This window comes from Somniosus microcephalus, chromosome 22 (assembly GCF_052327205.1).
Source record: "Somniosus microcephalus isolate GS21.2 chromosome 22, FLI_Smic_1.0, whole genome shotgun sequence".
NCBI classification, from domain to species: Eukaryota; Metazoa; Chordata; class Chondrichthyes; order Squaliformes; family Somniosidae; genus Somniosus; species Somniosus microcephalus.
Window position 1 is genome coordinate 74186376 of NC_141008.1, and position 144179 is coordinate 74330554.

The 144179-nt window shown below is 45.7% G+C and overlaps 1 protein-coding gene and 2 long non-coding RNA genes across 3 annotated transcripts; 1 reads left to right on the plus strand and 2 right to left on the minus strand.

The window, feature by feature from the left end:
* Positions 1-24659: 24659 nt before the first annotated feature.
* Positions 24660-74663, minus strand: LOC147102535 (uncharacterized). Its single transcript, XR_015073286.1, has 3 exons — positions 74525-74663; positions 66168-66263; positions 24660-28768 (listed from the first exon to the last, which is right to left on the minus strand). It is a non-coding gene; the product is annotated as an uncharacterized LOC147102535 (long non-coding RNA).
* An 89-nt stretch (positions 74664-74752) lies between these two features.
* On the plus strand, positions 74753-109824 carry LOC147102536 (uncharacterized). The gene is made up of 3 exons (XR_015073285.1): positions 74753-74998; positions 107241-107302; positions 109641-109824. It is a non-coding gene; the product is annotated as an uncharacterized LOC147102536 (long non-coding RNA).
* A 16474-nt stretch (positions 109825-126298) lies between these two features.
* LOC147102537 (uncharacterized) lies at positions 126299-133360 on the minus strand. Its single transcript, XM_085965058.1, has 2 exons — positions 132791-133360; positions 126299-132483 (listed from the first exon to the last, which is right to left on the minus strand). The coding sequence occupies exon 2, from the start codon at positions 131420-131422 to the stop codon at positions 130205-130207; it is 1218 nt and encodes a 405-aa protein (XP_085821184.1). The 5' UTR covers positions 131423-132483; positions 132791-133360; the 3' UTR covers positions 126299-130204.
* Positions 133361-144179: the final 10819 nt, after the last annotated feature.

A 144179-nucleotide genomic window follows, 5' to 3' on the forward strand; every position in this document is an offset into this window, starting at 1 on the left:
GGAGCTTTACTCAACTTACTCCTGGGATGGGGAGCAACTTTGTAGTATTTTTTCCTCGAGATTAAATAGGCTGAGTGGAGTCCATCATATAGCAAAATTGTGCTTGGTCTATGAAAGAATGGCCTTTTCTTATTCGATGAATTATTCTTTATTTTATTTAGCTAAACTTTCATTTGGTAAACACAGAACTTCATGTGTGTCCCCACTCAGATCTGATTTTCCTTTTGCCTAGGGGACTATGTAAGGGTTTCGCAAAATTCCCCTGAAAACAAGAGAAACATTGGTCCACATCGTGGATGAAGATTTATATGTTTTTGAATTGCCTCTGGGTCAGATCAATGTTTTGAAGCATGTTCAGAGCCACGAAAGACTGCTGGACTAGACTACAACAGAGTCAAGGAAATTTGGGGAAGTATTCACACACATTGAGAAGGAACATCTTTTAAGGCTTGTGCTTTGGAGCCCGGTCAAACACAGGTTTACAGCTTGTAATGTGTTTGTGTGAAAGACCTGTCAATCAAACCAGGGAGGTCAGGAGTTGCCTACCTGACCCGAGGTCGATTATGGCTGGCTATGATTCAACAGCCAATCACAGTCCTTTTTTTGTGTACTGGAACTTTAGGCGGGAATTTTTCCAGACAGAGCGGCAGCAGCAACAAGTATAAAAGATAGCTACTGAGAAGCTATCAGGTCTCTTCTCTTTTTACTTCGCTGGATCAGGTGAGCAGAGTGTTTTGACTCCTAAACAAGACAACCTAGCAAGGACTTTGGGGTGGTGATTTAAGGGAATTGCTAAGATTGTTTAAATAACATTGTAGCCATTGTATCCCTCGCTTTTGCCGTGTGTACCCCCTTGATATATACTTTTGTTGCATTTACTATGTTCGTGTGGTATAGTTTATATTTGATTATATGGTTCTTTAGTTTAATAAATTTTGACTTTGTTCATATCCAAACAAATTGTCCACTTTGACATCATTAATTGCAAGTCCTCCAGTCAGAACTGAAAGGTGGGGTAGCGATTCGGAACCGCTGTTAAATTGGTTTACAGTGCACCAGGTAAAAGGGCTGCTGGTCAGGTATGTTACCATAAACCAGGTAATAGATGCCCCCCCTACAACGATGGTGACATGACCCTGCCTTTTCTCCAAGTTATGTTCCTCTTTGCTGAAATCCCTGTACAACGGTGGCATAGTGGTTAGCACTGTTGCCTCACAGCGCCAGGGACCCGGGTTCAAATCCAGTCTCTGGTGACTGTGCAAACTCCACACACATTCTCCCCGTGTTTGCGTGGGTTTCCTCCGGGTGCTCCGGTTTCCTCCCACAGTCCAAAGATGTGCAGGTTAGGTTGATTGGCCAGGATAAAAAATTGACCCTTAGTGTTAGGGGGGATTAAATACGTGGGGTTACGGGGATAGGGCTTGGGTGGGATGGCTGTCGGTGTAGGGACCGGGTGCTAGGGTTTGGATGATCAGCCATGATCTCGTTGAATGGCGGAGCAGGCTCGAGGGGCCGAATTGCCTACTCCTGCTCCTATCTTCTATGTTTCTATGTAACATCGTATCTTCTTTACCTAGTCATATACTAATTCACTCAATTTCATAATTCAGTGAGGCAACATTTCATGCAAAAGCTCACCACAAGAGGGTTCTTATCAAATACTAAAAATGCTAATAAAGAAATTCCCAGAGATAAGAACATAAGTAGTAGGAGCAGGAGTAGGCCATACGGCCCCTCAGGCCTGCTCCGCCATTCAATAGGATCATGGCTGATCCGAACCTAGACTCACGTCCACTTCCCTGCCCGCTCCCCGTAACCCCTTATTCCCTTATCAGCTAGGAATCAGTCTATCTCCGTTTTAAATTTATTTAATGTCGCAGCTTCCACAGCTCTGAGGTAGCAAATTCTATAGATTTACTACCCTCTGAGTGAAGAAGTTTCTCCTCATCTCAGTTTTGAAAGGGCAGTCCCTTATTCTAAGATTATGCCCCCTAGTTCTAGTCTCACCCATCAGCGGAAACATCCTCCCCGCATCCACCCGATCAAGCCCCCTCACAATCTTATATGTTTCAATAAGATCGCCTCTCATTCTTCTGAATTCCAATGAGTAGAGGCCCAACCTACTCAACCTTTCCTCATAAGTCAACCCCCTCATCTCCGGAATCAACCGAGTGAACCTTCTCTGAACTGCCTCGAGAGCAAGTATATCTTTTCTTAAATATGGAAACCAAAACTGTACGCAGTATTCCAGGCGTGACCTCACCAGTACCGTGTATAACTGAAGCAAGACTTCCCTGCTTTTATACTCCATCCCCCTTGCAATAAAAGCCAAGATTCCATTGGCCTTCCTGATCACCTGCATACTAACCTTGTGTTTCATGCACCAGGACCCCCAGATCCCTTTGTACTGTAGCACTTTGCAGTTTCTCTCCATTTAGATAATAACTTGCTCTTTGATTTTTTTTGCCAAAGTGCATAACCTCACACTTTCCAACATTATATTCCATCTGCCAAATTTCTGCCCACTCACTTAGCCTGTCTATGTCCTTTTGCAGGTTTTTTATGTCCTCCTCACTCACTGCTTTCCCTCCCATCTTTGCATCGTCAGCAAACTTGTATATGTTGCACTCGGTCCCCGCCTCCAAATCGTTAATATAGATTGTAAAGAGATGGGATCCCAGCACTGACCCCTGCAGAACACCACTAGTTACTGATTGCCAACCCGAGAATGAACCATTTATCCCAACTCTGTTTTCTGTTACATAGCCAATCTTCCACCTATGCCAGTATATTACCCCCAATCCCGTGATTTTTTATCTTGTGCAGTAATCTTTTGTGTGGCACCTTGTCAAATGCCTTTTGGAAGTCCAAATACACCACATCCACTGGCTCCCCTTTATCCACCCTGTTTGTTACGTCCTCAAAGAATTTGAGCAAATTTGTCAAACATGACTTCCCCTTCATAAAACCATGCTGACTCTGTCCGATTAAATTATACTTATCCAAATGTCCTGTTACCGCTTCCTTAATAATGGACTCCAACATTTTACCAACCACAGATGTTAGGCTAACTGGTCTATAGTTTCCAGCCTTTTGTCTACCTCCCTTCTTAAATAAGGGCGTTACATTAGCAGTTTTCCAATCTGCTGGGACCTTTCCTGAATCCAGGGAGTTTTTGAAAATTACCAATGCATCCGCAATCCCTACTGCTACTTCTCTCAAGACCCTAGGATGGAAGCCATCAGGTCCAGGGGATTTATCCACCTTAAGTCCCATTATCTTAGAGTACCATCTCCTTAGTGATTTTAATCGTGTTTAGTTCCTCCCCCCCCCCATAGCCCCCTGTTTGTCCAGTGTTGGGATATTTTTAGTGTCCTCTACTGTAAAGACTGATACAAAATATTTGTTCAGCATTTTTGCCATCTCCATGTTCCCCACTACTAAATTCCCAGTCTCGTCCTCTAAGGGACCAACATTCACTTTAGCCACCCTTTCCTTTTTATATAACTGTAGAAACTCTTGCCATCTGTTTTTATATTTTTTGCTAGTTTACTTTCATAATCTATCTTCCCTTTCTTAATTAATCTTTTAGTTATTCTTTGCTGGCTTTTAAATGCTTCCCAATCTTCTATCCTCCCACTAGATTTGGCTAAATTAGATGCCCTTGATTTCAGTCGGATACTATCCTTTATTACTTTACTTAGCCACAGATGGCTGTCTTTTCTTTTATGCCCCTTTTTCCTCAGTGGAATATATTTTTCTTAAGTTGTGAAATATCTCCTTGAATGTACACCACTGCTCATGTACTGTCTTACACCTTAAATCTATTTTCCCAGTCCACTTTAGCCAACTCTGCTCTCATACCTTCATAGTCTCCTTTATTTAAGCTTAGTCCGCTGGTTTGGGATCCAACTCGCTCACCCTCCAACTGAATTTGGAATTCAACCATGTTATGGCCACTCATTCCAAGGGGATCCTTTACTAGGACATTTTTTATTAATCCTGTCTCATTACACAGGACCAGATGTCTGCCCCCTGGTTGGTTCAGTAACATACTGCTCAAGGAACCCATCCCTAATACAGTCAATGAACTCTTCCTCAATGCTGCCCTGCCCAATTTGATTTGTCCAGTCAATATGAAAGTTAAAATCCCCCATGATTATAGCTGTTCCCTTATTACAAGCCCCAACTATTTCCTGATTTATACTCCGACCAATAGAGTTGCAACTGTTAGGAGGCCTATAGACTATGCCCACTAGTGACTTTTTCCCCTTATTATTCCTTATCTCCACCCAAACTGTTTCACTATCCTGATCCTTTGACCCAATATCATTTCTCACTATTGCAGTGATTCCATCCTTTATTAACATAGCCACCCCACCTCCCTTTCCTTCCTTTTTATATCCAAGCCACTGTTGGTACCAGGGTGGTCTGCCTTAGGGCATGGATTTCAACAATTCTAACCTTTCATGTTGATGTAGAATTCCATGTAAAATGTAGCAATGTTGTCAGAGTCTAAATATGCTAGTTTGAGCAATTTATTCTGATAAAATACAGCAGTGCACTCAAACACGTCAACATCTTAAAAAATTACCAACCACACAAGGTGTTGTTACACACCTCCAATTTTAATACTACTGTATTTGAATCCTTACAGTAAATGTTCATTTTACTTCCCATAAACCTTTACTTAAAAGTCAGAGGGCAAAATATTTGGTAGATGTTCACAATTTACCATCCAAATCTTATTCAGATGTGTGTTTTATTTAAATCATAGAATGATGCAGGACAGAAGGCGGCCATTCGGCCCAACGTGCCGGTGTCAGCTCTTTGAAAGAGCGATCCAATTAGTCCCATTCCCCTGCCCTTTCCCTGTAGCTCTGCAAAATTTCCCTCTTCAAGTGTTGATCCAATTCCCCTTTAAAAGTTATTATTGAATCTGCTTCCACCACCCTTTCAGGCAGTGCATTCCAGATCACAACAACTCACTGCATAAAAAGATTTCTCCTCATCGCACTTCTGGTTCTTTTGCCAATCACTTTAAATCTGTGTCCTCTGGTTACCAACCCCTCTGCCACTGGAAACAGTTTCTCCTTATTTACTTTATCAAAACATTTCATGATTTTGAACACCTATTAAATCTCCCCTTAACCTTCTCTGCTCGAAGGAGAGCAGCCCCAGCTTCTCTAGTCTCTCCACATAACTGAAGTCCTGCATCCTTGGTACCATTCTAAATTGGAGACTTTCCTCCAGAATATTATGTTCAATAACATAGCATTCAAACAGAAGATTTGTAATATTATGTTGCATACTTCTAGATCAATTGTGAGTAACAAAGTGCACATTTTTTGTAAGCCCTAGTTCTCATCCCAAATCATGATGGAGGAAACATTTCTGCATTTCCAAATACCAGGAAGAAAAAAAAATGGAAGTAGAAAGGAAGGTAAAATCAGTCTATAAATTCCCAAACTTTGCAGTAGTTCTTTAACCTCTTATAGGGATCAAAGAAAATCTTCAAGTTGGTATTTTATCAATTCATCATATTTTAAATTCTCAGAATTTTATCAAATAAATCAGTCAAGGCAATATTCAATTTTGCTTCAAACACTTGGGGTAAAGTGAGGCTACACAACAACACAACACATAATATTGCAAAAATTTAAATATGATGAGAATCACAAGTAGAAATAATGCCTGTTCAATTTCCCCAAGTGGAACAGAGTTTGCTTTTCATCAGAGTTGAGCGCTTCCCTTAATCATGCCAGACAAATGAAACCCTTGTTCTCTAATCTTCCTATCTTGCAAACTGCACATCTTAATGTACGGGGACAGCATATGCAAGTTCCAATCATTGCCGGTATCGCCTCCCTTGCTTTTAAGTTTCTTCACGTTCCTTTTCCAATAACATCTAGACACAGAGTGCCGATCACCCTAAAACAACTAGTTACCAATGTAGCAACCATTTTCTTTGTGGTCCTGACCGGCCCAAAAAATTCTAAATACAAATGAACAAAGTCCAAAAAATTACAAGTAAGGTGAATTCTAATGAATTTATCATCAACTCCTGACCATATCAATTTGAATTCTGAGAGATATTGGTAAACTGGGTCAATTAACAAAATCATTTTGCTCACATACAATTTTTTTTATATAAAAATCTAGATTGTAAAATTTCATCTAACCAGAACTTTGAACATTCATTATTCTGAGTTAAGTTCTAATCATCCTTCTTGACAGCTAATCCTCAAATCTGTTGACCAATTTGGAAAAAAAGGTAAGTTAAGGCATCCCAAGTCAATGTTATCTCTGCTCATTAGTTGTGGAAATCCATCATTTGAGCTGGTAAATACATATTTACTAGAAAAAAATATTAACTGTTTCCTGCACTCCACCACCCACTCCTTTTGCTCGATTGCAAAGACTGTCCTTTACAACATCTGCAAATCCTTCTTTGCACTTCTTTCATCATCAGTCTAGTAATTCTCAAAAGAAAAACTAACTTTATTTTCCTTTAATCTCAATGATCTTAGTAAAAAAAAAAACTACCCTCCAATGTTCCATTTAATTCTAACTTTGTGATAGACATCAAGTTTTACCCTTACCAGGTCTGTTTGACTCACCATTCTATAGACCCCAACAACATCTCTAGTCTTGATAGTACCCCACATATTGTCCACCAGATATGTGCCTCCCATCTCTCACTCTGTCATCTTTCCTTCTCTTCAGATCTGACCTTTACTTATATGATTGTATCCACTCTTTTGCTTATGACTGTACTCTATGCTCATCAGCATCCTTCAAATTGCATGCCATCAGTGCTTACTATATCCAAGTCACGTGCATTTGTAATGGTTGAAATATTGTACCTTGATCCCCTTCATGGCCTTCAATGGGGCTAAATAAATCTTGGGCCAGTAATTCCAGTCCCAACGCGTGAGTATGGACGTGTACTCACGCGTGGGCCCGTTGGAAGTGCCGGATTTCAGCATGCACAGTGCATGCGCGGGAAACCAGCATTTCCTCCAAGGGGTTCAGAGGTCCAACGCGCGCGCGCAGGACTCTGCGCGCACGCGTTGAACTTCCTTCTTTTTGACAGGGCCTGAACTTTTTAGACATATAAAAAGGAGGCGTAAGGACTTGATTCTTGAAGGTAAGTGGTCTATTATTTAAAATTATAACATTTTTTCCACAGCTTTATTGTTTTTAAGGACTTTACAGTAAGGTAAGTTTATCTTTAGACCCGATTTCTTAAAAAATAATTTTTTTCAAAAATTTGATTAATTGTTTAAAATAGTTTTTAAGTTATTTATAGTTTATTTAATTATTGGGATGTTTTTTAAAATTTTATTTAAAGTTAAACTAGTCTTTTAGGCGCCCGTACTTTGAGTTTGACAGTTCTTACTATCAAACTCATGAATGAAGTTTCCCCTCCCCTGATTGGCTGCACAGTGCTCACCTGATCCCAGCCGGCACATCGCACTAACTACGCCGCTGGATCAGGTAAGCACATCGCACCGACATCTGAACCGGGCCAGTGACAGGAATTCCAAGCAGGCCCAGGCTTCAGATGTCGGTGCGCCGGGTGAGTGCACATCGGGGGCTTGCACGCACGGCAAGCCCCCGATCCTAATTGCTGGTGTTTTTCCAAAGACAGTTTCTTATCACAAGTTTAACCAGAAATACCATCGCTTACATTTGATGACTCCACTGGTGGTCCTTCAACTAGCAATATTTTTAGCCTCATTCTCTTCTGGCTTCAAGTGAAACTCCCACATTTCCATTGACATGTTCTTAAATATGCATTCAAAACACTCACTTTCCTCTTTTCCCAAACACTTTTCCCCTCAACAGTTTCACTCTCCAAACCTCAATATTGCTCCCATATCTGGGGAAGGCACCACCACCTCTCCGTTCTCGATAGGATAAATAAAATGCATTTCTGACAGGCAATTCCTTGCTCATCTTACACTTCTGCCTTTTTATTCTGTCCCCATAACACACATTGATTGCTATGATCACAGTTCTCTAGAAATTCACTCATTCCTTCCTACACGCACCTGCTAGTACCTGTATTAAGTCTCTTAATTGTATCTCATCCTGTTCCACTCCATTGGGGTCATAGATATAAACAGTGGTCAAAGTCATCATGAACAAAATAGGATTATTGCAGTCATGTTGTCATAGGACAAAAGGGAATTCTATATAAAATCTTTGCTTCCAGCCACTCAACATATCTAGCAGTCTAACACAACAAGGGGTGACAAAGACAAATGTAGGCATATAACCATAAGAGGAATATAATACAATGTAGTATCACATACTTTTAATTATGAAACATGGACAATAAAGATATGGGTCAAGAAACAAAACCATTCTCCCTCTCCAGGTACTGCATGAGGCAAATGCTGAATCAATTTTACTTTTATGCAGAAACCACTGCCACATGAATCATCTTCATGTTACGGTCTTCTCTCTCTCTCTCCCCATAACTGAAGCTGTATTTTTTCTATACTCGGATTACTCATTGTCCTACTTGCAGTAATGTTCTGACTGGATTTTACGTATTCTCACACTACACAACCAAATTATCTTCAAAAATCGTTAGTGCCCTCAAGAAGTTGTTTCTAGATTAAATCAATATCTATCCGAACAATTAAACAGTAATATAAAGCAAAGCAGTTAACAAATAGGAAAAATATAATCTATGTAAATATGCAATTTAACAATTCATGTTACTCAAAAGTTGCAGATTAAGTATGAGTCTTTAATAAATGTCAAAGTTCTGTTTCTGAACTGCAAATTCAACCTGTTCCATCATGTTACAAATCATGCTTTTAGTTCCTTAGGACAAGGTGTCAAAGCCAACATTTCTGTTACCTCCTACAATGGAAATTCTCAGAGTGCCCTAACACACAATCAAAATATTTTAAAAACAGAAAGATGTCACAAGTACTATATTAGAGATAGAGGGGAAAAAACACGAGAAAATATCCAAAGTCTATACAATGAAACAAACAAGGTCTCTCAAAATACAGCTGCTCAATTGAGCATTGGATCTTTTAAATAAATGAAACCAGCACTTTGCTACAATTGCCAGCCCTAACTGGTTTTCAACATTTCTTTAAAAAGTTGGATCAGTCTCCCACTGAAGTATTCATATAAATGAACCTGAAAACAGCTATTTAAGAGCATAATTCCAGCTAAATGTCTTAAACACTTGCTAATAAAATAATCTGAAATCAAGTCAGGCAGAATGCATAGGTTGAATTTGCATCAAAAAAAGCAGGTTATCACTACTAAACTTGACTATATATATTTCAGTTGAATCCTGCCTTTAATAGCGAGAAGGAGGGATGCGATTAAAGAGATATGTAAACTGATTTAAAAAAAAGGAATAAAAGGAAATTTTGAGGCAGCCAATTTGGCCAGCAGATCACAGCTTAAATGATTCCCAACTATAAACTGAAGAAAAAAACCCCACAAAGCGATGAAGCAGCTAACAAAATTAAATTTGTATTGAGAATAGATTTTTTGAACAAATCAAAAAAGGCATCATCCGCACAAGCCACTTAATTCGTATCCAAAAGATTACACAAGACATTGAAAAGAGCACAATAAGGATTTACTACCAAAAGGGTTTCATTTTAAAGCAATATTTTTTGGTGGGGGGAGAAAAGGAGGGAAAGAGGGAAAAAAACACAAAAGCAGTTACAGGGGTACATCAAGGTGCTCTCCAGGTGCATTTATACTGCAACTTGAAACTCTGCAAAGTGGTTTGAGTCAGGACCCAACTCAATTCTGGACAGAAATGGTGACAAGTCTCCCTGGAGGGAGGCATCTCGTACTGCTTGGGCTCAACACCACATGGAATACAACTCCAGTGCTATATTAAACTACATCTAAAAAAAGTGCCCAGAGGGCCCCAGACTTCTAAGTTTACCTGCAGTTAATTCCAGTGTCCTGTGTTACTTGAGTTTGGGCAGTCTCGATTAATTCCTAGTTGACATACAGCACTAAACTGTTCCTAAATCGGCCATCTCACTTACAGGCCACAGGATGTCTGGTGTGGGAAATGAAAAGTGTTACTCTGGTGCAGTAGGAAGTCCTCTTCCGAGCTTTATGCCGAGACATACTGTTGATGCAGAGTAGAGGAAGCTGGCCTGGAGGTGATTATTGCTGAAACTGGAGGTCTAAAATGGGAATAGTTTCACTCCCCAGCACTAATATCTCCCACCTTGAGCACAAAAATAAAAAGTTGAGTGCATGGATACACCCACTGTTACTCTTTAGACATTTAAACATTTGTTGGGAGAGGAGATCTAAACACATGTAACCACACACATGCAGAGCTGTCTCCTGGGTAGGAGAATTGCAGTTCCAGCCAATGTAACAGGGTAATGCCCAGCTCAAACCCAAACTTCTCCAAGACCATGAGCAGAAATATAAATACAGCAGAGTATATGCAAACAGAATCACTGAAATGTATTCATCTGGTCATTTTATGCTTTTAATTTGAATCCAATCCATAGAGTACCTAAAGTTTAAACAAAAGTCAATAAGATTTAGTTTCTTTTAAATAAAATATCTCATGTTAATATATAACCTGAGAATTCTGCAAGCCTGAACAAAACCATTCATGGTCAGCTTGGAAGTCATTTAGAATATAAAAAGGGAACAAATTAATTCACAAACCCTACTTGTTGACTTTGAACTCCTGTTTCATCACAACCATTTATAACTACTTATTCTGTAGTTCTAGGCAAAGCCAGAGTCAAATAAGCTCTCGCCTGAACAGCTAGTATGAAACATAAAACCGGGATCGTTCGAAGTACCCCTCTTTTGCAAAGTAAGATTGTAAAATGCTAAATACTAACTATAGTGGCTTTTGGTATATAAATGCACGTTTTTTCTTCTTTAGTGCTTTAGAATCAGCACTTCACGGTTATTTAATTGCTATATCCAGCAGGTCGCTAATCAAGTTTCAATAACTGATTGATAGTGACTGTCACGGTTCAGAATTCTTTGACCATTTTCCCCACGTGTTGGACAGGAGTGGTTTTTAATATGCGTTTTGAGCAGAAGTTTGTCTAAAAGGTTAGTTTCTCTCGACAACCTCATGCTGAATTATAGCTGTAGAGAAGCAGATGAGAGGTATTTAAAATGTGGGCTGGGCGGTTGTTTTGCAAGGATCTCAAATAACAACCAATTAGTTAGCAATATCCGGTCATTCGGGAAGCCATTTAGCCCCTTAGTATGGACAAACTCTCTTCATCAGAGTTACCATGAAACGTTGACACACAAAAATTGGTCGAATACCAACAAGCTGTAAAGAGGCAGAACATCTGTCCAGGTCAGCACATTTGTGATTTTATGTTATGTAAAGGACCCAATAAAGTGAGCCTGCATACATAGCTTTTTTTTATTTTTGTAATAGGATGTGAACAGACACTCGATAGTATTCGGTTTTGCCTATTATGGAATAAAGCATCTTATGAATCAAAATTGAATGTCACCTCGCCCACTGTTAACTCAGTTGGCCTTCATATATTTAAAAACACATTATTTAGAATAAAACGCAGTGGAGTGTGAATTCAGTAGTGAAAGTGCTATTTTTTCTAACTTGGACATCAACTGGGTAATGTGGTCTCACATCTACATTGTCCCCAGATCAGACTTTTACTGTTGTTTAGGAAGGTCAAGAGTTGTGCAATTTGATTACAACACAAAACCAAACAAAAAACAAAATCTAGTTTGTGATCAGGTTTCTAGAAGACATTGTTTAATTTGTAAAATTGAACCCAAAACCATCAGCTTGTGTACCTGCATGATAAATGTTCATTACACCAACAATTAAACAATTCTAGTTAAAAAAAGTTAAGATGCTGGGGGAGAAATTGGGTGAGTAGCGCCACCTGTTAGCGCCTAAAGAGGCAGTCAGTGGCTGTAGCGCCACTGGCCGCGTCTCCCGCGATATTCAGTAGGGGTGCTAATGGTGGCGTTAGGCATTTGCGCTGCGCCGCCACCGATGGCGTCATCGGTGTGCGCAGCGCCCCATTCGCGATATTTGGTAGCGAATGCCGCAGTTGCGCCGCTCGCTACCCGCGCCCGGTTCACGGGGCCTTACTGTGCCGGCAGCGGTGCAAGTTAAAGTGAGGTGCGGGGCGGCCGCTTTTTCGGCGGCCGCCTGCCAGCACCTCCTCCTCCCCCCAACCCGCGGCATTGCCGGCTGTTTCCCGAGAGCCCGGCACTTCTCCTTAGTGCCGGGCTCATTTGCCAGCACTCGCGAGCGGGGATCACGCTGTTGCAGGCAGCTCCCCCTTAACAGTGGGAGGAAGGCCTGCAGTACCGCAGCGTGCCGTGCCGCAGCGTGTGGCGCTGCGGCACGTTGTGCTGCGATAATCAGTTTCAGCGCCCTAAGAGGGACGCGGAGCGCCTCGCCCAGTGTCCCTCGAGCGGCACTGAAACTGAATTTCTGGCGATCGGTATCACGCCGATCGCTGCGCTAAATCCTGCGCTCAGGCGACTTTGGCGCCCCAACCCAATTTCTAGGCCAGGCTGTATTTAACCAGCAACCTAACTCCAATAAAAAGGGCATCTTTGAAAGGATGATCAGATACAATCTATGTTTTCTTTACATAAGGAAAGCAAATGTCTAAAAGGGTACGGTCCATTTTGGGGTTATACTGTCTGCTTTACAAAAAGATCTTTAGCTGGTTGACAAAACTGGGTTGCATACTTTACTTATAAAGCAAGTAAATGCAAACTGAAATTCCTCAAGTGAACCTTTGCTTAAACTAAAATAAATTCAGTCTTCATAGTGATCACATTAAATCTTTTTATTTACTTGTGTAGATTAACATTGTTAAACATACAATTATCAGAATTGGCAAAGAGTGAGGAAATGAACAGAACATGGGATAACACCAAATATCTAAACATGTTAAAGTTCCCCCATTGACCCGAGTACTGGGACAATGAAAAAGAGCTGAATTAACTTGCACAAAAGGGGAGGCTTAGGGCTCGGATTTCCAAGCGCCGTGGAGGCAGGTTTGGAGGCGAGAAAATTGCAGAATCGGGGGCAGGAACCCATCCTGCCCCCAACCCGCCTCTGTGCCAATGTCCCAGGAGGCGGGTACCCGACCTGTGCTGGGAGCTCCTCCCCGAGGCGGGAAGAGGATTAGTACCAATTAACTGCCTGTTAACAGGTAGTTAACAGGCAGTTTTTTTGCCTAATCCCTATTTTTAGCGCTGAAGTGTGGGCTTCCCGATGGCTCCGAACCACGCCAAGTTAGCGAGGCAGACCGTTGGTCTGAAGGGGTCGAGATGGCCGTTGTGCAGGTGAGTAATGGATGCATGTGTAAGTGTGTGAGGTAAGTGTAAAGCGTTTTAAATAAGTTTTACTTACCTTTACTTTCTCCTGCAGGCTTCCTTCTTTCAGTTCTCGGGAGTCCCTCAGCTCACCGGCACAGAAAGCAGAATGGCTGCTGAACTGTCAAAAGCTGCAGCCTCTGCTTTCTGGTCTGGAGAGCTCTCTAACTGAGTCTGAGTAGAGGGACTCAAGTTAGAAGACAGATTGTCAGTGACAGCTTCACAGAGCTGTCAAACGCTGATTTTTCATCTGTCACACGCTCTTGACAGATGAAATGTCAATCGCTGATGTCACCAGTAACCAGGTGTCCCTTAATTGGCCTGCTGAGCCCGCTGGGCAGGCTTAACAAGGTCAATCAAGGGAAAATAGTGGGGGTTGGCCACAAGTCAATGGAGGCGGGACTACAACCCAAAAAGTGGGCTCCCGCCTCCCTCACGTCCCCATTGATAAATTCGAGCCCTTAAACTCCAGTGTTAGAGAATCTTCAATAGCAATTCTGCTTCTTCAATCTTAAAGCTTAGCAAAAATGAGGGCTGTTCCTCTGTGACCAATGTATAACTTTCATCCTGCATCAAATTGAGATATTCTGTATTTGTTTTACATTACTAGACAGTAAATGTAATTTGAAAATTGGCTTCAGATATCTGTGGTTCAGAAGGCGGTAGCCAATACAGAACTGTATTGATTCATACAGTTTATATGGGAGTCACTGGCTTCATTTATTGGCAACGCTATTTTTATTCTGAAACAATTAGTTTCCAAGTCTGGACCTTTATTTATTTGAGATGTTAATGTATGCAAGTTTGCAGATGGGAAGAAGACGATGACATTATCAGCAATGGCCAACATCAAGGGCTATCTAGAGAGGGAAGATAGTTAATGTCTTAAAGATTAACACTTCACACATAAAGGCTTCTTTTGGTATTTAGGTAGTACCATAGCAATTTATTTTGCATTCATTGTTCAATATATTGAGTTAAGCTTCCAAATCAGTTTCTGAAATTGATGGGTTCAGTAGTGGGTAAATATCAACTCATCCATATCCAATCACATCAGGAAGTCTACTGAAGAGTTTCCATCAAAAGTCTTGCAGATCGTCAGACTGAAATACTTGAATCAGTCAACAGGAGTTCAAAATGTATTTGTACCATCAGTATTGTGCCATGTTTTGAGCTTGTGATATTATTTACTTGTTAAAATAAATCAGATTTAGCCTGAGCGTGATATTTAACACCTCGGAGTAGATAGAAGAGCAGTGAACATCCCATTGGTCTCCAGTGCATTATACTGCAATTAAAGGACAACTGTTAATCCTGCAGTATGCTATTCCATTTATGGCACACAGACACAGGTTCCAGTTCATCGGAAACTGTGCGATTATGAAAATAACTTTCTTGTTGCTATAAACCAGTTCATGGCCCAGAAATTTGACCACGCAGCGCCAGTCTACGGTGTTAAACTGCCTCACCAATATGGTGGGTAGGAAGCATGCATGATCGAGCCGGAAGTGCAGCACCAGCCATACTGTTATAGGATTTTTTTAAATTTTTTTTTTTTTTTTTTTAAATTTAATTTTTTTTTTTTTAATTTAAATTTTTTTTTTTTTTTTTTAAATCAGCATCCAGGGCCCACACCTAAAACAGGTGTGATACCCTTTGCATAAGCCTCCTCGGCAATATTGGTTTGGCGAGGCAGCCGGTAACAGCTGCATCCATAAAAAACACAGGTTTACAGCAGCCTAACAGGCAGTCCTTCAAAAGAACCGCTGCAGGCTGCAACCAATGGAAGGTGCTTAAAATACTGACTTGAATGTGAAGCAGAGGAACAGAATAGCTCCTCCCAATACCACATTCAAAGCACATGCCCTATTTATTGGGCAATCTGTTTTGCACTCCACTTGATTTCAATAGAAGAAAAATCAGAGTGCAAAAAACAGGCTGCCGATTTGCCATTGCCCATTCGCACTACCACCCAAGGTGAATTTATACCCTGATATTTCTACTGAAAAAGCAAGGAGTTAAAACAGCTTTTCTTGTACTAAACTCATGTTAATTAGCTTGTTGATATTTTGCGGCTAGACATATCCCAAGATAGTTAGTTATTGTTTCACATATTGGTTACCCCTTATATTCAATTATAGGTGCATTTTTAAACAAGAGCATGTCAACAGTCCTGTCCAGCATGGTGCATATTTGTACCAGATGGTTAATCTTAACCAGAAAACCATGCTTCAGTTATCAATACAGTGGAGAGATCCCAAGGGTAATTAATTAGACAACTTTAGTGTGGGCATGCAAAATGGTCTTGTATTAAACTGGTTCCAGATTTAATACTGATTCTTTGGAGGAAGTACTATTATGGTAATAAATACAAGTTGCAATTCAAAAATTCAGAACTGTATTTCAGACAGTTAATTCAGCTTTTCCAAACTCCACCTTATGTTCTCCAGAGCACAATTTTTTTTTCTAAATCCATCAACCACAAGCAATTAAGGCATTTGCTGCAGAAGAAAATTCCCCGAGTGCAAGTTGAGAACAGTGCCGTGGTTAGATTTAACTGTTGGCATAAATTCAGATTTAGATCCTGAGCTATTGGGGTATGAATCAAGCGAGTTACCCATATATTACTAGGAAACCAAAGATCAAGCTTGTTTCTATAGAATCCTTTTAAAAAAAAAAATCCAATACAGATTATATGATTAGTATCAAATGGACTATATTGGAATAGAAGTCTTTTACATCTGTTCAGCAAAAATACTTTGAGTCTAACTTTGAAGATGGTGTCAAAATTTCAATTCACTAAAGGTGCCATATAAAGAATCTCAAAGCATGGCCAAATTTTTATGCCACTATGAAGAATGGTGACATTTTATGGCATCAATGGCCATGTTGGTTATAACTTTGGATTAAGGGCTTCATTTGTGTTTCCATGGACAAGTTTTTGCTAGATGGTTTTCAATTTCAATAGCAAGTATTCTATTTGGGGGAAAAAAAGTCTAAGAGAAATACCAGGACATCAAGTTGGGAGCATGCTCAAAATAGTGTTGGTAGCTATTTCAGCCACTATTAGTTTATTATAATAAATCCACTAATATTTTGTTGCTTAGCTACAGAATGTTGTGTTAAATGGATGGTGGGAGATGCTTGATTAAGTACAGTACTGCCAGTTGAGGGTAATGCAATGCAATGACTACCAGCAGCGTGGGAGACACAGTACCCCTGTAAAATGGCGGATCAGAAGAGACTACCAGCAGCGCGGGAGTCAGACTCCTGTTATTGAGGTGTTCCAACTTCCGACAGTGCCAAGAAGCCGAGTAGTGGCAGTTTGGAGAACTACCCCCACTGACTAACTCAGCCACTGCGGGAGACTCGGACTTGGCAACATTACTGGTTATTGGAGGTGTTGTTTTCGGAGTGAGAATTTTACCGGTTAAGAGAATTCCGGATATTTAAGTGCCGTTTAAAACGAGAGTTTCCTGTACTATTAAGTCAGAATTCTGCCAATAGCACCCTTTCCACATGCTTAAATCCCTTTACTACAATTTTGTTTAAATTTTAAGTTATTTTAAATACTTTTAAACCTATTCACACACCGTTCTGTACAGTCACCACACCAGCTTCCTGTTCCGTTCTGTCTGCAGACAACTAGAAAGGTTTGTTTCCTGCAAGAGGCTTTGTAAAAACTGTCACCCAACATACTTACATACAGAAAGCAATTATTAGAAACCTGCCCCATAGTGCATGCACTAAACTGATTTATTTAAAAACTTTAAACAGTACATGTTGTAAATGAGGCATGTATTCTTAGTACATTAGTTGTCCATCTGACAGAGTTAATTTATCTTCGAATGTCAGTCTTCAAGTAAGTTGATCCTTTGATGAATTTGAACTGTATAAATTGTATATTAGCCATACATCTAAAATGCATTTAATATAAAGCAAGTGTTTCCACCAAGCTTTGAGTCATTTCTCCTAATACCTCCTCCTTTGACCTGGCATCAATTTGTGTCTGATTACACTTCTGGGACATCTTCCTATGTTAAAGGTGCTATATAAATGAAAGTTGTTGTTAATTCCCAAGGGAAAGAGACAGTTGCAAGAAAAAGAAGTGGGATACAAGGATGCTCATTGTCTTCTTTCCAAGAAGGCCGAGATTATATTTTTTCCTTTTATTTTAAAACGTACTACCAATGGTTTCATTTTAATGACGTTTATGTGGTCTGCAGAAAAGGAGATATTGTCCCTGCTCAAAAACCACAGGCCCAGTAAAGAGAAAACAGAATCAGAAGGTAACCTAAACAGCTGACTGCTGGTCTGCAAATATGAATAACTGCACTGTTTAACCAATGATTATAAAAATACCAGTCAGTGACAAAATAAGTCATTTGGAACATTAATCTACAAATACAAGCTCAAGCATACATGTAGAACCAAGAAGTGTCACTTAAGCATTTTTAATTGTAGTTTCTACCATTCAACACAGCTCAAGTTTTAACATGATCAGCAGCTGTGAAGTACAACATGTCAGTACAAAGGACTTTGACTAATGAAAGAATTATGTTCAAAACTAAGTCTTCAGAAAGCCCCACAAAATTCAGATGGTAATGTTTGATGTAGTAAATTAAAAGTAGGCGATCATTTTGAAAACAACTTTCTAACAAAGCAGCAACAAAAAAATACCCGGTCCACTGGAAGTTTAAAAAAATGTAGGTATAAAACAAAGTCCATAACTAAACTTAGTTCCATGATAAGCACTGCAGTGAAAGAGCCCCACCCAACATACAATGGAGTAACAAATGCTAAAATACATTTAATATAAAAGCAAATGTTTCCACCAAGCATGTAGTCATCTCTCCGAATACCTCCTTTGACCTGGAGGTCAATTTTTGTCTGATTATGTGTTTGAGAAACACCTTGGGACATCTTCCTATGTTAAAAGGAGCTATATAAATGAAAGTTGTTGTTATTTCCCCAAGGGAAAGACAGTTGCAAGAAAAAGTAGTGGGACACAAGGTTATGTGTTGCCTTCTTTCCAAGATGGCCGAGATTATTATTTCTTTTAAAAATAAAGAGAACTACAATGGTTTCATTTTAATGACGTTTATGTGGTCTGCAAAAGGAGTTATTCTCCCTGCTCAAAAAACAAATGTGCATTTTACAATACAATTAAAAATCATGCAACTCCCTGAGCAAGAAGCCAACTGGACTGCAGTGCTACAAGTCTAGTTTCTTCCAGACCAAGAAATCAATGTTTACTCACACAAGACCAGAACAGTTAAGTCCCATCTGGCCCACAAAGCAGTGCATTCACATCCTCTTCAGTGTCCTGTTGTAAATAGCCAACCTCAACAGTTCTTCAACTGGCAGCTTTAGCTGCTTGACAGTGACATAAAACTAGCCAGTGAAGAACGGCTGTAGGATAGCCAGAGCAATTCATGGAATTCAACCCTCCTACAAAAAAAAACAAACCCGTTGTTTATCTCCTCGGATAAATTACATTGTAATTGAAATGTTACGAAGCCACTGTAGAACTAGTGTCATTTAAAATCAAAAGTTAGCATTATTGGCTTTACAATCCAATTAAGGTATGGTTCTACAGCTCCAATTACAGTATTATAGAAAACTTAAAATGTAAAAAAAAGTTTACTGGAAATGAACATTTGATACAAGACACTATCTGCTACTGAATATCATTTCTTTAAAAAAAATCCCTTTAATATGGAACTAAACTTGTTATTTTTTTAAAAACTGGCCACACCCTCCTGAGATAGACTTACCAGAAGAGAACCCAGAAGGTACTGTAGCTATGGAAACTGGACGGCCTGTATTCCAGGACTGTGGGTTACTCAGTCAACTCATGATGCCGTGAATTCCTGGGATGCCTCTTACATATGGTATAAATTCCAGTCTGCCGGCCCCTATTTGTCTGAACTGCGTTCCAAATTTCAGTACCGCCCTCCACCTTAGCTTTAATGCATGATTCAGCAATCGGCCAAAGCTTTCATCCACTGATTTAACAGGAAACTAATTCTGGGGTGGGGTGGGGTGAGGGAGAAAAAGAGACAAATCCGCTGTCCTTGCAAAAATATTTGAAAACCCGTCTTACAAACCCCATTTAGTAAAGCTATACAACAGCCTTATTCATTGATTTTAAAAATGTATCTCAACAGATCCAATATTTTATTACAGACTGGATATTATAGAATGGGTACTGGGGTTATAGTTGAGGAGTACCTGAAGCCCAAGATTAGGTTAGTCTGGTAAACCCCAATTTATTCCCAGTATCTTGCTCACAAACAGTTCCATTTCACATTTTAGCCATTGAGAGAACCCCAGAATCTACCAAAATTTAATTCCCTCCTAGTACAGCGTTCCTTTCTGAGACACAAGGTTTGCAGTAAACGGCACACACCCCAGGTCTCGGGAGGAAAACATATCCACACAAAACACATCAATAGTTACTCGTAGTATTAAGAGCACCCCATACTTTTACAACCCCGGTGAGAAATAGGAACCCAACTAGTTCCAGATAAATGTTCAAAGATTTACAGTAAACCGCATCACTCATCTCACTTTTTTTCCGCCTGAGATTTTGTTCACCAGCTTGCTTTCAGCTCCAGGGGGAAATACAGGGGTCCCGCAGGAACAGAAAATTATTCGGACACTTTGGGAGTGTTTTCATGACATACCGGCTCAGTTGTTGGCATTTTATAGATTAAAAAAAGAACCCGGAAAAAGGGCCATTTTTACAAACACAAGACCAATGACATTGGAGCTAGGCTGCTCCCTGCAGTTACAAACTCAGGGCAGGAACTCAACTGCAGGGTTGCGTAAGCACGGAGAGAAATGCAAACAGAAAACTCGCAAAAAATATATTTCTTTTTGGAAAAAAAACTAAATCAATCAATCAATCATTCTTAACGTGCTACACGAATATTAACACAATAAAGCTCCAGGAAACATTCTCTTAATTTGTTTAAATATGTTTTGCTCATTTAATTATGCACCATATGGAAACGTAAAGATTTATCCAGTAACTTCTCTAGGTCAGGTCAGGTGGAGACTTAATGTTTACTTTCCTAAAAGCTTTTGAATTAATTTTTTTTTTTAAATCACTCGCCTCCCAAGACAATATTCCCTCGCACTTCTAGAACTTTCCTGACCTCCACATATTTTAACATATTGAAAGATCTTTTTTTTAAACCAGGCCGTTCCCTTTCCTGACGCAGAATAAGCTTAATTACCTAAAAAAAGAGAGATTACAGACACAGACTTCAAACCAAAATCTCACTAACAAACGTAATAGTTGGTCTCTTCCACCCTCGGAAAAGTTAAGACTTTAAAAATATTTATATATTTTGAGTTAAATATAGAGAATTCTCTCGCTCTCTCTGGTCATTGCCTTTTTTGCACTTGTAGGGAGTTGTCTAGAATCTCAATAATGTTTCACTTCAGGAACTTGCGCAGATTCGCATCATCACCCTCCAGGCTGCAGAACTGTGAACAAACTCGCCGTTAAAGTGCCTGTGCTGTCCGGGGCGGGCGAGTGGCCTCATTCCTCGCCGATGGTCGGTCAGTCAGTGAGGAGTCGGCGCCCATCAGCCATCTCAGCGGAGCTTTCCTTCTCCCGCACAAGTTAGTCAGCAAGCGATGCCTCTGGACTCTCCTCCCCACCCAGGTGTAGCCAGAGCCTCACTGCGCCAGTGAACCACCCCAACTCACTCAGTGACCGGCCGGCCGGCTCCCCGGCCCCTCTCAGTGACCAGCCGGCTCCCCGAGTCCAGCTCACTCACTCAGTGACCGGCCGGCTCCCCGGGTCCCTCTCAGTGACCGGCCGGCTCCCCGGGTCCCTCTCAGTGACCGGCCGGCTCCCTGAGTCCAGCTCACTCACTCAGTCAGTCAGTGACCGGTCGGCTCCCCGGGTCCCTCTCAGTGACCGGCCGGCTCCCCGGGTCCCTCTCAGTGACCGGCCGGCTCCCCGGGTCCCTCTCAGTGACCGGCCGGCTCCCCGGGTCCCTCTCAGTGACCGGCCGGCTCCCCGGGTCCCTCTCAGTGACCGGCCGGCTCCCCGGGTCCCTCTCAGTGACCGGCCGGCTCCCCCGGCCCCTCTCAGTGACCGGCCGGCTCCCTGAGTCCAGCTCACTCACTCAGTCAGTCAGTGACCGGCCGGCTCCCCGGGTCCCTCTCAGTGACCGGCCGGCTCCCCCAGCCCCTCTCAGTGACCGGCCGGCTCCCCCAGCCCCTCTCAGTGACCGGCCGGCTCCCTGAGTCCAGCTCACTCACTCAGTCAGTCAGTCAGTCAGTGACCGGTCGGCTCCCCGGGTCCCTCTCAGTGACCGGTCGGCTCCCCGGGTCCCTCTCAGTGACCGGCCGGCTCCCTGAGTCCAGCTCACTCACTCAGTCAGTGACCGGTCGGCTCCCCGGGTCCCTCTCAGTGACCGGTCGGCTCCCCGGGTCCCTCTCAGTGACCGACCGGCCGGCTCCCTAAGTCCAGCTCAGTCAGTCAGTGACCGGCCGGCTCCCTGAGTCAACTTCACTTGACACTTACCGTCGTCACGCGGCTTTCTCCTGATTGACAGCGGCGGCGACCACTCGGTGTGTGCGGCAAGGGCAGCAGGGCGGGGCCAGGGCCACCGGTTAACTCAATCAGAAGCAGCCGATAGGCGCCGGCCATTAAAATGCTGAGGGGGTGGTACCGAGCCTTGTGACGTAATACGATTGACTGCAGCAAGAACCAATGGGAAGGCCAATGTTCCGCCGGCGCCGTTCCAAACCTGACGTCAGCCCAATGGGGACGCACAGCGGCGCTCGCCTCTCTGTGACGCGCGCTGCTTTATGGGATTTGTCGTTTCCAGGTCGACAGTTTGTCGGTTCCGACAGGCACCGCGCGTGGCCAAACTACAACTCCCAGAATGCACTGCGTCTACATGACTTAGCATTTTATGAATGGCGATTTAGTAGCTTTGTCGGCTAATTCGTTGGAACTTGATAGACTGAGAGAGTGTACAGGAATGTTCAGGATCGTTTTACCATGAAAGGTTTGGTTATTTCTACTTCTTGAGCAACATATTGGCATTCATCCGATACCAGTCCCTCTTTTGACTCCACTAAACAGAAATCAAATTTCAAATACAATAATTAGAAAGTCTACTTTAACTTAATATATCCTTAATTTATTTAAAAAAAAAACCGAGAACGATAGACCTTGAAAGGAAAAGAAAATGCGAAGACTGGCAGCATCCAGTAGCCAATCAGAATCGCAGGTCGGGATTTGAAAGGCCTATCAACGGGCGGCGGCGGCGGAGCCAGGCGGATTCAATGACTCATCAGAAAGCCTGCGTCACGGGGGCCCCGCCCCCTCCAGCTGAGCGTCACGGGGCCCCGCCCCCTCCAGCTGAGCGCCGTGAACCCGGTGACCTAGGGGGCTGCGATCAGCTGTTTACAGAGCTGGCCCTCGTGACCAGGCGGCTGGACACTGATGTGATGTCATCGCAGCTGAGCAGCAAAAATGTAGCTTTTTAAAAAAAAATTGTAAACGCTAATCTTCCTGCATTTATTTTAATAAGTAAAGGCGACTTGTATCTCGTTTATCGATTTTCCTTAATACGCTAACGTTAACTTTTAACAGGTAGATTACTTTGTCCTCTTTTCTCCCCGGCGATCATGTGATGGTATTTTGTGCCCCATCGTAAGGACTGGATGCAAAAAAGTGTATTTCTGGGTCTTCGGAGCAGCAGTGTTTCCTAATATGCGTCTGCTCAGTGCATATTGGGAAATCTACATTTCTCAACGGTTGCCTAACAGCAACACCAATGCAAGTGACGTCGCTTATAAGTCAAAAACCTTAGTGAAATGTACTCGTCGTTTGTGGTTGTGAAAGGTGTATATTAAAAGAAAAAGATTGCGAAAGGTGTATATTAGTTAACAAAGCTGGAATTTGAGAAGTACAAAGCTGCACGACTAGAGAGCTGTTTAAATAAAGAATCATTTGCAATATTAAAAACCTAATGATTACAAGCATCTCAAAAAATGTATTAACTTGGCCCAATGATAACACTTGCATTTTCTGAGTCCGATGGTTGTGGCTTCAAGCCCCACTTCAGAATCTTATTATCTAGATTAAATGTTAAACCATCTGTATGCTCAGTATGTTAAACATCCCATGGCAGTATTCAAAGAAGAGTAACCACCATCAACTAACGTTATTAAAACAGATTATTGTTTATCTTGTATAAAAGCAAAATACTGCAGATGCTGAAAATCTGAAATAAAAACAGAAAATGCTGGAAATACTCAGCAGGTCAGGCAGCATCTGTGGAGAGAGAAACCGAGTTAACGTTTCAGGTCGATGACCCTTCATTGTTTCTCTTATTTGTGGGACCTTGCTGTGTGCAAATTGGCTGTTATGTTTCACTATATAACCACAGTAACTACACTAAATGCACCAGTACTGTAATTCATTGGCTGCAAAGCACTTCAGGATGTCCTGAGAATGTGAAAGGTACTAAATAAATAACGGACAATAAACTGCTTTGCTTGTGACTGGATAGTCTTTTCCTACAATGGCATAAATTACCAATAATATCGGACTAAGTCTAGCTGACGTGTTCCAAACACAAGGATGTGATATATAATATTTTTTACTGAAATAGGTGAGCAATATACACACCACTGCAACATAGTTTGGATTTTTTAGCAGTATTAAGCAGTATTATGTTAGTGTCAGTCGTGGCTCAGTTGGCAGCAGCCCTGCCTCTGAGTCAGAAGATTGTGGGTTCAAGTCCCACTCCAGAGACTTGAGCACAAAAATCTAGGCTGACCCTCCAGTGCAGTACTGAGGGAGTGCTGCACTGTAAGAGGTGCCATCTTTTGGATGAGATGTTAAACCAAGGCCCTGTCTGCCCCCTCAGGTGGACGGAAGAGATCCCATGGCACTATTTCGAGGAAGAGTAAGTGAGTTATCCCCGGTCAATATTTATCCCTCAATCATCATCACTAAAAAAAAGAGATATTACCTGGTTACTCCGGGTGCTCCGGTTTCCTCCCACAGTCCAAAGATGTGCGGGTTAGGTTGATTGGCTATGATAAATTGACCCTTAGTGTTGGGGGGATTAAATACGTGGGGTTACGGGGATAGGGTGGGATATGTGTTGGTGTAGGGGTTACGGGGATCAGGTGGGATATGTGTCGGTGCAGGCTCGATGGGCCGAAATGGCCTCTATCTGCACTGTGTGGTTTCTGTGATTTCTGTGATTATCACACTGCTGTTTGTGGGAGCTTGCTGTGCACAAATTAGCTGCCGTGTTTTCAACATTACAACAGTGACTATATTTCAGAAAGTACTTCATTGGCTGTAAAGCGCTTTGGGACGTCTGGTGGCCATGAAATGCAATTAATTCTTTCCTTCCTTCTTCCCTTTCTGCCTCTTCCTTCCCTCCCTCTATTTAATGTACAAGTACTTCCACATATAATGTCAGTGAACCATTTGCAATAGAAGAAAATGCTGAAAATACACAACAGGTCAGTCAACACCTGTAAAGAGAAAAGACTTTAATAAGCTGTCTTTGCTCATTTGTAGATGCTAAAGGACTTGCTGTGCATTCGAACATTTTCTTGGTTATATTTGATTTTCAGCAATTGCATTTTTGCCTATTTATATTTATATAGAGTGCTCTGGCTTTAGTAACTATATTTTTCGATGGTGATAATGAAAATCCCTGCTGTGATTCACGATTGTCGTGGAAGTCAAGCAATTGTAAGGCTCACAATAACTGATGTAGTTTAACAATTTAATCTGCAAAGTTGACAAACTGTATTGAAGATTTTAGGTTTGAATCACTGATGTGATCATCCTTTAAATTAATAATAGACCTGAAAAATACGAATTAAAATCCATTCACTGCATGCCAGTTTTCAATTGTGTGTACGAGTATTGTTTCTCCAATTGAATATTTTTGACCTCTGTGCACCATTATAAAATAGAAATGATTGCCACTATAGGAAATTGTAATTTTCTTGCCATTGTAATTTTTAAAATTTTTACTGAACAGGCAAAGTTGCTACTTTTTGCTTCTTCGTATTATCAAAAGTAGCAGGTATGTCCCAAAAGCTACCAGCAGTACACGATTGGCCATGCATGTTGAAACACCTCTTGCATGTTTCTAAGCAGATAATATACAGCCAGGGATCAAAATAATCATTGAAGAATGTTATTACCCAAGAACTGGGAAGCAGGCCCGATGGGCTTGATGACATTGAGAACTGATTTGACATTTTACGCTGAAAGCATTTTCCCACTGAGAGGAAGGGAGAATCGACAGACAAGTAACTATTTCCCTTGTGGCAGGCTCACTATTGACAAAGGCCTGGGAGCTGATCCTCTAGCAATCCTTTCTACTGGGGAAGAGGTGAATGGTGTCAGGAATTAACAAAGTCTAGGTATTTTTTTAAGTCTTAATTTTGCCCTCTTCATTCGATTACAATAAGTATATACTAATCTGGGTCATTTCTGTTCAGTATGTAGTTTTATCGTGCGCACTACCATTCTCCTCATTGTGAACGCTAATCTTATAATTCATCCATCTACTGAAGTTTAACTCTTAAGCCATTATTACTCTAAGTACGAAACAGGATTTCTGAAAAATAACAGTTTTTTGTATGGCAAGTTTAGTTGTACCATGATCTTCTCATTCACAGTTATAGGATAACGCCTGTGATATAACATCTCAATTAGTACTATTTCTGAACAGTCTCAAACTGAGTCACCCACTGATGCATGTGATGGATTTAGTCACAACACACAGCTGGTGCTTCACCAACTACTGTTCTTCTCAGACATTTCCCTCGCACATACTCATTCACTTATCAATTACACCATGCAAAAATTGAAAATGCTTACCTATTGTATGTGTTGGGAGGGGCAGGCAATTTAACATTGCCCAGGTCTCTCTGTGTGTGATCTTTCCCCACCCTATCCCTTCCCAGTGAAGAACTCCCTTCAGTAACTGAATCCATTGTCCCAAACCAGCCCAAATGAGTCACATTGAATGGTGCCACACAGGCTAGACAGTATACTTCCTGAGTCACTGCCTTGGGATCACATCAAATTACTCTCTATTACATTCCATGAACCTGAAAACAAAGTACATCGTTCTGTCTTATATGTATGTTTAAATAAAATAAAGTAAGACACTGGATGAAACTCAGGACAATGAACATTGGAACAAGATTTAATACTATTTGCAATAAGAAGCTTGGAGATCACATCACCAACTTGAAGAGACTGGGACCCCTGCCTCATAGGGAATGATGGCTCGTGACTTTGTACAAAGAGCCGAGACCTGAGCGCTCTAATGTCATTAACTGTAAATAAAATGTTCAAATTTTAAAATAAAAAAAAAAATACTATTTGCAATTGAAACTAGCATAACTAACAGGCTGATTGGGGTCCCAGAGCATAAAAATGTAGTATGGCTGTTGCCCAGTCTACTACACCCGCTGTATATTTTACATGACAGCCACACTCTGTATACTGTAATTTAATGTGTTACTACATTAGCAGCTGGGATCTGTGATTGCTCTTGTTTGTTTTAAGACATCTTTTAGAACAAGATTGTAGTCTTGCACTATTAAACATATGGTATTTGCTTTAAATAGATAAGTCTGTCAGACGCTAATCAGTTATGACAGCACTCTAGATGACATAGGCAAACAATTTGCTGCCTGAACAAAAGCATTTTGGATGACGTCTTTTCAGAATAATGGTGGAAGGTGTAGTTAGGAATGCAACAATGAACACATTTCCAGGACAGTGCCAGAATTGTTGCATGACCTTTAAGGGGGTAGCTGAGCAAATATTCACTTTATCCAACTCTAAACTGTGATTGGTTTGTTCGGCACAAATTGACCTAATTTTACATAGTTTAATTAGGCTTGTGGGTATGACTCATCAGGACTATATATTGTGCAGGTGTTAGGCTGTAACTATATTTAGACTGCTGACTGTCACTAAGAGGCATATCTGTTTCTGAGCATGATCTCTCTCTCTTAAAGCTAGTGCAGTGCGCCCCCCCTTATTAAGTTGTAAGTGTCAGGAGCTGTGATTATTCTACAGCTTAGGTTTAGTGACCCTCCCGAATAACATGTTACTAATTAATACCAGCACACTTACTATGAGTAAAGTTACCAGAAGCCTTCAACATTCTCAGTATTTTCAGGCCTCTGAGTTAAAGCTTCCTGGATTGGCATGTTGCTGGGGAATTTACTGTTGGCAGTTTCTGAGGGCAGGAGCAACATCATTTGACGAAACAATAATTATTTTGAACTGATTTGGCGGGTCTCTTAAAGGGAAAGGCTGGCACACCTACCCACCCTCGTGGCTGCAATATATCAGGTTGTGGTTTGGTGGTGACAGTGCGTCATTAAATTGAACTTTGGAAAGGAATTGCTTGTGCAGTAATTTAAGTATAGCATTCATCATTTGCCAATGTTTGATTTTTAAGTTAATTTGACTTTTATGTTGAACTGAAAATCAAAATTAATTTTATAGATGAAAACACACTAGATGTTCTGTAGGTTTAAATGAGTTGTATTTAAATATTCTCAAGGCCAAGCATACTTGACACCCTTGTAACCTTTCAACCTTGCCTCAAGCTTGGGAATACTTTCAACATGTTTTCCCACTCCAATCATCTAAGCGAAAACCATTATCTGTTGCCCCAAAGATAGGGTGTCTGTGATTCAGCTTGTTACAGCGGCCATCCTCCATTTTGACCGTAGCAATTTTTTTTTAAGGACAGAGATTCCCCTATGTATCACATCTATATTTTAATTTGTTCCCACATTTGAATGTGTTCACTTGTTCCCTGGCTCTGCATAATTTGTTGGATCCGAGAATATGGCTAGAAAGAGAGGAACAAAACCCCTCCGTGACGGCGGCAGATGCTTCTCCAGCAGGAGTCAGTTGGCTGAGATGAGGCCACCTATCCCATTTGATTCTGTGCTATGAGTATCGCTAATGGATTCCAGTATCACATGCCACTGGCACTTGAATCCATCTGCTCATGGGCCTGGCGAAATTTGCTGTGCACAAGTCCACGATGCATAATATCACTGAGGATGGTCTCTCTAACTGCTTGCCTAAGTTCCAATCTTTATTGTGCACATGGGTCACCATGGAGTATGACACAGTGTCCACCAGTTCACTTAAAGCTTTTCATGATTGTTGGACACACCAGGACATGAATGCTTCATTGACACAACCTGACTAATCATCATTTAAACTTACCCATTTTTAATTTGAATAGGCTGATTCTATTGATGGTGTTCTCTTTCTCAGGGAGGGAGGGGTGACACTTGTAGTTGTCCTGGTAGCATTCGGTTCAGTGCCATTTCCATCAGCCTGAATAAAACAGAACAAATCCATAACATAAGGCTTGTGAAAGATCTGCATTTACTGCTGCTGAGCGCTTGAAGTTGCGCTATGTTACTTCAGAAGTCCACACGATGGTAGATATAGCAGTTGATGAAGCATAAGCTTTCACCAGATGGCAAAAGATGGAGCTGTTACAGAGAATGTTTGGAGCAAATTAGTCCTGACTTCTCAAGAACTGAGTCTAGCTGAAGCAGCAACCTGAAATGTTATGTTATGCACTTAGGCTGAAAAAAAGCCATCAGACCCAAGTACCACTCACAGCACACATTTTACAAATGCTGGAGGGCCTGCCTCTTTGAAAACCGGACTTAATCATGACAAATGAAAGATTTTGAGGCTTTATAACTGAAGAAGCTGATTAGAGTCATAGAGTCATAGAGTTTTACAGCACAGAAAGAGGCCCTTCGGCCCATCGTGTCTGCGCCGCCCATCCATCCCTGTTCAGTCTAATCCCATTTTCCAGCATTTGGTCCATAGCCTTGTATGCAATGGCATTTCAAGTGCTCATCCAAATGCTTCTTGAATGTTGTGAGGGTTCCTGCCTCTACCACCCTTTCAGGCATTGAGTTCCACATTCCAACCACCCTCTGGGTGAAGAAGTTCCTCCTCAAATCCCCTCTAAATCTCCTGCCCCTTACCCTGAATCTATGCCCCCTTGTTATTGACCCCCCTACTAAGGGGAAAAGTTCCTCTTTATCTACCCTATCTATGCCCCTCATCATTTTGTACACCTCAATCAGGTCCCCCCTCAGCCTTCTTTGCTCCAAGGAAAACAACCCCAGCCTGTCCAGCCTCTCTTCATAGCTGAGGCGCTCCATCCCAGGTAACATCCTGGTGAATCTTCTCTGCACCCTCTCCAAAGCAATCACATCCTTCCTATAGTGAGGCGACCAGAACTGCACACAGTACTCCAGCTGTGGCCTCACCAGCGTTTTGTACAGCTCCATCATAACCTCCCTGCTCTTATATTCTATGCCTCGGCTAATGAAGGCAAGTATCCCATATGCCTTTTTAACCACCTTATCTACCTGTTCCGCTGCCTTCAAGGATCTATGTACATGTACACCAAGGTCCCTCTGACCCTCTGTACTTCCTAGGGTCCTACCACTCATTGTGTATTCCCTTGCCTTATTTGTCCATCCAAAATGCATTACCTCGCACGTTTCAGGGTTAAATTCCATTTGCCACTTTTCCGCCCATCTGACCAACCCGTTTATATCGTCCTGTAGCCTGAGGCTTTCCTCCTCGCAATTTACCACCCCACCAATTTTCGTGTCATCTGCGAACTTACTGATCATACCTTTTACATTCTCATCCAAATCATTTATGTAGATCACAAACAACAAGGGACCCAGCACCGATCCCTGAGGTACCCCACTGGACACAGGCTTCCAGTCACAAAAGCAACCTTCGACCATCACCCTCTGCCTCCTGCCACTCAGCCAGTTTAGGATCCAACATGCCAAGGCACCCTGGATCCCATGGGCTCTTACCTTCTTGACCAGTCTCCTATGCGGGACTTTGTCAAAAGCTTTACTGAAGTCCATGTAAACCACATCCACAGCATTTCCCTCATCCACCCCCCTAGTCACCCCCTCGAAAAATTCAATCAGATTTGTCAGACATGATTTACCCTTGACAAAGCCATGCTGACTATTCCCGATTAATCCTTGCCTCTCCAAGTGGAGACTAATTTTGTCCCTCAGAATTTTTTCCAATAATTTCCCTACCACAGATGTTAGGCTCACTGGCCTGTAATTCCCTGGTTTATCCCTGCTACCCTTCTTGAATAATGGTACTACGTTAGCTGTTCTCCAGTCCTCTGGTACATCCCCTGTGGCCAGAGAGGTTCAGAAAATTTGTATCAGAGCCCCTGCAATCTCCTCCTTTGCCTCCCACAGCAGCCTGGGATACATCTCGTCCGGGCCTGGGGATTTATCCACTTTTTGGCCTGCTAAAACCGCTAGCACCTCCTCCCTCTCGATGCTAATATGTTCAAGTATGTCACAGTCCCCTTGCCCGATTTCTATGTCTGCATCGTCTTTCTCCATAGTGAACACAGATGCAAAAAATTCATTTAAAACCCCGCCTACCTCATCTGGCTCTACACACAGATTGCCACTTTGGTCCCTAATGGGCCCTACCCTTTCCCTGGTTATCCTCTTGCCCTTAATATACTTATAAAACATCTTAGGATTTTCCTTTATTTTGCTCGCCAGTGTTATTTCATGGCCCCTCCTCGCCCTCCTAATTTCTTTTTTAAGTACGCCCCTGCACTTTTTATACTCCTCTAGGGCTTCTTCCGTCTTTAGTCTTTTGTAACTGCCAAAAGCCCCCCTTTTATTCCTAATGCATTTTTGTATATCCCTTGTCATCCAAGGTTCCCTTTGCTTGTTGGTCCCACCCTTGACCTTTACAGGAACATGTTGGCGTTGTACTCTCTCTATTTCCCTTCTGAAAGTCTCCCACTGTTTTGATGTGGATTTTCCTATAAGTAGCTGCTCCCAGTCCACTTTGGCCAGATCCTGCCTTATCATATTAAAATCGGCCTTCCCCCAATTTAGAACCCTTATTTCCGGGCCGTCTTTGTCCTTTTCCATGACCACCTTAAATCTCACCGAATTATGGTCACTGTCGCCAAAATGCTCTCCTACTGACACTTCCACCACTTGCCCGGCTACATTCCCTAGAATTAGGTCCAGTACCGCCCCCTCTCTTGTAGGACTTTCTACATGTTGGCTCAAAAAGCTCTCCTGGATGCACTTTAAGAATTCTGCACCCTCTAAGCCTTTCACACTCTGACTATCCCAATTTATATTGGGGAAGTTGAAATCCCCCACTATTATTACCCTATTATTTTTGCACTTTTCTGAGATTTGCCTACATATCTGTTCCTCTATCTCCCCCCTGACTGTTTGGGGGCCTATAGTACACTCCCAGCAAAGTGCTTGCCCCCTTTTTGTTTTTAAGTTCTACCCATATGGCCTCATTAGAGGAACCCGCTAATATATCATCCCTCCTTACAGCAGTAATTGACTCCTTAATTAATATTGCAACACCCCCTCCCCTTTTACACCCCCCTCTGTCTCGCCTGAAGATTCCATACCCCGGAAGTTTTTGACACTTCTTAGAAAATTCTTAAAAGAGAAGTTGTGTTGGTTTCTATTTCTAATCTACATTTCAGTACTTTCATCCCTACTTGCTTTCCTGTAAAGCAATATCACTTCTTTAAAATGCACAATAGTGTGGCGGAGCCACTAAGGGACTCAGACCAACTGTATATAATTCCCTTTAACAATATGTTAGCTACAGCCTGAGTCTGTATCTTTGTTTTTACTGTTTGCATGTACAGAGCGTGGTCCCTTTAAGAGCGCGGGCAAACGTGATGACGTCACGTCGTTCATCATGTGATCCCCCACTGGCGGGAAAAACATGATGACGTCATGACGCCAACCACGGGACCGCCCTAGCAGTCCTCGTGGAGCCTCCGAACTGACTAGACCTGTATACGTAGTTCTCTTGCATTTTGTTGTTAAACTCTGTTAGTTTTTCATTAAATATCATTTGTTTGATCGCCTGAGTCGACCTCAGTCTCTTGATAGGAACTAGACATTCCTACATTGGTGATCCTGACTTTTGCAAACGTTTTTCGCAGAAGGAGCGAAGCATGGAAACAAACGCCATTGCATTGAAGCTACCGCAATTCTGGGAGCGACAAGCGACCTCGTGGTTCATCCAGGTCGAAGCCCCGTTCGCACTACGAAACATCATTGCGGATCAGACCCGTTACTTTTACGTGGTCTCCGCGCTTGACAGCTCCACCGCCTCGCGGATCATCGGCCTGCTCGAAAACCCCCCGGACGACGGCAAGTATGAAACGATCAAGGTGCGGTTGCTGCAGGTCTTTGGGCTCATGAAGTCGGAGCGTGCCCGCCGACTGCTCGCTATGCCTGGCCTCGGGGACTCCAAGCCGTCGGAACTCATGAGCCAAATGCTCATGCTCCTTGGCTCCGAACCGCAATGCTTCCTCTTCAGGGAGCTATTCCTCAGTCAGCTACCGGAGCAGGTACAGGCTGCCCTGGCCCGGTCCGAAGTCACAGACTGCGCTGAGCTTGCAGCTGAAGCAGATAAAATTTTCGCGGTGACACAGCAGTACTGCGCTGCCACGAGGCGACCATCCCCCACGGACGCCGCCCCAGCCCCTGAACCTGCGGGGCTGTGCTTCTACCACGCGCGGTTTGGCGCGAAAGCCCGATGTTGCCGCCCTCCCTGCAACTTCGCGCCCCCCAAAAAATCTCCAACTGCAACCCTGGCGACAGAAGAGCGGGTCTGACGGGTGCCCCGCGGCCGCGATGGCAATCGGAAATTCTGGCAAGCTGTTGTTCATCACCGATTCCATCCCTGGTCGACGATTCCTATGCGACACCGGCGCACAGTGCAGCATTATTCCCGCGTTAACTATGGATGTTCAATCTGGGAGGCACGGTATCTCACTTGAAGCGGCTAATGGCGGTGCTATCCAAACCTTCGGCAAACGGTGGGTCCAGGTGTGTTTCGGCGGCCAGCGATTTGTTTGGGAATTTGTTACGGCCAGGGTTTCACAAGCCATCATCGGCGCGGATTTCCTGTGCGCCAACGGCCTCCTGGTCGATGTGCGGAACCGGCGGCTGGTCAACGCGGCCACGTTTCACTCCATTCCCTGTCACCGGGGCAACACCATGTCGCGCACTGTCTCCTGCGCTTCCCCAACTCCAGACGAGTTCACTCGCCTGCTTGGAGAATTTCCGGACCCGACCAGGTCTACGCTCTCCTCTACGGCCATGAAGCATGGTGTGGAACACCACATCACTACCACCACCCCCCCGGTCCACGCGCGGACCCGGCGCCTCGAACCCGGCAAACTGGCGGTCGCGAAGGCGGAGTTCGCTATGATGGAACGCCTGGGAATAATTCACTGGTCCAATAGTCCCTGGTCTTCGCCTCTCCACATTGTACCGAAACCTGGCGGCGGATGGCGGCCAGGCGACGACTTTCGACGACTTAACGACGCTACCACTCCTGATCGATACCCGATCCCCCACATTCAGGATTTCTCTGCCCATTTGGCTGGGAACACCGTGTTTTCAAAGGTGGATCTGGTCCGAGGATACCACCAGGTCCCGGTACACCCGCAGGACGTGCAGAAGAATGCAGTCATCACCCCATTCGGCCTGTTTGAATTCCTGCGGATGCCCTTTGGTTTGAAGAACGCTGCCCAGGCCTTCCAGCGTCTCATGGACTCTGTGCTGCGGGACCTCAAATTCATTTTAATCTATTTAGACGACATCCTCGTGGCCAGTCGGAACAAGGAGGAACACATTGCGCACCTGCGCACTCTCTTTCGTCGCCTCAGCCAACACGGCCTGATTCTCAACCCGGCCAAGTGTCAATTTGGTCTACCGCACATCGATTTCCTAGGGCATCGCATTACACCGGAGGGAGCAGTGCCTTTACAAGCAAAGGTAGCGGCGGTGACATCCTTTCCGCGCCCACAGACCATCAAAGCCCTGCAGGAGTTCCTCGGGATGGTAAATTTTTATCACTGTTTCGTGCCCAAGGTAGCTCTGCTCATGCAGCCCCTGTACAAAGCCCTCAAGGGCAAGCCTGGCAAGGATCCGGTTTGCTGGACGGTCGACATGGACCTGGCGTTCGTGGACACGAAAGGCGCCCTCGCCAACGCGACCATGCTGGCGCACCCGCTGCCAGGTGCCACCATTGCCCTCACCACTGACGCGTCAGACTACGCCATCGGCGCAGTGCAAGAACAGTGGGTAAATGGTACGTAGCAACTGCTGGCGTTCTTCAGCCATCAACTACGGCACAACGAGTGAAAATACAGTACTTTTGACCGGGAGTTGCTAGCTCTTTTCCTGGCCATCCGCCATTTCCGGTTCTTGCTAGAAGGGCGTCTCTTCACTGCTTTCGTTGACCATAAGCCCCTGACGTTCACCATGGCCAAGACCGCCGAACCGTGGTCAGCCAGACAACAACGTCACCTTACGTTTATTTCGGAGTTCACCACTGACATTTAGCACGTGGCCAGTAAGGACAACCTGGTGGCAGATTGCCTCTCCCGCGCGACCGTTCATGCAGTCCAGCTCGGCATCGACTTTGCCCTCATGGCTGCAGATCAAGCCTCGGATCCAGAGGTGCAAGCTTACCGGACCAGCCCCTCCAGCCTCCAAGCGGCTGACGTCCAATTCCATGCCGCGGGCACCACACTACTTTGCGACGTCTCCGTAGGAGATCCTCGCCCTATCGTGCCGGTCGCCTGGCGCCGAAAAGTCTTTGACGCCATATACGGGTTGTCACACCCGGGCATGAAGGCATCACAACGGCTGATGTCATCCAAATTCATGTGGCGGGGCATGCACATGGATGTCCTCGACTGGGCCAACACCTGCGTGGTCTGCCAAAAGGCCAAGGTGCAGCGTCACGTCACGGCTCCATTGGCCTCCTTCGCTGTTCCGGAACGTAGTTTCGATCACGTGCATGTGGACCTGGTTGGGCCACTTCCACCTTCGCACGGGTTTACTCATCTTCTCACGGTGGTGGACCGCACCACTAGATGGCCAGAGGCAGTTCCTTTGTCATCCACCACTTCCGCGGACGTAGCCAGGGCATTCATCTCCTCTTGGGTCGCCCGTTTCGGGGTACCGGCGGACATCTCGTCCGATCATGGGCTGCAGTTTTCCTCTGAGCTCTGGAACGCAGTGGCTCAAGGGCTCGGCATCAAGCTACATCGCACCACAGCCTACCACCCACAGGCGAACGGCCTGTGCGAGCGATTTCACAGGTCGCTCAAAGCCGCACTGAGGGCCAGCCTCCAAGGTGCTGGTTGGGTGGACAGGTTACCATGGGTCATGTTGGGTCTTCGCACGGCACCCAAGGAAGATCTTCGCTTGTCCTCGGCAGAGCTCGTCTATGGCCAGCCGCTCTGCATGCCAGGAGATTTCCTTCCGACTCCAACAGAGTCATGGTCCACATCCAAGCAACTCATCAGCCACCAGGAGGCTGCCAGGTGTTTTGCACCAGTACCGACGTCACATCACGGCTTTCAAAGCTCCCACGTCCCAGCAGAGCTGAAGAACTCCGAATTTGTGTTCATCCGCCACGACGCTCATCGGGATCCGCTCAAGGCCCCTTACACTGGTCCTTTCCGCATGGTGGAGCCGGGAGACAAAACTTTCTCATTGGACATCGGGGGTAAACCGGACCACATTTCGGTTGACCGGTTGAAGCCGGCTCACTTGGACCTTGACCGCCCGGTTGAGACCGCTCAGCCACCAAAACGTGGCCGGCCGACCGCCCACAGTCACCGTGCCAGATCAAGTGCGACCACCCGCCAACCCGCCCGCCGTCCAACAGCTTCCACTTCAAACGTACAGAAGTCGTTCTGACAGGCTTGTCAGGCCTCCTCGCCGTTTCACTTTTTCTGTTAAAGACAATTCTGGGGGGCGCATGTGGCAGAGCCACTAAGGGACTCAGACCAACTGTATATAATTCCCTTTAACAATATGTTAGCTGCAGCCTGAGTCTGTATCTTTGTTTTTACTGTTTGCATGTACAGAGCGCGGTCCCTTTAAGAGCGTGGGCAAACGTGATGACGTCACGTCGTTCATCATGTGATCCCCCACTGGTGGGAAAAACGTGATGACGTCATGACGCCAACCACGGGACCGCCCTAGCAGTCTTCGTGGAGCCTCCGAACTGACTAGACCTGTATACGTAGTTCTCTTGCATTTTGTTGTTAAACTCTGTTAGTTTTTCATTAAATATCGTTTGTTTGATCGCCTGAGTCGACCTCAGTCTCTTGATAGGAACTAGACATTCCTACAATAGTATACCTTTGGTACTGGTATTAGAATTAAACATGCCTGCTCCTTGAACTTATTTAATAGTATTTAAAGAGATAAAGTACCAATGCCATTTTAGGCTATACTGATTCATGGGATTATGCATAATAGATTTAATAAATCCACATAATGGCACAAGCATTAATGGCTGGTACCTCCTGAGATGTCTTGAACTTAAGTAAGTCATCTGGGAAGGTACGAAGTAAAGGGAGGGGTCACAGAGTGAAAAGTAGATGCTTCCTGAAAACAAGCTGGCGGAAAATATAAAAACTAACTCCAAATAGTAAAATAGAGGTTAGGGAGGGCATCACGAGGGAAATTAGAGAAGCGTGCAATAAGAGCACAGCTGTCATCATAGGTGACTTTAACTTACATATAGATTGGACTAGCCTAATCAGTAAAAATAATGAGGAGGAGGAATTCCTTGAGTGTTTGAGGGATGGTTATCTGGATCAATATGTCGAGGAACCAACTCGGGAACAGGCTATATTGGACTGGGTACTGTGCAATGAGAAGGGACTAATCAGTAATCTTGTTGTACGGGGACCCTTGGGTCAGAGCGATCATAACATGATCGATTTCTCACTCGAAATGGAGAGCGAAGAAATTGACTCAGAGACTAAGGTCCTGAATTTAAACAAGGGGAATTATGATGCCATGAGACGGGAACTGAGTAGGTCTGATTGGACAACGTTCCTGGGAGGACTGGAGGTAGATAAACAATGGCAAACATTTAAAGATAGAATGACAAAATTGCAAAAATTGTTTATACCAATCTGGCATAAAAGGAAATCTAAAAAGGTGACTCAACCGTGGATAACAGGGGAAATTAGAGACAGCATAAAATCCAAAGATAGGGCGTATAAAATAGCCAAAAAAAGCGCCAGAGCGGAAGATTGGGAACAGTTTAAGATAGAGCAAAGGAGGGCAAAGGGCATAATCAAGAGGGGCAAAATAGCTTACGAAAACAAGCTGGCGGAAAATATAAAAACTAACTCCAAAAGCTTTTATAAGTATATCAAAAGGAAAAGACTGGTGAAAACCAAAGTTGGTCCATTGCAGTCAGATACGGGGGAATATATAATGGGAAATAAGGAAATGGCAGATCAACTAAATGCATACTTTGGGTCAGTCTTTACGAAGGAAGACACAAAAAACCTCCCTGGGATATCGGGAAAAATAGGGACATTGGCAAAGGAGGAACTGACGCAAATCAATATCTCTAAGGATATGGTGTTAAGGAAGCTAAAGGGATTGAAGGTGGACAAATCCCCAGGGCCTGATAACATGCATCCTAGGGTACTGAAGGAGGTGGCCCTAGAGATAGCGGATGCACTAAGGATGATTTTTCAGAATTCATTAGACTCGGGAACAGTGCCGATGGATTGGAGGGTAGCTAACGTTACCCCACTATTCAAAAAGGGGGGTAGGGAAAAAGCAGGTAATTACAGACCTGTAAGCCTTACATCAGTTGTGGGCAAAATGCTGGAGTCCATCATTAAGGATGAAATAGCGGAGCACTTAGCAAATGGGGACAGGATAGGACAGAGTCAACATGGATTTACAAAGGGTAAATCGTGCTTGACTAATCTATTGGAATTTTTTGAGGGAGTAACTGGTAGAATAGATGGGGGAGAGCCAGTAGATGTGGTGTACCTGGACTTCCAAAAGGCCTTCGATAAGGTCCCACATAAAAGATTAGCATGGAAAATTGAGGCTCATGGGATAAAGGGGAAAGTTTTGGCGTGGATAGGGAACTGGCTGTCAGATAGAAAACAGAGAGTTGGAATAAACGGCTCATTTTCTGAATGGCAGGCAGTAACAAGTGGGGTACCACAGGGATCTGTCCTGGGCCCCCAGCTGTTCACAATTTACATTAATGACCTGGATCAGGGAGTCGGATGCAGCATTTCCAAATTTGCAGACGACACTAAACTAGGAGGGGGGGTGGGCTCAGAGGAAGAGACCAGGAAGCTCCAGAGCGATTTGGACAGACTGGGCGATTGGGCGGATAAATGGCAGATGCACTATAATGTGGACAAGTGCGAAGTTATCCACCTTGGGTGCAGGAACGGGAGGGCAAATTATTATTTAAATGGCAATAGATTGGGAGAGGGGGAAGTACAGAGAGACCTGGGTGTTCTTGTACACCAGTCACTGAAGGCGAGCATGCAGGTGCAACAGGCGGTCAAGAAGGCAAACGGTATGCTGGCCTTCATAGCAAAAGGGTTAGAATACAGGAACAGGGATACCTTGCTGCAGCTGTACAGGGCACTGGTGAGACCACACCTCGAGTACTGTGTACAGTTTTGGTCGCCTCATCTGAGGAAGGATGTTCTTGCCATGGAGGGGGTGCAGCGGCGATTCACCAGGCTGATACCAGGAATGGCGGGAATGACCTATGAGGAGAGACTATGTAGTTTAGGGATGTACACACTGGAGTTTAGAAGATTGAGAGGGGACCTCATAGAAGTGTATAAAATTCTGACAGGTCTAGACAGACTGGATGCAGAAGGAATGTTTCCCTTGGCGGGTGAGAACAGAACTAGAGGACATAATTTAAGGATAAGGGCTAAACCATTTAGGACAGAGATGAGGGGGAATTTCTTCACTCAGAGAGTGGTGAACCTGTGGAACTCATTGCCACAGAGGGCAGTGTACGCCAGCTCATTAAATATATTTAAGAGGGAATTAGATATATTTCTACGGGCAAAAGGGGTTAAGGGTTACGGAGAGAAGGCGGGGACGGGATACTGAATTAAAGGATCAGCCATGATCTCATCGAATGGCGGAGCAGGCACGAAGGGCCGAATGGCCTACTCCTGCTCCTATCTTCTATGTATCTATGTAAAAGCAAAGTCCATCCTGCCTGACTTGTGCAGCTGATACAAAACAGCACTGAGAGAAGCCTGTGAGCAGGGTACCCAACCGTGATCTTGGCCACAAGGGGACTTAAAAAGGAGGGATTAAAAAAATAGTTGTCAAACAATGCAGAAGCTCAGTTTGCATTGTGATATTAAAAAAATTGTTATGCAGTCAAATCAGCATTAAAGCACTGATGTAGATGCCCTTTTCCTAAGAAATCCTGCTGTAGAAATTGGTATGGGTTGTGCCTGTCTTTCAGGGATAAAACAGGCACAAAGCATACCAACTTAGCAGTGGGACAACCTGCACCCAATCTGCATGGGCGTTGGGCCCACTGCTAAATTCGTGGGGCCAGTTTTTTTTAAAAACGGCGCAAGCGTCTCAAATATGTAAATTAGGGGCCTAATGCCTATTGAAGTATCCCATTACTGTAATAATTAGTTGGCGATGAGCTGACTTCAGGATTCTTCAGCAGCCCGCCGTGGCTGCCAACTCCAAATGAGTTATGTAGTGTATGTACCTTTTAAGGGGAGAACTACTTTTTTACAGCTCCTGTAGACTGTACTACCGGCAGTGACCACACCTGTATATAAACCCTGAGTAGGGATCTGTACTGTTAGTTTTAGAGTAACCCTCATCCAGTAAACACCTGTTGATTGTTCCTCTGCAGTCTCTGTCTATTTATTGAAGGACACCATACATCAAGATTCACGGATTTAACATTGGCGACGAGTCGATTCGAACCTACCTGCAACTCTGCAGAAGAAGGCCGATTCCACCAGCACGGGCGTCGACCATCCAGCGGAGACTCCAGCGAGACGGGCTGGCAACAGGTACGGCGCAGACCCTTCCCGCACAGCGGTGGCTAGAGCCGACCGACAGCACAGGAAAAGGCCGAGCAGCGTCGGCGGGAGCAGAGAGAGGGTAGAACGCACAGGGCGCAGCCGGTGTTCAGGACCGAGCGGCGTCGACGCGAGAAGAGAGAGGGTGGAGCACACGGCGCAGCCGCTGTTCAGGACCGAGCGGTGTCAATGAGAGAGGCGCGCAGGAAAATGCACAGAGCGCAGCCGGTGTTCAAGGGCTGAGCAGCGTCCGTGGGGAAGAAAGGAAGCGCGGGAGACTCCATCTGAGCCGCAGCGGAGAAGAAGGGAGAGCGCGGGAGATGCCTTTTTTTTTTTGGAGCCGCAGCGGAGAAGAAGGGAAAGCGCGGGAGACGCCATTTTGAGCCGCAGCGGAGAAGAAGGGAGAGCGCGGGAGACGCCATTTTGAGCCACAGCGGAGAAGAAGGGAGAGTGCGGGAGATGCCATTTTTAGCCAGTCTAACCACACCCAGGGATGCCGAAGAGTGGCAGTGTCACAGCGTTCGACAATGAAGTCGAAGATTGGGTGACATATGTCGAACGCATAGAAGTGTACTGCAAGGCGAATGAAGTGCCAGATGACAGGAAAGCACTGGTATTGTTGAATTCCATGGGTGCAAAAACATATGGCTTACTGCGAAACCTAGTAACCCCAGAGAAGCCAGTGGAAAAGGAGTTTGAAAACATAGTGTCAATCCTACAGGACCACTTAGACCCCACACCGCTGCTGATAGCGGAAAGATTTAAGTTTCACAAAAGGAACCAGCATAAAGATGAAAGTAATGCTGAGTTTTTAACGGAACTGCGCAAGCTATCGAAACACTGCCAGTTTGGAACAGGACTAGCAGATACTTTAAGGGACAAGTTGTGTATGGGCTTCAAAGTGAAGGAACCCAGAAACGGCTTCTATCAGAAAAGGATCTTGCACTGGACAAGGCTTTCAGCATTGCAGTATCACACGAAGCAGCAGCACGGGGCGCGGCAGAGATACAACGGAGACCGCAAGAATATGGCACAAATGAAATGTCATACAGAACAGTGAAGTGCTATCGCTGCGGCAGAAAAACACACGACCATAAGGATTGCTGGTTCAAGGACCAAGCGTGCAGACAGTGTGGAAAAGTAGGACACATAGCAAGAGTCTGCAGGTTGGAAAAGAAAACCAGCAGCAAGAAATCCCCACAGGAGAAGTACAAGAAGGTACATAAGGTGACGGAGAGTAGTGCAGACGAACAGAAAAGTGATACAGACTCTGGAAGCAAGGAGCTGGGTTGTCTGAAACTACATAATGTGATCAAAATGGAGGATCACCAAACTATCTGGGTCACGCTCAAGGTAGACGGAGTCCAAGTGAAAATGGAATTGGACACAGGATCAGCCCTAACGGTCATAAACCGAAGGGACTGCAAGCGGCTATTCTCACATATACCCTTGAGAGATACAGAGATTGTCTTCAAGACGTACACGGGGCAAAAAGTCTACCCCAAAGGAAAAATAAGGGTGAACGTTATATATAACGGCAAGGAAACACCAAAAATGGACCTATATGTATTGCCAGATGGAGGACCACCACTACTAGGACGTGAATGGATCCGGAAGATACAGCTAGATTGGCATTCCATACAAGCACTGACTGTAGATGCCAAAAAGGATGACGACGTCACACCTGGACGACTGTCAAAAATGCTAACTGATGCACAAAAAGTGTTCCAGGAGGGACTCGGAACACTAAAAGGCATAACGGCGACGATCAAAATAGAGGAAAATGCAAGCCCAAAGTTTTTTAAGGCCAGACCGGTGCCTTATGCGATCCGCCCAGCCGTCGAAGCAGAGCTGGAAGGTTTGAAACGTTCTGGAGTACTGTCCAAAGTGGACTGGAGTGAGTGGACTACACCCATCGTTCCTGTAATGAAGAGGTCATTGAGTAATACGCCTGGGGAACCAATGAAGGTTCGCATCTGTGGGGACTTTAAGGTGACAGTGAACCCAGTCCTTCACACGGTACAATATCCGCTTCCGCGGATTGAAGATATTTTCGCCTTGCTATCTGGAGGAAAACGCTTCACTAAGATTGATCTGGCCCAGGCGTACCTGCAAATGGAGGTAGAAGAAGCCTCGAAACAGTACCTCACGATCAACACTCATAAAGGTCTCTACCAATACAACCAGCTGGTGTTCGGGGTAGCATCAGCTCCAGCTATTTGGCAAAGGGGAATGGATGAAGTCCTGCAAGGGTTCCAGGGACCAGTGTTATTTGGACGACATCCTGGTCACGGGCGAAAATGACAGTGATCACCTCGCCAACCTGGAGCAGGTGCTCACTAGATTGAAGAAATATGGGCTCCGAGCTAATCGCCACAAATGCGAGTTTTTCCAGAAGCAGATCTCGTATTGTGGCCACGTTATTGATGAAGAGGGGTTACATAAGTTCCCCTGAAAAGATTGAGGCAGTAGTCAAGGCTCCAGTACCGGAAAATGTGTCACAACTGAGGTCGTTCCTCGGGCTGGTGAACTACTACCATAAGTTCTTGCCGAATTTGTCTACAGTACTACACCCACTGAACACCCTACTGCAAACGGGGGTACCATGGAAGTGGAATGACGAATGTAAACGAGCTTTCCAGAAGTGCAAAGAATTGATCACATCAAAAGAGGTGTTGGCTCATTTCAACCCAGCACTACCAATTCGGTTGGCGTGTGATGCATCACCCTATGGTACCCTATGGTATTGGAGCGGTGCTGTCGCACAAATTCCTGGATGGCTCGGAGAGGCCAGTAGCCTTTGCGTCTCGGTCATTAACCTCAGCCGAGCGTAACTACGCCCAGATTGACAGGGAGGCCCTCAGCCTAGTGTGGGGAGTGAAAAAGTTCAACCACTATCTGCACGGGCGGAAGTTCACCTTGCTGACTGACCACCAACCATGTGCCTCCATCTTTAATCCAAAGAAGGGCGTTCCGGTGATGACTGCGCAACGGCTACAAAGATGGTCCCTTTTTCTAGGGGCGAACCAATATGAAATAGAGTATAAGGGCACGAAACAACATGGAAACACTGATGGGCTATCACGCCTGCCACTGCCTACTGCGGAGGAAGCACCAGCAGTGGACCCTGTCGAAATATTTTATTCGACTATAATTGAACGCTTGCCAGACTAACGCGGATATAGAGAAGGAGACCCGAAATGACCCGACACTGTCTCGGGTATATGATTTGACGGTGAAGGGATGGCCAACACATGGCGACTCACTGTTGCCAGCATTCTCATCCAGAAGAGAACAGCTGTCAGTATGCCAGGGGACCTTGATGTGTGGATCCTGAGTGGTAATTCCACCCAAGTTAAGGGAGAGCGTGCTCAATGAGCTTCATGAAGGCCATCTGGGAGGGGTGAAAATGAAAAGCCTTGCTAGGGCTTATGTGTGGTGGCCGGGGATCGATCAGCAAATCGAGGACCTGACAAAGAGCTGCTCAGGATGCCAGAAGGTCCAAAATGCACCACCACATGCCCCATTACACCCATGGGAGTGGCCCTCCTCTCCATGGCAACGGGTGCATATTGATTTTGCTGGTCCATTCATGGACTCAATGTTTTTAATAGCCGTGGATGCGCACTCGAAATGGCCTGAGGTGATCAAAATGTCCTCCACCACCACGGAGAAAACGATTGCAGTCCTACGGACCATATTTGCCAGGAACGGCTTGCCAGAGCAGATTTGCTCTGATAACGGACCACAGTTTGTGTCCGAAGAGTTTCGGAAATTTATGAAAAGGAATGGGGTAAGGCATTACACATCCGCCCCGTATCATCCAGCCACAAATGGATTGGCTGAGAGGTTCGTACAATCCTTTAAAAAGGCAGTAAGGGCCATGTGCGATGACGACATTCCACTGCAGCATAAGGTGGACAATTTCCTGTTAGCCTACAGAAATGCGACACATGCAGTCACCAACCAGGCCCCGCCATGATGTTCTTTAACCGAAGGTTGAGATCTCGTCTGGATTTGCTCAGACCAAATGTACGAAGAGATGTTGAAAATAAGCAATTCCAGCACATCAATGAGAAGCCGACAAGGAGCTTCAATGTAGGGCAACCAGTCTTGGCCCGCGACTACCGAACAGAGAAATGGCAACCAGGAACGATATGCACACGGCAGGGGCCACTAATGTACACAGTGGATGTTGGGGAGAAGATTGTGAGACGCCATGTCAACCAGATCCTAGAGTCACAGGAACGAGTCAACCCCATGTCTCGCGTACCTGGTGATGAACCCGACATACAGGTAGCATCTACCCCAGAAACAGTAGCATCGGAAGCTGATGCACCAACCGACGACAGGGGGCCAGAATCGCCTCCACACCAAGAGCAAGACACTCAGGAAAGGCGCTATCCAGAAAGGACCAGGAAGCCGCCCCAAAGACTGAATTTATAAATGGACTATTTTCAGTTAATGTTGCATGTTAAAAGTGTTAATTGTTAAATGAATGTTATGGTACTGTTAATCTAAAAGGGGAGGAATTGTAGTGTATGTACCTTTTAAGGGGAGAACTACTTTTTACAGCTCCTGTATACTGTAGTACCGGCAGTGACCACACCTGTATATAAACCCTGAGTAGGAATCTGTACTGTTAGTTTTAGAGTAACTCTCATCCAGTAAGCACCTGTTGATTGTTCCTCTGCAGTCTCTGTCTATTTATTGAAGGACACCATACATCAAGATTCACGGATTTAACAAGTTACACATTTTTTTTGTGTTTAAAAAAAACCGCTTCTGTCACAATTGTTGCCGCGCCTCCCCAGCCCCATTCCAATCCCCCCCTTCCCAGAACTTATCTGATACCTTTGCTCGGGCGAGCTGGCTGCAGAGTCGCAACCAGCACTGGCAGCTCGTGCCAAGTATGTTGATGAGGCCCGAGGAAGGGGACCAATTTCCATCAATCTTCTGGCCTCTCGGCTCAAGCGCATGTTGGTCCAGAAAACGGACCCAGCCTAAATTCTCGGCCTTTTTGTCCACCTGAAACTGGAGCGAACATCAGAATAAATCCATGCTCTTTCTATTTACAGTAAATGATGTCAGGCTCAATATGGTATTATCAATGAATTTCTTTTTCTAGAATTTTTAATTTTCCGTTTGTTTTAAAGGGCTGTTGCTGCTTCGTTGGCGAGTTTTCAGCAAAGCTTAGTTCTTAAGGCAGGACTAGTTGGTTCCAAACGCTCCCTGGACAGCGCCATCGTTTTGCAATTAGGTTTAAAAAAAAGTCTGTGCTACATCGAATGTTAATATCTACCGTAGCGTGGACTTTTAAAATGCATTTTTAAATTAAAACTGATTCATTTGTAGTGTTGCATGTCACCAGCTGCACTAGAGCAATGGCAACACAACACAACCTCTCTGCACACAAGCATGCTAACAGTGCCCCATTAACCTCATCAAATCCATTACCTAACCATTACCCCCTTTTAGAACTTTCTTTTGCTGACTTCAAAATACTGCTCTTGTAACAGCAGGCAAAGATCATTTCCTTGGTTGCAGATGCTAAATGTTATAAAGCAGAGATCAAGAAAGGCTTGTCTTCTTCAAGATTTCCTCCGAGGCCATTTGGCACATCAATGATGCACCAGGAATTCAGATGAATTGCAGGTGGGTCACCCTGGCCAGGGCATTTGGTACTTCTTACATTCTGCCCATCTTTTTCACTAGCTGTTGAGTAAGCGGCTGAGGGATGCCAGTTTTTGGACACTCGTAATTCTCTTTGAAAGATCCTAAAACTGCAACCTTGTTATAAAATGTTGAAGTAGTATTTAAAAAATATCTCTGGTGGATTAGAATGTCATATTGTTCTGTATCTGAGATTGTTTACAAGAATGTGGGGAATTTCTGCTAATAGGTTTCCTGGTAGTGGCTCTAGAATGTTTAATCGTCACCATGGGGAATACCGTAATTGGGAGGTCTGGATACTTAGTCATTTCAATTTCATCTTTAAATATGAGTATGACATCTATACATAACTGTAATTGCTGAATCATGTTGTACGCTCTGTGTACTTAGGTTTCCAGATACAAAATGTCAAATACTTTGTAATATTATTAACCTCCTGAGCACCTGATCTCCTTTGCAGTGCATAAATACATATTTTGAATCTACATACTGCACTATCCTTTCTCCCTCCTCCATTTTTCTCCCCATCTCTCTTGAAGGCAGTGACTACTGCTGGGATGTGGAATTCTCTCTCAAACTTCTCGTTCTGGTTCTTATAAATACAGTACAAGCAATGAATTGTCAGTCATGGAGTAAATCTACTTGTTGAACACAAATACAGCTCTGAAAATTTCACCGTTTTCGTTTCTGGATCATGGATAAATAAAACAACAACAACAACTTGTATTTATACAGCGCCTCTAATGTAGTAAAACGTCCCAAGGCGATTCACAGGAGCGTTATAAAACAACATTTGCCACCGAGCCACTCTAAAATGCACTCTAAAAACCGTGCTCTAAAATGGAGGGAATATGTAGCATTTTTTTCTGGTATTGTTTAAAGGGTGTAAAAGAGTAAAATTGTAGGTGATCTATAACAACAACTTGTATTTATATAGTGCCTTTAATGTAGTAAAACATCCCAAGGCGCTGCACAGGTGTATTTTAAGACAAAAAATTTGACACCGATCCACATAAGGATAAATTAGGGCAGGTGACCAAAAGCTTGGTCAAAGAGGTAGGTTTTAAGGAGCGTCTTAAAGGAGGAAAGAGAGGTAGCGAGACGGAGAGGTTTAGGCAGGGAATTCCAGAGCTTAGGGCCTAGGCAACAAGGCACGGCCACCAAAGGTTGAGCGATTTATAATCAGGGATCCTCAAGAGGGCAGAATTAGAGGAGCGCAGATATCTCGGAGGGGGTGGTTGTGGGGCTGAAGGAGATTACGGAGATAGGAAGGGGCGAGGCCATGGAGGGATTTGAAAACAAGGGTGAGAATTTTGAAGTCGAGGCGCTGCTTAACCGGGAGCCAATGTAGGTCAGCGAGCACAGGGGTGATGGGTGAACGGGACTTGGTGCGAGTTAGGACACGGGCAGCCGAGTTTTGGATGACCTCAAGTTTATGTAGGGTGGAATGTGGGAGGCCAGCCAGGAGTGCGTTGGAATAGTCCAGTCTAGAGGTAACAAAGGCATGGAGGAGGGTTTCAGCAGTGGATGAGCTGAGGCAAGGGTGGAGATGGGCGATGTTATGGAGGTGGTAGTGGGCGATCTTTGTTATGCTGCGGATATGTGGTCGGAAGCTCATTTCAGGGTTAAATATGACACCAAGGTTGCAAACAGTATGATTCAACCTCAGACAGATGTTAGGGAGAGGGATGGAGTCAGGCAGGAAACGGAGTTTGTGGTGGGTTCGGTTTTCCCAATATTTAATTGGAGAAAATTTTTGCTCATCCAGATCTGTATGTCGGACAAGCAGTCTGACAATTTAGACACCGTGGAGGGGTCGAGAGAAGAAGTACTGAGGTAGAGCTGGGTGTCAGTGTACATGTGGAAACTGACGCTGTGTTTTCAGATGATGTCGTCAAAGGGGCAACATGTAGATGAGAAATAGGAGGGGGCCAAGAATGGATCCTTGAGGGACACCAGAGGTAACAATGCGAGAATGGGAAGAGAAGCCGTTGCAGGTAATTCTCTGGTTATGATTAGATAAAGAATGGAACCAGGCGAGTGCAGTCCCACCCAGCTGGATGACAGTGGAGAAGGATGGAGTGGTCAACCGTGTCAAAGGCTGCAGACAAGTCAAGAAGGATGAGGAGGGATAGTTTACCTTTGTTACAGTCACAAAGGATGTCATTTGTGACTTTGATGAGAGCCGTTTCGGTACTGTGGCAAGGGCGGAAACCCAATTGGAGGGATTCAAACATGGAATTGTGGGAAAGATGGGCACGGATTTGGGAGACAACAACACGTTCAAAGACTGGCGAGGAAAGGGAGGTTGGAGATGGGGCGGTAGCTTGCAAGGATGGAGGGATCAAGGTTTGGTTTTTTGAGGAGAGGGGTGTTGATGGCAGATTTGAGGGAGAGGCAGACGGTACTTGAGGAGAGAGAACCATTAACAATATCAGCTAACATGGGAGCCAGAAAAGAAAGTTGGATGGTCAGCAGTTTGGTGGGAATAGAGTCGAGGGAGCAGGAGGTGGGTCTCACAGACAAGATTAGCGCAGAGAGGTCATGAGGGGAGATTGGAGAGAAACTGGAGAAAGATGTGAGTTCAGGGCTAGGGCAGGGAGGAACCTTAGAGGAAGTTTGGCCCAGTGGGCTGGGGCAGGAAGGGAAGTGGCAGAGGCAGCTGAATGGATGGTCTCAATCTTAGAGACAAAGAAGTCCATGAGCTCTTCACATTTGTTATCAGAGGTGAGGGTGGAGGAGACAGGGGAGAGGGGTTTAAGAAGACGGTTGGCAGTAGAGAATAGGAGCCGGGGTTTATCTTTGCATTGCAGAATGATTCTGGAACAGTGAGCAATTTTGGCAGACAAGAGCAGGGCCCGAAGTGCTTTATGTGGCCCAGCCAGATCTGGCGGTGAATGGCTAAACCAGTTGTCTGCCATATCCGTTCGAGTCTGCGTCCCCTGGACTTAAGGGAGCGAAGATGAGAGCCGGACCAGGGGGAACGGCCAGGGTGAGAGAGGGTAATTGTTTTAGCAGGGACTAGGGCATCAAAGGTGGTGGTGAGGGGGTGGTTGAGCAGATCTGACACCGAGCCACTCTAAAATGCACTCTAAAAGCCGTGCTTTAAAATGGAAGGAATATGTAGCATTTTTTTTCTGGTATTGTTTAAAGGGTGTAAAAGAGTAAAATTGTAGGTGATCTCGAAGCACTAGGACTGAATTTCAATCTCTGCCTCAATTGTTCTCACTGGGTGAGCTTTCCTGGTAAAACCTGTCCTGTTGCAGCAGATGAGTAACTTTTGTCGCCCAATTACGTAGAAGCATTGATGGGTCTTATAATCTTTGCACCTTTGTGATCAAGAGAAGGTACACAGCAATAAATGGTAACAGCGAGGAAGACTGACAAAAAAGGAGGAAATGTAAGGGTTATAACTAACTATACATGGGGACAGGAGTAGGCCATTCAGCCCCTTGGGCCTGTTCCACCATTCGGTTATGTCATGGCTGATCTGTATCTTAACTCCATTTACCTGCCTTAGTTCCGTAACCCTTAATACTCTTGCCTAACAGAAATCTATTAATCTCAGTTTTGAAATTTTCAATTGACCCCTGACTGCAACAGCTTTTTGGGGAGTGAGTTCCAGATTTCCACTACCCTTTGTGTGAAGAAGTGCTTCCTGACACCACCCCTGAACGGCCTAGTTCTAATTTTAAGGTTACATTGAATAATATTTTTTCCAAATGGTATAATTGCTTCAGCATGAAACTTTTTCTACTTTTCCTTTTTGGTTTAAAACCAACACCTCCACATTGACATTCTTTTCTCCCTCTGCAGTCTTGCATTATGCACCTTCTCCCCTTGCATAAACAAATTGTTCCCAAGTATTCACCTATGCTGCTTTGAAGCCAGAGGCCATGAGGTGCAGGAGAAATGCCTCCCTCCAATTTTCCCCTTTCCCAGTGTTGTCTACTTGATGATTTCTTATAGTATTGTGTCTGGAATTAAGCAAATGGTGTTGACAGAGGTGAGGATCCCCAGTTTCCAGTCTATAGTATCATTATTGTTATCTTATCAGTATTATTACTATTATTAGATAGATATATGTGCATGCCTCATGAAATTTATACTAAATCATCATTTAGCATTATAGAAAATAGTGTTCCCACATGCATCCCACAAAATAGGTCCATTTTATTTCGTTTTATTGAACTATATAAATGCGTTCTTTCCACATAAGCTGCTGGAATATCCAGGGCCTCCGCTCCTCAACTTTTGGGATGAAGAGTACAGACCCTGAATTCCTAAAAGCTATAAAAGACATTGATATAATTGTGTTAACAGAAACATGGTGCCAAAAGGACATGCCGACCCACTGTCCTCCAATGTACCATGAAATCATTGTGCCCTCAGTAAAGAACACTAAGACACGCAAGGGCAGAACCTCCGGGGGAATCCTGGTGTGGTATAAAGGAGAACTGAACAAACACATCTCGCCGATAAAACAGGGAAAATCACACGTATGGCTAAAATTAGATAAAAATATAGGAATAGCAAAAAACGATGTTTACTTATGTGCGATCTACATACCTCCAATAGAATCGCCATATTTTGAAGAGGAGATATTTGACACTCTCCACATGGAAATCAGCCATTTCCAGGCCCAAGGAAAGGTGCTACTATGTGGGGACCTAAATGCAAGGACAGGATGTGAACCTGACTTCATAGACCCACAGGGCAACAACCATGTGTTTGGCCAGACCCCTCTATATGTCACACCAGCCATCGCAAACCGAAACAACCTCGATTGTGTAATAAATAAAAGCGGTAGGGAGGTAGTGCAACTCTGCCGAGCCTTAGGCCTGTACATAGTTAACGGTAGGTTCAGAGGGGACTCCTTAGGGAGACTCACATATTCCTCAACTCTTGGGTCTAGTGTGGTGGATTATACAATCACTGACCTGGACCCCTGCGATATCAACGCATTCACTGTCAGGCAGCAATCCCCCCTCTCAGACCATAACCAAATAAATGTGTACCTTAAACTTTCTGCCCAAACTACAGACACAAAAAAGGAACCCATTAAGCTACATAAAATAAACCAGACATACAGATGGGCCCCAGACAGTGGAGATAAATTCATCACAGCACTAAATTCACCTGATCTCACAAGTAAAATTTCAAAATTTAAAGAAAATCTATATGAGATCACCAGAGATGGTGTAAACATGGCCATAGAGGATATAAATATGATCTTCCATGAGGCAGCTGTAAAAGCCGACCTCGTGAAACAGAAGAGGAAGAGTCACAAAAGACAAAATAAAAATAAGAAATGGTTTGACCACGAATGCAAAAATGCCAGAAAAGACCTGAGAAAAATATCAAACCAAAAGCATCGGCAACCAAACAATCCGGACCTACGTACTAGATACAATGAAACCCTCAAAAGATATAAACACACCATTAGGAACAAAACACAAAACTATACCCACAAAATACTCGAAGAAATTGAAAACTCCACCAATCCAAAACAATTCTGGGAAATGTGGAATAACCTGAGTACAACACAATTGCAAGCATTACCAATCCAAGATGGCGACATCTGGAGAACACATTTTGAAAACCTCTACAAAGACATCCCAATAAACGAAACAAACCCAAGTCAACATCAGGTCACAGAAAAACTCCACACATTAGAAGCAACAATTAAAGACAACCAAAACCCTCTAGACTCCCCAATCACATGGAAAGAACTGGCCACAAAAACAAAATCTCTCCACCTAAAGAAAGCCTGTGGCCCAGACAACATCAAAAATGAAATGCTCAAGTTCAGCAATATGGAGATGCAGGGTGCGGTACTCAAATTATTCAACATCATATTACGTTCAGGCTGTTTTCCCGATATCTGGTGCCAAGGACTAATCTCCCCCATATATAAAAGCGGAAACAAATCAGACCCAAATAACTACCGCGGCATCTGTGTCAACAGTTGTCTAGGGAAGTTATTCTGCAGTATTCTAAACAGTAGATTACTTGATTTTCTTAACAAACATAATATCCTCAGAAAAAACCAAATAGGCTTTCTTCCAAAACACCGCACCGCCGACCATATCTATACCCTTCACACCCTCATTGAAAAACATATACACCAAACAAAAAATGGGAAAATATTCGCCTGTTTCATCGACTTCAAGAAAGCCTTTGACTCTATATGGCATGAAGGGCTCTATTATAAACTTCTTCAGTGTGGAATAGGGGGCAAAGTCTATGACCTTATTAAATCAATGTATCTGAAAAACAAATGCGGGGTCAAAATTGGAGACCAACGCACCGATTTCTTCACCCAGAGAAGAGGCGTCCGACAGGGCTGCAATTTGAGCCCGACCCTGTTCAACATATACATAAATGAATTAGCAGACATGCTGGAGCAAAGCGAGTCACCAGGTCTCCGTCTCCTGGATGGAGAAGTGAAATCCCTGTTCTATGCGGACGACCTGGTTCTGCTGTCTCCCACAGAACAGGGATTACAGCAACAACTAGACCTACTCGACAAATACTGCCAAAATTGGGCTCTAACAGTAAATTTAAAGAAAACCAACATCATGATTTTTCAAAAAAGGCCCAGATGTCAGGAAAACAAATACCAGTTTACCCTCAGTGATACCACTATAGGACACACTATGAGCTACACCTACCTTGGTCTAACTATTACAGCATCAGGGAGCTTCAGCATAGCAGTGAATGCACTAAAAGAAAAAGCCCGAAGAGCCCTATATGCAATAAAAAGAAAATTCTACAACATCCAAATCCCAATCAAAATCTGGCTCAAAATATTTGACAGCATAATCCTGCCCATTGCACTGTACGGTAGTGAAGTATGGGGCCCGCTAAATCACCAAAGCTACACTAAATGGGAAAAACACACAATAGAAGCCCTACATACAGCATTCTGCCGAAGCATCCTTCGCACCCAAAGAAAAACGCCAACAAATGCATGCAGAGCCGAACTAGGCAGATACCCACTGATAATAAACATCCAAAAACGAGCACTAAACTTCCTAAATCACCTCAAATCTAGCTCCCCAGACACCCTTCATTTCAAAGCCTTTCAGACCCAAGAGCTAAACCCAGAAAAGAGTCCCCTGAGTCAGCTGCTACTGAAACTAAGTACTCAGCCGGACCCTGACCAGCCCCAAACCAACACAGCCATCCAAACACCAATCCGAGTGAACCAAATCATTAAACAATGCAAAGAAACCTACCTGGAACATTGGAACAAAGTAACCGAAAGCCAAAGCAGATTAGAATGTTACCGGGCCCTAAAAAGAGATTATAAACTGGCAGACTACCTCACGACCATCAGAGACACAAAACAGAGACAGACCCTCACCAGGTACAGACTAAGCGACCACCAACTGGAAATTGAAAAAGGCAGATACAAGAAATCCTGGCAGCCTAGAGAGAATAGAATATGCGATCAATGTCTGGCCGGCGAGGTTGAAACAGAAATGCATTTCCTCCTAAAATGCGAAAAATTCAACACATCAAGAAACATATTATTCAACAAGCTAAGCCAAACAACCCCAGATTTCAAGGAATTGGATGACCTGTCAAAATTGAGATTAGTCCTGGGAGAAGGAGACAGACCATACCTTGGGGCCAAATATGTAACAACATGTCACAACCTGAGGACTGTTTAAAAGTAAGACTGTTTAAAATTAATATTGTTAAAAGTAATATTGTATGTACCCAACAAATGTCAAATCGATTGACACCTACAGAATGTTGGAAAACTGTACCTTTTTGCTATGTAAGCTTTGGCAATATGGTTCTCTGTAAACTTTCATGCCAATAAAGCATTTGAATTGGAAAATTGGAATTGGACTAGCACCTTTCATGACCACCAGATGTCCCAGAGAGCTTTACAACCAATGAAGTACTTTTGAAGTGTAGTCACTGTTGTAATGTAGGAAACACAGCAGCCAATTTGCACACAAACAGCAATGTGATAATGACCAGGTACTGTAATCTGTTTTAGTGATGTTGATCAAGGGACAAATATTGGCCAGGACACCAGGGATAACTCCCCTGCTCTTCTTCGAAATAGTGCCATGGGATCTTTTACGTCCACCTGAGAGAGCAGACAGGGCCTCGGTTTAATGTCTCATTAAGATGGCACGCCTTGACAGTGCAGCACTCCCTCAGTACTGCACTGGAGTGTCAGCCTAGATTTTTGTGCTCAAGTCTCTGGAGTGGGACTTGAAACCCACAGCCTTCTGACTCCGAGGTGACAGTGCTACCCACTGAGCCACAGCTGATACTTCATGTTAGTGTTCCAACAGTCAGCATTATTATGTTTCCCAGCTTTTACACTTTTGTTTTAGTTCTTATTAAACATAAGATTGAAAAAAAATAGTGCCAAGCTCGATGCATAACAATACCTCATCCCTAATCATGTCACTTTGCCCCTTTTTGAATATAAATATAGTAAGCAACTTGCAAAAGTTTTTTCTACAGTGACCTTCTTTAAACCGGAAAGCATCTTATAAATCAGCTGATTATGTTGTGGGAATTTCCAAACAGAAGTCTGAGAAAGGGACAATCATCTGATTCATTCAGACCACTCTGGGGAAAACCATTTCCCATAGGATGCCAAACTGCTTTTAATGGTTTTCAGCCTCAAGTAGGAATGGATGTTCTTTGTAGTTCATTTTCTACTAAATTATTTCTTGTACATGTGGATATTTTGGGTGTCAAGCAAGTAGGTTAAAAGCTACATTCTATATGCAGTTCATTAACATTTGTTCCTGACAAGACTTAACTAAACTGCAAAACATTATCTACTCTGGGCTGTTTAATGATCTTTCCAGTGAAGAGCATATAGTTAGCAACTAGACCAGGTCAGGTGGTTTTGTTTTTGTTTTTGTTTTGGTAGCAGAATAATAGGTCAGCCTTGGCTCAGTGGTAGCACTCTCATCTGAATCAGATGGTTGTGGGTTCAAGAGTTACTCCAGACCTGAGCACATAATCAGGGTGAAACACTTCAGTGCAGTACTGAGGGAATGCTCCACTGTTGGAAGGGCTGTCTTTTGGATGAGACATCAAACCAAGGTTTCTTTTGTTTGTGCAGGGGGGATGATGTAAAATATCCCATGATATTATTCAAAGAGAAGCAGGGAGCTTGCTTGGTGTTCTGGCCAACATCTGTACCTCAACCAACACCAATAAAGACAGATTAACTGGTAATTCATCTCATTGTTTCAGGGCAAGTTGACTGCCACGTTAGTCTACAAAACAATATGACTACATTTAGAAAAGGAATTCATTGGCTATGAAGTGTTTGGAATGACCTGGGGATGTGAAAGGTGGTATTTAAATTCATTTTTTTTGGTAATGGAATATCTATTAAACTAGAGTGGGAGAAAGAAAATTTTGTGTGCGTGTGTGGGATGGGGGAGGGGGGGGGCGGTGGCGGTGGCGGAGTGCGGGTAATGTGTCTGTGTGTGTGTGTGACAAAGAGAATTAGAAAAAGAAATGGTATGAGAGAGAGGGATGTGGGGTGGAAAAATAGGGAGTTATTTAGAATATAAACCATCATAAAAAGTGGCCTCATGATAATCTGCACTCAAACTAAAGTTCAGTCTTTTATACAGTAATATATAGACATTGACCTGAGCAAGCTCCAAATTCAGTTTTAGCCAATATGTATTGGTTGCCATGGTAGTAAACTAAAGATCCTAATAACACAAGTTTAATTCAGTGCTGGTAAAATGTTTTGAGTTTCTTGCCATTGATTAACAAGATTTTGTTATTGTAAATTCACTATATTAACTTTGCACTTTAACTAGAGAAAATTGTAAGGAAAGCACAGTTGTATACTAGCGAATCTCCTGTGGCATTGCTCACCATAAGACCAAGGAAGCATGGTTTAATAATGACAAGTATAAATGTTGATGAAATTTTAATTGTAATTAGCAGCGTGCTTTAATGTGCTGTGTTCTACCTCTCTCAACTTGCTTTCCAAATAATTACTGTAACAACTGCTCATGCAGTTGGCACATGCTCCACTTATTGGCGATTTAATCCAACCTCTCACTTTAAGCACTCTACTGTGTGCTTACTGATGCTACAGCCTGCTGTATTAACCAGCTGAAAACCTACTATAATGTTAGGCGGACTGAGAACGGCAAACCACAGGAGAACAGCGCCATCTATCTTGAAGATGGCATTGAGAGGTGTCAGAGGTAAGTATGCAACAATACCACCTGCCTCGGAGAGTGAGCTTCACAAACTCCGAGGAAGTAAACTGAAAATGTAAATTTACTCATGATAGAAAAGATGGAAATAGATAGGAAAGGATAGTATTACAGGAAGCAAGATCGACACCTGGAGAAAGTGCAGGCATATGCAAGATTTTTAATTATATTACTGGGTGATGGCAGTGCTGGTGATGAGTGGAAGATTTTCTAAGAAGAAGAATAACAACAACTTGTATTTATATAGCACCTTTAACGTAGTAAAATGTCCCAAGGTGCTTCACAGGAGTATTATAAGACAAAAATTTGACACCGAGCCACGTAAGGAGAAATTAGGGCAGGTGACCAAAAGCTTGGCCAAAGAGGTAGGTTTTAAGGAGCGTCTTAAAGGAGGAAAGAGAGGTTGAGAGATGGAGAGGTTTAGGCAGGGAATTCCAGAGCTTAGGGCCTAGGCAACAGAAGGCACGACCACAAATGGTTGAGCGATTATAATCAGGGATGCTCAAGAGGGCAGAATTAGAGGAGCGCAGATATCTCGGGGGTTGTGGGGCTGAAGGTGATTAGAGATTACACAGGAGTGTTATACCATGTAGAGTTATCAAAGACTGATTTATCAGCATTGGGGTCATCGCTGGGATGTAGAAGAACTGGGAAGGGGATGTCAAGGTCTAGCATTATTTTGAAGAGGATCCTATTTCAAATGTAAAACTTGTCCAAAATAAAGCTTTGAGAATTCAATCTCCAGGGTATTTTTAAGTCTTTTGGAAAAAGCAAACTCACAAATTCCTTCAAAACGAGTTGAAGCACCCTTCTACTATAATTCATTGAAACCTAATGATGCATGCTGTAACTGTGAAATTCCGTAAACTGTACATGCTCAGAATATTGGTAATTCCCTTCAATTGTTCCGTGAAAGAAATATTCAGCCAAAGCCTAGGTTTATGAAACCAGATGAGGTGTGGAAGTAAATTCTTAAGTATAGGTATTAAGACACAGAAGATAATTCAATGGTGAAATTTCATAGTTATTGTGAAATATGTAATCTTCTGCCCTTATATTGAAAACTATGGGCCGTATATGCCGATCCCTACAGGTGTGTATGAGCTGTGTTCACACCCGTAGGGACATCGGAAATGCCGGTTTCAGGCATGCGAAGTGCATGTGCTGAAAACCGGTATTTCCGATCTGTCAAGAATCCTCTTGACAGATCGGACGCCTGCCCTGGAGTAGGGCCTCTGCGGGCGGAGAGTTCCGCTTTCTGCAGAACCTCTGCCCGCTGAAAACCCTTAGAAATCTTACGCCTGGTAAAAGCAAGCGTAAGGCCTGCTTTTACCAGCATAAGAGTTGAAAAAGTTAAAAAAAAAAAAAAAAATTTCACTCATTTATAATTTTAAAATATTGTTTAAAATATTTAATTTATTGTAATTTCAACTCATTTTAAAAATGTGATTTAAAAAAAATTATTTAATGTTTTACTGTGTTTTTGGGGTGATCTCCACCCATATATTTGACGGGTCTATCTGTCAAGTGTATGAAGGGAGATTCCCTTCTCCTATTGGCTCCCCATGGCCCATGTGATCCGAGGGACGCTTGCGAACCGTGTGGGCCTTGCGCATTTCGACTGTGGAGAGGCCCAGGAGCGGAAGTATACGCACCTCAGGAGCCCTCGGGTAAGTTTGTAGATTTTTTTCCAGATCGGAGGCCTCCGCACGCAGGAGGCCTCCTATCGGAAAATATGGGCTTATAGTTAGGACAATCGAAATTTCAGTTACTGAGGGGATAAAATTAGTAGCCATTTTTTTCCCAAAAGTACTGGACTTTACACCAGGAAATGGATGGAAATAAAAGTGCAGTTGAAACCTGGCTGCCAGGCAAGGGTTTTCCATCTGCTGTTGGCCCTGCAAAAAAGAATGTCACCTACCTTCCGGCCTTGCTGCCTATCCTCCCTTAGCCCAGAGTCTGAGTGGTCACTGGCGCAAGACCCACTTCCATCTTCTTCGAGTACCCTTGCACCTAGGTGCCCAGCCAACCAAACCACAGGAAACTTGGGCAAGAGGCAGAGAATGCCCCTTCCTCTTCATTTAAATGAGTATGTTTGACCTGAATCTATTGCAGGCCTCTCTTCACCCCTCGGATGAGGTCCGGAAATCCAAAGGCTATGGGATAGAGGGAGTAGTGACCTGGAGCAATGGGTTTTTGCCTCTTTCCTGACCTATGCATCCAGGATATAGGTGTTCCCGGGGCAAAGGTTAGGAAAATCAGCTCCTATAACTCCCTCGACTCTGCCCAACAATGTCCCTCAGACCTAGATTCAAAAAAGCACCACCTACTGTATCAGTGGTGTGGCATTTTTTTCCCATTTCCTGCACACTTCCAATTACGGTGAATTATTGCCATTTTTATGCTGTAGGCCTATGCTCACTAGGAAATGGACTGACACTGTCCAATCTGATTTCACATAGAATTCTTACAGCCAGGAAACAGAAGAGACTTTCATCCCATCATAGAATCATAGACTAGTACAGCACAGAAGGAGGCCATTCGGCCCATCGTGTCTGCGCCGGCTCTTTTGAAGAGCAATCCAGTTAGTCCCACTCCCCCGCTCTTTCCTCATATCCCTGCAATTTTTTCTCCTTCACGTATTTATCCAATTCCCTTTTGAAGGCTACTATTGACTCTGTGTCCACCGCCCTATCAGGCAGTGCATTCCAAATCCTAACCACTCATTGCGTAAGAAAGTTTTCCCTCATGTCGCCTCTGCTCCTTTTGTCCATCACCTTAAATCTGTCTCTTCTCATTATCGACGCTTCAGCCATTGGAACTGTTTCCCTTTATTTACTCTACTAAACCCTTCATGATTTTAAAAACCTTTATCAAACCTTCTCTTAGCCTTCTCTGCTCCAAGGAGAACAACCCCAGCTTCTCTAGTCTATCCAAGTAACTGTATTAGATCATCCCTGGATTCTAGTAAATCTCTCCTTTTTTAAAATATTCAGTCATGGGATGTGGGCGTCGCCGACAAGGCCAGCATTTATTGCCCATCTCTCGTTGCCCTTGAGAAGGTGGTGGTGAGCCGCCTTCTTGAACTGCTGCAGTCCGTTTGGTGAAGGTACTCTCTCCAAAGCCTTCACACCCTTCCTAACCTAAATCAGTCAGGCTGCATTTGATTTGACAGGTGAAAGGCCAGTGACTAGCTTACTACGCAACTCTGTTTTAAAAAAAAAAAAACACCCAATGATTTGGAAATGTCCTCTGGATTTTCTTAAAGTAGTTTTAAAAAAGGGCAGATACTGTTAAGAGACTGAAGAGGAACATTCTTCCATTTGGTCTGACAAAATGCTACTAATGCATCCTCGGAAATTGTGAACACTACACACTCTGTCTTTAGGATCTCCCTTTAGCTAAGAATTATTGCGGTTGGCAAAAATATCAAGTCCGAGTCTAGGTTTTGAGAGGGGCTGAGGCCTTCAATTAAAAATATTAACAAAGCTATTCAAACATACAAAAATCAACTTTATTGTTAAGTTTAATTATGTTATTGTGAAATATTACATAGAATTACACAGGATATACGGCACAGAAACAGGCCATTCGGCCCAACCAGTCCATGCCGGCGTTTATGCTCCACTCGAGTCTCCTCCCGTCTTTCTTCATCTAAATCTATCAGCGTAACCCTCTACTCCCTTCTCCCTCATATGCTTGTCTAGCCTCCCCTTAAATGCATCTATACTATTTGCTTCAACCACTCCCTGTGGCAGCGAGTTCCACGTTCTCACCACTCTCTGGGTAAAGAAGTTTCTTCTGAATTCCCTATTGGATTTCTTGGTGACTATCTTATATTGATGGCCTCTAGTTTTGCTCTTCTCCACAAGTGGAAACATTCTCTCTGTATCCACTCTATCAAAATTTTTTCATAATTTTAAAGACCTCTATTAGGTCACCCCTCCGCCTTTTTTCAAGAGAAAAGAGACCCAGTCTATTCATCCTTTCCTGATATGTATACCCTCGCATTTCTGGTATCATCCTTGTAAATCTTCTCTGCATCCTCTCCAGTGTCTCTATATCCTTTTTATAATATGGTGACCAGAACTGCACGCAGTACTCCAAGTGTGGTCTAACCAAGGTTCGATACAGGTTTCGCTTAACTTCCCTACTTTTCAATTCTATCCCTCTAGAAATAAACCCTAGTGCTTGGTTTGCTTTTTTTTATGACCTTGCTAACCTGCGTCACAAGATTTAGTGATTTGTGTATTTGTACTCCTAGATCCCTTTGTTCCTCTAGACTCCTAGACTCACACCCTCCCATTTGTAATGTCTTTATTATGTTAGAAACCTGGTTTTATGTCTATAGTTGGTTTGGCTGCATGGGGGAAAAGATGGCAGTATTTTGAGCAATTGGTTTGATACGTCTTTTTATTCTTGACTGTTTATTCAGGGTTATTGTTTACATGTCCTTTGTAGTTCCTCATCAGTAGTTTTCTACCTACATTCATCACTTTTGATTCACACTTTCCCCACCCCCACAGTTCTGATTTAATGCTGCTTTTACATTGAGCCAGTCAACAAAATGTGAAGATCAGTTGACAGGAGCATGCAGATTTTTCAATTTATTAGACAGATTAATGGATCCCCTGTGATGATGCACACAGGGAGTCAAGATCCATAGTTTTACAAAAGCAAAATACTGCAGATGCTTGAAATCTGAAATAAAAACAGAAAATGCTGGAAATACTCAGCAGGTCAGGCAGCATCTGTGGAGAGAGAAACATTTCAGGTCAATGGCCTTTAGTCAGAACGGTTCTGATGAAAGCGCATCGACCTGAAACCAACTCTCTCCATAGTTTTACGTTTTATCACTGTTACCAAAGGATGCCATGAGAGTACACCTTAAAACAGTTGACACCCAAAGCTATGAGCCCAGTAGCATTAGGGAATGGTAGCATAGTGGTAATGTCACTGCGCTGTTAATCCAGAGGCCTGAACTAATGATCCAGAGACGTGAGTTCAAATCCCACCATAGCTGGTGAATTTAAATTCAGTTAATTAAATAATCTGGAATAAAAAGCTAGTATACTATGAAACTATCGGATTGTCATAAAAACTCAGCTGGTTAACTAATGTCCTTTAGGGAAAGAAATCTGCCGTCCTTACCTGGCTCTTCGCCACTTAACCATGTGACTCCTGACCCACAGAAATGTGGTTGACTCTTAACTTTCCTCTGAAATGGCCGAACAAGCCACTCAGTTGTAACAAACTGCTATGAAACACACAGACTGAGCGGTTCAAGAAGGCAGCTCACCACCACCTTCTCCAGGGCAATTAGGTATGGGCAATAAATGCCGGCCTTGCCAGTGATGCCCACATCCCATAGATGAATTAAAAAAAAATCAAGATTAAAACATAACAATGGAGACCACAAATTTAGAATTTTATTTTTGTTAACACCATACAATTGCAATCGGAAAACAGAACCCCCCCCATAAAACCGCACAAACCAGATGAATCACAATTCACTGACAATAAAAGGATAATGATGAGAATTGTAGCACAGCAGTAAATTAATAGAGGAATGGCCACCACTGAAGCAATACAGCAATGAGCACCAGCAAATTAATAAATTAAGACAGCAGTGGGAAGCAGAAAATTAAACGGAGAAGTGCTCTGTAGTGAATCAATAAATTCAAACCACCAGTGGGCACACCAACAAATCAATAAATTAGTGAGGCAGCAGACACTAGTGAATTAGCAAATTCATAGAGCAGCAGGCACAATCAATCAATAGAGCACTGGGTATACCAAGTCAATGAGGGCACACCAGCAAATCAATAAATTGATAGAGCTGTAGGCACAGCAACAAATCATTACATTAACAGAACTCCAGAGACACCAACAATTGGATAATTGGCAGAGGAAATATGGTTGAGTGGCTGAGCTAGCTCTGGAGGAGACTGAAGTAGTAGGAGGCAGGTCTTATGAAGGAGATTAATATCATGAGGGCGGAGGGGAAATGGGAGGAGGGAAGTTACAATATTGTGGGGTCAGGGCTGAGGCAATAGTTGGGGGAGAAGGCTGAGTGGTTGACCTAAAAGTTCGAGATGACGTCCATGAGCTCCTTATGCTTGGCATTAAAGGTGAGGATGGAAGAGGGCAATGAGTGGGGTCAAAGAAGATGGTTTGTTCTGGAGCAGCTTGGGGATTATTTTTATTTAATTTCCAACCCTTCCACCAAGATTTGGTTTCTGAGGGGGAAAATGATTATTAACATAGAAACATAGGAGCAGGAGTAGGTCATTCGGCCCTTCAAGCCTGCTCCGCCATTCAATATGATCATGGCTGATCCTCTATCTCAATACCATATTACCGCTCTCTCCCCATACCCCTTGATGTCTTTTGTGTCTAGAAATCTATATCTCCTTCTTAAATATATTCAGTGACTTGGCCTCCACAACCTTCTGTGGTAGAGAATTCCACAGGTTCACCACCCTCTGAGTGAAGAAATTTCTCCTCATCTCAGTCCTAAATGTCCTACCCCATATCCTGAGACTGTGACCCCTCGTTCTAGACCCCGCAGCCAGGGGAAACATCCTCCCTGCATCCAGTCTCTCTAGCCCTGTCAGAATTTTATACATTTCAATGAGATATTGCTCGACATGGTCAAGTTTCGATAGTGGATGACCTGTCAGTTTTGTGCCATGTGCACTCAAGCCTACAGTACACATTTCAGTAAACAGTAAATAATTCCTTGAAATGATCTCCAATTGAAAAACCTCAAATAATTGCCTGAAATAGTTTGAGAGTTGGAAACTTGCTTTTTCAAAGTTCATCAAGCTATTCATTTTTATTTAGAAAACACAGCAAAACAATATAATAAATGTATTACAATATTCGCTATATAACTTAGTGTTTAGTAGAACATTTTCTGATTTGATTTGATACTAATATGCAGAATGATCAGAAAATAATTCCATAGATGCCATGATTGGTGTAAAGCAATGGGAACATTGCCTGAACCTTTTTTACAGTCTTTGAATTGCTAACAAATATTAACACAGCTGCATTATCAAATATTTTTAATTTTCTGCTGCCATCTTGTAGCTTTCATATGTTCTGATTTTTAAAAAGAAAATTCTGATCTTGATGATGCTAATCCTATCTTGCTTAATTAGTTTCTCTTGCATCCCCACCCAACCCCCGCCACCCCCTTCTCATATTTGTTTCCCCATCCCCTAAACCAAGATGAATCCTTCTGTTAATGGCCTCAAAAGTTTCGCCTTGAAAGAGTTAGCTTTGATGGGTAGGTCTGAAGGAAAATGTTGGACGAAATGAAAATTCCAGACCAGGAGTGAAAAATGGGTCAGGAACAAGCTGAGAGATGAGGGAATTGAAAGAGGCCAGAAATCAGATAAATACAGTAATTGGAAAGTAACCAGCATTGAGACAACAAATGAAGGCAAGCAACTGGAGAATGAGCAAAGGTTTGCTCGTAAGCACATTTTTTCTCACTAGTTCTCATTTCACCTTTTTTGTCCCATGCCAATATAAGATGGTGGTCAGTCTGTAGTTATGAATCTGATAATATGCATATTTAAACATCTGTAAACAAAACCTATATCCAGAAGATTAAATGGCTCTAATTTCATTCTTATTCAGATCAGTATTTGCTTTGATAGAATTGATTAGTTTTACTGAAGGCTGACTACATTAGGTCACCTCACTGAATTGGTACTGCTCCTGTCACCCATTAAACTAAACCCATGTAGATAACATTTACTAACTACCAGCACTTCAAAGCTGTTTTTTTAAAACTAACTTACGATTTTGAATCTATAAGATAAGCACTTGGCTCTCAGAAAACCTCAGATCGTTCTGACAAGGTGCTACTGAATGCTCTTGCAAGAGCTATTTTAGTTTGTTTGTATCCTTTTCAAGAGCACTAGGTGAAGTTATTAAACAGCCAGTGTTTGGTTTATTTTTTCTCCCTTTCATTCCAAATTAATGTATTTCAGAATAAGGTGACAGATGGAGTATAATGTGGGGAAATGTGAGGTTATTCACTTTGGTAGGAAGAATAGAAAAACAGAATATTTTTTAAATGGTGAGAAACTTTCAAATGTTGGTGGTCAAAGAGATTTAGGTGTCCGCGTGCAAGAAACACAGAAAGCTAGCATGCAGGGTACTGCAAGCAATAAGGAAGGCAAATGGCATGTTGGCCTTTATTGCAAGGGGGTTGGAGTATAAGAGTAAGGAAGTCTTGCTCCAATTGTACAGGGCCTTGGTGAGACCACACCTGGAGTACTGTGCACTGTTTTGGTCTCCTTATCTAAGGAAGGATATACTTGCCTTGGAGGTGGTGCAACGAAGGTTCACTAGATTGATTCCTGGGATGAGAGGGCTGTCCTATGATGAGAGATTGAGTAGATTGGGCCGATACTCTCTGTAGTTTAGAAGAATGAGAGGTGATCTCATTGAAACATACAAGATTCTGAGGGGGATTGACAGGGTAGATGCTGAGAGGTTGTTTCCCCTGGCTGGAGTGTCTAGAACTAGGGGGGCATTGTCTCAGGATAAGGGGTAAGCCATTTAAGACTGAGATGAGGAAGAATTTCTTCACTCAGAGGGTTGTGAATCTTTGGAATTCTCTGCCCCAGAGGGCTGTGAATGCTGAGTCTTTCAGTATCAAGGCTGAGATAGATAGATTTTTGGACTCCAGGGGAATCAAGGGATATGGAGATCAGGTGGGAAAGTGGAGTTGAAGTCAATGATCAGCCATGATCTTATTGAATGGCGGAGCAGGCTCGAGGGGCCGTATGGCCTACTCCTGCTCTTACTTCTTATGTTCTTATTGGCATATTATTTCTAGTCAGAGGCTGATATTTTAAAATATTTATGCAGGGTTCAGATCCACTTTGAGAAGGTTCTTCTAGAAAGGTAAAAGCTGACTTAAGGGTGGCCAAGGCTCTGGTGCCAATATTTATCCTTTAAAACTCATACAGCTTCATTCACCTCTTCACCAATCATACCTAGGTGACAGGAAAATACATTTCTGCAGAGAATTACCTCTTTAAACCACCCTCTCAACTCACTTTGCCTCTCACAAGGGCTTCTGCTATTTTACAAGGACCCTTCTTGGATGATGGCTGGGGAATTGTAGACTTCTGTTTTAAGAAGAACTTTGGCAGAAGTCTTAGAAAGTACTGGACTTTGTCCATGTCTGTGTGTGATTGGGGAGGCGGGGGGTTGGTGAAAAACAGGCAGGTGTGAAGTAACTTTATTTGGTGCTTCAGCATTTATTTATAGACATTTCTGGGCTCTCATTTGTGCTGTATTTGCTCTGCCAGTTGATTGCCGGCTCTCCTGTTTCATTTCCTTTCCTTTTTGTGCACCATCCTTGACGTAAGAAAACTACTCGGCACTTGGTCTAAGCGTTAAACAAAGCTTTAATCAACTGTTATACAACATGGAGGTCTAGTTGTGTCCTTCACTAGTTCCTGTTAAGAATGTCCTGCGCAAGCTGGGCCCGTGCTCGAGTATTTATACTCTCCCTGGACAGCGCCACCCGCAGGCCGCTCAGTATTATTTCATAAGTCTTTCTTTCATGAATGACTGATTCATGTCAATCCTCATCCTATGGTGATGCCTAAGTCAGACCGTCTTGATCTGTTGACCCTGGTGGGTGTGTGCCAATGTGAAGGGAGAGAGATACCTTCGGTTGATGACTGACCCTAGAGCCTAGCCATTTCTATGTGTTCATTCTCCTCTTCTTCATAACATCAAAACAAAGGTATTTTCATTGAGAAATCCGTATTTAAAGTGCAAAGTACTAAATAGATCACTACGCAGGCAAAGAAACACCAACCTTTAGTAGCAGAACACAAAATGGCCTCCTCGATGTAGTATCTGCCTCAGAGGTACATTGCAGCAGCTCTCAGTGTCACTGATATAGCGGTGGTAACTAATAGGACCAGAAATAGGATTATATCTTGGGTGAGACTTTGAATTACTATAACGCTTTATAAAACAAATTAGCTACTATATTTCTATTTAAATCTAACGGGATGTTAGAACAGCTAAAAAATTGCTTTATGATTTAATTCTTTTGCAATTCAATACCACTCTTTCTCTATATAAAGTGGGATGTCTCTCCAGAGTCTGCCAAGTTGGGCTCTGTCCCTTTTTTAATTAGTCCTAAGAGTGCATCTAACTGTGTCAAAGTAAGAAGACTTTTCATAAGGATGCAAGTAAGATTGTTCGTCAGACATTACTCAACGTTCAAATGTTAGGTCACAGAGGCAGAATTGAACACATGACCAAGACCAATGACCCCTCACATTGACGTCCTGTCAAAGGTGTCATTTAAGGACCAACCAAGAGCCACGTTTTTAATATGAAATTCTAAAAACACCGCTCTCCCATCCTCCAGTCTGAAAAACAGCCATTTACCACAACTCGCTGGTTTCTGTCCTTAAGCCAATTTCTTATCCAAGCTGCCACTGACCCACCTATTCCATGAACCTCAATTTTGTTAACCAGCCTTCTATGTGGTACTTTGTCAAACGCCTTCTGAAAATCCATGTAGACAACATCCATTGCATTCCCTTCATCAATCCTCTCTGTTACTTCATCAAAAAATGTAATTAGATTAGTCAAACATGATCTGCCTTTTACAAATCCATGTTGGCTCTCCTTAATTAACTTAAACCTCTCCAAATGCCTGTTAATTTTTTCCTTGATTATTGTTTCCAAAACTTTACCCACCACTGATGTTAAACTGACCGGCCTGTAGTTACTAGGATTGTCCTTACACCCTTTCTTGAACAATGATGTCACATTTGCCACTTTCCAATCCTCAGGCACCTCCCCCACATCTAGGGAAGATTGGAAAATTATGGCAAGCCCTTCCGTTATCTCCTTCCCCAATTCCCTTAGCAATCTGGGATGCAAGCCATCTGGACCAGGCGACTTGTCCACTCTAAGCATACCCAGCCTTTCTAGTACATCCTGTCTATCAGTTTTCACCCCTTCCATCGCTTCTACCTTTTCCACTTCTACCGATATTTTGTCAACATCCACATCCTTAGTAAACACCGATACAAAGTACTCATTGAGTATTCCAGCCTTGTCCTACACCTCTAAGCATATATCACCTTCTTTGTCTCTAATAGACCCCACCCCGCCTCTTACTACCCGCTTACTGTTTACATGCCGGTAGAAGATTTTTGGGTTCCCTTTTATGTTAACCGCCATTCTACTCTCATATTCTCTCTTCGCATCCCCTCTCAACTTATTGTATTTGGTCTGGTTCTCCCTTGAAGAATTCACCTGACATGCATCATACACCCTCTTTTTTTGTTTCATCATCTTCTCTATCTCCCTCATCATCCAAGGAGCCCTTGCTTTGGTTCCCTTACCCTTCCTTTTGTTGGAATGTACCTAGCCTGTACTTGGAACATCTCCTCCTTAAAGATCACCTATTGTTCCGTTATAGTTTTTCCTGTCAGTCTTTGGTTCCATTTTACCCTGGCTAGATCATTTCATATCCCATTGAAGTTAGCTCTAGTCCAGTTTAGAAGTTCCACTCTAGATTGTTCCTTGCTCCTCTTTATTGCTAATCTAAATCTTATGATACGATGATCACTCGTACCCAAGTGTTCTCCCACAGACACTTGGTCGACCTGGCCCACCTCATTCCCCAGCACCAGATCCAGCAATGCCTCCTTCCTAGTTGGGCCAAGAACATGTTGGTCAAGGAAATTCTCCTGAACACATTTCAGAAATTCCTCTCCCTCCTTTCCCTTTACCCTAGCATTATCCCAATCAATAGCTCTTGCATATCCCTGCGATTCCCCTGCAGATTTGCTCCTCTACCTCCCTCTCACTATTTGGAGGCCTATCGAATACCCCCAATAGCGTGATCATACCCTTTTTGCTCCTCAATTCGAACCGAATGGATACTGTCCTTGTCCCCTCAAGAACATCCTCCCTTTCCAACACTACAATATCTTCCTTAATCAGCATGACCACATTGCCTCCCTTTTTTCCTTCCCTATCTTTTCTGAACACCTTCTACCCTTGAATATTAAGTGCCCAGTCCTCACCGTTTTTAAGCCACGTTTCTGTTATTGCCACAACATCATATTGCCACACGGCTAATTGTGCTTGTAGCTCACCAACCTTATTCACCACACTTTGTGCGTTTACGTACATGCATTCTAAACCCATTTTTGAATTTTTCGTAGTCTTTCTTAGTCTGCTCCTATCTAATATGGTACTGAGAAAACATAGAAAACATAGAGATAGGAACAGGAGTAGGCCATTCGGCCCCTCGAGCCTGCTCCGCCATTCAATGAGATCATGGCTGATCTTCGTCTGAGATCATAGCTGATCTTACCAGTTCAGTACCCCGTCCCCGCCTTTTCTCCGTAACCCTTAATCCCCTTAGCCTTCAGAAATATATCCAATTCTCTCTTGAAAATATTTATTGAATTAGCCTTCACAGCCCTCTGTGGCAGGGAATTCCACAGGCCCACCACTCTTTGAGTGAAGAAATTCTTCCTCATCTCTGTTTTAAATGATTTGCCCGCTATTTTTAGACTGTGGCCCCTGGTTCTGTGCTCCCCGGCCATTGGAAACATTCTCTCTGAATTCAGCCTGTCCAGGCCTGCCATAATTTTATATGTTTCGATGAGATCCCCTCTCAATCTTCTAAACTCCAGTGAGTACAAGCCCAAACTATTTAATCTCTCTTCGTAGGTCATTCCCGCCATTCCAGGTATCAGCCTGGTGAATCGCCGTTGCACTCTTTCCATGGCAAGAACATCCTTCCGCAGATGGGGCGACCAAAACTGTACACAATACTCCAGATGCGGTCTCACCAGCACCTTGTACAGCTGTAGTAAGGTATCCCTATTCCTATACTCGAACCCCCTTGATATGAAGGCCAACATACCATTTGCCTTCTTAATCGCCTGTTGCACCTGCATGCTCTCCTTCAGTGACTGGTGCACAAGAACACCCAGGTCCCTCTGCACTTCCCCATCTCCCAATCTATTGCCATTTAGATAATAATCTACCCTCCTGTTTTTACCCCCAAAGTGGATAACCTCGCATTTATCCACATTATAGTGCATCTGCCACGTATCCGCCCATTCCCCCAACCTGTCCAAATCGCACTGTAGCCTCCTGACATCCTCATCAGAGCCCACCCCTCCTCCTAGTTTAGTGTTGTCAGCGAATTTGGAAATATTGCATCCAATTCCCTGATCCAGATCATTTATATATATTGTGAACAGCTGGGGTCCCAGGACAGATCCTTGCAGCACCCCGCTGGTCACTGCCTGCCACTCCGAAAACGAGCCGTTTATTCCAACTCTCTGTTTTCTATCCGCCAGCCAGTTCTCTATCCACGTTAATACTTTGCCCCCAATTCCATGAGCCTTAATTTTGCATGATAATCTTTTGTGTGGAACCTTATCGAAGGCTTTCTGGAAGTCAAGGTACACCACATCCACTGGCTCTCCCCCATCTATTTTACCAGTTACTTCCTCAAAAAATTCCAGCAGATTAGTCAAACACGATTTACCCTTTGTAAATCCATGTTGACTCTGTCCGATCCTTTCCCCATTTGTCAAGTGCTCCGCTATTTTATCCTTAATAATGGACTCTAGCATTTTGCCCACAACCGATGTAAGGCTTACTGGTCTATAATTCCCTGCTTTCTCTCTACCCCCCTTTTTAAATATTGGGGTAACATTAGCTACCCTCCAATCCACGGGTACTGTTCCCGAGTCAATGGAGTTCCGGAAGATGATCCTTAGAGCATCTGCTATCTCCAGGGCCACCTCCTTAAGTACCCTAGGATGTAGTTTATCAGGCCCCGGGGATTTGTCGGCCTTCAGTCCCCTCAACTTACCCAACACCATATCCCTAGAGATACTAATTTCTGTCAGCTCCTCCCTCTCATTAGTCCCTATGTTTGCCGATATTCCTGGGAGGTTATTTGTGTCCTCCTTTGTGAATACAGAACCAAAGTATGAGTTTAATTGGTCTGCCATTTCCTTATTCTCCATTATATATTCTCCCGAATCGGACTGCAAGGGACCGACTTGGGATTTTACCAGTCTTTTCCTCCTGATATACCGATAAAAGCTTTTGCAGTCTGTCTTTATGTTTGCTGCAAGTTTACTTTCGTATTCTATTTTCCCCTTCCTGATTAATCCCTTTGTCCTCTTTTGCTGTATCCTGTACTGCCCCCAATCTTCCGGTCTGGTGCTTTTTTTTGCCAGTTGATATGCCCTTTTTTTTGATTTTATGCTGTCCCTAATTTCCCTCGTTATCCACGGTTGAGTCACCTTTTTAGGTTTATTTTTATGCCAAACCGGTATAAACATGTTCTGGAATTCTTCCATTCTATCTTTGAATGCTTGCCATTGTCTATCCACTGTCAATCCCCCCAGAAACACCACCCAATCAATCTTACCCAATTCCCATCTCATACCCTCGTAATTCGCTAGTACTATCCAACACTCTCACTCTTTTATGCACCTTATTCCTCTTTTCTACTCCTATATGCTGATGCCCATCCCCCTGCCAAGTTAGTTTAAATCCTCCCCAACAGCACTAACAAACCTCCCCGCAAGAATATTGGTCCCGGCTCTGTTGAGGTGTAGTCCGTCCGGCTTGTTCAGGTCCCACCTTCCCCAGAAACGATCCCAATGCCTCAGGAATCTAAAGCACTCCCTCCTGCACCATCTCTCCAGCCACGCATTCATCTGTTCTATCCTCTTATTCCTGTACTCACTAGCACGTGGCACTGGGAGTAATCCGGGCATTGCTACCTTTTGAGGTCCTGCTTTTTAATCTCTCTCCTAGCTCCCTAAACTCTGCCTGCAGTTCCTCATCCCTCTTTCTGCCTAAAATAATTTAGCTGTTAATAGCTTGAATAGGAGGTTGGGAGATGTGCACCTTGGTGCCTGTAGAAAATTATAATAAAGTTGTAGTGTACCCACAGAGGAACCTAGTATATGTCTGTCTATTTTTGTTATATGGTGAAAGAAGAGGGCACAGTACCCGTTGCTATATGGGGTAAATGTTTGCACGAAGCAGATTTTAAAATGGCCGAGATATTTGAAACTTTCTGACACAGTTCTGATAAAGGTTCTACACCTGAATCGTTAACTCATCTGTTCTCTCTACAGATGCAAATCGACCTTCTTCGTATTTCCAACATTTTCTGTTTTTGTTCTGGAATTTTAGCATCTGTAGTTTTCTGCTTTTCGTTTGTATTTTTCGTTGAAAATAGGAATACAAAAACATTACCGGGCCAATTACAACACACAATGGTCTAAATCTTGCAGTTATGAATGAGGTGCAGACAAAACCATTAATTATTGCACTGGAGATTTGGCAGCCGTTCCCGGACAGTCTTGTGGGGGAGGGTGGGCAGAAGGGGAGAGGATGACTAAAATTGTTTGGGTATTAAGTTTGTAGACTCAGTTCAAGCCCACTTTCTGCCTCCTCACTCCTCCGCTGAGACTCATTCATTAAGCACCACAGTCATAGCTGAAAACTGTTGGCAATAATGCTATGTCTTAGAGCTGTAAAATATATATTTCAGTCAACATATTTGAGTTAAGCATTCCTGGGCTTCATGCAGAGTGCCTTTGTGGTGTTTGCTTATTCACCTCTGCTTTAATAATTTTTCTTTCTCTTACAAGGCTCCATCCAAACCTAATGATATTCCAGTCATTTACTAAGAGGGAAAATATCTGGGTTGGAAGATCAGGCCTGTGTGACACATATGACCACTTGGATTAGCATTAGTTTATGAGGCCTGTCCTTCGAGGCTCCATATTTGCTTACTCACACTCTCTGAGTCAACACTCTGTGATCTCATCATTTAAAATGACAAATCAGCACAAGATGCCTCAGATTTCCTATTTTTATCAGATTTACGAGCTACTGATCAGTATCCATGATAAAAAGTTAAACATATATGGATTTTTAAAATATAATTTTTCTAAAACTGAATTAATGTGGATGTAGTTCTTTTATTTATAAATTTCTAAGGAAGCTACACCCCCAAATTCAAAACCCAGTCTTGACTGTTACTCTAGATGCTTTGAACAGATGAATTTTATGGTAGCAAAAAAGTTGTCTAAGTGAGGAGGGAATCCATCTTGGAAAGCTGACATTATTCAATCCCTGACAGGTCACTACAGGAGAAAATTGATGTCTCCCTGTAGGCCAGACCATTAAACCCTGTTGATTACGGAGGATCGTATGAATAGCTATTGGGGGAGGAAGATTAAAACTATCTTCACCATAACCTTTGGCACACGAATGTTATGATCAGTACAAGCAGATCTATGTTACCACAAAAAAATTCTGTATAAGCACACAGACGTTGAAGGCGTTGAATGTTGTGTTAATATTTTTATCACAATATTGACTGGGCTTGTTTTAAATCAAATTCATTTTACAGTAAAATACTGAGACCAACACTGAATTTTGTAACTTTAAGGGATCATTGGGGGAAAAGTTTGGTTGCTTTGCGCCTCTCGTTAGCGCCCTAAGAGGGAGCTAATGGGGCGCAAAGCAACTAGCGCTCGGGCGCAGCGATGTTTGCGCCGCTTGTGAAATTGACCAGACATTTTGCGGCAGCGCTAAACACTACCGCCACAATCTCCTGCGCCGGCAGATCGTGACGTCAGTTGAGCGTGCAATGCCCCGGTAGCGCTCCAGACCGGATAGTGAGTGGCGCCCCCTGCCTTTCCACCTGCTGCTAGCAACGACAGGTTGAGGGGAACATTTTGCAGTCAGAAAGGGACTGGGGGAGCGCTATTTAAAGGCGGCTGCTTCCTGCCTTTTTTTGTCGACGACATTTTTGCACCACACATTCTGAGAGAATGAGAGAGAGACTTCTGGAGAGGTTCAATGCTGTGTGAAGGAGTTTTGGGTACTGAGCAGCACTTTGCAGGTTCATTTGATTTGACCTTCCTTGCATTGATTTAGAAGAGACTGTGGGGGCTGCACTCTGAGCTCTTTCCCTGGGTCTCTCCATTGTTCTTTCCAGCAGATTTGATGTACAGGTCTCTCCAGGCTGAGATTCAAGGCTGCAATGAGCAGGGTGTGGATGAAGAGCAAGATCAACCCTCCCCTTTAAGAACTGGCCGGTGCCAGTGTGTCTGTGTTCCATTGCTGACATCACATGAGCTTCGCCAGCGCTCTGAGGTAGCACCTCACTCCTCGGCGTTAGCGCCTTAAGAGAGGTGTGTAACGCCTGATTTAGCGCTCCAATCGCCTCCAGGCCAAGTTTGCAGTCGGAGGTGATAATTAGCGCCAGGCGCTAAACTTTGCACCCAGCCGATAATTGCGCCCCAAATGGGGCGATACCAAATTTCTCCCCATAATCTTTTTGTACGAAGTGTTTTGCAAACTTTTTTTCACTTATAAGTAAAAACCCAGTGTAAATGGTATTGAAACACATCATTATGCAACTTCTGAGCTGTGCCATTGTGACAAAAATGATACAGCTCTATCACCTCTTCCCCCAATCAAGAAGAGATTTATCAGACCTTCTGTTAATGAAGACAATGCCCCTTTAAAGAAGCCTATATTATTTATTTTACATAAACGTTATGCCTCTTCATGTAGATGCTGTTTCATAAAGTAAAATGCTATAGATTGGAAAGGATTAGGAAATCATTATTGTAACCCAGAGGGCTGAGGCTGTCATACATTTCACTGTTCCACACCCTGCCTGGGAATGAGGTCAGGCTCCAGGTAGATGCGACTACACAGCTACATTTATCCCAGCTTGTCCACATGACGGAAATGACGGCTGTGGTGGGGCAACAGAAGTACAACTAGTAATAAACAAAAATTGGCGGTAGAATATTAGCATTTCTATTGGCAATACTGCCAAATGAAAGCATGCTGTTTCATTTAGAGTACTAATCACAGAATTTGTTTGGTCTTGCAACTGAACAGGGTAAGGCTTAAGATATTGCAGACACCCAAATTATAGTGCCGATGTATTGCAGTAGTCATTCCCTGGCAATGAGGTTAAAGAAAACCTAACATTGACAAGAATCCCATTTAAGTCAATCAGTGGCTTTCTAAATCCCTTTTATGTCAAACAATTACTTTTTTTTTAAAAGTACACAGAGCTCTAGATGCTATTATCAGTATTTCTAGATGATAAAAGTTGCTTACCTTGTCCTGTTCTGCAGGACTATTTTTACCAGTTGGAAAGCAGTTCTCTTCTTGTTTTTCTGTTTCATTTACCTCTTTAGGACAGAGACGTGCAAATTTTTTTTTTTGCATGTTCATCTCTGATGGACAGAGGCTTGCAGACGTCACTGTGACATAAACAGAGTCAGACAGCTGATTACTCCATCTCAGCTGATCCAGCCACAGAGCTGGAAATAGCTCTTTGCTTTCCATCTTTAGCACCCTGCTTTAATCAGAATTTAGCCTTCACATAACTTGCATTTTAACTCTCTGTGGATGTAAGCATCATTGGGGAGATGTCAGGCTGTTAATTGGCAGGGTCACTTTAATTGGGACCAGACACTCAGCTGTATTGCAGAGCGAAGATGCGCAATTCTTTTACAGCAACTTTTGAATTATTCACCCAGAGCTGAAAGTAAATGGTTCTAACAGATTGAAGCTTTTGTGTCTGAGCAGGTCAGTATTTGCGTGCATGAGCTGTGACCTTTCTTTTTTTTGAAAAACAAAACACTCCCATTGACAGCTCTTTGCAATACTCGTGCTGTCGCTTTGATTCTGGAACATAACTGCAGTAGGAAGCTGTAATGTTGCAACACAATGATGACAAGCAACAAGAATTTTTAAAAATATGAGTGCCTTTTTTATATGTAACACATTTATAATGATGTACCCGCTGCAACATTCACAGTACTTTACATCTGTTTCCGTCAGTTGAAAATGTGTTGTAGCACTATTAAACAATTAGCTGACTCATTGTGAAAGCAGTGAGCATATTTGAGTTCTTTTTTAAAGTACTGAAATGTTCTCTGTTTCTCCCTCCTTCCTGGGGTACACTTCACTTTGCACAAGTGGCCCATATTCATATGTGAATCCTGATGACTACCATTGGGTTATTTGACCACAGCGGGCAGTACCAGAGCCAAGTCCGATCATGTTGTCCACCTGACGTCCACGCTCTTCGCTCTGCAGAGAGGGTCACTGGACAGCAAACCGGAGAGCGAACTCTTGAATACTCTTTTTCCCCTTCCGTGATCTAGGGGTGCTGAAGCAAAATGTAGAACCCCTACCGCTGTCTGGCTGAGATTAGCTGGCTCAGTGTAAGGGGTCGTTTTAACGAGCTTATGGTGTGCTAAATCGGTTTTGATTTTCGCACTACTCGTGAGCGGTTTCGAAGCGCTCCCCCCTCACGGTTCTAGACACTGGGCTTATTGCCAGACAACCTTTGTGTGTTGGCCCAACTCGTGACTCGGAAGACAAATGGTCATATGAGACAGATTGAGTTTTAAATCAAAACGATCTTTATTTTTGAAAGAGAATGTACACAGAGAAAAATGGCAAGAGTAAATGCAGACGAAAAATAACGTTTCTCACAGAGGACTAAATTATACACTGAGAAAAATAACTTTAAAGCATATAAACAGTTCTAAAATAGCGATAAGCTAAAAGCGGGGGTGAGGGAAGCGCACGGACACATCGAGGGATAAATCACACTCCTGACTTACAAATACCCTTAACGTTACAAACCCTCCCGTTACTGAATATACCTCAATTATGTCAGTTAGGTAGAGTTGGGCCTTTATGCTCACCAGAATTTCAAAACCCTTCTGGACCTTGGTACTTGGTGTCGTCCGGGACCTCCGACCTTCCTTATAGGACTGGCTCCTGGACTCGCTCTCCTGTACAAACTTTGGAAGTCCTCCGAAATCCTCAAGCCGTTTTCTGTTCCGCACGGTCCTCGAACTCCTGATGGTAACTGGACTTGGACTTCACGGTGTGAACCGTCTCCGGAGGAGTCTTCCTTACTCTGGTCGAATCTTAGACTGACTTGCTGACGATTTACCTGAACGGTTATACTCTTTTCTGGCCCTAATCTTGGCGCCAAATCAACCGTTTTCCTTTGTTAAGGTTGCTTTAACAAAAGCAAGCACATTAATTTTAACTGCTCGCAAATCGAACTAATGGGAATCCGATTAGTGTCCCTTCGTTTGTGTGTGCTCAGCAGTTTCTGAGATCGGTTACCGCTTTGCCATAATGGGAATCCGTTTAGTGTCCCTCCGTTTGTGTGTGCTCAGCGGTTTCTGAGATCGGTTACCGCTCTGCCAGCGATTAGCGCACCTCCAGGTGCTAATAGTTTTGTTTACTGCTGTAACCACATTACAATATCAAAAACAGTAAGGTTCTGGATTCTTCTAATCGATGATGACTCAGACTGCTGTTAGGTACTGTGTGTGTGACCTTTTGAACTGGGCCATGAGAACTGCCAACTCCATTCTGTGTTCTCACAATGTGGCCACTTCAGGGGCCCTACCCGTATACTGTATTTCATGGATTTTTGCGAATCCTACACAGGGTACACCAGGGTTTGAACCTGGGACCTGCCTGTATGGTTAAGATACTAACTGGATAAGATTGTGAGTGTGGTGAAATAAGTCTTATAAGTATATACCTTATTCTACCTGTGTATAGTTTCCTATTGTAATCTATTGTAACCCTGCTGTTTTCTTGGTTGGCCAGGAATGCTGATGTACTGTATACCACTCTGCTGTGCCATTGATTGTCCTGATACTGTTACTTCGCCCCTGGCTCCGCCTCCTAGTAGTTCTGAGAAGCTGGTCAGTAGGCTAACATGTGTGTTCTGTTCTGTCCAGTTCTAAGCTAATAAAAGCCAACTGTTTGAGTTATAACTACCAGTCTCTGTAGTTATTTAAGGTATATCAATTTTATTAGCTTACTACTTCCAGGGATGGACAGACTCCTGAAGCCGGAGCGTCTAGACAGTGATCCACATTCGGCGGACGCATCGAAGAAATTCACACACTGGCTCCGGTGTTTCGAACATTTCATTGCATCGCTCGATGATGAGGCCAACAAACTGGGCCTACTGACTAACCTAGTAAGTCATTGGACCTACTCGCTAATCGAGGACGCTCCTACCTACGAGGATGCACTCGCGACTCTCAAGGCCCAATACCTGAAGCCTGTTAACGAGGTGTATGCCAGGCATCTCTTGGCTACTCGCAGGCAACTACCGGAGGAATCGCTGGATGATTTTCTACAGAATCTAATGGCCCTGGCGAAGGACTGCAACTACAAGGCCGTGACGGCCATTTTGTACCAGGAAGAAGCGGTTCGCGATTCGTCTATATCGGGCCTTCGATCGAATTACATTAGGCAGAGGTTGCTTGAAAGGGACACTCTGGACCTAAAGACGGCCGTGGCTACAGCTTGATCGCTGGATGTGGCGCAGAAGAACTCCGAGACCTATGCGTCAGGCCATGCGGCCCTCTCAGCCTCGTGTGCGCCGAGCGAGGAGGCGCCATCCTCTCCGCCTGGGCCTCGGACCAGCCCTACACCACGGGAGTCTCCACCCAGCCCCACCACTGCAGCGATGTCCCGCGGACCAAGATGCTACTTCTGCGGCCAGCTCAAGCACCCCAGACACCGATGCCCTGCGAAAGACGCCACATGTTTCAAGTGCAAGAAACGGGGACATTTCAGCAAGGTATGTAAGGGGAATCCTGTACCTGATACAGTCTCCGCGGCCCTACACGTGGTCCCAGAATTTGATACTGTCTCAGCGGCCGCCTACGGATCTACGATAGCCTCAGCCACGGTTGACCAGTCCAGACCGCATCCACTGTCAAAGTCTATGATGGACGTTAAGGTAAACGGACACCCGACGAAGTGTTTAATCGATTGCGGGAGTACTGAGAGTTTTATTCACCCTAGCCTCATCAAACCGTACTCACTAAAGGTGTACCCTACCCGGAGCAAAGTCGCGATGGCATCTAAGTCCCTCACTTCGGAGGTAAGCGGTTTCTGTAAAGTAACACTGACTGTTAAGGGCACAGAGTATAAAGATTTTAAACTCCTTGTGTTGCCACAGCTCTGCGTGAAACTAATTCTAGGCCTAGATTTCCAGTGCCACCACGAGAGCGTCACACTTGCATATGGCGGATCCCAGCCCCCGCTCACAGTTTGCGGCCTCTCCACTTTAAAGATAAGCCCACCATCTCTGTTTGCGAACCTCGCCCCAAACTGTAGACCTATTGCGGCCAAAAGTCGACGGTACAGTTCGGAAGATAAAAAATTTATAAAAGAAGAAGTAGGAAGGCTACAGCGGGAGGGTATCATCGAAAATAGTAATAGCCCGTGGTGTGCTCAGGTAGTGGTGGTTAAAACTAACGAAAAGAAATGGCTCGTGGTCGACTACAGCCAGACCATCAACATATATACGCAACTAGACGCTTACCCCTTGCCTCGCATCTCCGAGATGGTGAACCAGATTGCCCAGTATCGTGTGTTTTCCACTATTGACTTAAAGTCTGCCTATCACCAGCTCCCCATAAAAGTAGATGACCGTCCTTATACGGCTTTTGAAGCAAATGGGCGCCTGTACCAATTCCTTAGGGTACCCTTCGGGGTCATGAATGGAGTTTCCGTTTTCCAACGGGAAATGGACCGTATGGTAGATGAGAATGCGTTGGAGGCAACATTTCTGTACCTGGACAATGTTACTATCTGTGGACGCGACCAACAGGAGCATGACCGGAATCTCGCTAAATTTCTAGAGACTGCCCAAAAGCTAAACCTGACCTATAACGAGCACAAATGTACTTTCAACACTACTCGTCTGTGTATTCTCGGCTGTGTGGTAGAGAATGGGGTAATCGGGCCAGACCCTGAACGATTACGCCCGCTTAAAGAACTATCACTGCCACATAACCCTAAGGCCTTAAGAAGGTGTCTGGGATTCTTCTCTTATTATGCTCAGTGGGTGGCCAACTACTCGGACAAAGCCCGAGCCCTTATCAAGTCGACGTCTTTCCCTCTATCAGTAGAAGCGCAGGAGGCATTCACCAACATCAAACGGGACATTGAAAAGGCCGTGGTATGTGCTGTAGATGAGAGGATACCCTTCCAGGTAGAGAGCGATGCTTCTGATTTCGCGTTGGCTGCAACCCTCAACCAGGCCGGGAGACCGGTAGCCTTCTTTTCCCGTACACTACAGGGTCCTGAAGTCAGGCATTCTTCCGTTGAGAAGGAAGCACAAGCAATTATCGAGGCGGTCAGACATTGGAGACATTATCTCGCCGGCAAACGTTTCACACTCCTCACTGACCAGCGGTCTGTGGCCTTCATGTTTAACACGAAGCAGAGAGGCAAGATAAAAAATGACAAGATCCTAAGATGGCGGATAGAACTGTCCACTTACGACTACGATATTATGTATAGGCCAGGAGCACTCAACGAGCCACCCGATGCCCTATCTCGAGGGGTATGTGCCAGCCTTAGTACTGGCAAGCTCCAAAGTCTCCACGATGCACTCTGCCACCCAGGAATCACCCGATTGAATCACTTCATCAAGTCTCGCAACTTACCCTACTCCATCGAGGAGGTCCGAACGATGACCAGAGCCTGCCGCGTTTGTGCGGAATGCAAACCCCGCTTCTACAGGCCCGAACAAGCTCACCTCATCAAGGCAACTCGGCCATTCGAGCGCCTAAGCCTTGATTTCAAAGGTCCTCTCCCATCGGTTGATCGTAATGTCTATTTCCTCAACGTTATAGACGAATACTCTCGTTTCCCCTTTGCCATTCCCTGCCCGGACATGACCAGTGCTACGGTAATCAAAAGCCTCTGCAACTTATTCTGTCTGTTCGGTATGCCCAACTATATCCATAGCGACAGAGGAACGTCGTTTATGAGTGATGAGTTACGCCGGTTCTTACTATCAAAAGGGATTGCTACTAGTAGGACCACTAGCTACAACCCCCGGGGCAATGGGCAGGTTGAGAGGGAGAATGCGACAGTGTGGAAGGCAGTTGTCCTGTCTTTAAAATCGAAAGGCCTACCGACCTCTCGCTGGCAGGAAGTTCTCCCCGATGTACTGCATTCCATAAGGTCTCTGCTGTGCACCGCAACAAATGCTACTCCTCATGAGAGGATGTTCGGTTTCCCCAGGAAATCTTCCTCAGGTATTTCACTACCCGGGTGGTTGATGTCCCCGGGCACGGTAATGTTATGAAAACATGTGAGAGGTCACAAGACTGATCCCCTAGTGGAGGAAGTACAGCTCCTCCACGCCAATCCTCAGTATGCATATATCCAATACCCTGATGGACGTGAGGATACTGTTTCAATAAAGGACCTGGCTCCGGCAGGAGAAGAGAGAGAGAGCGATGCTGCTAGCGAAGATGCGGGTGTGGAGCACCGTGATGCGTCGCCTGTGGGGGTGGGATGCCCGGAGGTACAAGACATACAAAACGTCGTTTTGGAAAACCCAGCAGACGCCAGGACGGCGGAGGAACCTGAGCAAGTTCCCCAGGAGGTTCCTCGGCCGACGCTACGTCGCTCACTACGAACTGTAAAACCCCCGGTCAGACTTAACTTATAGGAGGGGTGAATGTGGTGAAATAAGTCTTATAAGTATATACCTTATTCTACCTGTGTATAGTTTCCTATTGTAATCTATTGTAACCCTGCTGTTTTCTTGGTTGGCCAGGAATGCTGATGTACTGTATACCACTCTGCTGTGCCATTGATTGTCCTGATACTGTTACTTCGCCCCTGGCTCCGCCTCCTAGTAGTTCTGAGAAGCTGGTCAGTAGGCTAACGTGTGTTCTGTTCTGTCCAGTTCTAAGCTAATAAAAGCCAACTGTTTGAGTTATAACTACCAGTCTCTGTAGTTATTTAAGGCATATCAGTAAGCTATCGGGTTTAACTCTTGACCTTTCCCTTCAGCTTTTTGTTTTTCCATCCTATAAAGGAGCTTCGCTGACCTGACTGCTGGGCTGTAATGCTAACCAGTCTTCACTCTTCCAGATGCTGACTGACTTGATTTGCATTTTCTGTTTTCCGATCTTTCCTTCTTAAAAGCCATTACAAAGTTAAAATGTTTCTAGTAACTGACTGGTGCTGTTAAAATAGAAATATCTCAAAATCTTTAGAATTCATGAATCAATTGGTCAATTTGTCCTCCGGGTGAGAGATGCGAGTTTTGGACAATAGAATGCTTTTTCTGCTTTAGTTACACTGGTTGAGCATCAAGCACTTCCAAGTGAGCTTTACCTGCCACAGAAGCCACAGCAGCTTCCCCACTCAGGCCACTGGCTAAAATAGCAGCCGGGTCCTGATGACATATAAAAGAAACAATGGAAATCCACAGAAACACAAAATACTAGAGCTAGAATGTTAGCGATCTCTTAATAGATCTCTGAATGAACTCACCTAGTGTTTACTTAATACCATTTAGAGTTCTGACATAAAGAAATGTAGCTGGTGTAATCAATTAGAATACTTTACAAAATATAATTGCCAACATCCCACTCACCTCCTGCAGTCTTTTGTTTTAACCTACTCTTCCGTAAAACAGGTGGCTGATTCGATCCTGTCAATTTCCCGCCAAGCTGGTTAGGTTAAAATTCACCCCCATCCCATCTGCCCTGTAAGGTGGATGTAAAAGATTCCATGGCATTATTTTAAGAGAAGCAAGAGAGTTATCCTGGTGTCCTGCTCAACATTATCCCTCAACCAACATCACTAAAACAATGTCTCGGATTTTGCGGTCAGTGGTGAAGTGATGGCGCTCGCCGCTGACCTTGCAGAAAGCTGCCCACAAAGTTTTAGCGGGCTCTATGGCATCGATTTCCCTTTTTCTGATGTGACTTTCCATCTGGCAGCATCTATAAGGGATCTGTGGCGTCCAGCAACAGTGTTGTCATCAAGCAGGCTGAGCAGCCAATCACATTGAAAAATTCTCATAAACATTGAAGAATTCTCGTAAAAAGCATGTTTTACCATTCACTTTTTGCTGACAGTTTCACCATCATTACAACCAAAAATTCTGAACCATTATCTGGTCATTTATTTCATTGCTGTTAGTGGGACCTTGCTGTGCATGTATTGATTGTCACATTTTCCTACATTACAACGGTGACAACACTTCAAAAATATTTCATTGGCTGTGAAATACTTTGGAATGTCATGAACGATGCGATATAAATGCGTGTTCTTTCTCCATTTCTTCCAAGTGCTGTATATGAGAGGAACAAATTATTCACCTGCCTGCAGTAGGTAAGGAAAATATTGATTTATTATCCAGGAACCAATTTAAAAAACATCTACTTCACTTCCTCTGGGGCGATCTCTTGCATTCTTTCCGTACTTTTTCAGTGGAAATATGCATGACCTCGATAACAGCCTAACCACTGACTCACTGTCATGCTACAGCAGGTCTATCAGTACGTGAAACAACACTGAGCAAGGCAAAATTTAGTGATTTGCTGGTTAAATCCCTCCATTAACTCCCCTTTTATCAATAACGTAGCTTGACTGCGCCAGCAGGAAACAGGGCAGCTGGAACAGAAGCAGGCAGACAGGAAGTGAGTTGTTATTATCATGTTGTTTTCCATTGTGTTGGTGAGAATGTTCTGGAATTTCAAGGGGTACCTTTACCAACAGGAGTTACGTCTAAATGCACAGACAATTTTTACTGATTCTTCCCAAGCTGCATCACTGCACAGCATTAACAACTACATACATTCTATGTGATCTGAGGACTTTGAACACTCAAAGACGTGACAGCTTCAGAGCCTAGATGGTTTGATGTAAAACATTAATAATGCGTTTTCATTTAAAATGCTCTCTGTCTTCCCTTCTATCTACAATCGATAAGCTTTTTAAAATCTAAGTTTGATATCACCTAACCACCACCACTTTAATTTATCTTATCTTCTGTCCTCCTGTTTTCCGCTGTGTTGCTGCCTCTCTCTATTGGCCATTGGCTTGGTACCTAAGTCTTTCAATTTGGCTTCTTTCATAATTTTTAAAAAATTCACTTATGGGATCTGGGCATCGCTGACAATGCCAGCATTTATTGCTCATCCCTAATTGCCCTTGAGAAGGTGGTGGTGAACCGCCTTCTTGAACCGCTGCAGTCCGTGTGGTGAAGGTACTCCCACAGTGCTGTTAGGGAGGGAGTTCCAGGATTTTGACCCAGCGACGATGAAAGATTGGCAACATACTTCTAAGTCAGGATGGTGTGTGACTTGGAGGGGAACTTGGAGGTGGTGGTGTTCCCATGCGCCTGCTGCCCTTGTCCTTCTAGGTGGAAGAGGCCGCGGGTTTGGGAGGTGCTGTCGAAGAAGCCTTGGCGAGTTGCTGCTGTGCATCTTGTAGATGGTACACACTGCAGCCACGGTACACCGGTGGTGGAGGGAGTGAATGTTTAAGGTGGTGGATGGGGTGCCAATCAAATGGGCTGCTTTGTCCTGGATGGTGTCGAGCTTCTTGAGTGCTGTTGGAGCTGCACTCATCCAGGCAAGTGGAGAGTATTCCATCACACTCCTTGTGCCTTGTAGATGGTGGAAAGGCTTTGGGGAGTCAGGAGACGAGACACTCGCCACAGAATGCCTAGCCTCTGACCTGCTCTTGTTGCTACAGTATTTATGTGGCTGGTCCAGTTAAGTTTCTGGTCAATGGTGACCCCCAGGATGTTGATGGTGGGGGATTTGGCGATGGTAATGCCGTTGAATGTCATCGGGAGGTGATTAGACTCTCGCTTGTTGGAGATAGTCATTGCCTGGCACTTCTGTGGCATGAATGTTAAGCATCATATAATCAAAATGTGGAACGGCTTCATAAAATATGAAAGTGTAAGTGCCCGAGTACAATTTAAAAAGATAAAATGTAAAAGAAACACATGTGAATCATGGGAGAAGTTATCCCAGGTTTGAAGAGAAGCAGTGTGTTTATGTACTCATGTCATCACATTCCACTAATGTAGTCTATAAAAATTACTGAAAACTTGGCAGGGGCAGTGGTACCAGGATGCAGCAGCAGAGAGGACAGACAAGGTGAATAGGAAACTAGGAGGGACAAACAGCAACAGAACAAAGAACAATGTAGAAAGAGCAGGAAGTAAATAGAGAAACAAAGCAAAACAGACTAGCATTGAAATGCATGTGTATTAATGCGAGGAGTGTTACAAAAAAGGTTGACGAGCTACAGGCGCAAGTTGCCACATGGGGTTATGATATAATGGCTATAACGGAGACCTGGCTTAAACATGGACAGGAATGGGACCTAAACATTCCTGGTTACAATGTATGCAGGAGGGATAGGGAAGAGGAAAAGAAAGGGGGGTAGCAGTATTGATCAAGGATAATATTACAGTTCTACAGAGGGCTAATATACTAGAGAGTTCAAAGACTGAATCTATTTGGTTAGAGTTAAGGGACAGAAAAGGAGATGTTACATTGCTGGGTGTTTACTATAAACCCACAGATAGTGAGAAGGAGTTAGAGGAACAAATCTGTATACATATTTCAGAGAAATGTAATAAGAGAGCAGTAATAGTAGGGGACTTCAATTACCCTAATATAGACTGGGAAAGAAAAAATAATAAAGGGCAAGAAGGGTGAAGAATTCCTAAAAGGTGTACAGGGGAACTTTCTTAATCAATACAACTCTAGCCCAATGAGGAATGAAGCAGTTCTGGGGAATGAAGTAGGGCAAGTCGAGTGTGTTTCAGTGGGAGAACATCTGCGTAATAGTGATCATAATATAATTAGGTTTAAAGTAGTTATGGAAAGGGACAAAGAAAATCAAAGGTGAAAATACCCAACTGGAAGAGAGCCAATTTCAGTGATTTGAGAAAGGATCTTGCATAGGCGGACTGGGAAAAAAGATTGGCCAGAAAAGCAATAAATGAGCAATGGCTGGCCTTCAAGGCAGAGCTAGTTTGGGTACAAACCAAGCATATTCCCATAAGGAGGAAAGATGGGGCATCCAAAGCTAGAGCTTTGTGGATGGCAAAGGAAATAGAGGTTAAAATAAAACCGAAAAAGGTTTATGACAAATGTCAGGTACAGAATACAATTGAAAACCAGGCAGAATACAGAGAGCGCAGAAGGAAATTGAGAAAGGATATAAGAAGAGCAAAGCGCGAGTATGAGAAAAGACTAGCAGGTATCATAAAAGGGAAACCAAAAGTCTTTTATTAACATATAAAAAGTAAAAAAATATTTAAAAGAGCAGTGGGGCTGATTAGGGACAAAAAGGAAATCTTGTGGGAGCAGAGGGCATGACTGAGGTACTGAATGAGTACTTTGCATCTGTCTTCACAAAAGAATAGGATGAAGTTTAATGTTGTAGTAGAGGAGGGGGGAGTAGAGATTGGATAGGATAGAAATAGATAGAATAGAGGTGTTAAATGAGTTTGGCATCACTCAAAGTTAACAAGCCACCCGGTTCCGATGGGATGTATCCTAGGTTGCTGAGGGAAGCTAGGATGGAGATAGCAGAAGCTCTGACCACAATCTTTCAATCCTCCTTGGATATTGGAGTGGTGCCAGAGAACTGGAGGATTGCAAACGTTATATACCTGTTCAAAAAAGGGGAGAGGGTTAAACCTGGTAACTACAGGCCAATTAGTCTAATGTCAGTTGTGGGAAAACTACTAGAGACCATTGTCAAGGACAAAATTAATTTGCACGTGGAGAAACATAGGTTAAGAAGGGACAGCCAGCATGGATTTGTTGAAGGAAAATTGTGTCTGACTACCCTGATTGAGTTCTTTGATGATGTAACAGAGAGGGTTGATGAGGGTGGTGCAGTAGATGTTGTGTATATATAGTCTTTCAAAAGGCATTTGATAAAGTACCTCATAACAGACTTATTCAGAAAATAGAAGCACATAGTGATGGTGGCAGCTTGGGTACGTAATTGGCTAAAAGATAGGAGGCAGAGAGTAGTGGTAAACAGATGTTTTTCTGACTGGAAAGAAGTATGCAGTGGGGTCCCCCAGGGGTCAGTATTAGGACCATTGCTTTTCTTGTTTGTATAATTGACCTGGACTTGGTATAGGGAGCACAATTTTGAAGTTTGCAGACAATACAAAACTTGACAATATCGTAAATAGTGAATATTATAGTAGCAACCTTTAGGAGGACACAGACAGACTGGTGAAATGGGCAGGCACATGGCAGATGCAATTTAATGTGGTTAAGTGTGAAGTGATGCGCTTTGGGAGAAACAGCATGGAGAGGCGGTATAATCTAAATGGTGCTATTTTGAGGGGGCTGCAAGAACAGAGGGACCTGGGGGGGGGCATATTCACAAATCTTTGAAGGTGGCAGGGCAAGTTGAGAAGGCGGTTAAGAAAGCGTATGGGATACTTGGCTTTGTAAATAGAGCATTGAATGCAAAACAAGGAAGTTATGCTAAACCTTTACAAATCTTCGGTTCGGCCTCAGCTGGAGTATTGTGTACAATTCTGGGCACCACCCTTTAGGAAGGATGTCAAAGCCCTGGAGAGGATACAGAGAAGGTTTACCAGGATGATACCAGGGATGAGGGAGTTCAGTTATGTGGAGAGATTGGAGAAGCTGGGATTGTTCTCTTTAGAGCAGAGAAGGTTAAGGGGAGACCGAATAGAGGTATTCAAAATTATGAGTAGTTTTGATAGAGCAAGTGGGTCGGTAACCAAAGGTCATAGATATAAAATAATTGGCAAAACAACTAGCGGGGAAATGAGGAAAAATGTCTTCACACAGAGGGTTGGTAAGACCTGGAACACACTACCCGAAAGGGTGGAATCAGATTCCATGGGAACATGTACTAATTTTCAGGGTTATGGGGATAAAGCTGGGGTGTGGGACTAAATTGAACAGCTCTTTCAAAGAGTCAGCACAGGCACGATGACCTCCATCTGTGTTGTGTTATAAGATTCTATAACTTGTGAATGATGTTAAACCCACGTGTCCCTATATCAGTGTAGCTCTTAATCCCACTTAAGGTCTATCCCCTTACTCTCCCCGCATTCCTGATTTCATCTAATTCTTCTAAACTGCTTAATTTTTCCCACCGCATATCCTATATCTTCTGTCCAACTTCCTTCTTTGGATAATGCTCACAGAAACAGGCCATTCGGCCCAACAGGTCCATGCCGGCGTTTATGCTCCATACGAGCCTCCTCCTACCCTTCTTCATCTAACCCCATCAACATATCCTTCTATTCTTTTCTCCCTCATGTGTTTATCTAGCTTCCCCTTAAATCCATCTATGCTAGTCGCCTCAACTACTCTCTGGGTAAAGAAGTTTCTCCTGAATTCCCTATTGGATTTATTAGTGACTATCTTATATTTATGGCCTTTAGTTCTTGTCTCCACTGCAAGTGGAAACATCTTCTCTACATCTACCCTATCAAACCCTTTCCTAATCTTACAGACCTCCATCAGGTCACCCCTCAGTCTTCTCTTTTCTAGAGAGAAGAGCTCCAGCCTGTTCAGTCTTTCCTGATAGGTATAACCTCTCAGTTCTGGTAACATCTTGTAGCTCTTTTTTATACCATCTCTATATACTTTTTATAATATGGAGATTGTCTATGCTTCTTATCCCTCTTCACAGTTTCTAAACATAACTTCACAGAACATAAATTGTTGAGATACTTAGTAATATGTAAAGCTGTGGCTGAGATCCTATTCATTGCTACTAAATGTAAGCACCTACAAAGATCCACAGGATATCGTGTGATTGACTCATTTGGGGCAGATTGTTAAAAAAAAACAAAGAATAAAGGGCCTCCAGAAGGTTAAAAGGAAAGATATAGATTGAATGAACAGAGAGATAAAGGGCAGGATTTTCATTGGGCATTGGAGGCGTGTGGGGGGTTAAAATCCCGAAATCAGGGGGCACGAACCCATCCCGCCCCCAACCCGCCTCCATGCCCATTTCCCAGGAGGCGGGTACCCGACCCGCACTGGGACCCGCTTCCCCGAGGTGGGAAGGGGATTAGTGCCAATTAACTGCCTGTTAACAGGCAGTTTTCAGCCTAATCCCTATTTTCATTCTTGAAGTGTGGGATTCCCGACAGCTCCAAACTGTAGTGTCCGAGGATCAATAATATTCAGATTGCAGGAGAACAATAAAACAGGTATTTACTGAACAGAGAGTAATTCAAGACTGAAATACAGAAGCCTGCTATGGCTTTATATACAGGGGTGGTCACTGCCGGTACTGCAGTATAGAATCAGTTCTTCTCTTAAAGGCACATACACAACAATTCCTCCCCTTTTAGATAAACAGTACATAACATTCATTTAACAACTAAATAATAACTAATTACAATTACAATTTTCTCTGTACTATATACATCAACTGAAATAATCATTTATAAGTTCAGTCTTTGAGGAGGCTTCCTGATCCTGACTGGATAGCGCCTTTCTCGAGTATCCTGTTCTTGCGGCGGAGTTGATTCTGGCTCATTGTCATTGGTTGGTTCGTCAGCTTCCAATAACACTGCTTCTGAGGTAGACGCAATCTGTACTTCAGGTTGATTACCAGGTGCACCTGCTCGTGGTATGGGATTGGCTTGTTCCTGTGACTTTAGAATCTGGTCAGCATGGCATCTCACGATGCTCTCTCCAACGTCCACTGTGTACATTAGTGGTCCCTGCTGTGTGCATATCGTTCCTGGCTGCCATTTTTCTGTTCAGTAGTCGCGGGCCAAGACTGGTTGCCCTATCTTGAAGCTCCTGGTTGGCTTCACATTTATGTGGTGGAATTGCTTATCTTCAACATCTCGTCTTATGTTTGGTTTGAGCAAATCCAGGCGACATCTTAGCCTTCGGTTGAAGAACATTATGGCTGGAGCTTGGTTGGTGACTGCATGTGTCGCATTCCGGTAAGCAAACAAGAAATTATCCACCTTGTGTTGTAGTGGTATGTCGTCATTATGCATTGCCTTTATGGCCTTTTTAAAGGTCTGAACAAACCTCTCAGCCAATCCATTTGTGGCTGGATGATATGGGGCAGATGTGTAATGCTTCACCCCATTATTCCTCAGAAACCTCCGGAAATCCTCTGACACAAACTGTGGCCCATTGTCAGAGCAAATCTGTTCTGGCAAGCCATTCCTAGCGAAGATGGTCCGTAGGACTGCAATAGTTTTCTCCGTGGTGGTGGAGGACATTTTGATGACCTCTGGCCATTTCGAATGGGCGTCCACAGCGATTAGGCACATTGAGTCCATAAATGGACCAGCAAAATCAATGTGTACCCGTTGCCATGGAGATGAGGGCCACTCCCATGGATGTAGCGGGGCCTGCGGTGGAGCGTTTTGGACCTTCTGGCATCCTGTGCATCTCTTGGTCATATCCTCGATTTCTTTATCGATTCCCGGCCACCACACAAACGCCCTTGCTAGGCTCTTCATTTTTACCCCTCCCAGATGACCCTCATGAAGCTCATTGAGCACTCTATCTCTCAACTTGGGTGGAATTACCACTCGGGATCCACACATCAAGGTCCCCTGGCACACTGACAGCTGTTCTCTCCTTGGCGAGAATGCTGGCAACAGTGAGTCGCCATGTGCTGGCCATCCCTTCACCGTCAAATCATAGACCCGAGAGAGTGTCGGGTCATTTCGGGTTTCCTTCTCTATACTTGACTTTGTAACAGGTAGATATTCGATTATGGTCGCATGGAATATCTCAACAGGGTCCACTGCAGGTGCTTCCTCTACCGTAGGCAACGGTAGGCGCGACAGCCCATCAGCGTTTCCATGCTGTTTCGTACCCTTGTACTCTATGTTGTACTGATATGCCCCTAGAAAAAGTGACCATCTTTGCAGCCGTTGCGCCGTCATCACCGGAACGCCCTTCTTTGGGTTAAAAATGGAGACCAGGGGCTGATGATCAGTCAGTAGGGTGAATTTCTGCCCGTGCAGATAGTGATTGAACTTCTTCACCCCCCACACCAGGCTGAGGGCCTCCCTGTCAATCTGGGCGTAGTTACGCTTGGCTGAGGTTAGCGAGCGCGATGCAAAGGCTATTGGCCTCTCTGAACCATCACGGAATTGGTGTGACAGCACCGCTCCAATGCCGTAAGGTGACGCATCACATGCCAACCGAATCGGTAGTGTTGGGTTGTAGTGGGCCAATACTTCTTTTGAAGTGATTTGGCATTTACATTCCTGAAAGGCACGCTTACACTCATCACTCCATTTCCATGTTACACCAGTTTGAAGCAGGGCATTCAGTGGGTGCAGAATTGTAGATAAATTCGGCAAGAACTTATGGTAGTAGTTCACCAACCCGAGGAACGACCTCTGTTGTGACACATTTTCCGGTGCTGGAGCCTTGACTACAGCCTCAATCTTGTCCGGCGACTTATGCAACCCTTCCTCATCAATCATGTGGCCACAATACGAGATTTGTCTCCTGAAGAACTCGCATTTGGGACGGTTGGCTCGTAGCCCGTATTCCTGTAATCTCGTGAGCACCTGCTCCAGGTTGGCAAGGTGTTCACTGTCATTTTCGCCCGTAACCAGGATGTCGTCCAAATAACACTGGGTCCCCGGGATCCCTTGCAGGACTTGTTCCATCGCCCTCTGCCAAATAGCCGGGGCTGATGCTACCCCGAATACCAGTCGATTGTAGTGGTAAAGGCCTTTGTGAGTGTTTATCGTGAGGTATTTCCTAGACGCTTCTTCCACCTCCATTTGTAGATACGCTTGGGCCAGATTAATCTTTGTAAAGCGTTTCCCTCCAGATAGTGAGGCGAAAATATCTTCTATCCGTGGAAGTGGATATTGTACTGTGTGCAGGACTGGGTTCACAGTTACCTTGAAGTCCCCACAGGTGCGAACCTTCTTCGGTTCCCCAGGCATGCTGCTCAATGATTCTTCATTGCAGGAACGATGGGTGTGGCGTACTCGCTCCAGTCGCCCTTGGACAGCACACCCGAATGATCCAGACTCTCCAGCTCTGCTTCAACGGCTGGGCGGATCGCGTAAGGTACCGGTCTGGCCTTAAAAAATTTTGGGTTTGCGTTATCTTCAATTTTTATCGTTGCCGTTACTCCTTTTACAGTCCCAAGTTCTTGTTGGAACACCTCTTTCGCGTCAGTTAGAATTTTTTGACAGTCGTCCAGGTGTGACGTCATCATCCTTTTTAATCAGTCACAGTTAGCGCCTGAATGGAATGCCAATCCAATTGTATTTTTCGGATCCATTCACGTCCCAATAATGGTGGTCCCCCATCTGCTAGTATATATAGATACAGTTTCTGTGTTTCCTTGCCATTGTATTCAACTGGCACCCTTATTTTTCCTCTGGGGTAGACTTTTTGCCCCGTGTATGTCTTCAATACAATGGACGTGTCCTTCAAGGGTATGTGTGAGAATAGCCGCTCATAGTCTCGTCGATTCATGACAGTTAGGGCTGATCCTGTGTCCAATTCCATCTTTACTGGGGACCCCGCTATCATGAGGGTGACCCAAATGGTTCGGTGATCCTCCTTTGCGATCACGTTGTGTAACTTTAGACAACTTAGTCTCCTGCTCCCGGAGTCCTTATCACTCTTCTGATCTTCCGAACTACTGTCTGTCAATTTCTTTACTTTCTTGTACTTTTCCTCAGTAGTTCTTGTAGTGTTGGTTTTCTTTCCCGACCTGCAGACTCTTGCTATGTGTCCTATTTTCCCACATTGCCTGCATACTTTGTCCTTAACCCAGCAGTCCTTCTGATCATGGGTTGTTCTGCCGCAGCGATAGCACTTTTCTGCTCGATACGCCATTTCATTAGCGCTGTATTCCTGTGGTTTCTGTTGTATTTCCGCAGCTCCCCATGCTGCTTCTTCGTAGGATACTGCCACGCTGAAAGCCTGTTCTAGCGTCAGGTCCTTTTCCGAAAGTAGTCGTTTCTGGGTTCCTTCACTCTGGAGCCCGCAGACAAACTTATCCCGCAAGGTGTCTGCCAGTCCTGCTCCGAACTGGCAGTGCTTCGATAACTTGCGTAGTTCCGTTAGATAGTCAGCATTGTTCTCATCTTTGTGCTGGTTTCTTTTATGGAACTTGAATCTTTCTGCTATCAGCAGCGGTGTAGGGTTTAGGTGTTCCTGTAAGATATTAACAATCTCTTCAAAACTTTTCTCCGTTGGTTTAGCTGGGGTAATTAAATTCCGCAATAGGCCGTACGTTCTCGCGCCCATCAAATTTAATAATACCGACGCCTTCTTTCCATTGGCCACCTCATTGGCATTGCAGTACACTTCAATTCTTTCCACATACGTGGTCCAGTCTTCTACCTCGTTGTCGAAAGCAGTGATACTGCCACTCTTCGGCATCTTGGGTGATTTAAAATGGTGCCTCCCGCGCTTTTTCTTCTTCCCCAATGTAATAAAATGGCGCCTCCCGCACTTTTCCTTCTTCCCCAATGGAATAAAATGGCACCTCCCGCGCTTTTCCTTCTTCCCCTTTCTGCCATGCTGCTCCTAGCGTTCTACAGGGTAATGGCGGTGACCCGCGGCTTCGGCGCGCCTCACTTTTCCTTCCCCGCGTTCTATCCTCTCCACGCTGCCCTGTTCTTGAGCACCGACCGCGCCCTGTGCGCTCCACCCTCTCTCTCTCTCTTCCTCCCGACGATGCTGCACGGCCCCTTTGCAGAGCCGCTCGATCGAGCCCGAGCCCGCCGCAGTCCGGAAGGGTCAGCGCACTACCTGCTACCAGCACGACTTGCTGGAACACCTTGACTGGGGAGCCAGGCCCAGCTCTCCACAGCCTCCCCTGCAACTCTCCGATGGATCCCTGGGCGGTTGCCCGCGGTCGACGCCCGCCGTTCTGACTTCGACCTCCAAGAAGCTTCCCTTCAGGGAAAAGATCCCCGTGAGGTGATGCAGTACTGCAGGTGAGTTCAAACCTGCCCGTCGCCAGTGTAGTGTCCGAGGATCAATAATACTCAGACTGCAGGAGAACAATAAAACAGGTATTAACTGAACAGAGAGTAATTCAAGACTGAAATACAGAAGCCTGCTATGGCTTTATATATAGGTGTGGTCACTGCCGGTACTGCAGTATAGAATCAGTTCTTCTCTTAAAGGCACATACACAACACAAACCACGCCAAGTTAGCGAGCTGGGCTGTCAGGCTGAAGGGCTTGGAGGGGTCGAGATGTGTTCAGGTGTTCAGGTGAGTGATGGGTGCATGAGTGCAGAGGTAAGTGTGTTTGGTGTGTTTAAAGAAGTTTTACTTACCTTTACAGCCTTCCTTCCTTCAGGTCTCGGGAGTCCCTCTTCTCACCGGCACAGAAAGCGGAATGGCCGCGATCTGTCAAAAATTGTAGCATTCAGCTTTCTGTTCTAGGGAGATCTCTAAATCATCCTGAGAGGAAGGAATTAACTTAGAGTACAGATTGTCAGTATTTGACAGCTTCAAGCAGCTGTCAAACACTGATATTTCATCTGTCAAAAGGTCTTGACAGATGAAATATCAATCTGTGATGTCACCTGTTGCCAGGTTCCCCTTAATTGGCCTGCTGAGCCCACTGGGCGGGCTCAACCAGGTCAATCAAGTCAAAATCGCGTGGGTTGGCTACAACTCGCTGGAGGCGGGACTACAACCCCGAAAGTTGTAGTCCCGCCTCCTCAATGAAAATCCAGCCCAAACTGTCTGACGCAGTGCAGTTGAGGCAGCTGGAGATGTACTGCCGGATGCAAAGCACAGTCTGGTGTCAAAAAGAAAAATACTGCAGATGCTGGACATCTGAAATAAAAATGGAAAGTGCTGGAAACATTCAACAGGGTCATAGACCTGAAACATTAAGAACATAAGAACATAAGAAATAGGAGCAGGAGTAGGCCAATCGGCCCCTCGAGCCTGCTCCGCCATTCAATAAGATCATGGCTGATCTGATCCTAACCGCCAATCTACTATCACAGAACCATCTCCTGAATCTAACAGAATTAGACACATGAACGAGGAGCAGGATCAGGCTACACGGCCCCTGGGCCCGCTCCGCTACCCACAGGGCCATGACCGATCCAAACCTAGACTCATGTCCAGATTCCTGCCCGCTCCTCGTAACCCTTAATTCCCTTTACTTCTAGGAAACTGTCTATTTCTGTTTTAAATTTATGTAATGATGTAGCTTCTACAGATTTTTGGGGCAGCATATTCCATGGACCTACCACCCTCTGAGTGAAGTAGTTCCTCCTCATCTCAGTTTTGAAAGAGCAGCCCCTTATTCTAAGACTATGCCCCCTAGTTCTAGTTTCACCCACCATCGGGAACATCCTCCCCGCATCCACCCGATCCAACCCCTTCACAATCTTATATGTTTCAATAAGATCGCCTCTCATTCTTCTGAACTCCAATGAGTAGAGTCCCAATCTACTCAACCTCTCCTCATACGTCCATCCCCTCATCCCCAGGATTAACCGAGTGAACCTTCTTTGTACTGGCTCGAGAGCAAGTATGTCTTTTCTTAAGTATGGACACCAAAACTGTATGCAGTATTCCAGGTGCGGTCTCACCAATACCTTGTACAACTGAAGCAATACCTCCCTATTTTTATATTCTATCCCCCTAGCAATGAAAGCCAACATTCCATTGGCATTCTTAATCACTTGCTGCACCTGCATACTAACCTTTTGAGTTTCGTGCACCAGGACCCCCAGATCCCTTTGTACTTCAGTACTTTCCAGTTTCTTGCCATTAAGATAATAACTTGCTCTACGATTTTTCCTGCCAAAGTGCATAACCTCACACATTCCAGTATTGTATTCCATCTGCCAAATCTCTGCCCACTTACTTAGCCTGTCTATGTCCCCTTGCAGGTTTTTTATGTCCTCCTCACTCACTACTTTCCCCCCCATCTTAGTATCATCTGCAAACTTTTGATATGTTACACTCGGTCCCCTCCTCCAAATCGTTAATATAGATTGTAAAGAGTTGGGGACCCAGCACTGACCCCTGTGGAACACCACTAGTTACTGATTGCCAGTCTGAGAATGAACCATTTATCCCAACTCTCTGCCTTCTGTTAGATAGCCAATCCTCTATCCATGCCAGAATATTACCCCCAATCCCGTGATTTTTTTATCTTAAGCAATAATCTTTTGTGTGGCACCTTGTCAAATGCCTTTTGGAAGTCTAAATGCACTACGTCCATTGGTTCCCCTTTATCCACCCTATATGTTACTTCCTCAAAGAACTCCAGCAAATTTGTCAAACATGACTTCCCCTTCATAAAACCATGCTGACTTTGTCCTATTAAATTATGATTATCCAAATGTCCTGTTACTATCTCCTTAATAATGGACTCCAAAATGTTACCTACCACAGATGTTAGGCTAACCGGTCTATAGTTTCCAGCCTTCTGTCTACTGCCTTTTTTAAATAAGGGTGTTACATTAGCAGTTTTCCAGTCTGCTGGGACCTTTGCCCTATCTTCCTCTCTCCATAGATGCTGCTTGACCTGCAATCTTATGTTAGTCATTTGAAACAGATCTTGAATCCAGAGGACTCCCATATCTACACTGGATGCATAATTCCTGGAAATTAGCTGCAGATTATTTGTTAAGACATGCAGAAACAGGGCGATTTTAATCCTACTCACTCAGCAGAAACCTGGTGGGTGGGCAGTTAAATTCGCCCTGGCTTACCTGTGCGAAATCCACCATGATTGCAACATCTGCAATTTTAACCTGCTCTCCTGAGCAGGCAGCATGGACACACACGCGGAGCCAGCAGGGTCCTTCCTTACATATGCATGTTGTGGCCTGATGACATCATTGAGACCCCGACTGTAAGTTTAACTCGGGCCCAAGCGGGGAATCCACCTGGAGTTAAAATCGGGGCCGTATGTGAATGTACTCTTGTTTTAATGACATGAGAGCACTAAAACTGTGACCTGCACAGCAGCTTCGAGCATGAAAATTAAACACAACCAGCTTGCTTCCCCCAGCATAAAATTTAAGCAGAATAATATACTACAGCAGGGAGTAATTTTAAGATTATAAACGAATCTTAGTACAGTATGCAGTGATAAACAGCTCAGGCTTTAGTTTCATGGTTTAAGCCATGGTATGAACCTTTGAATTAGCGTATTACTTTGTAATCAGTCAGAGGTATTCATTATTCCCGAAGGACTGGTGAGTGTAATTGTAAAGCTATACTGGTCTTCAAAGAGACTTTATGAACCTGCATAGAAAGAATAGCAGTTACATGGGAGTGCTTGCAAAGCAGTAATCTCAGCTAGAAACTTGTACTTATATAGCATCTTATCATGACTCTTGGAAATGCCCCAAGCACATCACATAGAATGAATTGCTTTGAAGTGCAGTCACTGTTGTCATGTAGCAGCCAGCTTGTACACAGGAAGGTCCTACAAACAGTACTGAGGTAAATGGCCAGTTAATCCTTTTTGAATGTTGGCCCAGACACCAGCTCGCTTTTAAATAGTGCCATGGTACTAACACCCACCTGAACTACTGCAACAACAACAACAACTTGCATTTATATAGCATCTTTAAGGTAGTAAAATGTCCCACAGCGCTTAGCAGGCAGACAGGGCCTCAGTGTAATATCTCATCGGAAAGGCAGCACCTCTGATTATGTGGCATTCCCTCAGTACTGCACCGAACGACTACCTTAAATTGCTCAGTCTGTGGCGTGGGCCTTGAACTCACATACTTCTGATTCAGAGGTGAGAGTGCTGCCAACTGAGCCAAGCAGACACTGGCATTATAAACCACGTTAAAAACCTCAAGAAAGAAGCAGTCTGTAGTTTTTGCTGAGTTTTGAAATTACTGTCTTGTGATCACTGTCATGTATCCCCTTTTAAAAAAAATGACTGTTGAGGGGTGCAGTTTGGTTCCTTTTTTGGTCCCTTTTCATGATGGCAGTGGGTGTTATTGGTTGACATTCGCTCGGGAACTTTAATTGCATGATAATGTCCCCAACTGAAGGGTAATGAGTGAAAACCAACAGCTGATTACTGGGGAAACAACATTTTTAGTATATATTTAAATGAAATCCAACTGTTTTATCGTGAACCCAATGTACAGTCTTAGCGAACTCAACAGAGCATAGCTTCCTTCTGAAATAAAACTTTCTCTTGTCCCAATTTGCTCACCATTTAACCAGATGCAGCAACATTCCTGTCGCAATGAAACTGCAGTGGAATTGAGATCCATCCTGTTTCAGATAAGTTTTGAAGATTATGGATTAATTGAGTGAATCCCTGCTGCCGGTGGGGAGACTTTCCCGCTGCCAGTGCATATTGGAAATTTGGGCTCACATTATTAAATAGTTGGAACATCATGCATAGTGCAAACTGAATTTCAGATATGCGCTGCCGGCCAGCAAGACTCCACGCCAGCAGTCTGGACTCATAAAATTCGCCATTATATCTTTTTATGTGGGATTTTAACTGTGCCAAAGTTGGCAAATTTAAACCAATTTCTCTAACTGCTGTCTGGAAGGAACTTATTCTTCCTTTGATTGGAAGAGTTATGTGTACGTTTTGAATGAATACACCCCATTGTGTTTGGAAGCATTGCATATTTGCGACTAATTTAAATTGGTTTCTGTTAACTACCAAAGATTTCATTTCATCCTTTGTTTTGATTAGCTTGTAAATAGAGATAAATACTCAGACCTTGTTGGAATGTAGGTGCTAGCTTCAAAGGAAAGCCAGCCTCGATTTATATCAACTGCTTGAACGAAGACCATTTGCAGGACAAAATTTGGTTTAATTCCTTAGACTGTGGCAGAGCCACTAAGAGACTCTGAACAAGTATACATAATTCCTTTTAACGATGTGTTAGCTACAGACTAAATCTGTACCATTGTATATACTGTTTGCATGTACAGGGCGCGGGCCCTTTAAGAGCGCGGACAAACGCGATGACGTCATGCCGCTGATCACGTGATCGCCCTAAATGCGGGAAGAACGTGATGACGTCATGATGCCATCCACGGGACCGCCCAGGCAGTCCTCGTGGAGCTTCCAGCCAGCTAAGACCTGTATACATAGTTCTCTTGCATCAATCTGTTTAAACTCGTTAGTTTGACATTAAAAACCTTTTTGATTGATTGCCTGTGTCGAACTCAATCTCTGGATAGGAATTTGACCATTCCTACATTGGTGACCCCGACTTTTGTGAACAGTATTCGCAAAAGGAACACAGCATGGAGAACAACGTTGTCTCGTTGAAGGTGCCGCAGTTCTGGGAGCAACAGACGACCTCCTGGTTTATCCAAGCTGAAGTCCAGTTCGCCCTGAGAGGCATCGTTGAGGATCAGACCCGATACTTTTACGTGGTCTCCGCTCTCGATAGCTCCACCGCCTCGTGGATCGTCAGTCTTCTGGAAAACCCCCTGACTGACCGCAAGTATGAGACCCTCAAAGCGCGGTTGCTGCAGGTCTTCGGGCTCACGAAATCAGAGCGTGCCCGTCAACTGCTCGCTGTGCCCGGGATCGGGGACTCCAAATCTTCCGAGCTGATGAGCCACATGTTCACTCTCCTCGGCTCCGAACCGCAATGCTTTCTCTTCAGAGAGTTATTCCTCAGCCAATTGCCGGAGCAGGTGCAAGCGGCCTTGGCTAGGTCCGAGGTCGAAGACTGCGCAGCGCTCGCTGCCGAGGCAGATAAAATATTCGCAGTTATGCAGCAGTACTGCGCTGCCACGAGGCGCCCAAACCCCACAGACGTTGCCCCAGCTACTCAGCCTGCGGGGCTGTGCTTCTACCACGCCCGGTTTGGCGCGAAGGCGAGATGCTGCCGCCCTCCCTGCAGCTTCTCTCAAAAAAACAAAAAATGACAACTCCGTCCAATGAAGAGCGGGTCTAACGGGTGCTCCGCGGCCGCGATGGCAGTCGGCAACACAGGCAAGCTGCCCTTTATCGCGGATACCCTCTCTGGTCGTTGGTTCCTCTGCGACACCGGAGCGCAATGCAGCATCCTACCCGCGTCGGCTCTTGATGTACAGGCTGGGAGGCACGGCCTTCCCCTCGAAGTGGCTAATGGCGGCGCTATTCGGACCTTCGGCAGATGGCGGGTCCTGGTGGCAGACTGCCTCTCCCGCGCGACTGTGCATGCGGTCCAGCTGGGCATCGACTATGCCCTCATGGCAGCGGACCAAGTCTCAGACCCCGAAGTGCAGGCTTACCGCACCAACACCACTAGCCTCCAAGTGGCCGACGTCCGGTTTCATTCGGCTGGTACCACGCTGCTTTGTGACGTCTCCGTTCGGGACCCTCGTCCTATCATGCCGGTTGCCTGGCGCCGCAAGGTGCTTGACGCTGTACTTGGGTTGTCACACCCAGGTATGAAGGCTTCTCAGAAGCTAATGTCACCTAAGTTCGTTTGGCGGGGCATGCATAAAGATGTCCGCGACTGGGCCAACACCTGCGTGGTCTGCCAAAGGTCCAAGGTACAGCGCCACGTCGGGGCTCCATTGACCACCTTTGCAGTTCTGGAGCAACGGTTTGACCACATCAACGTGGACCTGGTAGGAACACTTCCACCTTCCCATGGTTTTACGCATATCCTGACCATAGTAGATCGCACCACCAGATGGCCTGAGGTGGTTCCCCTGTCATCTACTACTTCGGCGGACGTGGCCAGGGCATTCATCTCTTCCTGGGTTGCCCGTTTTGGGGTGCCTGATGACATCTCTTAGGACCGGGGACCGCAATTTTCCTCCGAGCTCTGGAATGCGGTAGCTCAGGGACTCGGGGTTAAATTGCGCCGCACCACAGCCTACCACCCACAAGCGAACGGTCTGTGCGAACGGTTTCACAGATCACTTAAAGCCGCACTGAGGGCCAGCCTCCAAGATGCCGGATGGGCAGACAAGCTGCCGTGGGTCCTGTTGGGCCTTCGCACGGCCCCCAAGGAAGATCTTCGCTCTTCCGTGGCAGAGCTCGTTTATGGTCAGCCTCTGCGAGTGCCGGGGGATTTCCTGCCAACACCAACGGAGCCATGGTCTGCCTCAAGCCAGCTCATCAGCCACCAGGAAGCAGCCAGACGTTTCGCGCCGGTTCCCACATCGCATCACGGGTTTCAGGGCTCTCACGTTCCAGCAGAGCTGAAAGATGCCGGCTACGTGTTCATCCGCCACGATGTTCACCGGGATCCGCTCAAGGCCCCATACACTGGTCCTTTCCACGTGATAGAGGCAGGAGACAAGACCTTCACCGTGGATGTCTGTGGCAAACCGGACCACATTTCGGTTGACCGTTTGAAACCAGCACACCTGGACCTTGACCGACCCGTCGAGACCGCACAGCCGCCAAGGCGAGGTTGACCGCCCACCGTCGTCACGCCGGAACAAGTGCAACCGCCTGCCAGACTGCCCGTCGTCCCAACAGCTTCCGCTTCGGGATTACAAGACTCGTTCTGACAGGCTCGTCAGACCCCCTCACTGTTTGACTTTTTTCTTTAAAGACAATTCTGGGGGGGCACATGTGGCAGAGCCACTAAGAGACTCTGAACAAGTGTACATAATTCCTTTTAACGATATGTTAGCTACAGACTAAATCTGTACCATTGTATATACTGTTTGCATGTACAGGGCGCGGGCCCTTTAAGAGCGCGGGTAAACATGATGACGTCATGCCGCCGATCACGTGATCGCCCTAAACGCGGGAAGAACGTGATGACATCATGACGCCATCCACGGGACCGCCCAGGCAGTCCTCGTGGAGCTTCCAGCCAGTTAAGACCTGTATACATAGTTCTCTTGCTTCAATCTGTTTAAACTCGTTAGTTTGACATTAAAAACCTTTTTGATTGATTGCCTGTGTCGAACTCAATCTCTGGATAGGAATTTGACCATTCCTACAAGACGATGTTTGCCACTGCAGGAAAAGCACCAAGTTATTGGGGTTAATTTTAACTTTCGGCAATGTATTCGATAGGCCGCCCATCCAGTCTAACTTTCCTTTAGGGTGTATAATAGGCAGACAACATTCTGAAAGCACACTTAAGGTGCTTGGATTGATCAGGGAAAGCAATACAGAATAGTTCAGCTAAGGTTTCAAGGATCATGGAGGGTCGATGAGGGTAGTGCATTTGATGTAGTCTATATGGATTTTAGCAAGGCTTTTGATAAGGTCCCGCATGGCAGACTGGTCACGAAAGTAAAAGCCCATGGGGTCCAAGGCAAAGTGGCAGGAAACAAAGGGTAATGGTCGAAGGGTGTTTTTGTGACTGGAAAGCTGTTTCCAGTGGGGTTCTACAGGGCTCAATATTGGGTTGTTTGCTTTTTGTGATATATATCAATGATTTGGACTTGAATGTAGGAAGTATGATTAAGTAGTTTGCAGATGATACAAAAATTGGCCATGTGGTTGATAATGAAGAAGAAAGCTGCAGACTGCAGGAAGATATCAATGGACTGGTCAGGTGGGCAGAATGGTGGCAAATGGAATTCAATCTGGAGAAGTGTGAGGTAATGCATTTGGGGAGGGCTAACAAGGCAAGGAAATACACTATAAATGGTAGGACACTGAGAAGTGCAGAAGATTAGAGGGACCTTGGAGTGCATGTCCACAGATCCCTGAAGGTAGCAGGACAGGTAGATAAGGTGGTTAAGAAGGCATATGGGATACTTGCCTTTATTAGCCGAAGCATAGAATACAAGAGCAAGGAGGTTATGCTTGAACTGTATAAAACACTAGTTAAGCCACAGCTAGAATACTGCGTGTAGTTCTGGTCACCACATTACAGGAAGGATGTGATTGCATTAGAGGGGACGCAGAGGAGATTTACGAGGATGTTGCCTGGGCTGGGGAATTTTAGCTATGAGGAAAGATTGGATAGGCTGGAGTTGTTTTCTTTGGAACAGAGGAGGCTGACAGGAGACCTAATTGAGGTATATAAAATTATGAGGGGCCTCGATAGAGTGGATAGGAAGGACCTATTTCCCTTAGCAGAAGGGTTATTAACCAGGGGGCATAGATTTAATTGGTCAGAGGTTTAGAGGGGAGTTGAGGAGAATTTTTTTCACCCAGAGGGTGGTGGGGGTCTGGAACTCGCTGCCTGAAAGGATGGTAGAGGCAGAGACCCTCGTCACATTTAAAAAGTACTTGGATATGCACTTGAAGTGCCGTAACCTACAGGGCTACAGACCAAGTGCTGTAAAGTGGGATTAGGCTGGATAGTTCTTTGTTGGCCAGCACGGACAAGATGGGCCGAATGGCTGCCTCCTGTGCAGTAAATTTCTATAATTCAATGATCATGGTAGTATGCTTAATACTGTATGGATTCTCGGGAGGGCAACGAGGAAGGTGTGCAAAGGGCAGCAGGGTGAGCACCATGGCCCACTGCACAGAGGCTACAGAAAGCAATCCTTTGCCAGCTACAAGACATTCAATCCCAGCTAATAAGGGACACCTTTTCATAATTCCAACAACTACCCACAGAACAGCTGTCCTGTATCCACATTCCAGCTTTCCCAAACCACAGATTCATTGCTACACAGACAAAAATACTATCTTAAATATTGTCTTACCTAGCCTAGTGCTCCTAAGAGGTGCTCCTCCAGTGGCTGCAACATAGGAGGTGGAACGCTTCTGCGGCTCAGTCAAGGACTCCTAAGATGCTCATAGTCGGCAATCTCTTGGAGCTGGTGCCTATGACACAGTTGCAAACTGCAGCTGCCAAGTAGTCTGGCTTAGCCTGCTTTCTGACACGTGTGTGGGTACTGGTTGAGGGGCTCACGGGGGCCCAGAGGTGCTGTCATCCTGAAAGATCCCATTACAGGCCTGTCCCTGTTACCGGGCTGTGGCTTGGCTCCTTCATTATCTATGGCAGGCAGGGCATTGATTTCTGTGCTGGTGCTTGGAAGGTGTGTCTTTGGGAGGGTTCGCCATCTCAGCCTGTACTGCAACAAGGCCTGGGACATCTAATCAACGTAGAAAGAGGGGAGAATGATGAGGGTAAGCAGTAACAGATGAGTGGCAACGCAATGCACGACCAGATTGTCCTGCTAAGTGTGTGAATTTAGGAGCTCAGAAGAAAGACAAAAGGAAGGGAATAGACACGGATCTGCAGTGTGTGGCCTCCAGCTTTGCAATCTCCGATCCTGGGTCCAAATTCTCTCTTTCCTCTCTCTGCTCTCTTTATTCTCCTTGCTCTTTCCTCTCTCTTTCCTGTCTCATGTTGATGGTGGCCTCCTCCATTGGTGGAAGCATGTGCACTAAGGAAGGACATCCTCCTGTTCTTGCACTCTCCCTTCTGTTGTTTGAAAACTTGTCCTGCAAGAAGCATGGAAGTGGGTTAGTGTATGCCCTGTTGAAGGGTTTTGAAGATGTGTGAGGCAGCTTAGCATAGTATACATGATGACGGGAAGAAGCAACAAGTGTGAGGAAGGGGGGGTAATAGTTGTGAGAGCAGTAGTGATCCTAAGTGTGAACAGAAAGTGGCACACCGAAGTGTCCATTTATAATTGGACAAAAGGCATGGTAAGCAGGGTAGGGAAGGATCACTAGTGCTGAGGCTAAAGCAGGGTGCCGTAGGACTGTGCAGAGAATAAGAGAGGTGTGAATGGGAGTCTTGACTTGGCGGTCCTGGTGAGATTATTAAATTTCTTCCTGCACTGCTACCAGGGCCTGGGTACAACGCTGGTGGCATTTATGTGCTCTGCCACCTTTGTTGGGAAATTTGTCTGGACACCTGGAACCTTCCAGAGAGAAATAAGCCCTCCTTCTTGATGCTCAGTACCTCCAAGGTACTATCAGAAAAACTGGGTGCCCCGAACAAAGTCCTTTTGTCAGTGGATTCTGAAACTTAATTGTGCTAACCAACATTGAAAAGTGCACCTCCCCTTTGTGCAGGCTGCCTTTAAGTAGCCGCAGCCCACTGGATTTTCCACTTCCAATCAGCAAGCTGTCTATACCACCAAAATGGATCAGGCCTTCATAGCGAGAGGATTCGAGTACAGGAGCAAGGATGTCTTGCTGCAGTTGTACAGGGCCTTGGTGAGACCACACCTTGAGTATTGTGTGCAGTTTTGGTCGCCTTATCTGAGGAAGGATGTTCTTGCCATGGAGGGAGTGCAGCGAAGATTCACCAGACTGATACCTGGGATGGCAGGGATGACGTATGAGGAGAGATTGGGTCGATTGGGCTTGTATTCACTAGAGTTTAGAAGAATGAGAGGGGATCTCATTGAAACTTATAAAATTCTAACAGAACTAGACAGACTAGATGCAGGAAGGATGTTCCCGATGGTGGGGGAGTCCAGAACCAGGGGTCACAGTCTAAGGATAAGGGGTAAGCCATTTAGAACTGAGATGAGGAGGAATTTCTTCACCCAGAGAGTGGTGAACCTCTGGAATTCTCTACCACAGAAGGCCATTGAGGCCAATTCATTAAATATATTCAAAAAGGAGTTAGATATATTTCTTTAGGCTAAAGGGATCAAGGGATATGGGGAGAAAGCAGGGACAGGGTACTGAATTTGGATGATCAGCAATGATCTCATTAAATGGCGGAACAGGTTGGAGGGGCCAAATGGCCTACTCTTGCTCCTATCTTCTATGACTAGTAAGGGCATCAAGGGATATGGCAATAAGGCCGGTGAATGGAATTGAGGCAGAAGATCTGCAGGGACAGGGTACTGAATTTGGATGGTCTACCATGATCTCATTGAATGGCGGAGCAGGCTTGAGGGGCCGAATGGCCTACTCCTGCTCCTATTTCTTATGTTCTTATGTTCTTATGGCTCCTGGCAATGCCATCAAGTGGGCAGAGCAGACGCCCCGACCACCGCCCGCTCGATTTGCGCTGCACATCAAAATTGACCCCTGTGTGCTTTGAGAGAGCTGACTCGGGGAGCCCAGTGTTATTTGCATTGTGATGACACTTACACACAAGTGACACAATGATATGCATCAACTTTATTTGTAAGCATGTTCTGTGCTGGTAAAAACAGCATGCCAAACATGTTTTTATTAAAGACAATATCCTTTTTAACGGATTCTATTTAATGTTATCGCACATTCCATATCTGTTGTGCTGATTGAATTTCGAACACAATAGTGTTAAAGTCAAGCAGTGCCTGTGTGCAGATGGCTATATTTGTAAGCTGTAGTGTTGATCGTTTATTGAATCTCAAATTGAATTGCCTGCCATTTTCCTGCTCATGTAGTTAATTGTTCACAGCCTTCCTATTGTTTAGTTAAGATCATCTAAAAATGAACAGAGATTACAGGCAGTTCAAAAGCTAGTTAAAAGCCACAGCCTCTGAAATAACTGCGTCAGCCGCTTTGTATGTACATCGTGATTGGATGCTGAAACGATGAGTAAGTTAAATACAACCCATAGCACATTCCTTTCTAAAGAGCGGTTCCGAAAATAATACTGTGATTGAAATCTGTAATGGTGAGCTAGAGAAATGTCAGGCAGAGAAATAAGATCTCCCAAAAATGTTAACTTTTTTTCTGGTAATGTGTTAATATGTGTAAGTTATTGTGCAATTATGAATGTTACACAAGCCTTTTGCAAGGAGCAAAGGAGCTTATTACGCAATTTGCCAGCTGTGGTACAAACTGGATAAACATTTGACGACTTAGATAAAGAAACCTTTATAAATCTTGCCTTCACCTTAGTGTTTCTTACAATGCATCTGATTAAATATAATGATAAGGGTGATATAAAATGATCATTCAGTTGCTGCACTATTTAACCCTTTCAGGACTGCAGCTGTGATTTTGTACCAGCCCACGTGAAAATAGAATTCAAAATTATTTTGATTGGGTTTTCTTCATAATTTGTCATGAAGTTTTCAATTTGCTTCAAGAAATATTGGCGCTTTAACAAATATGAAGAACAGAGCTCCAAAACACAACTGAATTGCTCATGAAGATTTGCATAATTTATACAATTTATAAACTACATCAAATGTTACTTTCTGTTCGCATGAGTCAAAAATCTTCATTTGCTCCGAAGAGAAATTGATTTTGGAGATGACCCATGACCTGTCACACCTGCAACCTACAACCATCCTTCTCTTTACACATACAGAGACACAGGCACCCTCATTCAAACTGACCTGTGCCTCTGCATTTCCTCCCCAGCAGAATTTTACTCCATTCTCAACTCTACCGCTACTTCAGGTCTGGATTATTTTCCCCTGCTTCTTCTAATCCCAGCCCTAAATTTTCCCAGTTTCCTATCACTGGTACAGCTCCTAGACTTGGATTTGCTTTCTCCCTCTCTGCTGCTTTTGTCCCTCTAAATGGGGCACAACCGTAACTTCACAGTCCATTTTCTACATGCTGTCGCTATTCTACCCTCCCATGTATTTAATGAGTGGATATAGAGCAAAAAACTGCCATCTGGTCTGATTCAAAATTCACTGTTAAATTCTAGTTTATGCCAGTCTAATCCATATTCTATTTGAAATATCAATGCCCTTGTTTTATCAGGTAATCAATTGGAGCTATTAATACAACGTTACTAAAAATGTCAATAAGATCTCATTAAAATATTCAGAATCAAGCATCAACTACAACCAGGTTAACATTTTCTTCAAGCATTTTCTTAAATGGGAACAGTTTATATCTATAAGCCTGAAAATATAAGCTTATCAGATACAGTATAACAAAATCCTCACAGCCTGCATGTGAACTTGATACTTGTGGTATATTCCCACTGTGTTATCATGATGTTACATTTTATTTTGTTCTTTTTTCATTACTCCACCCCCGCTTCCCCCCCGCCCCCAACAGGGTGTCCAACGTCAGAGTTTTTCTGTGTGAACTGACTGATTTTACTGTCATTGTGGTGGTATATGCTACATGTTTTTACTGTGGTAATGTACTTGCTATGTAATCAGTGGTAGAGATTACTGCGCTATTCAGATTCTCAATTTAGAGATTTTATTTTTACTTTGAGAATTCAGGATGAAGAGCCAAGCCCCGTAGTGAAGGATACCACCAAAGTTCAATGGAGCAAAAAATAAAGGTAAATTGGGAAGCACTGATTAGTGTAACACAAAGGTTGATTGAAAATTCCTTTCAGAAATGTAAAGTCTTCTCATTCGTTCAAGGTTTAAAGAAGAGAAACATGATTGGAATCAAATTATATGCAATGAGTCAGAACAAACTGCAGTTATTTGTATGAGCAAGAATTGCTATGCAATACTGGTAGCGATTAAGCTACGAATAATTGGGCCTTGGCTAAAATGAACCAGTAAGGAAGGTAGTTATACCTATCAGAATCCTATCTTGTGTCACATTGATATGCTTCTCTGTTTTTGAGAGTGTTTTTAAGCCTCAACAGCAATCTAGAATCATAAACTACAAAAGTATCCTCGACTAAATTATTGCATAACATGATATTCTGCTCTTGTGTAATAAATTTCCAAGCAAAATGGCCAATATGTTAAGTAACAGGCCGTGTAAAAATCACTATTACAGCTGGCATGCTTCACTTAAACAAAAGCAAATACTGCGGTTGCTGGCAATCTGAAATAAAAACAGAAAATGCTGGAAACACTCAGCAGGTCAGGCAGCATCTATGGAGAGAGAGCGATAAATAGATGTTTCAGGTCGATGACCTTTCATCGGAGCTTCACTTACCTTGGGCTGCAATCTCAATTATGATTACTTGCAACTGGTAGCTGGGATTTTAGTTTCCTACCCACCACTGCTGAAGAAGCAGCAATCTGACTTTGCTTAGAGGTCGTGAACTGGGTTGGGGAAAATTGCTCTGGAAAGAACCAAAAGGTAGAATGAGCTCTCAGCCAGAAAGCCAGTGCTGGAACTTGTCGAAGCCCCTCAATTGAAGAATAGCAGTCAGAGGCCTCAGTCAAAGAGGTAGTCTCATGAGGAACAGAAACCCAGATTCTGAAAGGAAACTGTGAATATAGCGAGTGTTGCAGCTGACGCCCTACAGACTCAAATGGCCCAGTAACCATGACAACTAGCATGGCTTGTTCCACTCCTAGTTATATAAATTTATAGCTAATCTTACCTGTGAAATTCAAATATCCAACTATCTGGCATTAAATGCAGACAATGTGAAATTCAAATATCTTTGGCAAACTCATTTTTAAAGGGGTACTGTCTTCATGAAAATTGATTCCATTTGGCTGCAAACACACAATATTGCGATAATGATCAAAAGCATCATTATTTTACTTCCACATAATATTACTACAAAAATGATCGACAGGTGATGCATCCCAATTTTTAAAAAAAGGCAAGTTTAAAAAAAAAAGAGGATTAAAATTTTTATTTAAAGAACCTCTTTCAGTCATTAGAAATAATTAATCTATATAGTACCTTATGTCCTCAAAATGTATTGAAGTGCAATCAGTAGATTGCTTTTATTATAGATATTCTGTTTTTGGGTAACGGCGGTTGAGGAAAGAATATTGACCAGGGCACTAGCAGATCTCTCTGCTCTTCTCTGAATGTGCCATGGGGTCTTTTTATAGCCACATGAGCAGGAATATGAGGCCTAGATTTCATATTTCCTCAAAAAAACAGCACCTCTGACAATACAGCATTCTCTCAGTACTGCAACAAAGTGTCAGGATAGATGATTTGCTTGAGTCATGGAGGGGAGCTTGAGCCCATGGAGGGGAGCTTGAGCCCATGGAGGGGAGCTTGAGCCCATGGAGGGGAGCTTGAGCCCATGGAGGGGAGCTTGAGCCCACTGTCTTCTGGCTCAGAGATGAGACTTCTACCAGCTGAACCATGGGGGCAGAAATTTGACTTCCGCCAGAAATGGGTTTGGGTTCAGCCCTCATTACCACGCTGCCGACGAGCTGTGGGCACCAAATGGGCCTCCCAGCAAAGCTTGCCGGCTCCAGGCGGCGCAATATCGGGCATCCCGGAGGCCAATCCAGACAGCAGGAAAGTAGATCTGGCGGGTGAGGGGGAGAAATCCCATCACTTGAGGGGGAGGGGAGCTCAAGGTCGCAGCAGTCCATGTTATTCTTCATTATCCTTGGAGGAGCGCTCCTACTGGTCCCCACCCCCCAAAAAAAATTTCACATCACTTTTTGGGATCTCTTCCTCCTCACTGCCTGGTACAACTAGGCGGAGCATATATGGCGCACATTCTACCCATTTGTATTGGGCGTTGGTGAAGGGTAAATTTGGCACTGATTAATTTCTTTCAAGAGAATGCTGTGATGGAGTGACTCTAGGGTTTTTCTTTTCATACGAATCAACAAGATAGGGTGAATTATTTACCTTGTCAGTATTGCACGTGAAATCACAATCTTTAATTCTATAAAAGTGTTGCTCGGCCAAATCAGTTTGCAAACCTATTGTAACTCATCTTATTTTAGTTAGATTTCTGTTCCTTCATCGGCGCTGACAGCACTGTGGGAGAACCTTCACCACATGGACTGCAGCGGTTCAAGAAGGCGGCTCACCACCACCTTCTCGAGGGCAATTAAGGATGGGTAATAAAATGCTGGCCTTGCCAGCGACACCCACATCCCATGAACGAATAATAAAACATTTTTTTTAGATTGGCTTCGCTTCAGGTTTATTTTGCACGTTAATAGCCAATTAACATAGTAGTGCCAACCATGTTGAGACTGTTGGAGTTGAATTATGTAGGTTGTAGTGTCACTTTTGATTTCCTGGCATTTTCACTCAATTAGCTTCAGGGTGAAACTTTTATGTTCTTGAAAGTTTCATTCCTGGTTTTTCATTTCCCTCAATGATTAAGTAAGGTGAGGAGAGACCGTGACATTGCATGTTATTCGTGGTTTGTTGGAAAGGACTAAATGGCCATTCGGAGCAGGCACGAAGGGCCGAATGGCCTACTCCTGCTCCTATCTTCTATGCATCTTCTTCTATATTGGGGAGGGGGCGCTGAGTTAATGCATCTAGTGATGTGTCCTGGGTAACCATGGTCTCCTGGAGCCTTTGCGAATGAGAAATATTCCAGAGTTGTTCTGGGAAACCAATCCCTGCCCTTGCTGATTTACTTTTGTTCCCGGTCCCCCAATGCTTCCAATTTAAATTTCTCACCCTTGTGTTTAAATCCTTTGATGGCCTCGCCCCTTTCACTCTAACCTCCTGCAGCCCTACAACACCCACCCCCTTTGTTTCTCTGACTGGCCATTTATGCATCCTCACTTCTTTCGCCCTACACTCGGTAGCCTTGCCTTCGGCCGTCTAGGACCCGTGCTCTGGAAACCCTCTCTGAACCCCTCCACCACTTCACCTCCCTCTCCTCCTTTTAGAGTTTCCTTAAAACCCACCGCTTTGACCTCTTTTGGTCAGACTCCTAATATCGCCTTTGACTCGGCGTTCATTTTTGCCTGTTAACGCCTCTCTGAAGCGCATTGGGACATTTTTCAACGTTAAAGGCGCTACATAAATGCAAGTTGTTGTTGTTGTCGTTGCTCCTGAAATTGGCCACTGTTTTTTTTTCCCTTTTTTGACTTACAAGGAAAGTGAATGGGGTGCACAAAGTTGCATCATCTAACGGATAGAGTAAGAATTGTTGGGTTTTTCTCATCCTCTTTTCATATGTTTGTACCTGCACATCAGGTGTATGTGGATTGAGTTGTATATATGCATTGTGTGACAGGAGGTGGACATGACTGTGGGAGCACAGTTATACTGTACTCCAAGTGTAATAAATAACCAATTACAGATATCTCTGAGTATGGAAATGGAAGCTATGTAAGAAAACTGAAATAAAATGGAGGAGTCACCATGTGTAAGGGATAATGGATAAATAATGCAGAGGTTCAGGAATGTTCTAAACAGAGGTCTCATAGGTAACCTCATCAGACACGAGTGACGTCACTACAGACGCCAGTTAGCAAACAATGGGTCAATTAGAGAAAATGGATGAAGTAAGACGTAAACTAATCAAGGAGATGAGACAGGATGTGGAATAGGGTAAACTAATCATCAGGGCGCAGGAATAAAGGAACACATGTGTAATCAAAGAGATGGGACAGATTATAGGATAGTATAAACCAGGAGGAAAAACCCCAGATAGAGAGCGACAACCTGGGAGCGAGAACCTAGGAGCAACACTCGACAGCAGAGACCTGGAGACAGAAACCCTACCTAGAGGTTTAGACAGAGATTGATCACCTCGGACCAAAATTGGGTAATATCAATATAAGTTGTGAGTCTTATATTTTGGAATTGTACTTTAACCTGCGAACGGTGTTTGTTAAGCATTTATTAAAGATAAATCTTTGTACGTGAAATCTGTTGCCTGTGTGTTTGTTCAGACCAAACTTACATTTAAACCCTAAAAGGAAAATTGCAAACCTATTTGTTCGATCTTTCGAACATCTAGCGAAATCTGAGCAACACCGAGCTCTTTGCATTTAAAATGGAAAGCAAAAAACGGATCCAAATTGGAGCACGCTAAGGATAATCATAGAATCCTAGAATAGTACAACACAGAAGGAGGCCGTTCGGCCCATTGAGCCTGCGAAGAGCAACCCAGTCAGTCGCACTCCCCTGCTCTTTCCCCATATGCAATTTTTTCTCTTTCTAGTTTTTATCCAATTCCCTGTTGAAAGCTACTATTGAATCTGTTTCCACCGACCGCCCTATCAGGCAGCGCATTCCAAATCCGAACCACTCGTCGCATAAAAATGTTTTTCCTCCTGTCGCCTCTGGTTCCTTTGCCAATCATAAATGTGTATGGACATTTGTTTACACATGTATTGGGAAGTTATTTTTGAATTGGGAGTGATTCCAATTAGCTGTTTTTATATCCTTTAGTGACAATTACCTTAGTGTAGGACAATGGAACAAAAATGCATTTTCCATTTCGTTCAGGGTGTTCATAAATTCAGAGTTTGATGTTGTTACTCATGAGAGAACATTGCTTTAAAAGAGGAAGATTTGTAATAAACCTGGTGGTTACTCGGAAATAAATAGTCTTTTCAACTTTAAAGGGTTAAAATATGGATTCCCAACCAAGGTGTTGGTGTTGATAAAAGTGTACCGGTGATAATTCTCATAGTAGAGTTCAGCTGGACATCAACGGATTTGACACGTGGACTTGATGGCCATGCCGGAGAGCAGTACTCTGCTGTAGAGTACACCAGGGCGAGTACGGAGGGTTTGAGTGTCTGCTCCCCATGTGGATCCAGCGAGTTTCTGGATCAAGTTGACCCGACTCTTTAGTTTAATCCCAATGTTCTGGAGATGTTGTCTATATGGCAGGGTGCGATCAAGCGTGACTCCTAAATAGGAGGTTTTTTTGGCATGGTTTACCTCTGCACCGCAAAAGGAGACTTTCAAAGCTTGGTTTGCTTGATGGGTGTTGAGGAGGAATGTCGAGGTGACGGTCTTTTGCGGGTTTGGCTGAAGTCACCATCGGCCGAAGTAGGCCTCCATCCTCTGTAAATCACCGGTCAGGGTCATAGAGTCATAGAGTCATAGAGTAATACAGCAGGAATGGAGGCCCTTCGGCTCATCGTGTCCGCGCCGGCCATCAAGCCCTGTCTAATCTAATCCCATATTCCAGCATTTGGCCCGTAGCCTTGTATGCTATGGCATTTCAAGTGCACATCCAAATGCTTCTTAAATGTTGAGGGTTTCTGCCTCCACAACCCTTTCAGGCAGTGAGTTCCAGACTCCAACCACCCTCTGGGTGAAAAAGTTCTCTCTCAAATCCCCCCTAAACCTCCCGCCCTTTACCTTGAATCTATGCCCCCTGGTTATTGACCCCACTACTAAGGGAAAAAGCTCCTCAGCATCCATCCTATCTATGCCCCTCATAATTTTGTACACCTCAATCATGTCCCCCCTCAGCCTCCTCTGCTCCAAGGAAAACAAACCCAATCTGCCCAGTCTCTCTTCATAGCTGAAGCGCTCCAGCCCTGGTAACATCCTGGTGAACCTCCTCTGCACCCTCTCTAACGCGATCACATCCTTCCTGTAGTGTGGCGACCAGAACTGCACACAGTATTCCAGCTGTGGCTTAACCAGTGTTTTATACAGCTCCATCATAACCTCCTTGCTCTTATATTCAATGCCTCGGCTAATGAAGGCAAGTATCCCATATGCCTTTTTTACCACCTTATCCACCTGTTCCGCCGCCTTCAGGGATCTGTGTACTTGCACACCCAGATCCCTCTGACCCTCCGTCTTGCCTAGGGTCTTTCCATTCATTGTGTATTCCTTTGCCTTGTTAGTCCCCCCAAAGTGCATCACCTCGCACTTTTCTGGGTTAAATTCCATTTGCCACTGTTCCGCCCATCTGACCAACCCATCTATATCGTCCTGCAGACTGAGGCTACCCTCCTCGCTATTTACCACCCTACCAATTTTTGTATCATCCGCGAACTTACTGATCATACCCTTTACATTCATATCCAAGTCATTAATGTAGACCACAAACAGCAAGGGACCCAGCACCGATCCCTGTGGTACCCCACTGGCCACAGGCTTCCAGTCACAAAAACAACCTTCGACCATCACCCTCTGCCTTCTGCCACTAAGCCAGTTTTGTATCCAATGTGCCAAGGCACCCTGGATTCCATGGGCTCTTACCTTCTTGACCAGTCTCCTGTGCGGGACTTTATCGAAGGCCTTACTGAAATCCATGTATACCACATCCACTGCGTTACCCTCATCCACACACCTAGTCACCCCCTCAAAAAATTCAATCAAATTAGTCAGACATGATCTTCCCTTGACAAAGCCATGTTGACTATCCCTGATTAATCCTTGCCTCTCCAAGTGGAGACAAATTTTGTCCCTCAGGATTTTTTCCAATAATTTTCCTACCACTGATGTTAGGCTCACTGGCCTGTAGTTCCCTGGTTTTTCCCTACTACCCTTCTTGAATAATGGTACTACATTAGCGGTTCTCCAGTCCTCTGGCACATCCCCTGTGGCCAGAGAGGTCGTGAATATATGTGTTAGAGCCCCCGCAATCTCCTCCTTTGCCTCACACAGCAGCCTGGGATACATTTCATCCGGGCCTGGGGATTTATCCATTTTTAGGCCAGCTAAAACCGCCAATACCTCCTCCCTCTCGATGTTAATATGTTCGAGCATTTCACAGTCCCCCCGCCCTATTTCTATGTCTACATCGTCCTTCTCCATAGTGAAAACAGATGCAAAAAATTCATTTAGAACCCCTCCTACATCTTCCGGCTCCACACACAGATTGCCACTTTTGTCCCTAATGGGCCCTATTTTTTCCCTAGTTATCCTCTTACCCTTAATATACTTATAAAACATCTTCGGATTTTCCTTTATTTTGCTCGCCAGTGTTATTTCATGGCCCCTCCTTGATCTCCTAATTTCTTTTTTAAGTATCCCCCTGCACTTTTTGTACTCCTCTAGGGCTTCCTCCGTCTTTAGCCTTTTGTATCTACCAAAAGCCCTCCTTTTTTTCCTAATCCATTCTCGTATATCCCCTGACATCCAAGGTTCCCTGTGGTTTTTGGAACCACCCTTGACCTTTAGGTAATGCACAGATTCATATTTTGCATGGCCAAGGCAATGTCATCAGGGTATGCGAACTTACAGGACTCTGTTTTGGGCAGGTCACTGGTGTAAAAGTTGAATAATATGGGTGCCAGGACAGAACTCTGTGGGAGTCCGTTGTTCAATGTCCTATATCTGCTCTTCTGGGTGCCAGAGTACACACAGAAGCATCGTTTGCTAAGAAGTGAGTTGAGAAGATGGATCGTTGTCCTGCAGGGTAAAATGGTGGAGAGTTTGAAAAGCAGCCCATGCTATCATACTGTGTCATACGCCGCTGACAGGTCCACGAGTGCTACGGCGGTCTTGAGCTGGCGCTGGAAACCTGCGTCATTACTACCACGCACGGTTCGGCGCCAGGGCACAACGGTGCACACCTCCCTGCTCCTTCAAGTCCGCCCCCGTACCAGCCCCCGCGATGGCCATGGGCCACGCGGGCTCCCTGCTGTACGTCACGGATGACAAAACCGGCCGCCGGTTCCTGTGCGACACTGGAGCTCAGCACAGCATCATCCCGGCCTCCGCCCTCGACATCCAAAAGGGCGAACGAGGACAGGCGCTGGCTGCCGCTAACGGCTCGGGCATCCAGACGTACAGCACCCGCACAGTCACCCTCGACCTCGCTGAAGTTACCACTTGGTTGCAGCTGTTACGGCCGCTCCGGAGGCCCGCTTATTCTTTAGGACTAGTTGGCTCGATGATGGGGTTTAGTCGGTGGAGTAGTAACCTCTCCAGTGCTTTATAACAAGTGCAAAGTAAGGAGATCGGGCGGTAGCTGGAGGCTTCACAAGCATTCTTCCCCTGCTTCAGGTGGGCAATTATTTTAGTCTCCCGCCAAATAGGTGGAATTTTACCAGTTGCCAGAACCTCAGAAGAAGAAGGTCAACCATCTCTTCACTTTGGGTCCCAGTGCTTTTAAGAATTCTGGGTAAACACCATCTGGACCAGAATTCTGGGGTGGATGATGACAGCTTTCTCCCGGCCCACCCTATTAGGTGATCTTAGATCACAACTAATATCATCTCAAAGGACACCAAACTTGTCATTAAATCGACCTCTCAAATGGTCCCCTCCAGGACCAAAGAAAACTACAGTACAGTACATTGTTTCACTAAGATCCATATTTACTTAGAATCATAGAATGACACAGCACAGAAGGAGGCCATTTGGCCCATCATGCCTGTGTTTGCATCCCATAAATGTACTTTTTATTCACAGAATGTCATGGAGCTGTGAAGTCTTAGAACAAAAATTACAATTTCGGCGATTAAAAACAGAAATATGAAAATAGAAGTTAATACCCTCCTGAATGCATTATATTTAATCTGAAGTACTGGTTTGTGCCCATAGAGGGATTAATAAAATGCATTTTGAAGTTATTTCAACTGTCATATTAGATTTAGTCTTCCCCGTGCAAATTTAAGCACAATGACTGATCAAGCATCTGTTCAACCAAATGAAAAGGATTTCATTGGATTGGACCAGATGTGTGGTGAATTCCATCATAGTGAATATTTAATTTTTTATGGCGGTAATTTCCAATACCACAATTCATTTTCTGTGCAATTGAATGGAATACCCCTGGTAACAAGAAATGGCTGCTCATGCTCATCTGAGTGCTAGTTGCAATGTTTTGCCAATAAAGATCAGTGGAGGTGTCTCACAGGAACCAGGACCTTTAGTCCTTTTTTTCCGTCTGTGCTTTAACTGATTAACTTAATAATGTGGCGGATCGCCACCTAAACGGGCGCAATCCACTTTTCCGTCCGTGGACAATAAATCGGGCACCTTGCCTTTAAGAAGCATGCTGCCTTTAAGGCATAACAAAGGAGTGGGCGTCGCCCTCAGTGTGTACACAAAAGCACGGGCATCGCCCCATTCGGGTTTCGATGTTAGCAGAGAGAAGAGCTGAGGCAGCCATCTCTCAAGAGAATGTAATAAAAAGCCATGTGTTCCTCAGATTGGTTCGGCCTCCATTCGTGTTCCGCGGCAGCCTCAACATTGGTGACCCCGACGCTCAGAACGTATTCCGAGCACTGCAATGGCGGACACGAACGCAGTTTCCGTGAAACTGCCGGAATTTTGGGAAAACCAGCCCGAAGCCTGGTTCCTCCAAGCTGAGTCCCGATTCCGGCTGCGACACATCACCACAGATGGGACGAAGTATGACTACCTCGTCGCATCACTCGGTAGCTCCACAGTCATGAAGGTCTGGATAGCGCTGCAGAACTCACCAGAGGAGGGCAAGTATGCACATCTTAAGGCCGCGCTCCTTAAAAAATTTACGACCTCGACATACCAGCGAAACTGCCGCCTCCTCGACCTTCCAGGCCTCGGTGACGCCTCACCGTCAGACCTCCTCTCCCACATGCTCTCACTCACCGACGAGAGCCCACCCGGGTCCCTCTTCCGCATGCTGTTCATCCGCCAGCTACCTCCCAGCATCCGCCCAGCGATCGTGGCGTCCGGCCTCACGGACCTAGAAGCCCTGGCCGACGAGGCCGACAAGCTGCTGTCCGCTCACTCCAGCCGTGACGTCGCTCCGGACCTGGCAGCCACAGCCTGGGCGCGCCCCTCACCGGCCACCACGCGGCCACAAGGCCCAGCCACGGGGCCCACGGGGCCTTCGCGCCCCACAAACCCGGGCTACTGTTACTACCACGCACGGTTCGGCGCCAGGGCACAACGGTGCACACCTCCCTGCTCCTTCAAGTCCGCCCCCGTACCAGCCCCCGCGATGGCCGTGGGCCACGTGGGCTCCCTGCTGTACGTCGCGGATGACAAAACCGGCCGCCGGTTCCTGTGCGACACTGGAGCTCAGCACAGCATCATCCCGGCCTCCACCCTCGACATCCAAAAGGGCGAACGAGGACAGGCGCTGGCTGCCGCTAACGGCTCGGACATCCGGACGTACGGCACCCGCACAGTCACCCTCGACCTCGCTGGTCGCCGCTACCGATGGGAGTTCATCACTGCCAAGGTACTCCCCCCTCTCATCGGCGCAGATTTCCTGTGCGCCCACGGCCTACTGGTAGACATCCCTCGACACCGCCTCGTGGACATGAACACCATGTCCCCCATCCTGGGCGCCATGGCCCCCCGCCGACATGGCGTCACAGTGCCACGCCCGGGCCACGGATGACTACTCGGCACTCTTGGCTGAATTCCCGGCCCTCACCAACCCGACCTTCTCCGCGGAGGTCGCCAAACACGGGGTGGAACACTTCATCCCCACCACAGGCCCCCCAGTGTACGCCCACGCCCGCAGGCTGGACCCGGCCAAACTGGAGATCGCGCGGACCGAGTTTGCCACTATGGAACAGCTCGGCATCATCCGCCGCTCCAACAGTCCCTGGGCCTCCCCACTCCACATCGCCCCCAAACCAGGCGGGGGTTGGCGCCCCTGCAGGGATTACCGCCGCCTCAATGACGCCACCACCCCTGATCGGTACCCCGTGCCGCACATTCAGGACTTCTCGGCTAGACTGGCCGGCCGCTCAGTCTTTTCCAAAGTTGACCTGGTGTGCGGCTACCACCAAGTCCCCGTCCACCCCGCGGACGTCCCTAAGACGGCCGTAATCACCCCCTTCGGGCTTTTTGAGTTCCTGCGGATGCCCTTCGGCCTCAAAAACGCGGCCCAGGCATCCCAACGGCTCATGGACTCGGTCATTCGGGACCTGAAGTTCCTGTTCGTCTACCTGGACGACATCCTGGTAGCCAGTTCCTCCAAGCAGGAACACCTTGAACACCTTCGCATCCTGTTCGGGCGCCTCAGCGACCACGGGCTCATCCTCAGCCCAGCCAAGTGCCAGATCGGCCTGGACAAGATTGACTTCCTCGGCCACCACATCACCCATGCTGGGGCCATTCCCCTGCCCGCCAAGGTGCAGGCCGTCCAGCAATTTCCCCGCCCCACCACCATCAAAGGACTCCAGGAGTTCCTCGGGATGGTGAATTTCTACAACCGCTTCATCCCCAAAGCGGCGTCCCTCATGAGGCCCATGTATGAAGCCCTCCGGGGCAGGAGTGGCAAGATGGCGGTCGAATGGACGGCAGACGTATCAGCCGCCTTCAACTCCACCAAGACCGCGCTCGCCGATGCCACCCTGCTCGCGCACCCACGGCCCAATGCCAGAGTAGCGCTCACCACGGACGCCTCCGACCACGCGGTCGGCGCCGTGTATGAGCAGTGGGTCGACGGCGCCTGGCAACCACTTGCCTTCTTCAGCCGCCAACTACGCCCCCCCCGGAGGTCAAGTACAGCACCTTCGACCGCGAGCTCCTCGCGCTGTACCTGGCGGTCCGCCATTTTTGGTTTTTGCTGGAGAGCCACCCCTTCACTGCGTTTGTCGACCACAAACCCTTGACATTCGCAATGGCAAAGACAACCGACCCCTGGTCCGCCAGGCAGCAGCACCAGCTCGCGGCAGTGTCCGAGTTCACCATGGACATCCAACACGTCTCCGGCCGAGACAACATGGTAGCCGACTGCCTCTCCCGCCCCGCCATCCACGTCGCACACCTGGCAGTCGACTACGCTCAACTCGCAGCAGACCAGCTCACGGACCCTGATCTGTTCTCCGCACCTACCAACCTACCAGGGCTACGCCTGGCTGACGTCGCCTGCGGCCCGACCGCAGTCACGGTCAAGTGCGACATATCCCTATCTCAACCTCGGCCCGTCGTCCCAGCGTCCTGGCGCCGCCGGGTATTCGAGATTCTCCACAACCTCTCCCACCCCGGCGCCCGCGCATCCATCAAATTGGTAGCCAACCGCTTTGTCTGGCGCGGCCTTCGCAAGGATGTGCGTACTTGGGCCAACTCCTGCCTAGCCTGCCAACGGGCCAAGATGCAGCAACACACGAAAGCACCCCTCGAGGAGTTCACCGTCCCTTCACGTAGATTCGACCACATCCACGTGGACATCGTCGGGCCCCTGCCACCGTTGCAAGGCCACACGCACTTGCTGACGATCGTCGACCGCACCACGCGCTGGCCCGAGGCAATTCCACTGACCTATACCACCACCGCCGACATCGCCAGAGCCTTCGTCAGCACCTGGGTCGCACGGTTCGGCATCCCCTCCGACATGACATCGGACAGAGGTCCGCAATCTACCTCTGAACTCTGGACTGCCATCGCACGCAATCTCGGGGTGACCATTCACCGCACCACAGCGTACCACCCCCAAGCCAACGGACTGCGTGAGCGGTTCCACAGATCCTTGAAGGCATCTCTTCGAGCCAGCCTCCAGGACGGCGCCTGGACTGACCGACTCCCGTGGGTCCTCCTCGGCCTGCGCTCCGCGGTTAAAGTAGACCTCCATGCATCGGCAGCAGAGCTCGTGTACGGCCAGCCGCTGCGCGTACCCGGCGAGTTCCTGCCCACCGCCATGACACCCTGGTCAGCTGACCAGCAACGCCACGACTTCGCCTCACCGGCGCTACAGTTCGCCCCGGTGCCCATTGCCCGGCACGGCGAATCCACCTCACACGTCCCGCTAAGCCTGCACCAGGCATGGTTCGTTTTCATCCGGCACGACGCCCACCGTGGACCCCTGCAACCCCCGTACGACGGGCCCTACAAAGTGCTACAGGCTGGGGACAAATTTTTCGCCCTACAAGTGGGCGACAGGACTGAAAAAGTGTCGGTTGACCGACTCAAGCCAGCACACTCGGAGCCCGGTGAGCAGGTCCCAGTAGCTCGTCCACCGCCACGCGGCCGACCTGCCCTCAAGCCAGTACACCCGGCTGCTCCACGCCCGGCCGTTCCACGTCCACCGGCGTCCTACAAGAGCTGCTCCGGCCGGCCCATCAGACCGCCGCACCGTCTCGTCCACACCTCCTAAGCGGATTCTGGGGGAGCTTTGTAGCGGATCGCCACCTAAATGGGCGCAATCCACTTTTCCGTCCGTGGACAATAAATCGGGCACCTAGCCTTTAAGAAGCATGCTGCCTTTAAGGCATAACAAAGGAGCGGGCGTCGCCCTCAGTGTGTACACAAAAGCACGGGCGTCGCCCCATTCTGGTTTCGGTTTTAGCAGAGAGAAGAGCTGAGGCAGCCATCTCTCAAGAGAATGTAATAAAAAGCCATGTGTTCCTCAGATCGGTTCGGCCTCCATTCATGTTCCGCGGCAGCCTCAACAATAATATATTTTAAAAGCATTCATTCTGGTTCAGCTCCCAGAAGCTGTCTATCCTGGGTCAGCAGTGTTTGAGGTTACGTTCAGTTGTGAATGGAGTGACATGTTGATATTTTAGGAGGGGTTTCCTCTTCTAATAGAGAAAATTAAATCTTACATTTGTAAGGTTTTGCTAAATTAAAAAAAAATTCATAAAACGAATTTCCTTCACAAAGTGTTCCACCATGTTCAATACATAGCTCGGGTCATGAATTGAGTTTTTGTCTGTCACGTGCAATTTTTCCTCTTAGCTTCGGGATTTGTGGAACCTCATTTTAGAACTAGCAAGGGAACTTCTGGAGTTAGAAATAACCTATTATAGATTTATAGTGTTAACATGAATCTCAGGAATTCCTGCAGGTACATTGTGTGTTTATAAACTAAATCACTGAACTCTTTCCTAGGTGTATAAAATGAATGCCTGAGGCAGGTTGCAAAGCAGAATTTTCAGCCCTTCATTTGCAACCATCTTCAGCCAGAAGTGCCTAGTGGATGCCGGTCTTCAGCCAATTCGATTCACTCCACGTGATATCAAGAAATGGCTGAGCGCACTGGATACAGCAAAGGCTATGGGCCCCGACAACATCCTGGCTATCACGCTGAAGACTTGTGCTCCAGAACTATCTGCGCCTCCACTCAAGCTGTTCCAGTACAGCTACAACACTGGCATCTATCCGACAATGTAGAAAACTGCCCAGTTATATCCTGTCCACAAAAAGCAGGACAAATCCAATCTGGCCAATTACCGCCCCATCAGTCTACTCTCAATCATCAGCAAAGTGATGGAAGGTGTCGTCGACAGTGCTATCAAGCGGCACTTACTCACCAATAACCTGCTCACTGATGCACAGTTTGGGTCCCGCCAAGACCACTCGGCTCCCAACCTCATTACAGCCTTGGTCCAATCATGGACTGATATACCTATCAATTTATCCAATGAAAAGCGACGAGTTAAGAAAGTAACTATAGGTTTTTATTGGCTAAATAACAGAGCCCACCCTCGTGGGTGATCGGATCCAACAAGGAGGAATACCAGCCAGTCGACCACCTTTATACCTGGGCAGGTAGGTGGAGCCGTGGGCAGAGTCAGCAGTGGTCAGCCCAGGTATAACAGCGTGACAAGAGGCGACCTCGTATAGTGATACAACAGTGTGAACAGTGATAACCATAGAGTAACGATATAACAGTGATAACTATAGTGTAACGATAGTGAACGATAAAAGTGGTTTACCACATTCACCCCTTGCTTAGATTTGAGTCCGGTGGGGTGAAGTGTACTACCAGTTCTGGTATGTCAGTCTGTCCGGAGGCCTCGTAAGCCTTTCTGATCGTCGCAGCGGCGGTGTTGCATTATCCGGTGTTAATGCTGGTGTCTGCGTGGTCGGCGAAGGCTCGTGGGGTTCCGGCATGCCGTCTACCTCGGGTGGCATTGGGGGGGTGGTGGGGGGGGGGGGTAACGGTGGTGTCTCAGGAGTGCCCGAGGGTGCGAGGTCTCGTAAGGAGACTGTGTCCTCCCGCCCGTCTGGGTATGCCACATAGGCGTACTGGGGGTTGGCGTGCAGGAGGTTCACCCTCTCGACCAGGGAGTCCGTTTTATGGGCCCTCACGTGCTTTCGCAGCAGGACGGGCCCCGGAGAGGTCAGCCAGGTTGGTAGCGTGGTTCCTGTAGTCGACTTCCTGGGGAAAACAAACATTCGTTCATGGGGGGTGGCGTTAATGGCAGTGCACAGTAGTGACCGGGTGGAATGCAGCTCTGCCGGGAGGACTTCCTGCCAGCGGGAAGTTGGGAGGCCCTTAGACTTTAAGGCTAAGAGGACGGCCTTCCATACCGTCGCGTTCTCTCTTTCCACCTGCCCGTTCCCTCGGGGGTTGTAGCTGGTGGTCCTGCTTGCAGCAATACCTCTCGCTAGTAGGAACTGACGGAGTTCCTCGCTCATGAAGGAGGAGCCCCGGTCACTATGTATATAGTTTGGGAACCCGAACAAGGCGAAGAGGTCGTTCAGGCATTTAATGACCGTGGTACTGGTCATGTCTGGGCAGGGGAAGGCAAAGGGGAAACGGGAGTACTCATCAACAATGTTGAGGAAGTACACATTGCGGTCAGAGGACGGGAGGGGCCCCTTAAAGTTGATGCTCAGGTGCTCGAAGGGGCGGGTGGCCTTGATCAGGCTTGCTCTGTCCGGCCTAAAGAAGTGCGGTTTGCACTCGGCACAGGTCTGGCAGTTCCTGGTCATGGTCCTGACCTCCTCGATGGAGTAGGGCAGGTTGCGGGCCTTAATGAAGTGGTAAAGTCTGGTGACTCCGGGGTGGCAGAGGTCGTTGTGGAGGGTCTGAAGTCTATCAATTTGCGCGCTGGCGCATGTAATTCGTGAAAGAGCATCAGGGGGTTCGTTCAGCTTACCTGGCCGGTATAAGATATCATAATCATAGGTGGAGAGCTCGATTCTCCACCTCAAGATCTTGTCATTCTTGATTTTGCCCCTCAGCTTGTTATTAAACATAAAAGCGACCGAACGCTGGTCGGTGAGGAGGGTAAATCGTTTGCCTGCCAGGTAATGCCTCCAGCGTCGTACCGCCTCCACAATCGCCTGGGCCTCCTTCTCGACCGACGAGTGTCGGATCTCAGGGCCCTGTAGGGTCCTTGAGAAGAAGGCCACCGGTCTCCCCTCCTGGTTAAGGGTAGCGGCTAAGGCGAAGTCGGATGCATCGCTCTCCACTTGGAAGGGGATGGACTCGTCCACTGCGTGCATTGTGGCCTTGGCAATGTCTCCCTTAATGAGGGAGAAGGCTGCGCACGCTTCCTCTGTAAGGGGGAAGGATGTGGACTTCATGAGGGGTCTGGCTTTGTCCGCATAATTGGGCACCCATTGGGCATAGTAGGCGAAGAGCCCCAGGGTTCTCTTTAGTGCCTTTGGACAGTGGGGGAGGGGTAGCTCCATGAGGGGGCACATTCTTTCGGGGTCGGGGCCGATGACTCCGTTCTCTACTACACAGCCGAGGATGGCAAGGCGCGAGGTGTTAAACACACATTTCTCCTTATTGTAGGTGAGGTTCAGCCGTTGGGCCGTACGGAGGAATCTCTCCAGATTAACATCATGGTCCTGCCGGTCACGGCCGCAGATGGTGACGTTATCTAGGTAGGGGAACGTGGTGTGCAGCCTGTTCTGGTCAACCATCCGGTCCATCTCCCTTTGGAAGACCGAAACCCCGTTGGTGACGCCGAAGGGGACCCTAAGGAAGTGGTAGAGGCGGCCATTCACCTCGAAGGCGGTATACTGGCGGTCCTCAGGGTGGATAGGGAGTTGGTGGTAGGCCGACTTAAGGTCGATGGTCGAGAATACTCGGTATTGTGCGATCTGATTGACCATATCAGATATGCGGGGAAGGGGGTATGCGTCCAGCTGGGTGTACCTGTTTATGGTCTGGCTGTAGTCGATGACCAGGCGGTTTTTATTGCCGGTCTTAACGACCATGACCTGGGCACGCCAGGGGCTGGTGCTCCCCTCGATGATGCCCTCCTTCAGGAGACGCTGCACCTCGGAGCTAATGAAAGCTCTGTCCCCGGCGCTGTACCGCCTGCTCTTGGTAGTGATGGGTTTGCAGTCGGGGGTGAGGTTGGCGAACAGGGAAGGTGGCGGGACCTTGAGGGTGGATAGGCCGCAGGTGTTACGCGGTGGGCGGTTTAAAATCTGTTGGTTGTCGACTGTGAGTGGGGGGAGGGGTCCGCCGTATGCTAGTGTGACGCTTTGGAGGTGGGATTGGAAGTCTAGACCTAGTAGGATGGCAGCGCATAGCTGGGGCAGGACGAGGAGTTTAAAATTTTTATACTCCGTGCCCTTAACCGACAGGGTTACAACACAGTAGCCGCTGATGTCTGTGGCGTGGGACCTCGATGCCATCGAGATCCGGTTGCGCGTTGGCCGGACTGTGAGGGAGTAGTGGCTCACCGTGTCTGGGTGGATGAAACTCTCCGTGCTTCCGCTGTCGAACAGGCAGGTCGTGGCGTGGCCGTTTACTTTGATGTCTATCATGGACTTGGACAGGTGGTGCGGGCGGGCTTGGTCCAGTGTGACGGAGGCTAGTGTATAGCTGAGCGAGTTGCTGTCGTCTGCGGGTGAGGCGGTGGTCGGGTCTGGAGGCACGGTGGCGGTCGAGCGTGGTGGGTAAAATGGTGGCGCCCACGAGGTTGGACAAAATGGCGGAGAAGATGGCTGCCCCCACAACTCACATGAGGCACTGCTGGTGTCGGTTGCCTGGATCAAAGATGGCCACCCCCATGACTCACATGTGGGGATGCTGGCCTCTGTGGTCTTGATGGAAGATGGCCGCCTCCACAGCTCGCATGAGGCACTGCTGGCTTCTGTTGATCTCCCTCTGCAGGCCTTTGCAAAGTGGCCTTTCTTCAGGCAGCTCGAGCAGGTCGCGTTTCTGGCTGGGCAGCGCGCCCTCGGGTGTTTCGCCTGGCCGCAGAAGAAGCAGCCGGTGGCCCGATCGCGGGGGTCTGATGTTGCAGCCGGTACCGGCGGTGGCGGTCCCGATCGGGTCCGGGACGCCGACGCTGAGGTAGGTCCCAGGGGGGTGCTGCGGGGGGTATTGCGGTCGGGGTCGGTCCCGAGTCCCAGGGTCGCAAATTACAGTACCTGGAATATGCCTTGAGGTCCCGATGGGCCACTTCTAGGGAGCGAGCGAGGGCTGCAGCTTTGTCCAGGTCGAGGTCCTTTGCTTCAAGCAGTCTTTGCCGTGAGTAGTCGGACCGCAGGCCTTTCACGAAGGCATCGCGGACATTGTCTTCAGTATTTTCTGCCGCCGTTAGCGCTTTAAAGTTACAGTCCCTGCCGAGTGCTTGTAGCGCCTGTAAAAATTCATCTACAGACTCTCCTGGCTGTTGCGGGCGGGATCTTAGGAGGTGTCTGGCATACATGGAATTTACCGGGCTCTGGTACTGTCGTTTCAGCCGGTTGATGGCATCCTCGTATGTTTTAAGGTCCCGGATGAGTGCGAATACTTTAGGGCTCACTTGGGCGGTCAGAACTCTTAGCTTGGATTTCTGAGGCACGCCGGATTCTCTCAGGTAGGACTCGAAACAGCTCAGCCAGTGTTCGAAGTCGAGGGCTGAGTTTGCTGCCTGTGGGTTTAGATCCAGGTACGGTGGTCGGAGGGCTCGCAGCCAAGCCGGCTGCTGTGGCTGTTGTAGCTGGGCGTCTGGCTGGTCGTTTGGCTGCTCGTCTGGCTGCTCGTTTGGCTGCTCAAGTAACGACATTTTAATATACCTATCAATTTATCCAATGAAAAGCGACGAGTTAAGAAAGTAACTATAGGTTTTTATTGGCTAAATAACAGAGCCCACCCTCGTGGGTGATCGGATCCAACAAGGAGGAATACCAGCCAGTCGACCACCTTTATACCTGGGCAGGTAGGTGGAGCCGTGGGCGGAGTCAGCAGTGGTCAGCCCAGGTATAACAGCGTGACAAGAGGCGACCTCATATAGTGATACAACAGTGTGAACAGTGATAACCATAGAGTAACGATATAACAGTGATAACTATAGTGTAACGATAGTGAACGATAAAAGTGGTTTACCACATGGACACAAGAGCTAAATTCCAGAGATGAAGCAAGAGTGACTGCCCTTGACATCAAGGCAGCATTTGCCCGAGTGTGGCATCAAGGAGCCCTAGTAAAACTGAAGTCAATGGGAATCGGGGGAAAAACTCTCCACTGGCTGGAGTCATACCTAGCACAAAGGAAGATGATTGTGGTGGTTGAAGGTCAACCATCATAGCCCCAGGAGATTGCTGCAGGAGTTCCTCAGGGCAGTGTCCTAGGCCCAACCACCTTCAGCTGCTTCATCAATGACCTTCCCTACAACATAAGGTCAGAAATGGGGATGTTTGCTGATGACTGCACAGTGTTCAGTGCCATTCACAACTCCTCAGATAATGAAGCGGTCCATGCCCGCATGCAACAAGACCTGGACATCCAGGGGTATTCAATATTCAGGAAAGATAGGCAAAAAGGAAAGGGAGGTGGGGTAGCATTGCTGGTTAAGGAAGGATATTAGCTCTGATGATGTGGAATCTGTATGGGTAGAACTGAGAAATACCAAGGGGCAGAAAACGTTAGTGGGAGTGGTATATAGACCTCCAAACAGTAATGCGGAGGTTGGGGATGGCATTAAAAGGGAAATTAGAGAAGGGTGCAATAAGGGCACAGCAGTCATCATGGGTGACTTTAATCTACATATAGATTATGAGAGCAGAATTGACTAAAGTGGACTGGGAAAATAGATTAAGGTATAAGATGGTACATGAGCAGTGGTGTACATTCAAGGAGATATTTCACAGCTTTCAAGAAAAATATATTCCACTGAGGAAAAAGGGGCGTAAAAGAAAAGACAGCCATCCGTGGCTAAGTAAAGTAATAAAGGATAGTATCCGACTGAAAACAAGGGCATATAAAGTAGCCAAATCTAGTGAGAGGATAGAAGATTGGGAAGCATTTAAAAGCCAGCAAAGAATAACTAAAAGATTAATTAAGAAAGGGAAGATAGATTATGAAAGTAAACTAGCAAAAAATATAAAAACAGATAGCAAGAGTTTCTACAGTTATATAAAAAGAAAAAGGGTGGCTAAAGTGAATGTTGGTCCCATCGGGACGAGACCGGGAAATTACTGGTGGGGAACATGGAGATGGCAAAAACGCTGAACAAATATTTTGTATCAGCCTTTACAGTAGAGGACACTAAAAATATCCCAACATTGGACAAACGGGGCTATGGGGGGGGGGGGGGGAGGAGCTAAACATGATTAAAATCACTAAGGAGATGGTACTTGGTAAGATAATGGTACTTAAGGTGGATAAATCCCGTGGACCTGATGGCTTACATCCTAGGGTCTTGAGAGAAGTAACGGTAGGGATTGCGGATGCATTGGTGGTAATTTTCCAAAACTCCCTGGATTCAGGAAAGATCCCAGCAGATTGGAAAACTGCGAATGTAACACCCTTATTTAAAAAGAGAGGTAGACAAAAGGCTGAAAACTATAGACCAGTTAGCCTAACATCTGTGGTTGGCAAAATGTTGGAGTCCATTATTAAGGAAGCAGTAACAGGACATTTGGATAAGCATAATTTAATCGGACAGAGTCAGTATGATTTTATGAAGGGGAAGTCATGTTTGACAAATTTGCTCGAATTCTTTGAGGATGTAACAAACAGGGCAGATAAAGGGGAACCAGTGGATGTGGTGTATTTGGACTTCCAAAAGGCATTTGACAAGGTGCCACACAAAAGATTACTGTGCAAGATAAAAAATCACGGGATTGGGGGTAATATACTGGCATGGGTGGAAGATTGGCTATCTAACAGAAAACAGAGAGTTGGGATAAATGGTTCATTTTCGGGTTGGCAATCAGTAACTAGTGGTGTTCCGCAGGGGTCAGTGCTGGGACCCCAACTCGTTACAATCTATATTAACAATTTGGAGGAGGGGACCGAGTGCAACATATCCAAGTTTGCCGACGATACAAAGATGGGAGGGAAAGCAGTGAGTGAGGAGTGTTCTGTCCTCCTCACGACTATGATTCGACAGACAGCTAAACCCTCTTCACCAAACAAGAGGCGTTGTTACTTTTAATCCAGTTTAATGACACAGGGTGAAACTACAAAGAGAGCAAGAAATTACAACATCAAATAAGGCCGATTGGTATTACAATCACGATCTGAATACACAAAATAAACCTAGGATAGTAGAATGAAATGTTACCACTATAACTCAACGGTTCTATTACAATTTGAGGTAAATCTGATACAACAATCAAAGGTCTAACACATGAATGCCAGGGGAAAGTGAGCTGCAGTGACAGATCTGGTAGCGTGATTGGCTGGATTCAGGTGAGTAGGCACGTAGCGCCATTGTTCATGTTGTGTTGACCTTCTGCTGTGTTGGACTCTTGTTATTGACGTACACATAAAACCTTCTAGTCTGGTTGCATATGTAGCCCAGCACCACCTTACTGTCTGTGTAGAACTGGATAGAGTCAGGCTTGAGATCAATCTCTGAGGTGATCAGTTCTGCCATCTCTACAGCCAGAACGGCAGCACAGAGCTCCAGTCATGGAATGCTGTGTTTGGGATGTGGTGTTAACCTTGCCTTGCCGAGGATGAAGCCTGCTTCACAATCTCCATTGGGGTTTGTGACCTTGAGGTAGGCAACTGCAGCTATGGCATTGTTTGAAGCATCAGAAAAGACACATATTTCTTTGTGTTGAGCTTCAGAGGGAGAGATGAGAGTATAGGGTCTTGGAATTTGAAGCTTTCTGAGGTCTTGGAGAGAGTTTCTCCAAGTGTGCCAAGAACCCTCCTTTTCTCGAGGTAGTGGTGAATCCCAATCGTTTGTGTCTGCCGTGAGGTCTCTAAGCAGAGCTTTTCCTTGGATGATGACTGGTGCCACAAACCCAAGGGGGTCGAACAGGCCATTCACTGTAGAAAGGACACCACGACGAGTGAAGGGCTTTTCGCTGTCTTCAACTTGGAAGGTAAAGGTATCCGTATTCAGGTCCCAACTGAGCCCAAGGCTGCGCTGTAGAGGAGATAAGTCAACTCCAAGGTCCAGGTCCTTTAGGTCATTGGCATGGTCTTCTGAGGCAAAGGCTTTCTGCATGAATGAATTGAAGTGGTCCTTTGTATCCGGCTTTCTTTCCAGCGTGCGGCGGAGAGAGATGAGTCGATTGAGTGCCTGTCCTCGGTTGTTAGGAAGCCGTCGTCTTGGAGTTCTGAACGGTAGAGGAGCGACCCAGCTATTGCTACTGTCCATGAAGACCTCTTCATCCATGTTCTTTATAAAGAGTTTGTCCTCAATGGAAGGAGCTAACTTGTCATCGTCACTCGTCCCTTTGAAGACTACCTGGCCAAGACGATCCTCTTGCTTTCCGTGTTCTGGTTGCTCAGTAGGATCATCAGAGAGAGAGCTTGGAACATGTATGCCATATCTTTCTTTCACTTGAAAGCTGTTGGGGCACGGATCAAAGAGTGAGGGGCAACCATTCTCCAGCACATTTGTATGGAATGTGTCCACTTTGGCAGGTCTGTGGGCGTTTCCCAGACAAACATCACCGATGATGACCCACCCTAGGTCAAGTCTCTGAGCATAAGGTGAGTCGTGTGGACCATTTATCTGTTCACGTACCTTGTGGATTCTCAATATGTCTCTGCCTAGTAGAAGCAGGATGGGAGCTTGAGGGTTCAACGGTGGAATCTGGTAAGCCACTGGTTTGAGATGAGCATGATGAAGCGCTGCTTCAGGTGTAGGGACCTGTTATCAGGCACCTGGTTACACTCTATTAGTGTGGGCAGAGGCAGGCTCGTCTTTCCATCAAGGGTCTCCACTACGAAACCACTGGCCCTCCTTCCTGATGTCTTCACTAGGCCGGCACATGTTTTCAGTGAATATGGGGAGCTGTTTCCTTCTATGTTAAAGTGGTCAAAGAACTGAGACTTGGCGAGTGATCTGTTACTCTGATCATTCAGCATGGCGTATATCTTTATGGCTTTCTCTTGCTGTCCTTCAGGGTAGACCGTCACAAGACAGATTTTGGAACAGGATTTGCCGCTGATGTGTGCTCCGCAGGCCTTGGTGCAGTGTGAGGCTACTTCAGGTGTCAGAATGTCTTCCTCTTCCTCCCCGCCGTGCTCTGCTGCGGCGGCAGAGGCTGTTGAGACCCAGGGGGCTGGACCTGGGTGGAGTGCTGTGTTGTGGCCTTCGCTATTGCATTCTGCACATTTGACGGCCGTGATACAGTCCCGTGCCAGGTGAGTTGAAGAGGAACAGCATTTATAACAGATGCCACGTTCCTTTAAGAACGATTTGCGATCCTCCAAAGTCCGTTCTCTGAAGCTCCGACACCTCCTGAGCGGGTGCGGCTTGTTGTGAATGGGGCATTGCTTGACGGGGTCGTCTGTTTTCCCATCTGCGTCGTCGCTGGAGGAGGTGGTGGACAGTGACATTTCAGTTTTATGAACTGACACTGGAGTTCTCTGGTTGTAGCTTGTAGCAGACTGTGCTGTCTTCGGTGGCCCAGGGCTTTGAGTGGAGAAGAAGAAGCTTGGGTCATTTCTTATTTTAGCCTGCTGGCAGATAAACTTGGCAAAAAAGGAGAAAGGTGGGAAGGGAACATTGTGATCTTCCTTATACTTTGATCCCTGAGTTATCCATCTTTCCTGCAAGTTGAATGGTAACTTTTCAACAATGGGATTTATCCCACGTGCCGTGTCAAGGTACAAAAGACCTGGCAGACATCCCTCAGTTTTGGCTGAGTCAATTTCCATTAGGACGTCACCTAACTCTCTGAGCTTCAGGCGGTCTTGATTGAGGATCTTGGGAAAGTTCTCCAGCTTCTTAAACAGTGCATTCTCAACCACCTCCGGGGAGCCATAGCTCTCATCCAGACGATCCCATATCATCTTCAACCCCCTTTCTGGGAGGTTAATGTGCACAGCTCGAATTCTCTTGGCGTGCTCAGAGGATTCCTTACCCAGCCATTTAGCGAGTAGGTCGATTTCTTCGCTTGCTGACAGGTCTAACCCTCTTATGGTGTTCCGAAAAGTAGACCTTCATGCTCTGTAGTCTTCAGGTTGGTCGTTGAACTGTGGCAACCCGGTGGTGACGAGTTCACGACGTGCGAAGAACCTCATGAAATCTGACATGCCTTGGGTCTGTTCGTAGTGAGGTAGAGCAGCTGGACTGTGATAGGTCTGCAGATATTGTGAACGATAATGATGGGTTAGCCTTTGGTCTTCTGGTTGGAACTTGTGTTCATCCTCTTCCACAGTGTTTTTGTTGAGCTCACAACGGCACTGAGATGCATGGCCAGGCTCCCCCTGTTCGTGTATTAACTCTGGAACAGGCTCTATGTCTGGCATTGAAGAGTTAACAGTTTGTGACCTGGAGTGGCTTTGTATGTATTCTGTGGTGCATTGCACTGGGTCTTGGTGAGGGAGATGAAGGTTAAGGTTGCTGCCTGTTGCTTCACCTTCAACAGCTGCTTCAAGGGCTTCTGCCTCCGCTAGAGCTGCTGCTGCCTCTTTTTCCATATCCAATATGGCTAATGTTGCTTCAATACGTGCCTTTTCCATTTTTATGTCCATTTCCCTTTGAGCAAAGGATATCTTTGCTTTGGCTGCTTCGGCCTTGGCTCTGGCCATCGCTGCTGCTGCACCAGTAACAGACCTACTTGAATGCCTGGAGGAGCCAGAACAGTGAGATCTGGTCTCCTCTGCTTGTTTCAATGGTGACTGATCCTCCATTTCAGCTTTTGTGACTGGTGTCTGGAATGTGTGGCTTCGGAGATGCATTGAATCGTGTTGGTGTTGAGTATCTGTACCTTGAGTAGATTCGCCCATGGGAAAGGTGTCTTTTCACTGTTCTGTCCTCCTCACGACTATGATTCGACAGACAGCTAAACCCTCATCACCAAACAGGAGGCGTTGTTACTTTTAATCCAGTTTAATGACACAGGGTGAAACTACAAAGAGAGGAAGAAATTACAACATCAAATAAGGCCAATTGGTATTACAATCATGATCTGAATACACAAAATAAACCTAGGATAGTAGAATGAAACGTTACCACTATAACTCAACGGTTCTATTACAATTTGAGGTAAATCTGATACAACAATCAAAGGTCTAACACATGAATGCCAGGGAAAAGACGAATAGCCAGCCACATGGAAACTCCACAAAGTGCAATATTTTAACTCATCTGGCCGCAAATATCAAGAAATGGTGACATAGATCAAACATAAAGACATCTGATAAAAAGCTACTTACAGACAATGCCAATCAAAGGGGGAAACTGAAAAGGATGGCGTAAGATGCTGCAGAATCACCAGCCATGATTTCTGGCTCCCTCGTGGTTGTGTTTTACTTTCACGTTCTCATCATGTCACATGACATAAATCAACAATAAGGAGGTAAGTAGTAAAAACACTAGGGGGAGACAAAACACAATACTAAAAGTCTCACAGGGGACATAACAAGGAGGACATAAAAAACCTGCAAAAGGACATAGACAGGCTAAGTGAGTGGGCAGAAATTTGGCAGATGGAATATAATGTTGGAAAGTGTGAGGTTATGCACTTTGGCAGAAAAAATCAAAGAGCAAGTTATTATCTAAATGGAGAGAAACTGCAAAGTGCTACAGTACAAAGGGATCTGGGGGTCCTGGTGCATGAAACACAGAAGGTTAGTATGCAGGTACAGCAGGTGATCAGGAAGGCCAATGGAATCTTGGCTTTTATTGCAAGGGGGATGGAGTATAAAAGCAGGGAAGTCTTGCTTCAGTTATACAGGGTACTGGTGAGGCCACACCTGGAATACTGCATACAGTTTTGGTTTCCATATTTAAGAAAAGATATACTTGCTCTCGAGGCAGTTCAGAGAAGGTTCACTCGGTTGATTCCGGAGATGAGGGGGTTGACTTATGAGGAAAGGTTGAGTAGGTTGAGCCTCTACTCATTGGAATTCAGAAGAATGAGAGGCGATCTTATTGAAACATATAAGATTGTGAGGGGGCTTGATCGGGTGGATGCGGGGAGGATGTTTCCACTGATGGGTGAGACTAGAACTAGGGGGCATAGTCTTAGAATAAGGGGCTGCCCTTTCAAAACAGAGATGAGGAGAAACTTCTTCACTCAGAGGGTGGTAAATCTATGGAATTTGCTGCCTCACAGAGCTGTGGAAGCTGCGATATTAAATAAATTTAAAACAGATAGACAGTTTCCTAGCTGATAAGGGAATTAGGGGTTACGGGGAGCGGGCAGGGAAGTGGACGTGAGTCTAGGTTCAGATCAGCCATGATCCTATTGAATGGCGGAGCAGGCCCGAGGGGCCGTATGGCCTACTCCTGCTCCTACTTCTTATGTTCTTATGATTGGGCTAACCAAATTAGTAACAATACTGTGGAGGAGGAATTACTGGAGTGTTTAAGGGATGGTTTCCTGGACCAATATGTCGAGGAACCAACCAGAGATCAGGCCATCTTAGACTGGGTATTATGTAATGAGAAAGGATTAATTAGCAATCTTGTTGTATGAGACCCCTTGGGTCGGAGCGATCATAATATGATCGAATTCTTCATTAAGATGGAGAATGAAGTAGTCGACTCAGAGACTAGGATCCTGAATTTAAATAAAGGAAACGACGATGGTCTGAGGCGCGAGTTGGGTAGGATTGATTGGGGAATGTTACTCAAAGGGTTGACGGTGGATAGGCAATGGCAAACATTCAAAGACCGCATGGATGAACTACAGAATTTGTTCGTCCCAGTTTGGCATAAAAATAAAACAAAGAAGGTGACTCAACCGTGGCTAACAAGGGAAATTAGGGATAGCATAAGATCCAAGGAGAGGACATATAAATTGGCCAGAAAAAGCAGTAAACCTGAGGATTGGGAGCAGTTTAGGATTCAACAAAGGAGGACAAAGGGATTAATTAAGAAAGGAAAAATAGAATATGAGAGTAAGTTTTCAGGGAACATACAAACTGACTGTAAAAGCTTTTATAGATATGTGAAGAGAAAAAGATTGGTGAAGTCAAGCGTAGGTCCCTTGCAGTCAGAATCAGGGGAATTTATAATGGGGTACAAAGAAATGGCTGACCAATTAAATACATATTTTGGTTCTGTCTTCACAAAAGAGGACACAAATAACCTCCCAGAGATGTCGGGGAACATAGGGTCTGATGAAAGGGAGGAACTGAAAGAAATCAGTATTTGTAGGGAAATGGTGTTAGGGAAATTGATGGGATTGAAGGCCGATAAATCACCAGGGCCTGATAATCTACATCCCAGGGTACTTAAGGAAGTGGCCCTAGTAATAGCTGATGCTTTGCTGATCATCTTCCAGCATTCGATGGAATCTGGAACAGTACCCATGGATTGGAGGGTAGCTAATGTTACCCCACTATTCAAAAAAGGTGGTAGAGAGAAAACAGGGAATTACAGACCGGTAAGCCTGACTTCGGTAGTGGGGAAAATGCTAGAGTCCATTATAAAAGATGTAATAGCAGAGCACTTGGAAAGCAGTGACAGGATAGGACAAAGTCAACATGGATTTAGAAAAGGTAAATCGTGCTTGACTAATCTACTGGAATTTTTTGAGGATGTAACTGGTAAAATAGATAAGGGAGAACCAGTGGATGTGGTGTATTTGGACTTTCAGAAGGCTTTTGATAAGGTCCCGCATAAGAGATTAGCATGTAAAGTTAAGGCACATGGGATTGGGGGCAAGGTATTGACTTGGATAGAGAACTGGTTGGCAGACAGAAAGCAAAGAGTTGGAATAAACGGGTTTTTTTCTGAGTGGCAAGCAGTGACTAGTGGGGTACCGAAGGGATCGGTCCTTGGGCCCCAGCTATTCACAATATATATTAATGATCTAGACAAGGGAACTAGATGTAATATCTCCAAATTTGCAGACGACACAAAGCTGGGTGGGCGTGTGTGCTGTGAGGAGGATGCTGAGAAACTCCAGGATGATTTGGACAGGTTGGGTGATTGGGCAAAAGCATGGCAGATGCAATATAATGTGGATAAATGCGAGGTTATCCACTTTGGTGGCAAAAACAGGAAGGCAGATTATTATCTGAATGGCAGTACATTGGGAGAAGGGGAAGTGCAATGAGACCTGGGTGTCCTTGTGCACCAGTCGCTGAAGGTAAGCATGCAGGTGCAGCAGGCGGTTAAGAAGGCAAATGGCATGTTGGCCTTCGTAGCGAGAGGGTTTGAGTACAGGAACAAGGATGTCTTGCTGCAGTTGTACAGGGCCTTGGTGAGACCACATCTTGAGTATTGTGTGCAGTTTTGGTCGCCTTATCTGAGGAAGGATGTTCTTGCCATGGAAGGAGTTCAGCGAAGATTCACCAGGCTGATACCTGGGATGGCAGGAATGACGTATGTGGAGAGATTGGGTCGATTGGGCTTGTACTCGCTGGAGTTTAGAAGAATGAGAGGGGATCTCATTGAAACTTATAAAATTCTGACAGGACTGGACAGACTAGATGCAGGAAGGATGTTCCTGATGGTCAGGGAGTCCAGAACCAGGGGTCACAGTCTAAGGATAAGGGGTAGGCCATTTAGGACAGAAATGAGGAGGAATTTCTTCACCCAGAGAGTGGTGAACCTGTGGAATTCTCTACCACAGAAGGCAGTAGAGGCCAATACATTAAATATATTGAAGAAGGAGTTGGATATATTTCTTAAGGCTAAAGGGATCAAGAGGTATGGGGAGAAAGCAGGGACCGGGTACTGAATTTGGATGATCAACCATGATCGCATTGAATGGTGGAGCAGGTTCGAGGGGCTGAATGGCCTAGTCCTGCTCCTGTCTTCTATGTTTCTACAGACAATGTACAGGCTTGGGCTGATAAGTGGCAATTAACATTCACGGCACAGAAGTGCCAGGCAATGACTATTTACAAGTGAGAGTTTAACCACCGCCCCTTGACATTCAATGGCATTACCATCGCCAAATCCCCCACCATCAACATCCTGAGGGTCACCATTGACCAGAAACTTAACTGAAGCAGCCACATAAATACTGTGGCAACGAGAGCAGGTCAGAGGCTAGGTATTCTGCAGTGAGTGTCTCACCTCCTGACTCCCCAAATCCTTTCCACCATCTACAAGGCACAAGTAAGGAGTGTGATGGAATCCTCTCCACTTGCCTGGATGAGTGCAGCTCCAACAACACTCAAGAAGCTCGACACCATCCAGGACAAAGCAGCCCGCTTGATTGGCACCTGATTCACCACCTTAAACATTCACTCCCTCCACCACCGGTGTACCATGGCTGCAGTGTGTACCATCTACAAGATGCACTGCAGCAACTCGACAAGGCTTCTTCGGCAGCACCTCCCAAACCCGCGACCTTCACCACCAAGAAGGACAAGGGGAGCAGGCGGATGGGAACACCACCACCTCCAAGTTCCCCTCCAAGTCACACACCACCCTGACTTAGAAGTATATCGCCGATCCTTCATTGTTGCTGGGTGTAGCAGTCGGTGCAGATTATTACATATACCCTTATTAAAAACTGGACAGGCTTTTGTGGGGGGGGGGAGCGGGGGGGGGAGCAGTGAAAAACCACTCAAGCTGAAGATGACTCACATAACCAGGTTGCATTGATATGGAAACAGACTGTCCTTGGGAACAATGGCCCAAGAGGCCCACTCCCAAGTCTTGAATAACAAGGCCGGCGACTCACTGTTTCTGGTCAAGATGAACTCGTTAAGGTAAATCGGCTGGGAGATCAAAATGAGTTCAAAACCATCCAAACCTGGGAGGAAGCCTGGAAACCATTTCCCTGAGGCCATGTGTCCATTAAAACCACAGACAGCGGTCTGTATATCAGAGAGCAGTTTGGATAGTGATGCGCTATCAATTCTAATAAAAGGCTAGGCAGAGTTCAGAACAACAGGCTTTTATTAATGATAGCAAAATACTGCAGATGTTGGAAATCCGAAATAACAACAGAAAATGCTGGAAAAACTCAGCAAGTCAGGCAACATCCGTGGAGAGAAATTTGAGTTGACGTTTCGGGTTTGACCCTTCTTCAAAACTGGAGAGAAAAGGAACTAGCTTTTCTTTTCTCTCCAGTTTTGAAGAAGGGTCAAACCCGAAACGTCAACTCAAATTTCTCTCCACGGATGTTGCCTGACTTGCTGAGTTTTTCCAGCATTTTCTGTTGTTATTTAGGCTTTTATTAACTACTGAATTGCACTTCAGACAGGTCAGGACTATGCCTCTAGTGGACGACTGAATGCCAGGAGCTGCCATGCGGCCGCTCTTATACTCGGTAGCCCAGGGGCGGAGTCAGCTGAGGCATAGTCAGGCACAACAGTGAAACAAGAGTGAACGACAACAACAACAACAACAACAGTGAACACAGTGAACTACAGTGGTTTACCACATTCACCCCTCGTTTAAAATTAAGTCCGGCGGGGTGAAGTGTATCAAAAGTTCGAGTAGGCGAGTCTGTCGGGCGGCCTCGTTTGCCGTCGAGATCTTCGTGGCGACGGTTGCGATGGTACAGCTTCCCACGACGCGTCTTGAGCGGGGTCCAGCACCGGCGTATCGTCCCCTTTGGTGTTGGGTGGGCGAGTGGGCTCCGGCTGGTCCTGGGGGCGTGGCATGCCGTCTACTGGGGTGGAATGGACAGGGATGAGAATTGGGTCTACTGAATTTTGGGCCGTGTCGGAGGGGGTCGTGGTGGGGGGCAATGGTGGCGGGTCAGAGGACCCCGAGGGTGCCAGATCTCTAATGGAGACTGTGTCCTCCCGCCCGTCCGGGTATGCCACGTAGGCGTACTGGGGGTTGGCATGGAGGAGGTGAACCTTCTCTACCAGGGGAGCCGTTTTGTGGGACCTTACATGCTTCCTCAGCAGGACGGGCCCTGGGGACGTCAGCCAGTGTGGTAGTGAGTTACCGGATGTGGACCTCCGGGGAAAAACAAACATTCGCTCATGGGGGGTTGCGTTGGTGGCTGTACACAGCAGTGACCGGATGGAGTGGAGCGCATCGGGTAGGACATCCTGCCAACGGGAGGTCGGAAGGCCCCTAGATTTTAAGGCTAGGAGGGCCGCCTTCCAGACCGTCGCGTTCTCTCTTTCAACCTGTCCGTTCCCCCGGGGGTTGTAGCTGGTGGTCCGGCTTGAGGCAATACCTCTCATGAGCAGGTACTGACGGAGTTTGTCGCTCATGAAGGACGAGCCCCGGTCGCTATGAGTATAGCTGGGAAAACCGAACAGAGCAAAGAGGTTGTGCAGGCATTTAATGACCGTAGCGGTGGTCATGTCCGGGCAGGGGATGGCAAAAGGGAAACGGGAGTACTCATCAACTGTGTTGAGGAAGTACACATTGCGGTCAGAGGAGGGGAGGGGCCCTTTAAAGTCGATACTCAGGCGCTCAAAAGGGCGGGTGGCCTTGATCAGGTTTGCTCTGTCAGGCCTATAGAAGCGCGGCTTGCACTCTGCACAGACTGGGCAGCTCCTGGTCATGGTCCTGACCTCCTCGATGGAGTAAAGCAGGTTGCGGCCCTTAATGAAATGGAAGAACCTGGTGACCCCCGGGTGGCAGAGGTCATTGTGGAGGCCCCGTAGTCTATCTATCTGCGCGGTGGCGCATGTGCCTCGTGATAGAGCGTCTGAGGGTTCGTTGAGTTTCCCTGGCCGGTACAAGATGTCGTAATTGTAGGTGGAAAGTTCGATTCTCCACCTCAAAATCTTGTCATTTTTGATTTTACCCCTCTGCTTGTTGTTGAACATGAAAGCAACTGAACGCTGGTCAGTAAGCAGGGTAAATCGTTTTCCAGCCAGGTAGTGCCGCCAGTGGCGCACCGCCTCCACAATGGCCTGGGCCTCTTTTTCCACAGAGGAGTGTCTGAGTTCGGAGCCCTGGAGGGTTCGTGAAAAGAAGGCCACGGGTCTTCCCGCCTGGTTAAGGGTAGCGGCCAGGGCAAAGTCGGATGCATCGCTCTCCACCTGGAAGGGGATGGACTCGTCTACCGAGTGCATGGTGGCCTTGGCAATGTCATCTTTTATACGGTGAAAGGCTAAGCGGGCCTCCGCCGTCAGGGGGAAGGAAGTGGACTTGATAAGTGGACGGGCTTTGTCCGCATAATGAGGGACCCACTGGGCGTAATAGGAAAAGAAGCCCAGGCACCTTTTGAGGGCCTTGAGACAGTGGGGCAGGGGAAGTTCCATCAACGGGCGCATCCGGTCAGGGTCAGGACTGATGACTCCGTGTTTCACCACGCAACCAAGGATAGCGAGGCGGGCTGTGCGGAATATGCACTTTTCCTTGTTGTACGTGAGGTTTAGGAGTTGGGCCGTGCGGAGGAACTTATCAAGATTGGCGTCATGGTCCTGCAGGTCATGGCCGCAGATGGTCACATTGTCTAGGTAGGGAAACGTGGCCTGTAACGCATTCTCGTCGACCATCCGGTCCATCTCCCTCTGGAAGACGGAGACACCGTTGGTGACGCCAAAAGGAACCCTGAGGAAGTGAAAAAGGCGGCCGTTTGCCTCGAAAGCTGTGTACTGGCGGTCCTCAGGGCGGATAGGGATTTGGTGGTATGCTGCCTTGAGGTCAATGGTCGAGAAAACGCGGTATTGCGCTATCTTATTAACCATGTCGGCTATGCGGGGGAGGGGGTATGCGTCCAACTGGGTGTACTTGTTGATAGTCTGGCTGTAGTCGATGACTAGGCGCTGTTTGTTGCCAGTCTTAACGAATACCACCTGGGCTCGCCAGGGGCTGGTACTATCCTCAATAATCCCCTCTTTCAGGAGCCGCGTCACCTCAGATCTTATGAAGGATCTGTCCCCGGTGCTGTATCGCCTGCTCTTTGTGGCGATAGGCTTGCAGTCGCGGGTGAGGTTGGCGAACAGGGGGGGGGGTGTGATTTTGAGGGTGGAGAGACTACAGGTGGGGCGCGGCGGGCAATTTAAAAACTGCTGGTTGCAGACAGTGAGCGGGGGAAGAGGTCCACCGTATGTCAAGGTGACACTCTTAAAGTGACAATGAAAGTCCAACCCCAGTAGAACGGCAGCGCAGAGATGTGGCAGGACGAATAGCTTTACATTTTTATATACGGAGCACTTCACCGAGAGGGTCACTACGCAGTAGCCGCCGACGTCTGCTGAGTGGGATTTCGAGGCCATGGAGATCCGATGGCACGTTGGCCGGACCGAGAGAATAGCGCCGTACTGTATCAGGGTGTATGAAGCTCTCCGTGCTCCCGGAATCAAAAAGGCAAGTTGTGGCGCGGCCATTTACCTGGATGTCCATCATGGACCTGGCTAGCTGATGGGGTCTGGATTGATCCAGCGTGATGGAGGCCGCTGTGGAGTCGGTAGCGTCGCTGTAGAACCCCGGTGAGGCGGCGGTGGGTGAGTCGGGGGCCCGTTGGCAGAATGGCGGACAAGATGGCGGCGTCGGAGAGGAAGGACAAAATGGCGGCGCCCATGACGATCCCGATCCCCACGAGGCTGGAGGGAGGCAAGATGGCCGCTCCCACGAATCGCACGCGGCGCTGCTGGAGGTAGGGGTCTTCTGACTTCTGCAGACGCCAGCGTAGTGTCCCTTCTTACCGCAGGCAGAGCAGACCGCGTTTTTCGCCGGGCAGCGCGCCCTGGGGTGTTTGGTTTGGCCACAGAAATAACATTTCTGGCTCGGGCGGGACATCGCTGCAGCAGTTGAGGCCAGGGCCCGTGGCGGCGCCACGTCCCAAGGTGGCGGCGGCTGCGGCATCCATGAGGCGGCCGCGCGGTCCGGGGAGTAGGCCTCCATGTTCCGGTGGGCTACGTCCAACGAGAGGGTGAGTGAAATCGCCTTCTTCAGGTCGAGCTCGCTACTTTCCAGCAGTCGCTGCCGTGTGTGAGTGGACCTGAGGCCCGCCACGAGGGCGTCCCGGATGAGCTCCTCCGTATGTTCCGTGGCTGTTACTTGCTTGCATTCGCAGGCTCGGCCGAGTTCCTTCAGCGCCCGTATGTATGCTTCTGTGGGTTCCCCGGGCTGTTGTTTGCGAGACCCCAGGAGATGTCTTGCGTAAACATAGTTGACCGGGCGTGCGTATTGCTCCTTCAAGATGTCGATAGCCCCCTGGTAGCTCGTAGCGTCCCGGATAAGGGCAAAAGCTCGGTGGTTTACTTTAGAGTTCAGCACCCTGAGCTTGTCGGCATCGGCGGCGACGGTCTCGCCGGATGCAGTCAGAAAGGACTCAAAACAGTGCAGCCAGTGCGAGAACTTAGCAGTCGAGTCCGGTTCTTGCGGGTCGAGTTCCAGGCACTTGATCTTAAGAATCTGCAGCATCGTTTTTTTTTTTTTTCAGTAGTTAATAAAATTGATGCGCTATCAATTCTAATAAAAAGCTAGGCAGAGTTCAGAACAACAGGCTTTTATTAACTACTGAATTGCACTTCAGACAGGTCAGGACTATGCCTCTAGTGGACGACCGAATGCCAGGAGCTGCCATGCGGCCGCTCTTATACTCGGTAGCCCAGGGGCGGAGTCAGCTGAGGCATAGTCAGGCACAACAGTGAAACAAGAGTGAACGACAACAACAACAACAACAGTGAACACAGTGAACTACAGTGGTTTACCACAGATAGCTCTTTCTCTCTCTCCTGCCCTCCGCACAACGATCGTCAAGAAGAGCTGAGCCTTGCTCTTCCAACTGAGACAGACTTCGACTAAGGCTGGGACTCGCATGCAGCAAGGCCGGCACTGAACCATGTAGCCGAGACGTACAGGAGGAAGCTGCATGCGAGATAAAAGGGGCAATCTAGGTGAGCATTGCCAAGCCTACACACCCACAAGATCACTTACGATAGCAAAATACTGCAGATGTTGGAAATCCGAAATAACAACAGAAAATGCTGGAAAAACTCAGCAGGTCAGGCAACATCCATGGGGAAAAATTTGTGTTGACGTTTCGGGTCGAACCCTTCTTCAAAACTGGAAAGAAAATAGATCGAAGGCAGGGCTGCGATCGGACAAAAGAAGTAAAAGAAACAAAAAATGTAAAAGAGACAATAAAAGGTATTCGAAGCTAGACGAGATGGTAATAGGCTGAGATTAGGTGTGAAGTGTACTGGCAGGGTAAGAGATAGCTGCCAGATGTGTGAGAGAAACAGAAGGAAAGGGGTGGGGGGGGGAAATGAGTGGAAAAATTACAAGAAAAAATGTAATAGGGGCCGAGGTTATGATCTGAAATTGTTGAACTCGATATTGAGTCCGGAAGGCTGCAGAGTGCACTTAGCTGTGTGAGGGGGTGCCTGTATGTTCCTACCAAACCAGAGGGGGTTTAGCATTGGAAGGGACCTGTGATAGTTTAGTTTACGGGGGGGTGTTTTTAGGCCGTGGTAAGTCAGCACTGCAGGGGCTTGTTGGACAAGTCAGGGTTGTACTGCTTTAAACTGTACTGTTGTGTTCACACCGCTCGTACTGTATGCGAGTGGAGTGGTTTTTGTCAACCTTAATAAACACTGTACGGGTGAGCCCGAAAACGCTGTCCGTGTTCAAATCTGTCCTCAGTATCCCTATCATCCAAAACTTGTAGTAAGGGTGTTTGCATGCTCGCTACAGGCGGGGTGAAACCACTTACAATAATTGGCGATTGCGGCAGGGGCCATAGGAAATTGGCCACCGCAAAAACTGGTTACATGGGTCAAAATCCTGGAACTCCCTCCCTAACAGCACTGTGGGAGTACCTTCACCACACGGACTGCAGCGGTTCAAGAAGATGGCTCACCACCACCTTCTCAAGGGCAATAAGGGATGGGCAATAAATGCCGGCCTTGTCAGCGACGCCCACATCCCATAAAACAAAAGAAAATTGTAATTACTGTAATATACAGGATACTACAGTGAGTAATGTTATATTGCCATTGTCAAATTGCCATTTTACAGCTGAGCCAGAGAATGGTATCTTCCTGCAAGAATGTTAATAGCATCGGTAACTTAAGCCATGCAATGGTTGGTCAGGTAAAATTATTATAATTGGAAATCAACCACTGCACTAACTCTAATAGGGTCACCAACTGGCGGAGTGTGCTAGCCAATCGCCCGTACCCGTGGCGAAGAGGCAGCTACGGTTTTGAGGCACCGGCCTCATTTACATTGGGCCGGCAGACTGTGGGGTGCCAAACGGGCATCCTGATGCAGCTTGCCAATGTAAGGCTGGCTAATAACGGGCCACGTTCTCCGCCATCCAGCTAAGTGTCGGGGGTGGTGGGGGGCGGGGGTTGATGTAAAGGCGGTGTGGGGGAGGGGCCTCGGGGCAGAAACAGCACAGACTATTTTTGTGGGGTCCGGAGGAGCACTCCCGCTCTTGCGGGCCCCACAAAAATACATTCAAACATACCTTTGTGGGGCCCCTTCAGCTCTATCGCTCGTGGCAATGATCAGAGCGGGCACGGCCCACGTTCCTGCCATTCCCAACCTAAAATGGCAATCAGGGTCCGAGGATCCCCAATTTGCAGATGCAAAAGGGCCTACCACCTGAACCTGTGGGCACCCAGCAGTAGGCCCCTTTCAAAATGGCACCGCCAGCATTGTTGGGGTTAATGGGACAGTCAGGGTACTGAACCTGTTTTGAGGCTGTTACTGCCCCGTTAACACCAGGCAAAACCAGTTAAAATCGACCTCAATGAGTTTGAT

Bases quoted from the DNA above. Each gene is read 5' to 3' on its own strand.
- LOC147102537 (XM_085965058.1), bottom strand. From the start codon at position 131,422: ATGATATGGGATCGTCTGGATGAGAGCTATGGCTCCCCGGAGGTGGTT.